Raw genomic sequence first — 144179 nt, forward strand, 5'->3', positions numbered from 1 at the left:
CGTCCACGTTTCACTTCCATAAATGGCTACACTCCATACAAATACTTTCAGAAGCGACTTCCTGACACTTAATTCTACACTCGATGTTAACAAATTTTTCTTCTTCAGAAACGCTTTCCTTGCCATTGCCAGTCTACATTTTATATCCTCTCTACTTCGACCATCATCAGTTATTTTGCTCCCCAAATAGCAAAACTCTTACTACTTTAGTGTGTCTCATTTCCTAATCTAATTCCCTCAGAATCACCCGACTCAAGTCGAATACATTCCATTATCCTCGTTTTGCTTTTGTTGATGTTCATCTTATACCCTCCTTTCAAGACACCGTCTATTCCGTTCAACTGCTCTTCCAAGTCCTTTGCTGTCCCTGACAGAATTACAGTGTCATCGGCGAACCTCAAAGTTTTTATTTCTTCTCCATGGATTTTAATACCTACTCCGAACTTTTCTTTTGTTTCATTTATTGCTTGCTCAATATACAGATTGAATAACATCGGGGATAGGCTGCAACCCTGTCTCACTCCCTTCCCAACCACTGCTTCCCTTTCATACCCCTCGACTCTTATAACTGCCATCTGCTTTCTGCACAAATTGTAAATAGTCTTTCGCTCCCTGTATTTTACCCTGCCGCCTTCAGAATTTGAAAGAGGGTATTCCAGTCAACATTGTCAAAAGCTTTCTCTAAGTCTACAAATGCTAGAAACGTAGGTTTGTCTTTCCTTAATCTTTCTTCTAAGGTAAGTCGTAGGGTCAGTGTTGCCTCACGTGTTCCAACATTTCTACGGAATCCAAACTGGTCTTCCCTGAGGTCGGCTTCTACCAGTTTTTCCATTCGTCTGTAAAGAATTCGCGTTAGTGTTTTGCAGCTGTGACTTATTAAACTGATAGTTCGGTAATTTTCACATCTGTCAACACCTGCTGGTAAAGAAGCTGCGCTTAATTTCAGGAGCAATGTGCTTCTAGGAAGCATTCGATGGTCTTGACGGATGGTCGTCTGCAGAGTAAAACCTGTAAGTGTTTCATGTATAGAGCACACCATCTACGATCAGGGCTTCTTTCATTTGCCTTTTACAGAAAAGTTTCCCTATGCTGAATGCACCTCGCCACTTTTTGGAGCCATTCTTGGAAACATTTTTTCCAAACATTTTATAGCCGAAGGAAACGTTAAGTCTCTCACTTCCACTGAAGCTGTAGAAAACACTCTTTCTTTCCACTTATGGTGTTCGAGAAGTCAGATCGATGGATTCTAAGGGTAGTTACCTCTTTTTACTGCCGTAAAGTAATTGCAATTTTTTTTCAGCGTGTCAGTTAATTCCATTAATAGCGGGACAACATTTCTGGTATGACGTTGTATCATTTGTAAACAGTAATCTGTTCCATGAATGTTTAACTAACACACAAAGCAATAAAAATTCCTCATAGATATGAAATGACGGCGCTTTGAATGAAATTATTCCCTACGGAAAAGATCTGATGAGCAGTATTTTATGTCCAACATAATGTTTTCCAATTATTGATTCTCTTTGTTTCAAAACGGAGTGAACAGACATCATTTGTGTGACGTTCTTCAGTTCATCCATTTATGGGCCGATGCATCAATGTTGTCATGTTACCTTCGTATAAAAAAAAGAAAAAAGAACTGATTAGCTGTCACAACACGGAAAATATTCTCTGATTAACAATGGTTCATTTGTGTATGATGAAAGATGATATATGAGAGTAGTAACATGCTGGTCACGTTTCAAGCAATTCGGCGGAAGGGAAAAGAAGAATAAAAGATACAAAAACAAATCCAAATTCTATAAAATGATATGACATTGAGTAAGTCTGAGCCCACTGCCCTGAAATATGTGAAAAGTTGCAAATTTGCTGGTATATAACGCTTTGTAATTGAAGTACGCGTAATTGACTTAGTAAGCCAAAATAAATATTCAGACCTTAAATGAATATACGAAAGAAATTACCTTAGTAATGGACACTGTCTTGATCACAGCGGCATAGCAAAATATATGCAAGAAGAGTTATAACAACCACAGAAGGACGTGTTAACTATCGCAATTCGATATATTTATGGAGAAATAAAAAAACAGGGAAACAGAATGTTTTAGCAAGTGAATAACGAGTAGAGTCACTGTTTCGAGAACAGGTCCTGTACTTAGAGGCCTGCTCTCTTCAAAACACTCTAGAAAGGAAATAACGATACGAAGTATAACGAATTTGACTGCCGTTTAAGTCCTCTGATGAACAATTAGAATGATGGCAATAAGATAATAAGTATAGAATTATGCATCTTTTATAAAGGATTGCACATCGACGTTAAGTCTCCTATAAAAATTGAAAATACATTTTAGAATAATTTAAAACAATCAAAGAAGACGTTTGATTTGCTGTCTGTCTTCAAAATTTTCAAAATATACGTACCTAATTGTATTATAAACTGGACTAGAAAATAATTACCACTGGGCATAAAATCTGATCATTCACCTACCTATATTTCACTCATTCGGTGTGACCGGCTGATAATTGTAGTAGATGGTAATGATAGAAACTTCATGAAACGAACGAAAACTGGAGTTTGCAAATTTACGCTGGTCAACAGAAATAAAGGATCATTTTTTCAAAAGCCCGTAATTGTCTCCCATTGTCACGTGTAAATATGGAAGTTGGCACAAAGGTGCTTAGAACCTTGCTCTGTAATGATGCAAAAGAGTGGTGTGCAAGTGGGTTATTGATCTTCCACTGACAAACGAATTCCACCACAATTCTGCCCAACACCGCTGTGAACGTGTCACACGATGGGATGGTCATCAAGTCTTTTATCCCTAGATTACTAAAACCCTCATAAAATTTACTACTGCAGTAGAGTATTGAACAGGACATTTTGTTCTTAATTTGGTATGTAACATAGCATTTAAGAGCTAATAATTGTAGTTAACTAACGTATAACCTGGAAGTTATGACCTCCTTTGAATAAAATTAAGAGTAGTAAAATTTACGAAGTTTCAATAGCAATGTAACGCTTTGCCCCCTTCAGTGTTCTCGAGTTAAAGTGTGACACATCAAGCTGAAGCCTCTCATTGATGACTAGATCCCGTAGAGCTACCAAACTGCCATAATGATTGCTACCTATCACGCCATATTCCAAATTGTTACTGACGTCTTGTCAGGTAATAAGATTGGGTGATGTAGAGGGCCAGTCAAAGTGCGATAGCCGCGTGGGATAGCCGCTCGGTCTGAGGCGCCTTTAACGGTTCCCGTGGTTGCGCCCTTCGGAGGTTCGAGTCCTCCGTCGGACATGGGTGTGTGTGTTGTCCTTAGCGTAAGTTAGTTTAAGTTACATTAAGTAGCGTATAAGTCTAGGGACCGATGACCTCAGCAGTTTGGTCCCATAGGAACTTACGATGAATTTCGATTTCAAATTGCTGTAGGTTGCCTGAGTGTTGATGAAACCGGTTGTTCACACATGCAGCCGTGTGACGAGGGAGTCCACAGCGTGCTCGTCATAAAGGTAACAAAGAAAGGGCTTGATCACCGAAAATGCTGAAATGGAGATCGTGGTTCATGTTCACGGTAAAGCCGATGAGTGGTCCTAAGTCATTATTCAAAAAAGATTCCCAGAACGTCACAGAACCATCTCCAGCCTCAACTACAACACGGCGTAGACTTATCGCGTAGTTGGGCATTCGATGAACTCGATGCCTTGCATCACATAAATAGAAGGAAAATCGTGATTCGCCTGACAACAGCACACGCATCTGATCAGCAACTGCCCAGTTCTTGTATTGGAATATATCTGACTCCAAATGGCCACTGCATGCTGTTTTCTCCGCAGTGGTTACCCGGAACTGCTTCACATGGAACTTAATTCAGCAACGTGTGCAGTTCAGGTCGAGTTTGAAACTGATTGTCGTTGATAAGATGTGACGTTCGTCTTCAGCTCAGGTCCTTTTTACGACCACCGTTGCTATGCTGGGAGTGGTAAACCATTTCTTGTACAAAATTTCGACAGTTCGCGTTGAAACGCAAAGAGGGCAACTTTTATGTTGTGATAGTGCGAGCGTCCCAACATGACAGCCGTTCTCTTGCATTCTGCCACACCTCCACATCGATTCGTGTAACTGTGCTGATTCCATACAACTGACCGGCGCATTCACACCAGTTCACTGTCGTGACTTGCTCAGCACTGGAGGGTCCGACGAACGCGTAATAGCGGCTCTACACCACCTACAGAGTTGCAGTGCGACCAGGGTGCTCTTTTAAGCGTGCTTGTTAGGTAGCTCAGTTCGACAGAGAGTAGATCGTGTCATCAGTAAGAACGGAAGTCCAGTGTCAGTTGCATTTGCTGAGTAATTGATTGCGAGAGATGAATTTCTCCACTTGGATTAACCTAACTATCTAACTGTCATAAAATACTTTCTGTTGGAGAAAAATGGAACCTCATCCATTGTTTCTAAATTTCTTTCCTCCTTTATTTTCAGCAGTTAAGAAATGGAAAACTGAATTCAGTAGTGGTCACACTTATCTTGGAGATGATCCTCTTGAAAGATACCCCGAAACTGAACGCAGAGAAGAAAACACAGAGAAAGAGCGCACGATGTTATTAAATTATCGGTAGTTTTTGGTGTGCGAAGCAGTGTGGGAAGACATGTAAACGAAATCTGTCGCATTAAATGTATTATTTCTTTTTATGAATACTGACAATCAGGAAACGATAATTTACCACTAGACAATGTTTTTACTTCGTTCTTCAAAAAACTGATCCCGAAGTTTATTTTGGTGTCATTTTAGGACAACTTCATTTTACACTGATTACATTTACAATAGTTTATACTGTACAGTCTCGGTTAACACCTCATGAGAGCCAGTTATAATATCTGTTGTCAGCCTGTCCTGAAATCTAGGTTCTCGATCTACTTGCTACAAGCTAATTACATATACATTGTTACAATTGGTTTCGTTCCAACTTCTTAGTTATGGCATCAAAGCATTCTACAGAGAAATGGTGCAAAGGTAGATCCGGAGGATTGGCAGTTTTACGCCTCAAGTGTAGGTAGAGCATACAAGTTTCTATAAGAAACATGATTATTCCAGTAGAAGAGATACTTATAGCGGTGACATTCTGGTGCTGCTTTTACCAAAAATACTGGGTAAGTTTGATCATTTTTTTCCATAGCAATATGTCCCTTTTCTGATGAAATTAGTTCATCTGATGAATATAGGAGTTCCCAATTGAAAGTGTCGTTGAGAAGGGATATATTTTGGGTCGGTAGTGTGTTCAAAAGTTTTTCTGGCCAGCGCGACATAATTTAATCATGGCCGTACCGGTAATGGTTGCAGGTAAACGATAGTTAGCGTCTGCTACATCGCAATTCGTGCCATTGCTCCAGATACCATTGTTCTGAAGTTCCATCATTTCCGTGTCCGCCCGCATCTCGTGGTCGTGCGGTAGCGTTCTCGCTTCCCACGCACGGGTTCCCGGGTTCGATTCCCGGCGGGGTCAGGGATTTTCTCTGCCTCGTGATGGCTGGGTGTTGTGTGCTGTCCTTAGGTTAGTTAGGTTTAAGTAGTTCTAAGTTCTAGGGGACTGATGACCATAGATGTTAAGTCCCATAGTGCTCAGAGCCATTTGAACCATTTCCGTGTCCCATTCAAGTAACAGTTGATGATCAAGGTTTCTGGTACAAAGAGTCAATTAATCCAGTGCGACCGTTCCTTACTGAATGTGACTGAGGTTCCAGAACTTCTCTATGACACTAGATAGCATCAAGTTCGCTCTGAACAACTGAACTTCGCATGACCATGCATCTGTTCGAACTATTATTCTGGGATAAATACTAGTGCTTCCTGTTCTGCACTCTCTCAAATCTTCTAACGCTAAGAGTATGTGCATCTTCTCGTTCCGACACTTTCCTAGTCTGTAGTTGCACAGATTCATTCATGGTTTTCCATTTCGTCAGGTATGGATGAATGGTGTAGCGCTGGTAACTTGCGTTCCTCCCTACTGTGAAGTATACGACAGATGTAAGCAATCTTGTTCTGTCAGTCTTAACTTCGACAGTTTCTTTGAGACAGAACAGTGCTAAATTTTCTTGTGTTAATTCATATCTGTGCTGAAGGTGGGTGCCTGGCGTAACGCTCCCAAAAGTTGTTGCTGCGGCACCAGTACCGAACTTAGTTGACCGCGTGAGGCATGAAATACTGTTTCTTGCTTTGCTTCTGCTTGAAATTTTGCATTATTAATGCTGTCAACAAGTATCTGTAAGAGTCTGACAATAGTCATCTTCTCATCCAGTCCTCTCAGTCGTTTCTGAATCTTTGTCATGTTGTTATTTGCTGTTGCTACCACATTAAGGACGCACTGCGTGAGTTCCGTAGCTATTCACCGTATTACTCTGGTAATGTTCAATATATTCTGCTCCAAAGTCTTTAGCTGTGCTGTACGCCACTCTACTGTGGTCTTAATATTTCCTATTGCATTTTACACCTGACCTGTTGTCATGTTCATTTTCATCGCGTTCAGTTTCCACACATCTTTTCCGTTTGCCGTCCCAACAAGGTTTTTCAACAAGTTTCCTCCTGCGTCGAGCCATCCCCTATTTCTCGGTGAAGATGACTGCGGTATAACATCTGCATTGGTTGTGCTCTTAGCTTCTCGTAAAAAAAGTCGTCCGCCCGGATAGCTGAATGGTCAGCGTGACGCTGTCCTAAGGGGCCTGGGGGTTGATTCCCGGCTGGGTCGGGGATTTTCTCCACTTCGGAACTGGGTGTTGTGTTGTCTTCATCATCATTTCATCCCCATCCGGCGCGCAGGTCGCCCAATGTGGCGTCAAATGCAATAAGACCTGCACCAAGGCGGCCGGACCTGCCCCGTAAGGGGCCTCCTGGCCAATGACCCCAAATGCTCATTTCCCTTTCGATAAAAAAAGTCAATTCTTCATACTCGCCACTAATACCCGAGAAAAGGCTTCTTTCCACGTCTCCTTGTCTAACTCCTTCAATGTAGCCTATGAATATCTTCCTATGTTTACATACCTTGAAAGTTAGTCCCAACTTACAAAGGTCACTGACCAACACCTGGTGTCCATGTCGTTACGCCATCTGAGGTAAAGGATATTCCAACAGCTAACGCCCTTCTTTAAATAAAAAATAAAATAAAATAAAGTCCTGCTGTGGCACCGATAGTGGAATTTGTGGTAAGACATCGGCTGCAGCATCGGATGGCTTTACTTTACTGAGTTTTGGTTGGTGACTGGATTTTAACAACGGTCAGCAAGGTCCTTTCCAGGACTTGATATGTACTATTATATTTCCTTATAGATTAGAAACCAACACCCACTGGCCATCTCTAAAACATGGAAACTGACTTACACGCTGTCCCATATGTTCTTGTCTCTCCAAAGTTTTGGTGCTTGCTCGTCTGACCCTTTGCCAAACGTCATACTTCTCGCCAATTCGTTTGCTTACTCAGCATTAGATCGTAACATAGGTTGTAGCATAGCACGTTGGCCGGCACGTACCAATATGTAGTTTATAATTCCGTGTTCCGACCGCATATTGGAGATATTTGTTCCAGTTTGTAAGTTGGCTGTTAACATAATGACGCATCATCTTCGTGTTTGTTTGATGAATGCATTACATTCACCTGCTTGCTTGCAAATGAAGTGGACTTGTCCATAACTTATGAACGTGAAGTACAAGGCACAGGAGTTTCACCAAATCAGATAAGTTTATAAGGACACTAAAGTTTCTAATATGCCTATTTTAAGAATTCAGTTATTAACCAGTGATGAAACAACCATGGCAGCCTGCTGGTCAGGGATTGCTATCATAGATATAAACCGAAAAATGTGGTAATAAATTGTTAATATATAGTCAATACCTGCTGGGTTTGTGCTAAATAGGTCCAAAATATAAATTCTGATCATTTTAGAAGATTTTCATGCCTCTGGCAACCTTTGGAGGGGAATTCTTTATAGCTGAGATTATTTGCGGCAGTGTCACCCAGTGGAAAAAAAAGCCCTCAAGCTCAGTTGTGTCCAATGAAAGATCGATTTTAGCATGATGTTTACTAAGGATATCAAGCCTGATATATGCAGTATACCTTTCACCAACCTGTGGCAACACCTCAATATTCTCGGAAAAAGACTTAGCCCCATTGCTAAACTTGAGTAGTGTTGTCCCCAGCCGGCCGGAGTGGCCGTACGGTTCTAGGCGCTACAGTCTGGGGCCGAATGACCGCTACGGTCGCAGGTTCGAATCCTGCCTCGGGCATAGATGTGTGTGATGTCCTTAGGTTAGTTAGGTTTAATTAGTTCTAAGTTCTAGGCGACTGATGACCTCAGAAGTTAAGTCGCATAGTGCTCAGAGCCATTTGAACCATTTTTTTTGTCCCCAATGTACTTGTATCATTATCACTAACTCCTTGTAACCCAAGAGATCTAGAGCTATAACCAATACATGCACCTCTACATCTATTAAAGTCATTTGTTCTCTGTCACCATAAACTCCACAAGCAGCATTCTATCTCTTCATCTAACTGTGCACTAGTACAATTTATTGGGAGTGACTTCTGATGACTGATGCATTCCTATTCGCATTCAGTCAATGATTTTGCAAATATTAATTTTTCCCGTCTCTCACTCCTGCACTTCCATGGTTTATGATCTACTTGTCCACACTTGTCGAACTCAGGCCGATGACAGTGTTGTTGGAGTTGTTCCTTATATCCACACCCGTGATACTTTATGACTGAAGCAACGTTGTTCAAAATGGTTCAAATGGCTCTGAGCACTATGGGACTTAACATCTGGGGTCATCAGTGCCGTAGAACTTAGAACTACTTAAACCTAACTAACCTAAGGACATCACACACATCCGTGCCTGAGGCAGGATTCGAACCTGCGAGCGTGGCGGTCGCGCGGTTCCAGGCTGAAGCGACTAGAGCCCCTCGGCTACAGCGGCTGGCTAGAAACGTTGTGATCACCACAAACCGTATTTGTTATATCTATGTCTTCCAAATGTGCGGCGATCCCAATCGCTGCAGCTACTTCAGTAAGATTTTCTGTCCTAATCCTAAGCGACATTTCACAGAGAATGCCATGCAAAAGTACGTCGAGATCCCTATTCTCGCCTTCTCGGCGCAGCAGGTTTCGTGGTAAATAACATACACCTTAGCTACTCCAATCAACGGCAGATATGCAGTAAGAAGGTAAATTTCGTGAGACCAGCTGCCAAGCTTGGCTGTAACTAATACGTTATTGAAAAACACAGTTATGTCTGTAGCTTCCCGGAGAAAGAAGTTATCAAAGTTTCTGTGGTAAGATTGGTAGGTTCATATGGCTGTACAGGAGTTACACTTAGATGTAAGTGAACATCACTGTGTCCACCATGGATAATGTATTATGCATTGAAGGAGGCCAGTTACAAGATAGAGAAAATGCCTCTCAGTCACTGACCTACAATGTTGGTTGGTTGTTTTGGTGAAGGAGACCAGACAGCGAGGTCATCGGTCTCATCGGATTAGGGAAGGACGGTGAAGGAAGTCGGCAGCGCCCTTTGAGAGGAACCATTCCGGCATTTGCTTGGAGCGATTTAGGGAAATCACGGGAAACCTAAATGAGGATGGCCGGACTCGGGATTGAACCGTCGTCCTCCGGAATGCGAGTCCAGTGTCTAACCACTGCGCCACCTCGCTCGGTGACCTACATTGTCTGAGGTGTCAAAGTAAGATGAGCGTAGCTGCTGTGGTGATGATGGCAACTTCAGAACTTGGGGCCAGTCATTATGGCGACAGCGTTAAGACCACATGTGACTGTCAGTTGTCGGAGTCACCCCTCAGGTTCAGGATTTTAAGTGTGCGTGGAGTCTGAGCAGCTGAGGTGGTGATGTTACAGTTGCAGGATGTTGAGCTAGGAGAGTCAGTGGTGGAGGCTTTATATGCCTGAAGATGTCAGTTAAACAGCACTGTCTGGAATCATATTTCTTGGTCGTTACTTTATATCATGGATTGTCGTCTCCCTTGCAGCAAAAGGCACACCCATGCATGACGAAGAATGTTGATGCGTGAATGCAGTACTATGGAGACTATGAATATTTCTGCAAGTGACGACCCAACAGCTATGTAGTGCAGGTATCAGGGTAGGGGGCCTACAGGTGCAAGTCTACAGTGGATCACCGACAGCGAATGCGGCACGACTCAGTCCTCTAGAAAGTGGACGCGTGCTTCCATAGCATAGTACCAACGACATGCCACAAATGGCACATGTCGCGAAGGCAGAATCGCTGGACCTCAAGCAGCTGCACAACATACAGGCAGGGAACAGGTACAACGTACAACCAGGGAGGCAATATTCAGGTGCTTTATTCAATAGGTTGAAGGCAACAGCTCACAGTCATTTGGTACGGCCCTTCACCAGGGGAAACCTCAGCTATTCTCCGTCTTTTAACAGTCACGGATGTGACTGCACTTGCACGTGGTGGAGGGAAGGGGGGATTAGCTAGTGGTACCAGAAGTACCCTCCGCCACACACCGTTAGGATGTAGATGTAGATGCCACCAAACAGCAGTGGTGGCCCTTCCACAGCTGCCTGGCTGCAGTTTCGGAGGCGAAATCTCCACACAAGCAGCAATCAGGTAGCACATCACGACTTGCCAACCAAGTTACCCTGTAACTGTCGGTACTGTCATTCCAGTGGAATGTGAGAAGCTGACACGATGACCAGTCACTGAGACTGGGGCTTCTGAAATGGGGGTACTTAAGCTGCACAAAACGCCATCGCTCCAGGCAATGCGGCTATTTGCTCGGTCCGATCCGATCATTTTCTCAGTCACCATCGATGTCTCTAGAATTTCAGTTAGTACACTACGTCTAAGCAGATAACTGACAATAACAGTCTAAATAACATAATTATATTCCATAACCGAGCAGTTGAAATAAAATGCTAAATTACAAGTCAACTCTGTGTTGGTAGTGTTTAATATTTTCTTCTGCATGTCATCGAAAAACCACGGAAATCCTTCCCTATTTGGCTTGATACTACAAGCTGCTTCAATCAATTTGACTAGAGTCATTGCCGGCCGCGGTGGTCTAGCGGTTCAGGCGCTCAGTCCGGAACCGCGCGACTGCTACGGTCGCAGGTTCGAATCCTGCCTCGGGCATGGATGTGTGTGATGTCCTTAGGTTAGTTAGGTTTAAGTAGTTCTAAGTTCTAGGGGACTGATGACCACAGATGTTAAGTCCCACAGTGCTCCGAGCCATTTGAACTAGAGTCATTTATTACACAATCATAATTTAATGGATTTTAAATATAGTACAAACTCAATAGCACCTGATTTCGTTGCTGCTTGGTACATTCATTTTCTCTTTTTTTTGTGTACTCCATCTATTGATCTGGAGAACAACGGAATAACTTTATTCATAGGACTTTACTTATGCGTCAACAATGTAAATTTAATGGATCTGTTAAGACGGCAATCTATCCATTTACAGTCACACAAAATTCAAGGAAGAACGTTGATCTCGCCGCATGTTTTGCACCTAATTTAAAGCGCTTGCAGACGTATCGCTGGTTTAGCTCAGTCACTATGCTGCTTGAAAACAGAAATATTCAAAAATGTTTGAATTCCAAAGGGACCAAACTGCTGAGATCATCGGTCCCTAGACTTAGACACCACTTAAACTAACTTATGCTAAGAAAAACACACACAGCCAGGCCCGAGGGTGGACTCGAATCCCCAATGGGAGGGACCGCCCAATCCGTGACATAGCGCCTCAAACCGGGCGGCCACAGCGCGCGGCTTTGAAAGTAGAGAGAAAAATAGTGCTCGGATGTTACGTGTTATTCAAAATGGTTCAAATGGCTCTGAGCACTATGGGACTCAACTGCTGTGGTTATCAGTCCCCTAGAACTTAGAACTACTTAAACCTAACTAACCTAAGGACATCACACACATCCACGCCCGAGGCAGGATTCGAACCTGTGACCGTAGCAGTCGCACGGTTCCGGACTGCGCGCCTAGAACCGCGAGACCACCGCGGCCGGCTGTTACGTGTTATTACTCCATTTTGCATCACTTGCAGGATGGCGTATTGGGTGCTGGACGACTAACCGTTTGCACTCTTCGCTTACCGTTCGGCTCAGTGTTGCAATGCGTCGCGAGTAGCGCCGTGCCCTCCGAGACAGCGGCACTCTTTGTGTACCCCAGATTCCGAATGTAACACACGGTACGAGCCAGAGTTGGTTCTCCACCGCCTGCAGCACGTAATAATTTTGAATATTTATACGTACACCGGGAATTGTATCTGCTGTGCACCAGGATGCTTAGTAGGAGCCGTGGTAGATGAGGAGTAGATTAGTGTTTAACGTGCCGTCGACAACGAGGTCATTAGAGACGAAGCACAAGCTCAGATTAGTGAAGGATGAAAAAGGAAAGCTGCCGTGCCCTTTCGAAGGAAGCATCCCAGCATTTGCCTGAAGCGATTTAGGGAAGTCACGGAAACCTGAATCAGGATGGCCGCACACTGGTTTGAACCGCCGTCCTCCCGATTGCGAGTACACTGTGTTAAGCACTGCACCAGCGAATGAGGTGGCGCAGTGGCTAGTACACTCGACTCGAATTCAGGAGGACGACGAATCAAACCTGCTTCCGACCATCTTGAGTTAGGTTTTCCGTGATTCTCCTAAATCGCTTCAGGCAAATGCCGGGATGGTTCCTTTCAATGGTCACGGCCGACTTCCTTCCCCATCCTTCCTAATCCGATGGGATCGAAGACCTCGCTGGCTGGTCCACTCCCCCAACCAACCAACCAGCCACGCACGGTAAGACCAGTGGTAACCTGATTCCGAAAGATGTAAACTGAAGCCTAATCAACTGAAGATGAGCCTTCAGGTCTCGAAATGGATCGTGCATTGTAATAATTAAGATTAGTAACTGAAGGCTATTTGTTTTCTGTTTATAGGAAAGTAATAGTCACTGCAGCAGCAATGACAACAACAGACAAACTTAACCAATATCTTGTCCTGTAAGCTGACGCATTTGAAATATTTTACGAGCCTGATATCTCACGTACAACCGTTATCCGATACGAGTAAGACACGGGACGCGCCACCCAAGGATGCGGCCCCTGCCGCTGACAAGCGGAGCAAACGCCTCGTCCGTGGCAGCACGACAGGTGCGCTGGCTGGCGGTGATTAATGGCCGCCGCGTCGCGCTGCATCGCACCACCAGGCGGCCTTCATTAACGCCGACCCCAGGCTACGCCCCCCTGTCAACACACGCGAGCTGCGCACACTGCGATCGTCCCGTTCGTAATGAGCGCTGGCCGCGCCGCTGTGTACTTATCTGCGCAAAGCGGCAGCGCGTCGTGACGTCGCTCTCGCTGCAGTGACTGCTACGCCCTCCTGCATTCCACACGGTTCGCTAACAAACACGCGTACGCAGCTTCATCAGAAACACGTGTTTTGTGGTTGTATGTCAATTTATATCTGCATACCATCCCATTCTCTCCAGATCAGTTAAAAATTACATGATGTAAGGGCTGAATATATTTGGGAAAACTCACAGGAATTCGATGTGATGCCAACTTTGATGATTGTTTGCTTAAGCACATTCCTCTTTAACTTCAGGAGGCTGAATGGGGCACGATCCATCACATAAAGATCTTGCTTAAAAAAAAACTTCTGCAGCCAAGATCGAATAACTTTATTTTTGACCACCGACTTTGCCAGATATCACTGTTTCCACAGATTACTGCAACCAGTCGCCTTTTGTTTCATTACACAACTTTTACTTTCCATTGCCGGTTTCGAATCGCCTAGCGATTCAGCATCAGATTGTACATATTCATTGCATGTTTGCAGCAGTGTGGAGATCGTGTGGCTGTGGCAAAATGTGTCAGCTAAACTTCCAAGCACTGGACGTGGCGAGATTTATTCACATTATGAGATCGATTTAGTTGCGTTACTTACAGTTAGCAGTATCTGTTGGTTTGTTCTTCGAACAACATTGTCTTACGTATGTTTTCCAGTGACGTTAATTGTACACCACTTCACAAATTCAGTCACAGGCAACAACTTCCACACACTTTACAAAACGAAAATAAACCAAAGAGCTTGATTACAGTTACGTTCTACGAGTTTGTGATGGAGCGGAGGGTTTCTTTGTTCAGCACCTGTAGAGCCAGTTGCGCTGAGGAAATATTGTGGAGTTTTCACTATGACATCCGACGTCTCGCCCGAGAATCATATATACATGTCCGTCGGGAAAGCCTCAAGCGACACTTGCCATGTGCTATTTACAAGATCTATTAAATAACGTGTGTGTGTGTGTGTGTGTGTGTGTGTGTGTGCACTAGAAGAAAATGGACGCCTATGAGTAGATGTGCTGATATGTGAGAGATAGAGAGTTCTGTTTGTACCTAGGTTGTATAATTTTTAAAGATTAAAGACTCTTTAAAATTTTAAAAAATGCTTGTTTGTTAAGTCGCCTTGTTCATTTAAGATGGTGTGGGTTGATTTACTGTTATTGCTATTTATTGTTATTGTTTCAGGAGATCCATTTTTATTCCTCTGTTAACAGTGTGTGGGTTATATAGGTCTGTTTTGATGTCTGTAATTGAGTGACTATTTTGTGCTAGATGGGCTGGAATACTTGATTTACTTAAATCAGACTAAGAGCAGCCGACCAGTTGCAAAGGATAAAGTAATCTTTACCTAGGTTTCAATAGATATAAATCTATCTTCTTCAGAAGACGGCAGTATTATAATAACATGAAGTGATATGTCCTTATCATTTAGGCAAACATCTGCATAGTTACATTAATTATATAAAATATAGCCCTGAAAACAGGGTTTGTCAGACAAATAAAATAGGTACATAGAAGTTGCAGTTTGTCTGACAAACCCTGTTTTCAGGGCTATATTTTATATAATTACTGTAACTATGCAGATGTTTGCCTAAATGATAAGGACATATCACTTCATGTTGTTATAATACTGCCGTCTTCTGAAGAAGATAGATTTATATCTATTGAAACCTAGGTAAAGATTACTTTATCCTTTGCAACTGGTCGGCTGCTCTTAGTCTGATTTACGTGGAACCGTTGCTGTAGCGCAGCTATGTTTAAAGTACTGATTTACTTAAATTTCTTAAACAGAGTGTGTCTGTGTTCTCTTTCTATCGAATTGGAAATTTTCTTCCTGTTTGCTCTATGTAGTGGCAAGAGCACCTGTCACAGGTTAATTTATGTATAACAAACTTGGGAAATGGTGGGTTGGCTGTTTTAGTGTTATGAACTATTTTATTTTGCATTTTGTTCTTTCTGTGCAAACTTATTTTGATTTTGTATGGTTTAAACAGACTTGCAAGTGGATATGAGATGTCACTGAGGAAAGGCATGGAGATATATGTTTAGTTTCTTCTGCCATTGAAGACTGCCTTCTTGTTGCTGTTTGGCTGGGTTTTATTTTCGTCTGATTTTTCAATTGTGGCTGTGTCATAACCATTGGTGTGGGGCATTGTTTTTAAGAAGTTTATTTATTTAACATTTACATCAGGTTCAATATGAATTTTCTTTTGCACTGTAAAAATTCAAATTTGTGGTGATTCAGGTGGCTTGATAAGTTATTTATAAGATTTGATGTAATGGGTTTCCTACAAATTTGAAATTTATGTTTGTTGTTATGAAGTGTTCTGTTTACGTCAAGAAAATTAATTCCATATTAGTTTGCTGTTCAACAGTAAAATGTTCTTAGCGATGTATATTCTTGTTTCTCTTTTAAGCTTTCTGTTTCAATGCTTGCCTCATTGTATAATATTAAGGTACCATCAACATAATGTTTATAGTAAATGATTCTGACATTTTGTTTGCTTCAAAAAATTTGGTTTCTAGATGATTAACATAGATGTCAGTTAGTAAGCCAGTCGCGATGTTCCACATCCACAATGGACAAAAGTTTTACATGTAACTGTCATCTTATGCTTTTCAAAAATGTTTAGTTTCTTAACATGTTTATGTTGTGAGTTACAGCGTTAGGCCTTGTTGCCATTATGGAGGATGAAATGTAGCACATTATACAAATAGTTGTCAGAAATTAAACATTTACAGTTAAAAAGACCTGGTGCACGTGCCCACATCTATATACATAGTGCTCACGGATGATTGGTAAGTCTTAAAAATCACATCGTACCGTAAGATACACATTTTCACATCTGTTTAAGGACTGAAATGTCACACAATTATCTGTGAGTGCTACGCATGTGGACATGACCATGTGCACAACGTGCATTTTACTCGTGGGTGTTTTGTTTCTGACAAGCCTTTGTATAATGTGTTACATTTTATAAACCATAATGACAGCATGGCACAAGGCTCCAACTCGGTCCTACACACAGTTGTAATCTGCCTGGAAGTTTCATAACAGCGCACACTCCGCTGCAGAGTGAAAATCTCATTCTAGAACGTAAGTACGTTTGAACGTTTTATTTCGGTTGTTCCAATGTGATACATGTACCTTTGTGAACATATCATTTCTGAGAACTCGTGCTGTTACACCGTGATTAACTGTAAATACCATATTAATACAATAAATGCTCAAAATGATGTCCGTCACCCTCAATACATTTGGTAATACGTGTAACGACATTCCTCTCAAAAGAGAGTAGTTCGCCTTCCGTAATGTTCGCACATGCATTGACAATGCGCTGACGCATGTTGTCAGGAATTGTCGGTGGATCACGTTAGCAAATATCCTTCAACTTTCCCCACAGAAAGAAATCCGGGGACGTCAGATCCGGTGAACGTGTGGGCCATGGTATGGTGATTCGACGACCAATCCACCTGCCATGAGATATGCTATTCAATACCGCTTCAACCGCACGCGAGCTATGTGCCGGACATCCATCATGTTGGAAGTACACCGCCATTCTGTCATACAGTCAAACATCTTGTAGTAACATCGGTAGAACGTTACGTAGGACATCAGCATACATTGCACCATTTAGATTGCCATTAATAAAATGGGGGCCAGTTATCCTTCCTCCCATAATGCCTCACTATACATTAACCCCATAAGGTCGCTGATGTTCCACTTGTCACAGCCATCGTGGATTTTACGTTGCCCAATACTGCATATTACGCCGGTTTACGTTACCGCTGTTGGTGAATGACGCTTCGCCGCTAAATAAAACGCGTGCAAAACATCTGTCATCGACCCGTAATTCCTATTGTGCCCAGTAGCAAAACTGTGCACGACGTTCAAAGTCGTCGCCATGCAATTACTGGTGCATAGAAATATGTTACGGGTGCAATCGATGTTGATTTGGCATTCTCAACACCGACGTTTTTGAGATTCCCGATTCCGCTGCTCCTGTGTAGATTAACCGCGACAGCAGCTAAAACACCTACTCGGGCATCATCAGTTGTTGTAGTTCGTGGTTGACGTTTCACATGTGGCTAAACACTTTCTGTTTCCTTAAATAACGTAACTAACTATCCGGCGAACGGGCCAGACACTTGGATGATGTCGTCCAGGATACCGAGCAGCAAACATTGCACAAGCCCGTTGGGCATTTTAATTACAATAGCCATACATCAACACGATATCGACTTTTTCCGTAATTGGTAAACGGTCCATTTTAACACGAGTAATGTATCACGAAGCAAATACTGTCCGCACTGACGGAATGTTACGTGATACCACGTACTTGCACGTTTGTGACTACTACAGCGCCATCTATCACAAATCGAAAAAAGTGGTCCAACTAAAACATTAATATTTCTTTACGTACTACGCGAATATGTAATAAAAAATGGGTGTTCCTATTTTAAAAAACGCAGTTGATATCCGTTTGACCTATGGCAGCGCCATCTAGCAGGCCAACCATGCCACCATCTGGTTTCCCTCTTCAAGCTAGGCGAGTTTCGTTCTTTGTAGTATTTTCGCTTGATGCTTATTTCGCGAGATATTTGGTCCGGTCACTATCAATGGACCACCCTGAATATACGTGTCGTTACGTATCAATCACAATCAACATTTGTATTTTTTAATGTTTCTTTATTTAACCCAATTGGTGTTCTCAGGCACCCTCTTCTATCAGACCAGGGTTTTACAGATACACAACTCTTTACATCTTACTTACTGAAGAAGTGTAAATCATTTTGGCATAATAAATTGATATTAATATATCAGTAGACAATAATCCGTTTGCTGAAACTGAGAGTGTAATTCATAATAATTTATATTGAGGAAGAAAGGCATCAGCATGATCACAGAAGTTATAGAAACAAAATATGACGCAAAACGTACTTTTAACTAATACACGTACACTTGTAAATGCGTTAGAAGTATGGAAAATATCGTTGAAAAACTACCGTTCACTTTTGCAACAATGCCACTTTCATAGTTGCAAAGAAAAATATCGAAGGAAACCAAAAGCGACGACGTGAGTGTAGAAGTCAATTAACAAGGGACCAATCGGAAAGATTGGGCATCCTCACCGTGGTTTATTGTTCTCGTGATATACTGAAATAGAAATTAACTATTTCTAGATCTACATTTATCCGACGAATCGTCTGTATTATGGTTTGGGACATCGGGTAATAACTAAACCAGAGTATAAAAATGCTGGCTTCTCATTCCAGCCAAACCAAACTGGTTCCCACTCCACTGTATGTTTACAACCCTTTTTGAGTGTGGTGGGCACTTCCCCTGTCCACAAAACCTCCTCTCTGCAGGTTAATCGTCTGCCCGAGTCCACAGGGGCATTTCTCTTACATTTCTCAACCTGCAACCAGATGATTATCCACTCAGAGCACATTTTTCGCAGTGGTACCTAGAGAAGTGTCAAATGAATCATACATTTCCGTCCTCTGTGCACTTTACAGGTGAAGCAAGATTCGAGCGTGATGGGATCTTCAACATTAACAATTTGAGTGTTTTGAGAAAGGTTAATCCACTTGCCATATTTACTTGTGCTCATCAAGCTCATCGGTTCTACGTGAAGATGTGACCAGGTATTGCTGGTGACTGTTTGATTGGCCATATCTCCTACGGAGGCCATTAAATGACAGGCGTTATCACAGTTTCTTCGCCAGAGTTGCCGGATGACGTGCCACTCGATAGAAGACAGCGCATGTGGTTCCAGCGTGACGGGGCGCCAGCACATTTTAGTCGTCCTGTGCATCGATTCTTGAACCGTCAGTTCCCAGAAATGTGGATTGTCAGTGGTGGCCCTGTACCACGGCCTACTCGATTCCCTTTTTGACCCCTCAGGAGTCTTTTGCGTGAGCACTGATGTGCAACGTTGTCTAAAAAATCCGTTCAGAATCAGGAGAGGATCTGGTTGCCCAGACAGTAGCAGCCGCAGCAGTAGGAATTAAGGACACCCCTGCTGCCTTTGACCCTGTTAGGCAGAAGATGAGACGCCGGTGGAACCTCTGATTACAAATGAATGGAGACATTTTTTAACCTACATCGTACCCGAAGTAGTTGTGTTGTGTTAATGTTGTTGTCTGTCGGTAATAAAGAATTAAAACCTTTTTGTGTTAATTTTTGTCTTCGCAAGAAAACACATTAGGAAATGTGTTTTCATTGTATCAAGAAGCCTCCCAGAGTTTGTTTGCTTAATTAATTTTCATCCAAAGGATACTCCCTCCACCGGTTAAAAAAAATCATCGCAGGAAAATATGACATTAGAGGCCAATATCTATTTTGGTATTGCATAAAACCTCCCGAAGTTCATCGGTTCAAATAATTTTCACCCTGAATAGGTCTCTCAACAGGCGAATAACTTCTCTATAAGTTAAAACTCAAAGGAATTAACGACATTAGTTGCCAGTGGAGACTGATTTAAATCAGGGGAGAAAGTTGAAAATATGGACCTGACCGGAATTCGAACCTGGGTCGCCTGCTTATTAGGTAAATGCATTGACCATGCGGACACAGTGGTCATTGCACTGTCACGGACTATCCCAGTACCTCTCCCGTCAGACTCAAATTTACAACGTATCCAGTCCTCGTCCATTAATCCTCATTACTCGCCGCATTTCGCCGATTCCCGTAACAGTTCGAGCATGTGTGCGTCCACTCTGAAGTGATAACTGGCTTTCCTCGTCTTAAATATACATGTGTTGTCTGTTCTTTAGAATATGCACGAAAGGAAAGACACCACAATATATATGTTTGTCGTACTTCCTTCGGTGAGTGTTTTAAGGTTCAGCAACTTATAAAGGACGGGAGACAGAGCAGCATTTGTCGCACTCCACTAACTAAAATATACAGCGTCTCTGCTTCCCTAATAGAAATTCCTCCGCAAGTGACACTCGGGCCAACCCCTTGCCTGACACCAGTGCCCCGATATCTGTGTTTATGCGTCTCGACGTGTTAAGTTATTGCTGGTTTACTGTCTTGTCGGGAGCGGGTCAGGGAAAAAACTGGGCCCGTACCTACCACAGGCAAACGCGGCCGGTCGGCGGAGATATTAGTAACTGAGTTGCTGGCGGAGAGCATAAATTCAAGAGGCGCGCCGTGGCAGATAAGCGGGGGCGGGAAGCGCAGATAGCGCGTAACCCGGGCAGCGGCGGCGGCGGCAGGGGCTATCTCGCGGCCAGGTCTGATGGCTTCATAAAGCGAATGATGTAACGCGGGCCGGACACCTAATGTATGCGCAGCCAGGGCCGGAGATGGCATCAGCGCGCTCGCCGCCTGTTGCACGGGGCTGCCTGCACTTCTGCCGCCTGCGTCGCGAGGCAGCCGGCTGTGTTTACGGTCGCCGCACATACCGGCACGCCACAGGTCGCCCTACGAGTCTTACTCCAACGTCAGTACGGCTCAGGGATACTAGCGTTGGAACCCCTGCTATCAGCCAACAAGACTTTCTTTCTTTCTTTCGCTTACGCCATAGTCCCGCAGCGATCGCAGGGTCGGCGTGGTTACAACGGATTTGGCAATGTTAGTGTTAGAGATGACCGGATGCCCTTCCTGCCGCCACGCCGTACCGCCCAGGACGGAGTCGGTGTACCCCAACTGTCTGCGTCTAGTGTTAATCGTGAAATAGTGCGGACATGTTACAAATGTCTGCGACGCGTGTAACTGAGGCGGAACGTGGGGACCAGTCCGGTATTCATCTAGCGGGATGCGGAAAACCGCCTAAAAACCACATCCAGGCTGGCCGGCACACCGGCCCTCGTCGTTGATCCGCCGGGCGGATTCGATCCGGGGCCGGCGCGCCTACCCGAGTCCAGGAAGCAGCGCGTTAGCGCGCTCGTCAGCCAACAAGACTACAACTTTGCAATTCGTTACTGGAACTTAATAACAACTCCCGTTAAGACGGAATGTTAGATGATGATGATGATGATGATGAGAGTTGATTTCTGGATCGCTCAACTGCGCGGTTAACAGTGCCCGTACAGATTCCCGATCTTTTCACTGTCCAGTCTCGCCAAGTTTCCCGAATGATGATGAAGTGATAAGGACAAGACAAACACCCAGTGCCCGAGGGGAAAAAATATCCGAGCCACCCCGAAACCGAAACCTGAACTCCGTGATCCAGAGGCAGCAACGCTAGCCACTAGACATCTTGTTACGATCGAAAGGCAGCTCTTCCGGTCCAGATTGTATACTAGTTACGTTACTTTCGGATTATGCTGCTGAAGTAGCTTCATTTTTAGCTAGCTTGAAGGAATTACATTTTCCTGAAGACATATGACTTAACTAACTTCAGTAAGGACAGAAGCTAATGCAATTAATTAAAGCTTATTTCCAGGGCAGGACTTCAGCCCAAGTCTTCTGTTTACTAGGTAGATGCGCTAACCACCACACCACCGTCGCGTGGGGGATGCGATATCTGCACATACTTTCCTTTTCCGATGCCGTCTGTAAAGCGTACTTCAATTCACACCTTCAGCCCATTTTCCCCTTCTTAAATTTTTTCATTAATTCATTTTGACATTAGTGACTGCCCACATTCAGGAAGACCTTCAGCGTCTTCTGAAGATATTCTAAATGCCTTAATCCACAATGATCCATGTCACTGTACTGGCAATACTGACGATTTAAGAAACAGAAAATGGACTGAAGGTGTGAAATTTGTGTTACAGAGTGCATTGGATTAGGGTAGTCCATGCAGCTCTGGTAGCCACAGTTCTAAGGTGGTGTAGTGGTCAGCACATCTACCTAGTGAGTAGGAGACCAAGGATCAAGTTCTGGCCGCAGCACAATTCTTTATTCATTGAGTCAGCTTCTGTCCTTATCATATATCTACATCTACATCTACATGACTACTCTGCAATTCACATTAAAGTGCTTGGCAGAGGGTTCATCGAACCACAATCATACTATTTCTCTACCGTTCCACTCCCGAACAGCGCGCGGGAAAAACGAACACCTAAACCTTTCTGTTCGAGCTCTGATTTCTCTTATGTTATTTTGATGATCATTCCTACCTATGTAGGTTGGGCTCAACAAAATATTGTCGTATTCGGAAGAGAAAGTTGGTGACTGAAATTTCGTAAATAGATATTAGCTTGGCGCAAAAGTTCGTGGTGTTTTTGTTTTACACTTTGTTATTCTGCTTGTTACAGGCTTATTTATCGACTCTCATTTTTTGTATGTAGTTCATTGTTGCTATCTGCGTCTACAGTTTGTCATTTTGTTATTTGGAGAGCTGTGGATCCTAGAAAGTTTGAGTTCAACAGACGAGTGATAGCAGCAGAGGCACCCAGAGGATAATGCCATTCGACGGAGCACTGCAAGAAAGCGGTTTTCTCGTTTTAAGGAGGATCGTTTTGGCATTAGAGATTCTCCACGTCCAGGACGACCTTCAAGGTTTGATAAAGATCTTTTAAACGCGTCAATCCCCAGTGATCCACTCAGTGTACAAACAAATGCGATGAATTTCGATGATTCTACCTTCGTGTGTCGTTTACATGTAATGGGGTAGATTTAAAAATTAGATGTGTGAGTACTCTATGCTCTATGGATGTGTGTGATGTCCTTAGGTCACTTAGGTTAAATTATTTCTAATTTATAGGGGACTGATGACCTTAGATGTTAGGCCCTATAGTGCTCAGAGCCATTTGAACCACACTCTATGCTCTATGCCAAAAATCACAAAAATCAGTTGTTCACCGTATGTGTATCTCTGACTGCTCGTCGTCAATTGGTTCGTGAACAACACCAATCTTGTATCGTTACTGGTGACGAAAAATGGTGTCTTTATGTTAACATAAGGAACAGAATTGATTGGTTGAGCCCATTCAAATCAGCAACTCCACGTACAAAGACCTGCGGGCATCCACAAAAGATAATGTTATGCGTCTGTTGGAAAAAAATACTGAACTAAACTCCACCCGAACAGGCCATGAAGGCCCAAATGCCGGCCTGGCGCCATGTCATCCTCAGCCTAAAGGCGTCGCCCGCTCTCCCGGCCGTATGTGAGTTTACGAGATCCTGGGCAAACATCTATCAAAAAATCCTTGAATGTTTTGGTCATTCATAAAGTCAGTGAACGAGCCCAGATCTTCCATTCAATCTCTTGTGGAACGTGTGACGGGCCAGCTTGATCCAGACTTCGTGTGTGCCGCTGTATTGTCTTTTGTTTCAAATTTTCATAATTTCTGTATTTTTTCCTTATATTACGTATTTGTTACGTTCTGATAGTTTTATATAATGTGTATGTACGTATTTTAAATGTATATATAATTTTATTGTAACTCTAGACCTCGGACTGGTAGGAGAATAAATATCGGTTCTTAATGTTAATAATGCACAGAGGAAGAGAGAGAAAATTGAAGGGCGGCTTAGGGAGTTCAGCGAAGGGCTGAGAGGAAATCATATTAAGGCAAGAGCTCCCCAATTTTATTAAGAAGAGAACTGTTTATCGATAAGAGAAGAAGGAAGGGCTTTGATGAAATGTCGTTCGTTTAAGACAAAAACAATATACTTTGAACATACTAGAGACTCAAAACCGGTCAGAGACAGCCAGTAGCATGATTCACGTGCTCCATAAATCATCCCGAAGTGTACAAACCCAGATATATGAGGGTAAAGTAATTCGAAAAGAGACTCTGAGCTGTGTTATGCTCCCAAGTTCAGTGAAATATTGTCGTTGGTATTGTAAATTGTATTGCGTGGCTAGATGCAATCATGATTGGTATTATATCTACGGGCTGTGCGTCATACAATATTTGGCTTTGAGAATCACTCATTTTTACTAAAGTTTGAAGCTCCTCTTGATGTTCTTCCGTGTTTTCGGTTTAAAAATTGTGTTGTTTTGAGAATTAGCCTTATGCAAGCACATAGTTTGTTATGTTAGTCAGCTGTCCAAGATTTTCTATGTTCGGCGGTCGGTTGGGTCTTGTCACGTTTTCCAGTGGACCAGAGACTGGAATACACCCAGGAAATAACTGTGGATATAGGTTGCAAGTGCTACTCTGATATGAAGAGCTTGGCACAGGAAAGGAATTCGTGGCGGGCCACATCAAACCAGTCACAAGAGTGATGGCTCAAAATAAGCCCGTATATTCGTAATTCTCAAAGTCAAATATTGTATGACGCTCAGCCCGTAGATATAATACCAATCATGACTGCATCTAGCCACGAAATACAATTTACAACACCAACGACAATATTTCACTGGACTTGGCAGCATAACACAGCTCAGAGTCTCTTTTCGAATTAATTTACGCTCATATATCTGGGTTTGTTTACTCCGGAATGATTGGTGGAGTACGTGAATTGTACCAGTGGCTGTCTCTACAGGTTCTGAGTCTCTAGTATGTTCAGAGTATAATGTTTTTGTGTGCAACAAACCACATTAATCAAAGCTCTTCCTTCTTCTCTTATCAATACAGTTCTCTTCTTGTAATTCTTCATGCTTTCCCGGCGATCTGTTGACATCTTGGATATTCGGGAATCCGGCCGGATGTTCGCGTCGTTCTCGCACGATATTTCAACAGCGTGCCTCGCTGTCTTCTTCTGGTGCTACCTGAGACTGGTCCTTGGGTTTATAAAGGATGGGGCCCCTCCACGCCCGCACCAACGTGGTGACCAAACCAAAAGTTCCACTGTCACCTCCGTAAACATGTTAGTTTTTGAATCAGGCGTCACAGGATGCAGGCTGTGATGTTATCCATCGTCTGGGTAAGATTACTCATTAACATGGACCATCAGGAGATAGAAGTGGTAGAAAACGATCGAAGGGTAGCGGTTGTAAGAGCAGAGGAAAAAAAGTGCCAAGGCCAGCGCCAAGGGAAAAAAACCTCTGCGACAGTAGGACGGGTAGTAAGGGCAGTAGCGGCTTGCTAGCTGCGACAGAGCATGCAAGGTGAGGGAAGGTTAGCATGAGGTATCGTGCATCGTTACCTATGTACTGCGTGGTCGTTAGCTGGGTCAGTCCGGGTGCTGCAGCTGGGCTCGCTTGTAGTCTCCTGGGCCGGCCGCAGTGGCTTCTTCCCTGTAACATAAAGAGTCCGGCGAGGCAACGCATGCGCTGCTGTTATGGCCTCTGCTGCGCCTTGTCGTCAGTGACTTGGTGCAGCTTCATCAGGCTGGTGCAGAACGGCGGCGATCGGATACCGTTCAGTGTCCTCCTCTACTGCACGGCGCAGGACTTCTGCACTGCAGCTTCGAGCAGCTCCGCTTGTTCAGTGAGCTGCGCCGCTTCAGCGTCGGAGAAATGCAGGCCGTTCGCTCTCGCTGTCGCGATGAGGGTCGCTCCAGCAGCGGTCGGCGTCGCCACCGGTTCCGCTGGGGCGGCGGTTGTCTTCTTTGCGCCTCTCACCTGCGGTGCTGCTGGGACAACCGCTGGGATAGGCGCGCGAATGTCCTTCTGCGAGGTCGCAGGAGTGTTCGCAGGTACGACTGCGCTGAGGCCTTGGGCGAAGACTGCACGCAGTTGCCTCAAGGCCTCTTCCTTCTCTGCAGCCACGGCGGCTGCGAAGGCAGCCCTCTCCGCCGCCATGACGGCTTTGAGGGCTGCTGTGGCCTCCTTCACGGCGGTGCCGAGTTCGAGGTCACATCTCTTCACGGGAGAGCGAGCTGCGTCCTGGCTGCCCGTTTCCGAGCGGCCGTCCCCGCCCCTGGCAGGTGGATCTGCTGCTGCGCCGTCCCTCAGCTGCGCCGGGCTGTTCTGCGCCCTACGCCGTTTCCGGCGTCGTCTTCTGCTGCTGCGTCGGTGCGGCCGCGGCCGCTTCGCCGCCCCCGGCACGGTTGCGGCTTGAGAAAGCTGCACAACCGCGCCAACTGGCGACGTGTGGGCCGCCACACCGGACTCAAGTCGGCAGAGCGTTGCTGCCGCGGTCGCAGGCGCGGCTGTCGTGCTCACCTGAGCACTTGACGCACCGCGCCGCGTTGCGGCAATACTTCGCAACATGGCCCTCGCCCTTGCACCTGAAGCACTGGGGCTGAGGGTCCATGGCGGTCGGGAGAGCCTCCGTCGTAACCGGGAAGCCCAGCAACTTCCGCAAGTAGAAGATGTCGCTCCCGCCGTCGACCGTTTGCACGGTCACGGCATAGAGCGGCGCCCTCTTCCTGTTGGTCCGGTTGTGCAACCTTGCGGCTGCATTACCAAACCCGGCTCGCAGCAGCCCTTCCCGGACCGCTGCCTCATCACAGCACCAAGGTAACCCCCTGAGGAGTGCCTTAGTCGTCTTCATCCTTCCTACGGAAGGAGCCTTCTCACGCGCCGGCGGCGCGTCGAAGTTGTGGTCGGCCACTGCGACCTTGATCGCCGTGTGGTCGGCCACGTTTGCGGCTCGAACGCAGATCAGCGAGTCTGTATCGACAGACTCGTAGACCACCTCGTTCCGAGCGCAATACAGAACGTAGGTACGTTTGAACATTATATTTCGGTTGTTACAAGTTGATACGTGTACCGTTGGGAACTTATCATTTCTGAGAACACATGCTGTTACAGCGTGATTACATGTAAATACCACACTAATGCAATAAATGTTCAAAATGATGACCGTCAACCGCATTTGGCAATACGTGTAACGACATTCCTCTCAACAGCGAGTAGTTCGACTCCCGTAATGTTCGCACATGCAATGACAATGCGCTAACGCATGGTGTCAGGCGTTGCCGGTGGATCACGATAGCAAATATCCTTCAACTTTCCCCACAGAAAGAAATCCGGGGACGTCAGATCCGGTGAACGTGTTGGCCACGGTATGGTGCTTCGACGACCAATCGACCTGTCATGAAATATGGTATTCAATACCGCTTCAACCGCCAGCCCACACGCGCAGACACACACGATTCGCGCGAGAAATGTCGAAGCGAACGGAGCTACGTCCTGCGAAGGGTGTGGCAGATCGCCGTCCGGCGGAGCTTGCTACGTCGGCGGCCCCATCTGGCCCCCCAATTATGACGGACCACGCAACGAATGAGGACATGATGGATATCGCTATGGATGCGCTTACAGTTCCGCTTCCGGAGTCGGAAGAAGACGAGCCGTCGGGCGTACCACCGCCTCGTCGGCAATCCGGCAAAAGCAGAAGAGAAGAAGATACAGCCCCTACCGGCGGGCGCAGCTCCCCGGTTGAGAAGCGATCGAAACAAACGCCTGCTGACGATGCTGACGGATTCACTCGCCCGAAGCGACGGCATACAGCGCGACGGCGGGTGCTGTCCACCCACGAGCCGGCATCCACTGCCAACACTTTTGCTGCCCTTGAGGATGCCCCTGAGGAACCGCCGCGCCCTTCCACGGTGCCAAGGAGGGATGCACCACTTCCGCCGATCGTTCTGAAATACGAAGGGACCTTCCGGCAGCTGCAACAGCTTCTCAATAGCTGGACGACGGCAGTCTACAATGTGAAGGTCGCCGGACGAGACATGTACAAGATTACGCTGCGCTCAGCAGACGACTACCGACGCGTGACGCAGGAGGCGTCTGAAAGGGGAATCCCTTTCTTCACTCACGCCACCACACCGGACCGCGTCCTGAAGATTGTCATCCGGCATCTGCCCTTCAACATGGAGCCGGATCACATTAAAGAAGAACTCGAAGAGCTCGACTTCAGTGTCAGAACTGTGGTCAAGATGAAGCAGCCCAAATCACGTGACTACATGCCCCTGTTTCTCGTCATCGCAACCGATACAATCGAGAACAGGAAGCTCTACCAGCTCACCCGACTCGCCAACGTCTCGGTGACCACAGAAGACTTGCGCGCCAAGAGAGGCCCTGTTCAGTGCTACCGGTGCCAGGGCATCAACCATGTCGCCCGGCATTGCTCCATGCCTGAAAAATGTGTGAAATGCGCCGGTGCCCACCCAGCGAAGGACTGCCCCATCCCTCGGAAGCAGCAGCCAACGTGCGCTCTCTGCGGGGGCGCTCACGTTGCCAGCTACCGCGGCTGTGAAGCTTGGAGACGCGCCAGTGCTCGTCAGCGCGGCCAGCCAGTCGCCGCGAAACAGAAGAAGTCTGCCAAGGCTGAACCTGCAATCTCCCACGCCACGGTTGTCGCCAGAGGACTGGCGCCCCGCCGACCCAACAGCGATGACGCCGACCATGCAGGCCCTCAGGCACGTCGCCGCAATGGCGACTCACACACCCGAGATGTTTTTGAAGACGCAGGGGCACGCCATCCACTACTAAACTGCGCCACTCCACCTGAGCAGAATTCGTCGGACCCGGAACCGGGCCCCTCCTCTGCTGCCCTACCCGTGACGTCTGATGCACGCCCCCAACGCCGCGGCGGCCGGCGCAAGACGGGGGGTCGCACAACCACCGCTCCAGAAGAAGCCACATACAATGGCGAAGAGGTGGCCACTTCCGTCGGCGCCAGAGACGATACGGCTCCTGCTGCCTCCGCCACGGACATCGCCAGTCTAATTACTCAACTCACCGCGCTTGTGGCGAGCACGACAAAACTGCTTGATGTCCTCACGCAGCACCTGACCGCTGCACAGAAGATTGCCGCTCCGGCAGCCACCAGACGCTCCTCCACTACTCATTATGGGAAGTGTTAGAGGACTCACGGTCGTCGCGTGGAACTCCCTCTGTCTACGCACACAAGCTGGCGAATTTCGTCAATTTCTTCGCGATGAAGCCGTGGACATCTGTCTGCTCAGCGAAACCCGCCTTAAACCAGGCATTGCAGTCAAAGCGCCGAACTACTCCTGTTACCGTGCTGACAGGCCAACTGCCGGCGGAGGAATGGCCATCTACATACGGAATGGGATCCGTCACCACCAGATTCAACTGCCGCCGCTCGTGACCCTGGAGGCGACTGGAGTTGTCGCGCACACGTCAGCTGGAGCCATAACCTTCATTGCCATCTACAAACCGCCGTCGCATCCATGGGTAGATGCGGACTTAGAATCTCTTCTCTCCATCGGAGGTAAGCTGTTCATCGCTGGAGACTATAACTCCAAGCACGTCGCTTGGCGTTCACGACTCACCAACAGAGACGGACGCCGCGTCCTACGAATCGTGGATCGCAATGACGCCGTGGTAGTGGGTCCCTATGATCCCACCATCTTCCACGCTAATGGACAACCGGACATCGTCGACTTTGCGGTCGTGAAAGGCATTCCGCACCGCATCCTCGCCTCAACACGGAATGTTCTCTCCTCTGACCATGTGCCAGTTGTTTTTGACGTCGACCTCGACCCACTGCAGTTACTCAGGCGTGGGGTGTCGCTCTCTGGAGTCAACTGGGATCTCTTTCGCCACACCCTGACCGAGTCCCTAGCTGGGATGCCACCTGCCGACGACGCAGAAGCTGAAGATTCCCTCCTCCACTTCACTGACGCCGCCCTCGCCGCAGTCGAAGAAGCGGCTCCGCCCAGACGCGAGCGTCAGGACCACTCTCGACAGCTGCCCCCCGATCTCCTTGCACAAATTGCCGAGAAGAACAGAGTGTACCGCGAATGGCAGCGTACACGGAACCCCGCCACCAAACGGCAACTCAACCGTATGCGGCGCGAAATCACGGTGGCTGTGGACAATCACCGCAACCGGGAGTGGGCTAGCCGTGTAGCGACTCTTCAGCTTGACGACGGGTCTGCCTGGAGGACCACGAAACACTTCCTACGGCGAACGCAGCGTATGCCGCCTCTCCGAACTGCAACCGGAACTGTCTGCGAACCGAACGCGAAGGCTGATGCCCTCGCCGATGTTTTCGAAGAGAACTTCAAGCCTGTAGAGGATCCACTGGACGCAGCACATGAAGAGATGGTCGCTGCCCGGCTCCCTCGCTATCTGGAAACGGAGGGCGATGATGACATAGAGGCCACAACTCCTGAAGAAGTCTCGACGGCTCTGAAGGCCCTCAATCCAAAGAGAGCTGCAGGCCCTGACGACGTCTCCACTGCCATGCTGAAACAACTGCCTGAGGGCGCCTCTACTCACCTGGCCGCAATCTTCAACAAGATCTTTCGCACCGGCCACTTTCCCCTGCAGTGGAAGCATGCTGAGATTGTGGCTATTCCTAAGATGGGAAAAGATCTCCGCCAGCCGAAGAGCTATCGCCCAATTAGTCTGCTGCCTGCCATCTCGAAAGTTTTCGAGCGCATCTACCTGAAGAGGCTACAGCACCACGTCACCGCCGAAGCTCTACTCCCAGATGCCCAGTTCGGCTTCCGTAAGGGCCACTCTACGGAGCACCAACTTCTCCGACTCGTGGAGGAAGCCTTCGATTCCCTGGAGAGGCGCGAATACTTCGGAGCAGTCTTCCTTGATGTCTCGCGCGCTTTTGACAGCGTCTGGCACAATGGGCTGCTCTTCAAACTTCTCGAAATGGGGGTCCCTGGATCCCACATCCGTCTGCTACGGTCCTTCCTCGATGGACGGACTTTTCACGTCCGTGCAGAAACTGGCCTGTCAACAGTCCGTCCCATCAGAGCAGGCGTGCCACAAGGGTCGGTCTTGGGGCCGATCCTGTACACGCTCTACACGGCTGATACGCCGACGGTCCCTCGTGTGCATCTAGCACTGTACGCCGACGACACTGCGCTCTACTCACGAAGTATGCGCGCGGACACACTTCGCCAGAGGTTGCAGCACGCTGTCGACACCCTAGCCGACTGGGCCGTCAAGTGGAAACTCCAGTTCAACGGCGCCAAGACGCAATTTTTCATTGCCACCCGTCGTGTCATCCCAGCCGCTCTGCCCCACTCGTCGTTGGAGGCAGTCCTGTCAACTGGCGACCGACAGCGCAGTATCTTGGGGTCACCATAGATCGCCGCCTCACCTGGGGCCCACACGTGAAGGGCGTCGTAAACAAAGCAAGGGGTCGACTTCTCCAGCTCTACCCCCTGCTCAACCCGACGTCGACTCTTCCTCCGCGACTGGGCGTCACGTTGTACAGGGCGCTAATCCGCCCTGTCTTCGATTACGCGGCTGTCGTCTGGGGGAATGCGGCAGACGACCATCTGAAGAAACTACAATCTCTGCAGAACAGGGCTCTCCGCCTCGCGCTGCACCTGCCGCGGGACTTCCCCTCTGGACCACTGCACGACCTCGCTGAGGTCCGCAAAGTCAAGGACCACATCCGTACGGTTGCCCGCCGCTTCTACGAAAAGGCGCGGCAATCCGAGAACCGGTACATACGCTCTCTGGGGCAGAAGGTACGGCGCAATGCCAATACACGCTGGCCCCAGCTCCTTACGGCATAGGCTGCCACTGAAGAAGAAAAAAGAGTGGAAACAACCAGAAGCCAATCCCCTCTAGAAGACGCACCACCAGAATTAATGGGAGGCAAAACATGTATATGTTGTGAACTCCGCTTTACTCGAAGAATGAAGTTTCTTCGTGAAGGAGCCACGCAGTGTGCTTCAACCGCACGAGAGCTACGTGCCGGACATCCATCATGTTGGAAGTACATCGCCATTCTGTCATGCAGTGAAACATCGTGTAGTATCATCGTTAGAACATTACGTAGGAAATCAGCATACATTGCACCATTTAGATTGTCATACCAATTATCCTTCCTCCCATAGTGCCGCACCATACATTAAGCTGCCAAGGTCGATGATGTTCCACTTGTCGCAGCCATCGTGGATTTTCCGTTGCCCAAATAGTGCACAATATGCCGGTTTACGTTACCGCTGTTGATGAATGACACTTCGTCGCTAAATAGAACGCGTGCAAAAAATCTGTCATCGTCTCGTAATATATCTTGTGCCCAGTGGCAGAACTGTTCACGACGTTCAAAGTCGTCGCCATGCAATTCCTGGTGCATAGAAATATGATATGAGTTCAATCGATGTTGATGTAGCATTCTCAGCACCGACGTTTGTGAGATTCCCGGTTCAAATGGCTCTGAGCACTATGGGACTTAACTACTGAGGTCATCAGTCCCCTAGAACTTAGAACTACTTAAACCTAACTAACCTAAGGACATCACACACATCAACGCCCGAGGCAGGATTCGAACCTGCGACGTAGCGGTCACGCGGTTCCAAACTGACGCGCTTAGAACCGCACGGCCACACCGGCCGGCTTGAGATTCCCGATTCGTGCGCAATTTGTCTGCTACTGATGTGTGGATTAACCGCGACAGCAGCTAAAACACCCACTTGGGCATCATCATTTTGTTGCAGGTCGTGGTTGACGTTTCACATGTGGCTGAACACGTCCTGTTTTCTTAAATAACGTAACTATCCGGCGAACGGTCCGGACACTTGGATGATGTCGTCCAGGATACTGAGCAGCATACATAGCATACGCCCGCTGGGCATTTTGATCACAATAGCTATACATCAACACGATATCGACCTTTTCCGCAATTGGTGAACGGTCCATTTCAACACGGGTAATGTATCACGAAGGAAATACCGTCCGCACTGGCGCTGTCCACCCGCCTTTGCACTTGACATACAAAGGGGGGACAGGCCGCGACTCGTCTTCTCGGGAGTTCCTTGCACGGTCGGCAGACTCAGTGAGTTGCACAACCGAAGGACCCCTCGTAGCGGCAGGTTTCCTCTGCGCACCCTTCTTTCCCATGCTGCGAGGCGCGGAACACGACAATTTGCGCGCGTTGTAAGAACAACGCACGACAATCTGCTCTCCGCGGCGCCCACAGCACAGAAAACCTCTTCGCGAGCTCTCAACGGCCGAGTAAGCGAAGCGCGCAACGGCAGCGATGCGCTCGCTTCGCCAGCTCAGGCCGCTGGTAATTGGGCGCACTGCGTGGCTTCTTCGCGAAGAAACTTCAGTCTTCGAGTAAAGCGGAGTTCACAACATATACATGTTTTGCCTCCTATTTATTCTGGTGGTGCGTCTTCTAGAGGTGATTGGCTTCTGGTTTTTTACATTCTGTCTTCTTCTTCAGTTACAGCCTATGCCGTAAGGAGCTGGGGCCAGCGTGTGTTGGCATTGCGCCGTATCTTCTGCCCCAGAGAGCGTATGTACCGGTTCTCGGATTGCCGCGCCTGTTCGTAGAAGCGGCGGGCAGCCATATGGACGTGGTCCTTGACTTTGCGGACCTCAGCGAGGTCGTGCAGTGGTCCAGATGGGAAGTCCCGCGGCAGGTGCAGCGCGAGGCGGAGAGCCCTGTTCTGCAGAGTTTGTAGTTTCTTCAGGTGGTCGTCTGCCGCATTACCCCAGACGACAGCCGCGTAATCGAAGACAGGGCGGATTAGCGCCCTGTACAACGTGACGCCCAGTCGCGGAGGAAGAGTCGACGTCGGGTTGAGCAGGGGGTAGAGCTGGAGAAGTCGACCCCTTGCTTTGTTTACGACGCCCCTCACGTGTGGGCCCCAGGTGAGGCGGCGATCTATGGTGACCCCAAGATACTGCACTGTCGGTCGCCAGTTGACAGGACTACCTCCAACGACGAGTGGGGGCAAAGCGGCTGGGATGACACGACGGGTTGCAATGAAAAATTGCGTCTTGGCGCCATTGAACTGCAGTTTCCACTTGACGGCCCAATCGGCTAGGGTGTCGACAGCGTGCTGCAACCTCTGGCGAAGTGTGTCCGCGCGCATACTTCGTGAGTAGAGCGCAGTGTCGTCGGCGTACAGTGCTAGATCCACACGAGGGACCGTCGGCGTATCAGCCGTGTAGAGCGTGTACAGGATCGGCCCCAAGACCGACCCTTGTGGCACGCCTGCTCTGATGGGACGGACTGTCGACAGGCCAGTTTCTGCACGGACGTGAAAAGTCCGTCCATCGAGGAAGGACCGTAGCAGACGGATGTGGGATCCAGGGACCCCCATTTCGAGAAGTTTGAAGAGCAGCCCATCGTGCCAGACACTGTCAAAAGCGCGCGAGACATCAAGGAAGACTGCTCCGAAGTATTCGCGCCTCTCCAGAGAATCGAAGGCTTCTTCCACGAATCGGAGAAGTTGGTGCTCCATAGAGTGGCCCTTACGGAAGCCGAACTGGGCATCTGGGAGTAGAGCTTCGGCGGTGACGTGGTGCTGTAGCCTCTTCAGGTAGATGCGCTCGAAAACTTTCGAGATGGCAGGCAGCAGACTAATTGGGCGATAGCTCTTCGGCTGGCGGAGATCTTTTCCCATCTTAGGAATAGCCACAATCTCAGCATGCTTCCACTGCAGGGGAAAGTGACCGGTGCGAAAGATCTTGTTGAAGATTGCAGCCAGGTGAGTAGAGGCGTCCTCAGGCAGTTGTTTCAGCATGGCAGTGGAGACGTCGTCAGGGCCTGCAGCTCTCTTTGGATTGAGGGCCTTCAGAGCCGTCGAGACTTCTTCAGGAGTTGTGGCCTCTATGTCATCATCGCCCTCCGTTTCCAGATAGCGAGGGAGCCGGTCAGAGACCATCTCTTCATGTAAGCGTAGGCTTCCGCGGCCGTTGTCTTCTTCAATAAAATTCTTCAGGGTATCAGACCGCATCGTCATAATTTTAAATTGCGCCAACGTTTCGGCCAGCGTTGCAGCTAGCCTTCATCAGGGCCTTACGTTAACGTAAGGCCCTGATGAAGGCTAGCTGCAACGCTGGCCGAAACGTTGGCGCAATTTAAAATTATGACGATGCGGTCTGATACCCTGAAGAATTTTATTGAAGACCATCTCTTCATGTTCTGCGTCCAGTGGATCCTCTACAGGCTTGAAGTTCTCTTCAAAAACATCGGCGAGGGCATCAGCCTTCGCGTTTGGTTCACAGACAGTTCCGGTTGCAGTTCGGAGAGGCGGCATACGCTGCGTTCGCCGTAGGAAGTGTTTCGCGGTCCTCCAGGCAGACCCGTCGTCAAGCTGAAGAGTCGCCACACGGCTAGCCCACTCCCGGTTGCGGTGATTGTCCACAGCCCCCGTGATTTCGCGACGCATACGGTTGAGTTGCCGTTTGGTGGCGGGGTTCCGTGTACGCTGCCATTCGCGGTACACTCTGTTCTTCTCGGCAATTTGTGCAAGGAGATCGGGGGGCAGCTGTCGAGAGTGGTCCTGGCGCGCGTGTCTGGGGGGAGCCGCTTCATTGATAGCGGCGAGGGCGGCGTCCGTGAAGTGGAGGAGCGAATCTTCAGCTTCTGCGTCGTCAACAGGTGGCATCCCAGCGAGGGACTCGGTCAGGGTGTGGCAAAAGAGATCCCAGTTGACTCCAGAGAGTGACACCCCACGCCTGGGTAACTGCAGTGGGTCGAGGTCGACGTCAAAAACAACTGGCACATGGTCAGAGGAGAGAACATTCCGTGTCGAGGCGAGGATGCGGTGCGGAATGCCTTTCACGACCGCGAAGTCGACGATGTCCGGTTGTCCATTAGCGGGGAAGATGGTGGGATCATAGGGACCCACTACCACGGCGTCATTGCGATCCACGATTCGGAGGACGCGGCGTCCGTCTCTGTTGGTGAGTCGTGAACGCCAAGCGACGTGCTTGGAGTTATAGTCTCCAGCGATGAACAGCTTGCCTCCGATGGAGAGAAGAGATTCTAAGTCCGCATCTACCCATGGATGCGACGGTGGTTTGTAGATGGCAATGAAGGTTATGGCTCCCGCTGACGTGTGCGCGGCAACTCCAATCGCCTCCAGTGTCACGAGCGGCGGCAGTTGAATCTGGTGGTGACGGATCCCATTCCTCCGCCGGCAGTTGGCCTGTCAGCACGGTAACAGGGGTAGTTCTGCGCTTTGACTGCAATGCCTGGTTTAAGGCGGGTTTCGCTGAGCAGACAGATGTCCACGGCTTCATCACGAAGAAATTGACGAAATTCGCCAGCTTGTGTGCGTAGACAGAGGGAGTTCCACGCGACGACCGTGAGTCCTCTAACACTTCCCATAATGAGTAGTGGAGGAGCGTCTGGTGGCTGCCGGAGCGGCAATCTTCTGTGCAGCGGTCAGGTGCTGCGTGAGGACATCAAGCAGTTTTGTTGTGCTCGCCACAAGTGCGGGGGGTTGAGTAATCAGACTGGCGATGTCCGTGGCGGAGGCGGCAGGAGCTGTATCTTCTCTGGCGCCGATGGAAGTGGCCACCTCTTCGCCATTGTATGTGGGTTCTACTGGGGCGTTGGTTGTGCGACCCCTTGTCTTGCGCCGGCCGCCGCGGCGTTGGGGGCGTGCACCAGACATCACGGGTAGGGCAGCAGAGGAGGGGCCCGGTTCCGGGTTCGACGAATTCTGCACAGGTGGAGTGACGCAGTTTAGTAGCGGTTGTCGTGCCCCTGCGTCTTCAAAAACATAGCGGGTGTGGGAGTCTTCATTGCGGCGACGTGCCTGTGGGCCTGCATGGTCGGCGTCATCGCTGTTGGGTCGGCGGGGCGCCAGTCCTCTGGCGACAACCGTGGCGTGGGAGATTGTAGGTTCAGCCTTGGCAGACTACTTCTGTTTCGCGGCGACTGGCTGGCCTCGCTGACGAGCACTGGCGCGTCTCCAAGCTTCACAGCCGCCTTCGCTGGCAACGTGAGCGCCCCCACAGAGAGCGCATGTTGGCTGCTGCTTCCGAGGGATGGGGCAGTCCTTCGCTGGGTGTGCACCGGCGCACTTCACACATTTTTCAGGCATGGAGCAATGCCGGGCGACATGGTTGATGCCCTGGGACCGGTAGCACTGAACAGGGCCTCTCTTGGCGCGCAAGTCTTCTGTGGTCACCGAGACGTTGGCGAGTCGGGTGAGCTGGTAGAGCTTCCTGTTCTCGATTGTATCGGTTGCGATGACGAGAAACAGGGGCATGTAGCCACGTGATTTGGGCTGCTTCATCTTGACCACAGTTCTGACACTGAAGTCGAGCTCTTCGAGTTCTTCTTTAATGTGATCCGGCTCCATGTTGAAGGGCAGATGCCGGATGACAATCTTCAGGACGCGGTCCGGTGTGGTGGCGTGAGTGAAGAAAGGGATTCCCCTTTCAGACGCCTCCTGCGTCACGCGTCGGTAGTCGTCTGCTGAGCGCAGCGTAATCTTGTACATGTCTCGTCCGGCGACCTTCACATTGTAGACTGCCGTCGTCCAGCTATTGAGAAGCTGTTGCAGCTGCCGGAAGGTCCCTTCGTATTTCAGAACGATCGGCGGAAGTGGCGCATCCTTCCTTGGCGCCTTGGAAGGGCGCGGTGGTTGCTCTGGGGCATCCTCAAGGGCAGCAAAAGTGTTGGCAGTGGATGCCGGCTCGTGAGTGGACAGCACCCGTCGTCGCGCTGCATGGCGTCGCTTCGGGCGAGTGAATCCGTCAGCATCGTCAGCAGGCGTTCGTTTCGATCGCTTCTCAGCCGGTGAGCTGCGCCCGCCGGTAGGGGCCGTATCGTCTTCTCTTCTGCTTTTGCCGGATTGCCGACGAGGTGGTGGTACGGCAGACGGCTCGTCTTCTTCCGACACCGGAAGCGGAACTGTAAGCGCATCCATAGCGATATCCATCATGTCCTCATTCGTTGCGTGGTCCGTCATAAGTGGGGGGCCAGATGGGGCCGCCGACGTAGCAAGCTCCGCCGGACGGCTATCTGCCACACCCTTCGCAGTACGTAGCTCCGTTCGCTTCGACATCTCTCGCGCGAATGGCGTGCGTCTCGTCTGCGTCTGCGTCTCTGCAACGCGTTCTGCGCGTGTGGTCCTTGGGTCGATCGAGTCCAGTATTTATGCCTGGGAGGAGCTGGGCGTTCCCTAATCGGTCCGCGCCGAGTCTAGTGTTCCATCTGTGGTCCGCGCCCGCCAGACTCTACGCACGCACTCCGAGCTGAGATGTCGAGGCGAGAGGACGTGTTTGACGATCGAGCGAAGGGTGTGGCGGATCGCTGTCCGGCGGGGTCAGCTCAGGCGACTGAGTTGCTCCCGTCGGCGGCCCCATCCGGCCCCCCACTTATGACGAACCGGCGCCGACCACTTGACAATGACTTGGACGTTTCTCTTGTTGATGTTTCTCGCTCCCAGGAGCGCATGGAAGTGCGCATGCATAAGCTTGCACATGGGGGTGACTACCCCGGTCGTGAGGACGACGAAGCTGCCATGCTTGCGTACTGCAGGATATGGAAGGCTTCTGCACTGCCGGGCACGGGGCGACAGGCGACAGGTGAGCCGGTGGGGGCCTCGCCAGGCGCACAGGCTGCGTCCCTGGCGACGGCGGTCTCACAGGGTGCGCCACAGGGGCCGGCCATGCGAGAGGTCGGTTCACATGTGGCTGCTCCTACGGCCCTGCAACATCAAGAACCCGTAGCCACGCCAGTTTCTGCCGCGCCCTGCGCGAAGGGCTCTACCGCGGTCCGGGCGGTTGCAAAACCAGCCCAAGAGGCCGCCATGATTACCGACGACGACAACTTGCCAGACGCAAATCTTGCGGAGGCCATTGCTGACGCTGACAGACGTGACGCTGACGATGCTCGTGCGCTCCAGAAGCGCCGGGCTGACGCGACGGACGACTCTGACGGCCGCTCCCAAGCCTCCGACACTGCTCGGCCGCGGAAGAAGGCCACTAAGGCCTCCCGCGCCGCCGCTGCCACTGCGGCCCAGGCGGTCGAGACGACGGTGTGCGCGAGGGAGCAGAGGTCCTCCTCTGGGCCTGCTGCTGCGCGCCACCTTGATGAGGACGGTTTTGTTACCCCTGCCAGGCGGCACACGGCAAGGGCGGCTGTCCTACAGCCTGCGCTGCCGCTGCCGACCGCCAACGCTTTCCAGGACGCGCCTGATGATGTCTCGGACGACGCCGGGGTGCCACGCCGGCCTGTTGCGTCGCGCCCCCCGCCGATTGTCGTCCAATGGGACGGCCCTTATCGGCTGTTCGAGCAGAAGATCGCCAGGGTGGCGCCAACTGCCAGCGTCAGGACTGCTGGCAATAATCTCTACCGGCTCCTCACGACTTCTGCTGAGGACTACCGTGCAGTCATGGAGGTCATCTGCAAAGATGGCCTCCATTGCTACACGCACCCATCGGAGCCACTCAAACTGCTGAAGGTGGTGTTCCGCCGCCTCCCCCTCCAGTTTGGGGCGGATTATCTACGCGAAGAACTGGAGGACATGGGCTTCGGCATCCGACACACGGGGCTCATGAACTTCCCACGCACCCACCGACCAATGCCGCTGTACCTGGTTGTCCTTGTTGACAACCTGGAAAATCGCAAGATTTTCCAGGTGCAGCGGGTTGGGCGGGTCGATGTCGCAGTGGAGCCACTGAGTGCCAAGGGCAGGAGGGCCCAGTGTTTCTCCTGCCAACGGCTCGACCATGTGTCGCGCTATTGTTCGATGCCGCCCCGCTGTGTCAAGTGCGGGGCCCAGCATCAGAGTAAGGAATGCCCGCTCCCGCGAGAGGACAAACCGACGTGCTGCAACTGCAGTGGCGCGCACGTTGCGAGCTACCGGGGATGTCCGGCCTTCCAACGTGGCCGCCAGCAGCATCGCGGCCGGGCTACCCCTTCCCGCAAGGTGCAGCCTGGCACCAGCTTCGCTGATGCCGCTAAGGGGGGGGCGCCCGCCCCCTCTACTCAGCGGCCTGCTGCCTCTGATGGCGCTGCGCTGCAGCAGCCTGCCCCGTCAGATGTGGCTGCTCCCCCTGCACCCGCGCCTTCCGCACCGGCTGCTTCCCCCCGCCGGCGCCGCCGACGGCCGCGGCGCACCGCCCCTGCGGCGGAACGTCCGGCCACTGCTGCCCCGCGACAGCAGTCTGCTTGGGCTGTGCCGCTGCAAACATCACCTCCTGCGGTCCCACCGCAGCCTGATGTTCCTGCCTTGGAGGCCGCCCCAGAGGTCCCCACGGCTCCTGATGCAGCTGAGCTCCGAACGCTTTTGCGTTCGTTGAGCCAGCTGCTCGAGCAGCTGCCGGTGTTAGTCACCGCCGTCACGTCCGCCCTCCAGGCCGGCGTCGTTCCTGCGGACCGCCATGGCAAATGAACATGTACATGGGCTCACCGTGTGCGGCTTTAACGCACGCGGCTTAGTTCCCCAACAAGGGGAATTCCGTCAATTCCTCCGAGATGAGGCGATAGACATCTGCCTCGTCTGCGAGACGTTTCTTAAACCTGGCGTGGCCGTCGGTGTGGCGAACTATCGCTGCTACCGCACCGACCGGCCCACCCATGGTGGAGGCACCGCCATATATGTGAAAAACTCACTGAAGCACCATGCTGTCCTGCTGCCGCCTCTAGCTGCGGTGGAGGCCACTGGGGTGGCTGTCACCACCACAGCTGGTGTCATTACCTTCATCGCCGTCTACAGGCCACCGAGGGGCCACCTCCTGGAGGCCGACCTTGATGCCCTCCTAACGCTGCGTGGGAAACTTTTCATTGCGGGTGACTTAAATGCCAAGAGCCCGCAATGGAATTCTCGAGTCACCAACGTCAGCGGGCGACGCCTTCTCCGCGTCACTCAACGCCACGGCGCTCTAGTTCTGGGTCCATTTGACCATACATTCTTTCCCAACAGAGGCCAGCCCGACGTGCTCGACGTCGCAGTCCTGAAAGGCGTCGGGCACTTTATGTCGGCTACCGTCCGCTGCGCCCTGTCCTCTGACCACCTTCCGGTGGTCTACGATATGGACGTCGTCGGCGCCTCCCTGCCGCCTGCTCGCCGCACCTTCCGCGGAATTGACGAAGCCAGATTCCAAGCCGAACTGCTCGGCCGCTTTGAAGATGCTCCAGATCCTGCCCTGGAGGGGGCCGATGCTGCGCTGGCCTTTTTTACGCGGCACACCCTTAGCGCTGCTGCCGCTGCATCTCCCCGACAGCCGCGGCGGCCCCGAGAGATGTCTCGGCAGCTTCCTCCGCACATACTGGAGGCTATAACGGCCAAAAACCGCCTCTTCCGCGAGTGGCAACTCACTAGACAGCCTGAGACCAAGCGTCGCCTCAATCGGGCACGGCGCGAAATCCGGGCCGCCATCGACCAACACCGAAACCGTGACTGGGCTGGCCTTGTGGCCACCCTGAACACGACTGATGGGAGTGCCTGGCGGACCGCCAAGCGCTTCCTCCGCCGCCATCAGCCTGTTCCTCCGCTTCATGTCGGCGGCGAGGTTGTCTGCGCCCCGGACGCCAAGGCCAACGCACTCGCAGACGTGTTCGCCGACAACTTCCGACCGGTCGCGGATGTTTTCGACGCCGAACACGTCCAACTCGTGGAAAACCATCTACCAGTTTTCCTCGCCGCCAGGGCCGCTGATGATGTGATCACGCCCGTCACAGCTGAAGAAGTTGGACTCCAGCTCCGCCGCCTCAACCCGAAGAAGGCAGGTGGCTCTGATGGAGTCACAAACCACCTCCTGCGGCTACTGCCGCCGGCACTCTATCAGCCACTAGCGGACACTTTTAACTGTGTCCTCAGATCCGGGATCTACCCTTCCGCGTGGAAACACGCGGAAGTGGTGGCTATCCCAAAGGCCGGCAAGGATCCGCGTCAGGTGGAGCATTACCGGCCGATCAGCCTGCTCCCGTCTCTCTCCAAGATTTTTGAGAGATTGTACGTGGAGCGGCTGTGGCGCCACGTCACCGCTGAAGGGCTCCTTCCAGCTGAGCAGTTCGGATTCCGGCGGGGCCACTCGACCACGCACCAGCTCCTACGCCTGGTGGAACAGGCGATGAGGGCGCTGGAGACGCGGGAGTACCTTGGGGCGGTACTCCTAGACGTCTCCAAGGCGTTCGACAGCGTGTGGCACGAGGGCCTCGTGTACAAGCTCCTTGTACATGGGGTCCCGACGTCGCACGCACTTCTACTGCGGTCCTACCTAGAGGGCCGCACCTTCCACGTCCGGGCCGCCGGCGGCACATCCACCGACCGGCCGATTCGTGCAGGGGTACCGCAGGGGTCGGTTCTCGGCCCCCTGCTGTACACCTTGTACACCGCCGACGCACCGCGGGTGGCGCGCGTGGAGTTGGCTCTTTACGCCGACGACACTGCGCTGTTCACCCGCAGCATGAACGTGGTCGCGATGTGCCGCCGACTCCAACTTGCGTGCGACGTCCTGGGGGCGTGGTCCACCAAGTGGCGTCTCAAATTCAACGCCGCCAAGAGCCAGGCGGTCGTCTTCACTCGGAGACGACTGCCTCCTGCCCTGCCGCCTGTCTCGATCTCGGGAGGCCCCATCCCGTGATCACCAACAGGCCAATACCTCGGTGTGCGGCTGGACCGGCATCTCACCTGGCTACCGCACATCCGCGACATCAGGGGGCGGGCGATTGGGCGTCTCCGGGCGCTCTACCCGCTGCTGAACCCCTCGTCCACTCTCCCCCCTCGGCACGGCCTGACCGTGTACTTGGCCCTCGTCCGGCCGGTACTCGAGTACGCCGCCGTGGTGTGGGGGAATGCTGCTCCGTCGCACGTTGCGATGTTCCAGCGTGTCCAAAATCGGGCGCTGCGACTCGCACTTCACAAGCCGCCTCGGTACCCCACGAGACTGCTTCATGAGGAAGCTGGCGTCCCGTTGCTACGGGATCGCATCAGGCAGTCCGCCAGGGTGTTCTATGCCTCTGCAGAACACTCTGGCAGTCATCTTATACGTGGACTGGGACACAAAGTCCACCGCAGGCCAACCACGCGCTGGCCTGATCTGCTGCGGGAGTAGCTTCTCCCGCAGCAGCTATGACGCATTTAACGCAGCGTCCGCCCTCACGCGGGCGCTCACATAGGCCAAACCAACAGTGAGGCCACACAACAGCTCTAGAGGTCCAAACAGGAACAGCAGCTTCGCTGCTTAGCCTGTCCCTCCTCCTGGTAGATGAAACCAGTGATTTGCAGTGCAGTGCAGTGCAGTGCCCGCCAGACTCGGCTTCAACGGAACCCTCCAGTCGCGGATGTTCCGACTGCCGTCGGCGCCCGTTTTGGCCGTCCTCAACGGTTGTGGTTGCCATCTGAGGTGTGTCAGACGCGATCTGAGATGTTGGGTTCTCTATCTCTTGACTGTTACTATGATTTCCACTTCTGTTTCGTGTTGGGCGCTCCCTAATCGGTCCGCGCCGCGTCGTGTGTTCCGTCTGAGGTCCGCGCCCCCCAGACGAAATCTGTTGTCAAAGGGAACGTGACGTTCCGAGTCGCAGGGCGCGACTTGAACCGGGTCATTACGAAGACTGCCGAAGATTACCGTGGGGTCATGGACCTTGCAGAGAGGGAGGGGCTGCACAGCTTCACCTATTCCTCGGACCCGGTGAAGACGCTCAATGTCGTGTTACGCAAGCACCCATTCAGTATGGACCCTGGATACTTGCGGGAGCTGCTCGAGGACCTGGGCGTCCCGATACGCGCCACGGCGCGTATGAAGTCACCCAGGGACTTCTCCGACATGCCGCTATTTATGGCGGTTCTCGACGACACCGTCGAGAATCGCAAAATATTCCAGCTGACCCACGTGGCCGATGTCGGCGTCACCGTGGAGAAGCTGCGCAGAAGACGCGGCCCACCACAGTGCTTCAATTGCCAAGGCCTGGACCACGTGGCGAAGTACTGGAAGATGCCTCCCCGCTGCGTCAAATGCGCGGGGGAGCATCCCAGTCGGGAGTGCAAAATCCCGCCGACGGCCGCGCCCACATGCTGCCATTGCGGCGAAAAGCATGTGGCGTGTTACCGCGGCTGCACTGCCTTCCGGCGCGCCGCATCAAGAAGAGAACAGCCGGTGTGTTCAAAAAAATGGTTCAAATGGCTCTGAGCACTATGGGACTTATCATCTGTGGTCATCAGTCCCCTAGAACTTGGAACTACTTAAACCTAACTAACCTAAGGACATCACAAACATCCATGCCCGAGGCAGGATTCGAACCTGCGACCGTAGCAGTCGCGCAGTTCCGGACTGAGCGCCTAGAACCGCTAGACCACCGCGGCCGGCCCGGTGTGTTCCGCGCGGGTGCAAACTGGAAGGAGCTATGCATCCGCTGCCACCGACAAGGCACCCGCCAAATCGGTTGAGCAGCGCCCTGTCGCCCCCGCTGACGTCCAGGGCGTGGCAGTCAGCTGGAGCCACTGTCACTGTCACTTATCCATACGGGTCTGCCCTGACCCATGTTGGGAGCAGGCTAAGCATATACTGCTGTTCCTGCATAATCCTGTATCTGTGGAGTGGCTTCCTCACGGTGCGAATTGGCCTGAGGTGTTTTCTGGGGTGGAGTTATCCTCTCTCTGCCACGAGATATTAATCTCGTAACAGGTCAGGCCAACGCGTGGTTGGCCTGTGGTGAATAGGATGGCCCAAGTTCCTAATGAGCCTATTAACGGACTGTACAGTCCGCTCATAGAAGATCCGCGCCGATTGTTTAAATCGGTCACGGAGGAAGGGGATGCCGGTTTGGCGGTGTAGCCGAGCGGTCGAATAGAGTCTCGGTAGGCGCAGAGCGAGCTTGAGTGCCCTGTTCTGCATCCTCTGCAGCTTGTTGATGTGTGTGTCGGCTGCGTTGCCCCACACCACGGCCGCATGTTCCAGCACTGGACGAACCAGCGCCAGGTACAGCGTGATGCCGTGGGGGGGAGGCAAGGCAGACGACGGGTTGAGCAGAGGGTACAGAACGCGTAGGCGCCCTATTGCTCTGCCCCTGACGACCTCGATGTGGGCTTTCCACGTTAGCTTCTGATCGAGAATAACTCCCAGGTAGCGGCCAGTCCTGCTCCATGGGACGGGGCTTCCCATGACGGTGACTGGCGGAAGATCTGGTGGCAGTGGTCTTCGTGTGAACACCACTGCCTGGCTCTTCGCCGCATTCTGTTTCAGGCGCCACTTTGTCGACCACGCACCAAGGGCCTCACATCCATGCTGGAGCAGGCGGCACATCTCGACGGCCTTCATACTCCGCACGAATAGCGTTTTTCCCAATTCACCGGCGCCACACGCGGAGCGTCGGCCGTGAATAATGAGTAGAGCAGGGGGCTGAGAACGGACCCCTGCGGCCCTCCAGCACGGATGGGTCGGTGCGTGGACGTCCCCTCGTCCAGGCGGACGTGGAAAGTCCTGTCGGCCAGATACGACCGGATTAGGACCCCGTGCGACGTCGGGACCCCGTGCACAAAAAGTTTGTACACGAGGCCGTAGTGCCACATGGAGTCGAATGCCCTGGAGACGTCGAGGAACACCGCCCCAAGGTATTCCCGAGTCTCCAGGGCGCGCATGGCCTCTTCCACCAGCCGCATCAGCTGATGGACCGTGGAGTGACCCTTCCGGAAGCCGAACTGCTCATCCGGTATCACTCCTTCTGCTGTCACGTGGCGAAGCAGGCGCCTGGCGTAGATGCGCTTGAAGACTTTGGAGAGGACCAGTAGTAGACTGATGGGTCTGTAATTGGCAGCGTCATGCAGGTCCTTGTTCGCTTTGGGGATGGCCACCACCTCTGCATGTTTCCACACAGAGGGGTAGACATCCGAACGAAGGACTTGGTTGAAGATACCCGCCAGCAGCGGATGGGCCCCAGCTGGAAGGTTCCTCAGCAGGTGGTTGGTGACCCCATCAGCGCCTCCGACCTTCTTAGTATTGAGCGCCTTCAGCTGGGCGGCCACCTCCGCCTTAGAGATGGCTTCGATGACGTCCCTTGCCTCCAGGAATACTGGGAGTTGCTCGGCTACCTGCTGCATGTGGTCTTCATCAAGATTGTCGTCCACTGGGGTGAATGACGATTGGAATTGGTCCGCCAGGACACCTGCTTTTCCATCAGGGCTGCAGACGACGTCTTTCCCAACCAGTATTGGTGGTATGCGCTTCACCGTGCACCAGGTGCTGCCATCCTCTGGGTTGAGGGAGGCGACGAAGGCCGACCACACGCTGTTCCTGTGCACCTCTGCCGCTGCTTTGATGTCTCTCCGCATGCGGTTGAGGCATCGCTTCGTCGCGGGTTGGCGGCTGAGCTGCCACTCCTAGAACACCCTGTTCTTCTCCCTGATTGCTTCCCATATCGGAGGCGGTAGGTTCCAGGAGAAGTCCCTGGGCCCCTGTGGCTGGGGGGGGGGGGGGGTTGGCCGCGTCGGCTGCGTGCAGTTGCTGGCGGGAGAGGACATGCAGAGCGGCGTCCGCGCCCACTGCGTCTGGATCGGGTGTGTCCGCGATCGATTCCAGGAAGCGCTCGCAGTCCATGCGTCGGTACGTCTGTCGGCGTGGTGGTAGCGTGGCTCTGGCGACATCTATGTCGAAGACCACCGGCAGGTGGTCTGACGACAGTGCACACCGTGTGGAGGCGGTCGTGTGGTGCCTGATGCCTTTTATGACTGTGAAATCGAGCACGTCCGGCCGTCCCCTGGCTGGGTAGATTGTGGGCTCCTGTGGGCCCAGGATCAGGGCGCCGTTCCTCGCGGCAGCGCGGGAAAGTCGGCGGCCACCGACATTCGTGAGGCGAGAGTTCCATTCTGGGTGCTTCGCATTGAAGTCACCTGCAATGAACACCCTCCCCCCCAACTGTCAGCAGTGCGTCGACGTCCGCCTCCTGGAGGTGTCCGCGTGGTGGCCTTTATACCGCCACGAACGTGATCTGCCCAGCTGTCGTGGTGACCGTCACCCCAGTGGCTTCCAGGGTTGCCAGGTCCGGAAGTTGCACCTGGTGGTGCCTGAGTGATGCACGTACATAGATGGCGGTGCCACCGCCGGCTGTTGGCCTGTCATTGCGGTAGCAAACATAGTTTGCTACACGCACGTGGACCCCAGGTTCAAGGTGAGTTTCACCGACCAGGCAGAGGTCAATGGCCTCGTCCTGCATGAACTGGCTAAACCCACCTTGTTGGGGGAACAGGCTGTTTGCGTTGAAGCCGCAAACGGTCAGTCCATGGATTATCCATGGTGCGGCTTCATGGAGCCTGGAGGGCCTCCGTGACTGCCGTGACTAGCACGGGTAGTTGTTGGAGCAGGGCAGAGAGAGAGCCCAGAAGGGCTCCCAGGTCTGCGGCTCCTGGTCCTGTTGATGGTGCGGGTACAGCCGCAGCGGCGGGCGCGGGGGCGGCCGGGCGCAGCGTCGCCGTCGCGTCCGTTCGTTGGACCGCACGCCCAGCAGCCTGCGGCGCGGGAGTGTTGAGTGGACGGGCAGTGCTTCGTCCGCCCTTGTGGTGGTTGGCCTGGGAGTCAGGCTGTGGGGCTGACGAGCCAGGCGCGGTGGATGGTGCGGTCTCGTTCGAGTCCCGTTGCAGAAGTGGCGGGAAGGCCACTTGTCGTCTCGTGGCGGCGTCAGCGGACTCGCCCTTGGTGGCGGAGGCGTAGCTGGTGCCAGGTTGCACCTTCCTGGCAGGTGCTGATCGTCCGTTCTGCCGTGGGTGGCGTCGGAATGCAGCGCAGCCTCTGTAGCTCGCCACATGTGGGTCGCTACAGTTGCAGCACTTTGGCGCCTCCTCTCCTTCGTGCAGTTCCGACTCTGGTGGGAGTCGGCGCACTTGACACAGCGGGCCGGCATGGAGCAGTAGCGAGCCACGTGGTCAAGGCCCTGGCAGGAGAAGCACTGGGCGCGCCTTCCCTTGGCCTTGAGCGGCTCCACTTCCACTCCAATACGAGCCACCACCTGCAGTTGGAAGATTTTTCGGTTTTCGAAGTTGTCTGGGAGGACAACTAGGAAAAGAGGCATATCTCGCCTCGTCCTGGGCGATTTCATGATGGTCACGGAGCTGGCCATGTAGCCCAGCCCCGCCAGTTCTTCTTTGAGGTGCGAGGGCTCCATTTTCAGCGGAAGGCGGCGGAAAACCACCTTCAGCTGCTTCACGGGCTCCGCATTATGCGTAAAGCAGTGTAGCTTGTCGGTCTCAATGATCTTCCTGGCTGCTCGGTAGCCATCCATGGTGGCGGTCGAAACCCGGTATAGGTCTCGCCCGACACATTTGACCTTGGCAGCGGACGCAACTGTCTCAAATTTATCAAGGAAGGACTTGTAACTGTCCGTTCATGAGACAGTTATCGGTGGTGGGGCGGGTGCCCGCCTCTTGGGTGGCTGTGGCCTGCATGGCCTCTGACTCGTCGACTTCGATGAATGAGTTCGTCGTCGGGAGCGGCTGCACTGTTTGGAGCCGTTTGGCCCGAGCAGTGTGCCGCCGCTTTGGGACGGTGAACCCGTCGTCTGGTGTCTGGTCCGCCTCAGTGGGGGCAGGGTCGTCTGCCATCTTCTGCTTCTGGCTTCTCCTGCAAACAGAGAGAATGTGGAGGAGTCGTCCTCCTCTATTGCTACCGGCCTCTTCCTGGAGGGCTGCGGTGTTGCCATGACTTCCGCCTCGAGCAGGTCTCCAAGGTTGGCCTCTATGATAGTGTCGTCACGTGGCAGGACGGTGACGTCTTCTGTCGTCACGCCTGGCGGTACAGTTTCCGGTATATCTGTGGCCTCTTCACTGGAAGAGACCGGAGTGGCAGCCAGCAGTGCACCAGTTTCTTCTGGAACTGGGACTGGTGACGCAACACTCATCTGGGCCGCCGCTGGCAGAACAGTGTCGTCTGTATTCAACACGCTTGTCAGGACTCCCGACGGTACTCGTTCCTCTTCATTGACCACGCAACCGAGTGACTTGAGGTACTGGTGGAACAAGTGGAGAGCTCGTTCGTCGGCTGCTCGTTCCCGGTAATCAGTATCCCGTGACATTTGGTGCAGGATGACGTACAATTGCGCCGCTGTAAGCGGGCCTGTTTCCCTAGAATATGCCGTCTCGTGGTCCTTTGTCGTTTGCTGCGTCGTCGTACGTGGGGGGGCCGGATGGGGCCGCAGACGGTGGCGATCCGCCACACCCTTCGCTTGAGTAGCGTGGTCCTGCTTGCACTGCATCGCTCACTCGAGTGTCAGCCGGAGCCTTTTCTTTTCTATTTTTGTGTCACATGGTGTTTACAGTTCCTTCGGCTTCGCCGAATCTACGTGTATTTGTGTGTGGTTTGGTTTTGTTATTCTCTGTGATTAATTTTTATTGATAAAAACAAATCGTTGGCTTTGGAGGGCATGGTCGGTAGCAATAAGGCCTTGCGGCCCTCGACCATCCTCGATTTATGAGGCGTGGGTTTTAGTTGTTTGGTTCTGTGCAGTGGGTGCAGTGGGTGCTGCTTCCCACTGCTTTCCTTTTGTGGAGTTGCGCCAGTCGGCCGCTCGGCGAGATGTAGTCGTCGTTCCGTGGCGGCCGCTGTGCTCGTTGTTTTCCGCCGCTTGCCCGCTGGGTACGGGCGTCGTACATTCATTGGTCTGCAGCGGGTCTGCGTCTCACTTTAACATTTATTCTCAAACCATTTAGTCAAGTGTGGTTTACTCTAGTTTACTCTATGTAGCTAAGGGTGGTCGCGCAGCCGACAGAGAATGGGGGTGGGGGGGGGGGGGGGGGGGGGGGAGTGGTCTTAGTCACTACATCTTAGATTTAGTTTGGGTCCTACGCTAAGTTGCTTGGGTACAAAAACGGTAACCCAAGGGTATCTCGATTTACACATTTATCTAACACTATTGGGTTTCAACAAGGGAGCACTATCAGCTAGAAAAATTTAACTACTAATCGAGGCAAAAACAATTTAAACATATTTCTGTTCCCTATTGGTTCCCAACAAGGGAGCAAGGATTTTCAAGGACAATAACAGGGTATATTATGCTAAGGGGAGTGCTACTGGACTAAGCTAGAAACGAAATCTTATTAAACTATTAGGCTTTTCACTATTGCTTACTAATTAATGGGGTCTTGTATGATTTGGCGTGGTACTCTCTGCCTGTGCCACGTTCGGGGTATCACAGTACCTGTGCCCTGAGTTGTCTACAGTTTTCTCTAATTTCTTCTAGTTTGTCAAATAGTGTTGTTACTAGTCTTTTAACTGTATCTTGTATCATCTCGATTTCAACTGTTTCGTGGAGCTCTCGTACGGGTGTCCATGGTGGGGCGTCCAGAATCCACCTTATTACCTTGTTTTGCACCCTTTGTAACTTTTTGTGGTTGTGCCAGCGGCGGTAGTCGTGCACGGGCGCGGACCGCTGAGGGACCACCCTACGCCAGCCAGGGTCGTCCGCCGGCGCGGACGGCGGAGGGAGCGCCCTGCCCGCGAGCCAGCAGCCGCACAGCCCGCTGTTCGAGGCAGCATCCTCTCCCCGCACTGACTTTACATCCGCAGTGAGCGTCGCGGATGAAGTCAGGGCCTTGAGGGAGGACTTCAAGCTGCTCCTGCAACAACTCCCGCAGATGATCGCGTCTGCAGTGCAGTGGGCCGCCCAGGCCACCACCACACCAGCTGTTCCCACACCCAAACATGGATAGGCACATCCAGGGCCTAATCGTTTGCGTGTGGAACGCGAACAGCATACGTTCCCAAGCGGGAGAATTCCGCCAGTTTCTGCGAGACGAACACGTGGACGTCTGTCTCGTCACAGAAACTTGGCTGAAGCCGGGCGTGGACGTGCGGGCGACAAACTTCCGCTGCTACCGCACCGACCGGGCCACCCACGGCGGCGGAACGGCCGTGTACGTAAAGACGTCGCTGCGCCAGCACCAGGTGCAACTCCCGGAGACGCCAACCCTGGAGACGACCGGCGTCGTGGTTGACACCTCCGTGGGCCACGTAACATTCGTGGAGGCCTCCCGGCAGCCGTCAGGACACCTCCACTCCAGGGACATCGAGACGCTGCTGTCGATGCGCGGGAACCTGTTCATCGGCGGCGATCTCAATGCAAAACACCCGGGGTGGAACTCCAGGGTCACCACCATCAGCGGCAGACGGCTGCTCCGGGTCGTTAACGACCACGACGCCGTGGTACTGGGTCCCTTCGACCCGACGCACTACCCGACGCGCGGCCGTCCCGACGTGCTCGACATCGCGATTGTGAAAGGACGCAGCACACAACGCGATCGCGACCCCCCCCCCCCCGCTGTGCCCTATCTTCCGATTACCTGCCAGTGATCTTCGACCTGGACACAGACGGTATGGCGCCACCTGAGCACCGCAGCGCCCCCTCAACATCGACTGGGCGCACATCCAGCAGCACCTGGCGGAGGCGGTCACAGCCACACCTGACCCTGACGAGGAGGGGGTGGATGCAGCACTAGCAGCATCCACCCACTACACACTTGCGGCGGCAGATGCAGCAGCGCCGCGAGGACCGCGGAAGCCGAAGGACAACTCCAAGCAGCTTCCGCCGGACATCTTGGCGTTGATCAGGGAGAAGAACCGGGTTTTTCGTGAGTGGCAGATCACGAGAAACCCTGCCACCAAGCTTGCGTCGGGAGATTTCGGCGGCCGTCGGCCGCCACCGTAATCGGGACTGGGCTGGCAGAATAGCCACACTCAGGATCGATGACGGAAGCGCCTGGGCCATGACCAAGAGCTTTCTGCGGAAAGGGCAGCGCATCCCGCCGCTACAAGTTGGCCGTGACGTCGCCGCAGAGCCGGACATGAAGGCCAGCGTGCTCGCGGACACCTTCGCGAAATTCTCCACTGTGGACGACGTGGTCAATGAAGACACAATCCAGGAGGTGCAAGAGCGTCTTCCGCTGTACCTGACCCATCAGGAGGTGGACGACGTCATTGAACCAACCACTGCGGAGGAAGCGCAACACCACCTCGACTTCCTACAGCCCAGGAAGGCAGGGGGATGCACTGCTGAAGAAGCTGCCACCGGAAGCAGTGCGTGTTGTCACAGCGATCTTCAATTCCATCCTTCGCACAGGCGCCTACCCCGATGCGTGGAAACACGCAGAGGTGGTCGCCATTCCGAAGGCTGGTAAGGACCCCAGGCTGGCGCAGAACTATCGCCCGATAAGCCTACTGCCCTCCCTCTCGAAGACCTTCGAGAGGATACTCGCCAAACGGCTACAGCGCCACGTCAGAGAAGAAGGCCTGCTTCCTGACGAGCAGTTTGGTTTCCGCATTGGGCTTTCGACGCAGCACCAACTACTACGACTGGTGGAGCAGGCGATGGGGGCCCTGGAACGTCGCGAGTACCTTGGAGGTGGTACTCCTCGACGTCTCCAAGGCCTTTGATAGCGTGTGGCATGACGGCCTCCTGTATAAGCTGCTGATACAGGGGGTACCCGTGTCGCACGTCCGCCTTCTCCAGTCCTACCTGCGAGGGCGCACGTTCCATGTGCGTGCCGACGGCGGCGTGTCAACGGCGCGCCACATACGAGCTGGAATGCCGCAGGGGTCCGTCCTTGGCCCCCTGCTGTACTCCCTCTTCACTGCCGACGTCCCGAAGACGACGCCGAGGGTTCATCTGGCGCTCTACGCCGATGACACCGCGCTGTACACGCGCAGCATGAGCGCGCAGCTGATGCGCCGCCGCCTGCAGCTCGCCTGCAATGAGATTGGAGCCTGGGCCACCAAATGGCGGCTCAAGTTCAACGCCGGGAAGAGCCGGGCGGTGGTGTTTACACGCTGCCGCATACCCGACGCGCTGCCGCAAGTACGGATCATGGGAGGCCCCATCCCGTGGTCGCGTACTGGAAAGTACCTCGGCGTCACCATGGATCGACACCTGACCTGGGGTCCACACATCAGGGAGCTGAGGGGCCGGGCGCTTGGACGGATGCGTTCGCTCTACCCCCTCCTCAACCCCACGACGACACTGCCCCCCCCACTGCGGCCTCACACTCTATCTAGCACTAATCAGGCCAGTGCTGGAGTACGCGGCCGTGGTGTGGGGAAATTCCGCAGACACACACATCCAGATGCTGCAACGAGTGCAGAACAAAGCCTTTCGGCTGGCGCTCCACCTACCAAGGGACTACGACGCTCGTATGCTCCACGACATCGCGGGAGTTCCGATGCTAAAGCGCCGCTTCCGCGCGCTCGCAACGAACTTTTACGAGTCGGCGAGGACGTCCAGAAACCCGCTGGTCAGTGGACTGGGAAACCAAATTCACTGGCGTTCAGCGACCAGATGGCCGGACCGGTTGCTGGAATAATTTCCGTGCAGCCAGAGAGGATGACCAGCATTCGTGACAACGAGATGACAAACATTAAAGAGAGGACCATATTATCACAAGTGAATCCACGACGCAGGAACAGCAGTTGATCTGCTTAACCTGCTCCAAACCGTGCAGTGAATTGCATGTGAGTCACGCAGCAAGCAAGCAAGCCCGCCAGACGCGGCGCGCCCATCCGCCAGTCGTTATGTCCCAAGAAGAGGAGAGCAACACAGGATTTACCTGACGGCATTGCCTGCATTCGTCAGAGGAGAGAGGGTGTGTTGAACTTCTTTATTTGTTGTATGGCATCGGGGTATGCGGGATCATAAAAAGAAAATCATAGGGACGGAGCTGCAAGCAGCGTCCGCTTGGTGCACTCCCGAGTCTCAGCGGTCGAGGAGTGCAACAGGCCGCTGATAGCGGTCACGAACATCTTGAGGTGCGCCAACGTCTCGAATGAGTGGATTGGCAGAGGCGCGCGACCGTCGGTAAAAACGGCTGGCATTCTGCTGTATGCGGGGCATCACTTCCAGTTCATCAGCTGCATGGTGGAGGTACCGATGCGGAAACTGCGGGTGTACATGGAAGACCCGCCGGAGGATCTTATTCTGTTGCGCCTGAAGACGCTGAATATGCGTGGGAGCCGCATTGCCCCAGGCCTCACACGCATAGTCCACAATTGGTCGTATAAATAAGCGGAAGATGAGGAGGCCATTCCGGATGGAGAGGTCAGACCCTTCATTAAGGAATGGGTACAGCGCACCCATCCGCTGGTGGACTTTGGTACGGACGGCGTCGATGTGTGGCTTCCACAGTAGGCGATCGTCCATGATAACGCCCAGGTACCGGACGGTCTTCTGCCAGGGGAGGGCGGTCCCATAGAGTCGAAGTGGCGGGGCCGGCATCGTCGTCTTCCTCGTAAAGACGATGGCCTGCGTCTTCAGGGGGTTGAACCGGATGCGCCAGCGAGCTGCCCAGATCTCGAGGTCGTCGCATGCCTGCTGCAACCGGGAATGCATGGCGGCATGCCACCGGCTCCTGGTGTAGAGCATCGTATCGTCGGCGTAGACGGCTTTCTCCACTCGGGGCGACGTCGGAAGGTCCGAGGTAAATATAGTATAAAGGACGGGGCCCAGGACGGAGCCCTGCGGCACCCCGGCGACGATAGGTCTGGCAGTGGAGAGAGCCGCGTCAACGCGGACAGCGAAAGTACGGTGCTGCAGGTACGACGCAATGAGGCGCACGTACGCTCGGGGAAACCCAAGGTGGTCCATCTTCCAGAGAAGTCCAGCATGCCAAACACTGTCAAAGGCCTTCGTGACATCTAGAAGAACCGCTCCACAGTATTCCCGGTTGTTGAAGGCGCGAGTGATGTACTCCACAACACGTACAATCTGCTGGGTCGTGGAGTGGCCGCTGCGGAATCCAAACTGTTCCGGGGGGAGGATTTCCCGAATATCCAGGATGGTCCGGAGTCGCTGAAGAAGAAGCCGCTCAAACAGCTTGCTGATGTGCGGAAGCAAACTGATAGGCCGGTAGGATTTTGGGTCCTTCCGATCCTTGCCCGGCTTAGGAACAGCAATAACGATGGAGTGCTTCCACGCTGCAGGGTAGGTGCGAGTCCGCAGAACCCAATTGAAGATGGCAGTGAGATGAACCACAGCCATCAGCGGCAGGTTCTTCAGGACCCGGCCGGTAATGTCGTCAACACCTGGAGCCTTGGACGCCGGGAGAGCCTTGATGCTTGCACGGACTTCGGCCACTGAAATAGGTGGTATGTCGTCACGGTCCTCCTCCCCATCCCCGTGGAGGATGGTCTGCACTGCTGCGTCAACCTGGTCGACGTGTAGCTGGTCCACATCTTCTTGAAGGGGGGTAAAATTCTCCTGAAAGATGTCCGCAAGGAGATTCGCCTTATCCTCATGTAGATAGGCCGTCCCAGTCGGTGTTGCAAGAGGGGGCATCCGTGTCCTGCGCTTCGTAAAAAAGCGGACCGCATTCCAGTGCATGGGGTCAGGGGTGAACGCCTGCAGTTTCTCAGCCCAGCGTCGATTCTTATGCTGGACAATTGCGGCCTTGATGTCACGGCGCAGGCTGTTGACGTGGCGCTTCAGCTGTGGGTCCCTGGTCACACGCCATTCCTTGCAGAGGCGATTACGTGTGCGTATGTCCTGGAGGATTTCCGCTGGGAGAGCGGAAGATGCGACTGTGCTGGTGCGCGGGCGGGGGGTCGCTCCCACCAGAGCTGCTGTGAGTGTATCAGCAAACTGGGCTGCAGAGGCCTCGTGAACGCTGACGCCATCCACCTGTCGCTGCAGGGCTGCAGTAACTCGACGCTGAAAGCACGGCCAGTCCGTGCGGTTGAGATTGAGCCGGCCCGTACTCTGCACTGGGGCGACGTCCAGTTGAAAGAGAACTGGCAGGTGGTCGGAGTTCAGTTCGTGAAGGACTTCAGCAGTCAGGAACTGATTAAGTCCCCGAGTAATGGCGATGTCAAGAATGTCGGGCCTCCCTCTGCTAGGATAACACGTCGGCTCCTCGGGACCGCAGACATACGCATTCACCTCTTCAGTGGCCTGGAGAAGAAGCCGCCCATTAAGATTGGTGACCAAAGAATTCCAGGCGGCGTGTTTGCAATTGAGGTCACCAGCAATAAAATATTTGCCAGGAGTCCGGAGAAGGCGACGGGCATCATCTAGGAGGAGCTGGCGACGAGGGCTCCGGTAAACAGCCATAAACGTGACTGGTCCAGTGGCCGTTTCAACCTGGACAGCAGTGACTTCTATAGTCCCGATGGCAGGTGGTTGAATTTCACAATGCGGAATGGAGGAGCGGATGAAGATCGCCGTGCCACCCCCCTGCGTCGGCCGGTCGGTCCGAAAGCATCGGTAATTGGCGATGTTGGAGCGGATGCCTGGTTTGAGGAAGGTCTCATTGACCAGGCAAATGTCCACGTCATGTTCAAACAAGAACTGCCGAAGCTCCTCAAGGTCGTAGGTGAGGTTGGCGGCATTATAAGCCACTATGCGGAAATCATCCAAGCGGCGGCGTCTAGGCATGCTGGGCTACTGAAGTGTCGGCAGTGGGAGCCCGAAGGCTGCGTGAGATCGTCGCCTCCACTGTGGCGGCGACGGTTGCAGGCAGGTTGACGATGGCGGTGGTCAACTCGGTCACCATCGTGGTCAGATGCTGCAGCAGCTGGAAAACGTCTTGGAGTCCAACAGTAGGCACTGCTGTAGGCGAAGGAGAAGCTGGCTGGCGGTCCTGGCGTGCAGGAGGCGGTGGGACGCTGGGCACCTCGGCAGCCGCGGTCGCCCGTGGTTGGGAGACGCCCTTTAGTGCATCTGCCACTGTGACACCGGGCTGGATCCTCGCGGACCGGCGTTCAAGTAGGGAGGGCCACGTACGCTTGTCATTGGCCGGCTGTGTGGGCGGCGGTTGTCGCCTCCGTCGGGTATCAGCGCGTCGGGAGGGCGGGACGGGCGGAAGACCCCGCTGCCGACGGCTAGCCTCCTTATGCTTCGCGCAGGAACGAAAATTGGCAGGATGGCTGCCTCCACACAGGCCACAGACGGGCGGCTCATCCTTGCTTCGTGGACAAAGGCGGCTGTCGTGGCCAGCACCACACTTGACGCACATAGGCGGCATAGTGCAGTGACGGGCCACGTGGTTGAACCCTTGGCACCGGAAGCATTGGACCGGGCCACGGGACTTCCGCAGACGTTCCACGGTGATGGAGAGATCGTAAATCCTGGTTAGCTGGAATATTTCCCGATGCCGAGGAGTGTCCTGCAGGACGACGACGCGGTGGCCAGTAAGCTGATTGGTCCCGGGCATACGATGGTAATCCACCACCGTTGCGACGAAGCCGAGGTGCCAGACGCGGCTACATTGTCCCTCTCTGGTCGCCGGGTGTTCCCTCCGCCGTCCGCGCCCGGCCTGGCCGTCTTCTGAAGTCGAGTTCATGATTTGGGGGTGTGTCAGATCTGGTCTCTAAAGTCCGACACCTTGTCTCACGGCTGTTCTGTCGGTCTCCACTTTTATTTCTTGTAGAATCCCGGAGTTGATTTTTCACAAGCTCAAGCGCTGGATTCCAGGCAGTGCTGATTTGGTATCCCGAGTCACGGTTGATTAGATTGTCTGTGACCTTAATCTCAATGGCTTCTTTAATGACACTGTCCCAAAATCTTGAGGTCTGTGTCACAATCTTGGTGTCATTGTAATCCATTGAATGACTAAGTTCCAGACAATGCTCTCCTATGGCTGATTTAGTTGCCTGCCTGAGTCTGGTATGTCTCTGGTGTTCTTTACACCTGATGTCCACAGTTCTGGTGGTCTGGCCAATGTATGACATCCCACACTGGCATGGTATATTGTAAATACCTGGCTTGCGTAGTCCCAGGTCATGTTTTACATTGCCCAGCATAGCCCCAATTTTGGTGGGTGGGCAAAATATGCTCTTGATGTCATATTTCTGGAGAATCCTGCTGATCTTGGCAGAGATTGGCCCGGCGTATGGCAGGCATGCCATCTTCTTCGCCTCTTCTGGTTCTTCTTCTGGATCCTTTGGCCGGTTGGCAGGTTGAAGTGCCTTCCGGATATCTCTAGAGGAGTACCCATTCCTGCTGAATTTCTATTTCTGTGGCCAGACTATCAGGATCTGTGGACCAGTGTTTTGAGCACTCCATTCTTCTGTGCCAGATGGTGGCAACTGCTGGCTTGTAGGTTCTTAATCAAATTGGGGAGCTCTTGCCTTAATATGATTTCCTCTCAGTCCTTCGCTGAACTCCCTAAGCCGCCCTTCAGTTCTCTCTCTGTCCCTCTGTGCATTATTAACATTAAGCACCGATATTTATTCTCCTTCCAGTCCAAGGTATACAGTTACAGTAAAATTATATATACATTTAAAATACGTACGTACACATTATATAAAATTATCACAACGTAAAAAATACGTAATATAAGGAAAAAAACGGAAATGATGAAAATTTTGAAACAAAAAAACGAGACAGCGGTACACACGAAGTCAGGATCAAGTTGGCCCGTCACAGGTTCGACAAGGGATTGAATGGAACATTTGGGTTCAAATGGTTCAATTGGCTCTGAGCACTATGGGACTTAACATCTGAGGTCATCAGTCTCCCAGAACGTAGGACTACTTAAACCTAACGAACCTAAGGAGATCACACACATTCATTCCCGAGGTAGGGTCCGAATCTGCGACCGTAGCGGTCGCACGGTTCCAGACTGAAGCGCCTAAAACCGCTCGGCCACAACGGCCGGCGAAGATTTGGGCTCGTTCTTTGACTTTGTGCATGACCAAAACATTCAAGGATTATGTTGATAGATGTTTTCCTAGGGTCTTCCGGTCTTGTAAACTGATATACCTACGGGAGTGCGGGTGACGCTTTTGGGCTGAGGATTACATGGCGCCCTGCCGGCACCTTGGGCTGTCATGGCCTATTCGGGCGGAGTTTAGTTTACGTGTTCTTTTTCCCCAGGATGTAATAGAGAAAATTATTGTGAGTGGAATGTTGAGGTTGACAGACATGAAAAGTTCTGGGAAATGAATTTGAAATACATCATTAGATACGAAACTAATTACGTACTTCAACGTGTCTTAAAAGGTCAGAAAGATGGACTTTCACTACTGATAGGGAGATATGTAGAAATGATTATCCTTACCGCAAGTGTACAAGAGCTCAGTCTCAGATTTTCGTCACAAGAAGTATGATGGGGGCATGGGAAGCAACAATTTTGCAGTGTCGAGCAAATCAGTCACCCCTTGTCGACACGTCAGTGTCAGCTGTCTGGAACTGCCGGTGGTATATCGGAGGCGAGCGCCCACGTCCAACTCCGGCGTGGCAGTAATTGGATGACGCAGCCGGAAAAGCCGCCGGCCAGCCTTTGTGGCGGAGCCCGGTCAGCCGCGCTACAAAGGCGGCGATCAACCTGGCCGCCCGCCGCTCTGACCCCTAATTATGGCTGCTATTAAAGCGGACGCCGGCAGTCACAGCATAGCCGCCGAACTTCCTCCACGGTGAGCTGCTTAGTCGTTTTAAGGAAGTGCGCCGCGCTGACCGCCCCTCCCGCGTTCGGCAGGACGGTCCCATGGCTCCCTAAACCTCATTGGCCTTTAATCTACCTATCTTTATGTTCGTAAAAATAGCTATACTCTCTAAGCGAAGATGTCACGGATTACAGTTGATAATGATTCTCCACATACTAAATAATAAAAATAAGTGCCAAGAAAGAATCAACCGAATGGCACAGAAAGCCGTAGATACGATATACAAGTACAGAAAAACAAAAGATTACAGTTCAGAAAATTGGGTGCATTATGTTAGAGAAAGAGCTACACAAATTGAGCAAGTCAGTAACGCGATGGTTTACCTCTGGCCTTTATGCAGGTAGTTATTCGTCTTGGCATTGATTGATACAATTGTTGGATGTCGTTCTGAGGGATTTGGTACCAAATTCTATTCAATTGACGAGTTATGTCATCAAAATCCTGAGCTGTTTGGTGTCTCTGTCCTTAATGCTCCAAACCTAAATTGAGGAAACACAAGGTGGCCTCGCTGGCCAAGGCAACATTTGGCAAACACGAAGACAAGCTACAGAAATTATCGCCGTGTGTGGGCAGGCGCCAGTCAGATTGCCATCCCTCCCCTGCCTGGGGTGTCTCCAGACACGTCTTCTCTGGTCATCGAGGCTCAATTCGAAGTTGGACTCGTCACTGAATACAATTCTACTTCAGTCAATCAGATTTCAACGTGAATGTGCCCGACACCTCTGGAAATGGGTTTCTTGGTGTACAGAGGTCAATGGTAACCGGAACTAGGTGGTCGTTGTGGTCACTGAAGACTTAGCTGCACTTCGAACATCGTCGAATAGTGGCATCTCTCCTATTCAAATTTCGAGCAATTCACCGATTACTCCAACCAGTTTCTTTGAGCCCAAGTATACACCTTGTCTGAAATGCTGACATCTGCGTATACCGTTTACTGGCCTTTTTGTGAGGCATATTTACTATCCATCTGAGTACACGGAATGAAGTTCGCAGCCTATAGATCCTGGTGTTAACAATGTCCCCTGTTTACTACTCGTACTGGCTGCGATGATGAAGCTGTGCTCTGTGCTGCAGCGTTACACATCCATCAGCTGGCCATCAAAGTTTACAATTTTGACGTTACAACCGATACCTGTATGAATATCGATTTGCGCACAATTTCCTCCTAATGCGGTTTTTTTCTTTTCATACTTTCCGCATCTCCTCTTCAGTTAACGAATACACTTCAACAAATCACCTACCTTCCATACCGATAGTGGTATGGCTGAAAAGGAGGGGACTGGAATAATAACTCACGAACGCCTGGAACAATAACAATCAAGTATGCAACAGAAATGCTGTGGGAGTAAAATACCCCCATTACCACTAGGGATCGGGGGATGGGGCGGGGGGGGGGGGGGGAGGAGGGTGATGAAATACTTGCCCTATTGCAAATGACAAAGTGTTTGTTCCATTTTCACACCTAAAACACTGAACCATTATCCGCGAATTTCTCCTTAGCTCTTACCTCAGGTTTCAGATCAAATTGCAGCGCGAAATTCGCTACAAACACTGATCAAAAATGTGGTAAAGTATGTATGAAGTCTGTTAAACATATGTAACTGATGTGCAACATTTAGGGATGTGTCACTGTCAAGCAACATAGCTCGATGAATTTGGACCATAAATAGAAAGAACCGTTACAGTATAGTACAGAAGGCTACTGAAAGACATACGCATTGACACGAACTGAAACGATACTTCCATTCGAAGATAATAGTTACACCTAGTTCACCATGATTAATTATGGACTCCTGGACGTTAGGAAGGTGAGGCAAGGTTCTTAACAAGGTGTGTGACCACCACGGACAGCAATGTTTACTCTCCAATGTGCTTCCATGCAGGCCATAAGACTTGTAGCAAGGCGTCCCATTCCTCCACCAGCGAGGTCCTCGGCTGCTGGATGCACGTTAGTTCTTGTGGTTCTGCTGCAATACATCTCCCTAAGGTAGCCCACAAATGCTCAATGGCATTTGTGTCGGAGGAACGGGCAGGTCAGTCCATTATCTGAATATCCTCTCGTTCCAAGAGCTCATCTGCCTGCGCTGTTCGATGCGGTCGTCCTTTATCATCCATAAAAATAGTCAGAACCGAATGCACCTCTGGAAAGACGCACACGGGAACGTAGTACAGCGCTAAACAACGTTGATTGGGGGGTGTATTGTGTCAAAAGATGTCGAGGTCAATAAGCTAGCATTGGCGGCCGAAAACGTCCGGCGTAAGAAGTCACCCTCATTCTGCCAACGGCCTTGTCAAAGAGGGCGAAAGGGAGGACAGATGTTCAGGACACTCTCTTGCCCTTGGAATGAGAAACTGCCCTTAAGGCCGAAGAATCAACAGTGACCAACGGCATGAGGATGTAGAAGGCAATAGAAACCACTGTATTAAGACACACAACGTGTATCCACATGTACCTTTCATTGAAAAAGTGTCATGATCATCTCCCCATTGGCAAAATATTCCGGAATAGTCGCCCATTCGGATCTTCGGGAGGAGACTGCCAAGGGGGAGGTGACCATGAGAAAAACATTGAATAACCAACGGAAGGATAACGGTCTACGAGTCGGGGCGTGAAATGTCCGAAGCTTGAACGTGGCAGGGAAGCTATAAAATCTGAAAAAGGAAATGCAGAGGCTCAAATTACGCAGATATAGTAAGGGTCAGTGAAGTGGACTGGAAAGAAGATAAGATTTCTGGTCAGATGGGTACAGGGTAACATCAACAGCATCAGAATATGGTATAACAGGAGTAGGATTTGTTATGAATAGGAACGTAGTGCACAGATTGTGTTACTGTGAACAGTTTAGTGACAGGGTTGTCCTTATCAGGATCGACAGCAAACCAACATCGACAATGACTGTACATGTATGTATGTCGATGCCACAAGTTGAAGATGAAGAGACAGAGAAAATATATGAGGATATTGGAAGGGTAGTACAGTACGTAAAGGGAGATGAAAATCTAATAGTCATGGGGGACTGATATGGAATTATAGAGGAAGGAGGAGAAGAAGAGCTTATAGGAGACTATGGGCTTGGGACAAGGAATGACAGAAGAGGAAGACTAATTGAGTTCGGAGATAAATTTCAGCTAGTATTAGCGAATACTAGGTTCAAGTGTCACAAGAGGAGGGGTATTACTGGGAAAGGCCAGGTGATACAGGAAGACTTCAGTTAGATTACATTCCAGTCAGAGAGAGATTTAGAAATCAGATACTGGACTGTAAGACGTACTCAGCAGCAAATATAGACTGAGATCATAATGTAGTAGTGATGAAGTGTAGGCTGAAGTTTAAGAGATTAGTCAGGAAATATCAATATGCAAAGAAGCGGGGTACAGAAGTACTAAGGAATGACGACATCCGCTTCAAGTGATCTAAGGCTTAGACACGGCAATAAGGAAGGTAGATAGAACAGTTGAAGAGGAATAGACAGTTCTAATAACAACAATCACAGATTTTGGAAAGAAAAAAGTTCGTACAAAGAAGGTAACTGCGAAGAAACGAGGGGAAACAGAAGAAATACTTCAGTTTTTCGATGAAAGAAGGAAGTACAAAAATGTTCAGGGAACTTCAGGAATACAGATACGTTCAGGAATACACATATACAAATCCCTGAGGAATGAAATAAATAGGAAGTGCAGGGGAGCTAAGACGAAATGGCTTCATGAAAAACGTGAAGAAATCGAAAAAGAAATATTTTTTAAAAATTTTATCCATATTTTGCAGCTTCAAACGTGACTGTACTCAATACACTCGAGGTATGAATTGAAAAGCGCCTTGAGTCATAATTTTTCGTGTTTTGTTCAGTACACAATGCATTTCGAACCCTGTGGGTACACCTTCAGGTGCAATTCGTCAGAATGAAATAACTGGCGGAAGGACTGACTCAGCACATAGGTAAGTCAAAACAACATTCGGTGAAATTAAAAGCAGGGGTGGTAACATTAAGAGTGCAGCAAGAATTCCACTGTCAAATGCAGAGGAGAATAGCGCATAGGTGGAAAGAGTACACTGAAGACCTGTATGAGGGGGGAAGATTTGTCTGATGCGACAGAAGAAGAAACAGGAGTCCATTTAGAAGAGATAGGAAGTCCAGCATTAGCATTTGAGAGAGCTTTCAAGGACTTCAGATCAAATAAGGCAGAAGGGATAGATAACATTCCAGCAGAATTTCTAAAATCATTGGAAGATGTGCTAACGAAACGACAGTTCACGTTGGTGCATAGAATTAATGAGTCTGGCATCATACATCTGACTTTCGGAAAAGTATCGTCCACACAATTCCGAAGACTGCAAGGGATGAGGGGTGTGAGAAATATCGCACAATCACCTTAACAGCTCCTGCATCCACGTTGCGGACAACAATAATATACAGAAGAATGGAAAAAAATTGTGGATGTCTTAGATGATGGTCAGTTTGGCTTTAGAAAAAGTAAAGGTACCAGAAAGATAACTGTGACGCTGGGGTTGATAATGGAAGGGAGACTAACGAAAAATCAAGACACATTCATAGGATATGTCGACCTGGAAAAAGCTTTCGATGGTATAAAATGGTATTATTCGAAATTATGAGAGAAATAGGTGTAAGCTATTAGGGAGAGACGGGTAATACACAATATGTACAAGAGCCAAGAGGAAACAGTAAGTCTGGACGACCAACGACGAAGTGCTAGGATTAAAAAGGGTGTAAGATAGGGATGTAGACTTGCGCGCCTACTGTTCAATCAGCACATCGAAAAAGCGGTGGTGGAAATACTAGAAAGGTTCAGGAGTGGAATTAAAATTCTAGGTGAAAGGAAATAATGATATGATTTGCTGATGACTTTGCTACCCTGAGTGAAAGTGGAGAAGAAATATAGGATCTGCTGAACGGAATGAACCGTCTAATGAGTACGGAATATGGACTGAGAGTTAATCGAAGAAAGACGAAAGTAACGAGAAGTAGCAGAAATGAGAAAAGCGAGAAACTTGACATTAGGATTCATGGTCACGAAGTAGATGAAGTTAAGAAATTCTGTTACCTAGGCAGCAAAATAACCAATGACGGACGGTGCAAGGGCTTTAAAAGCAGACTATCACTGGCAAAAAGAGCATTCGTGACCAAGAGAAGTTTACTTGTATTAAACAAAGGTTTTAATCTGAGGAAGACATTTCTGAGAATGTATATTTAGAGCACAGCATTGTATAGTAGTGAAACACTTGTACCTAACCTGTTACTACGGGTTATTATGTTAAGAATGGGAATGGAAATGCTTATTGATTGTGAAGTTAACGTAAGAAGATTAGGGTCGCCACCGACTCTAACCATACAACTAATCAAAGGTTTGGCCGAGTCGGAAAATAAATTAATTTGATCACAGACCAAAAACTCATAAAAAATACGTACGTCGTGATATCGCTCATAGAGGATGCGATGTAATTAGTAGTATTTCCCGTGCACTGTCCACGAGAATCAACCATTTAAAATAAAATAGCATATGCATGAACATTGTGCAGAAAATCAGCTCCCAGCAACACACCTGAAAATAAGACTTAATCTAAAGCATTTGTTTTAAAATAAAAGGGGAAACTAATGACTGGACCTGTGCGTAAGGAAACGCGTTGGATATGCTAACGGGAAAGCTACGAGGTGAATGGCTTAGGTGCAAAAACGTAACCTCGGAACACAAGAGAAAATTGTAGATAAAATCATTTATTCCTAAGATAAGGATGTGAGGAATGTACACAATTCCTGATAACATTAAATCCTAAAACATTAAAGAAAAGCATCGATACATACACGGTTATAATCTATACCTAAAATCATTGGTGTGAATCATTCATACAACTGCTGTTGCCTGATAACTGAACGCAATAACTTGTGAAACGGTACACGTTTCGCAGTACACCCGCGTGCCCACGTGGTTTGTGGGACGCAATGTCCAGGTATCGCGGCCAAGTTGCAACAATATCACATCACACAATCATGAACAGTTAACATTCTTTAAAACAAACATGAGACCGGACAGTTAGTGATGACGGTAGCCCAACAAACTCTAATGTTCAACCACGTGGTCGGGTCCCCACGGACGAAAGATACATAAAGCAAGGAAAATTTACGAGAAGGCACAGGTATAAATATTTAGAAAAATGAAAGCTTATACAGGCACAGCTGAAGGCAAACAGACATTCATACAGAAGCGAGTGCTCACTTCTTATCGACACCTTTGTGTGGCGCTCTTCCGGTGGATCCAAGTCTGCTACAGAAATTTGCTAAAAGAAAAATCTGCCAAAGTTTTGCATTCCTTGCTGCGACAAGGCAAAGCAATCTTTCAGAGTTGAAAAGCGAGACCAAAAGCTTACAGCTCTCCCCTCGCCAAGTAACAACGCGCCACGCGGTCTGTCTAACTCATCCTTCTTCACTGGAGCCCAGCTGTGGCCGCTTGCCGTACCGGAGGCAGACTGCCTCCCTTTTACTTCTCCAGTCTCTTCCACGCTCCGCGTGGCCCGGAAAACCCAAGTATGCCATTTCCGCCACCAACCTAACGCAGGTGGATTTCTCACCAGTAACGCAAACCTCTTTGCCTACTTGATCACTACAAGAGTTGGCTATTCTGTGCAGTTGCTGCTGAATCTGTATCACTATCGCAGACTTTCTGCAGCAGACTACGCCAACGTCTAGCAGCGTGACACACAACCACATTCATTCAATCACACCAGGATGAGAGTTATGAGAAAAGATAAACAAGGAAAAGAAAAAGAAATGCTAGTGAAAATGGGCTACCGGACTAATGAAAGGTGGCTGCAGGACCCTTTCATCACCCCAAACGTCCCGGAGAAGACTGTGCCGCGAATTTTCTCGCCATGCTAGGAGATTCGCCAACAGTCTTCGAAACAAACATGATCTAACGAGCAACAATTGCAACAGGCAAACAGCAGAGCAAAAGAATTGATTAATCTGTTATATCCAAATATATCTAAGATAACACCGCCTTAAATTCTAAAACAATTAGATTGGCTCTTACTCTGTGGTACCAATTTAGTGAATCTAATAATGACCTCATTCGGTCGCAAAATCACATCGATTCTTTTTGCAAGGTACCACAACTACATTGCAAGATGTTGAGAAAATATGAAGGGGAATTTAATTGAATTGTAAAGTATAATGACAGTATCAAAAACAATAATACGAAAAATCTATTTACAAAATCAATTATGCGGAATCAAGCCATTTTAATTACAGAGTTAGATAGGTTGTGGTTCAATTTACATATTTTAACCTGTTGACATAATTTGATCGCTAAAGGAATTTCCAAATGTATGAAAGACCCACACAAAATAATTAGTTTTCATTTGAGATGTGGTGCTACAGACGAATGTTGAAAATTAGGTGGACTGACAGTGTAAGGAATGAGGTTGTTCTTCGAAGAATCGGAGCGGAAACGATTATGTGGAAAACAATGACAAGGAGAAGGGACAGGATGATAGGACATCAGTTAAGGGAATGACTTCCATGGTTCTAGAGGGAGCTGTAGCGGGCAATAACTGTAGAGGAAGACAGAGATCGGAATACTCCTGGCAGCACCGTGCGGGTGTCAACGGCACACATGAGTATGCGTGCCTTGCAGTCCTGTTAAATGTGACAGCAATCGCTGCTGCTGTTTGACGTGCGTCCCTTCTTGCCTTTTGAACAGTGTCGAGATAATGTGGTGCCGTAGTCGACCGTGGTCGACCACCTCCTCTTCTTCCGTCACACTTCAACCATTTTCTCGTTCTTCGAGTATTCTCCTCCGTGTGAAGACATGCAGAGTTTGTCTCCGGGACATGTTGTAATGAAGAACACCACTACAGTGCACCATACCTAATCGCTGATTGACAAGCACTATTTTTTCCCGTTCCTTCGACTGAATCGTGTTTCGCGGCCAGCTCCATTTGGCCCCATAGTCACGCTGACCTTGCGCCATGTGTCGTCCAACTTTCAGTGGGCTGCTGTTAGACATCTAGCAACGTGCATATGGTATTTCATTCATTTGCACACAGCACTTAATATTTTATCTTGCTTTATCTATCTCTTCCTTAAGTTTTTCTGAATAGTGTGTTGAAGGTCGTACAGTCCACAATCAGTATGCCATCAGGCAAAATCGCAGATAGCACTGAGTCAATCATCACACTTTCGCGCCAAGTTTAGCGTCGTGTCCTGCTGCGTGAAGAAGTTCATAACTTAACTGCCTGCTGCACATCCTCGTCCGAAAGGTTCAAATGGCTCTGAGCGCTACGGGACATAACATCTGAGGTCATCAGTCCCCTAGAACTTAGAACTACTTAAACCTAACTAATCTAAGGACATCACACACATCCATGCCCTAGGCAGGATTCGAACCTGCGACCGTAGCGGTCGCGCGGTTCCAGATTGAAGCGTCGAGAACCGCTCGGCCATAGCGGCCGGCGTCCGAAAGGAACCTTCTTCCTTTCAAAACCCTTTTTTGTGGATCTAAGGCGAGGTAATGGCATGGCGAGAGATAAGGACCACTTGGCTGGTGCTCTAGCATCTCTCGCTTATCCGCTATGGATGATACTGTCCTCCGAGATCGACCACCGTCCTGTGTTAAACCGCTACCAGCAAAGTACTTGACTCCTGGTGGTGTTCGACACACATACTGCCCGAAGACACACATTCTTCATTCTCCGATGGATGTCTACCGGTGTTTGTTCTTCGGCATCCAAGAAAAGATAAACAGCACATTGTTCCTGTTTGGACGAATCTGGTAATAACGTCAACATAGTTTACATTTCCGCATTTGCTGCACGCGTGTTGAAAAGACACTATTGTCAAAGTAATCCGTTGCCTACATGTCGGTGGTTATATACCCGCTTCGGAGTCGCTCTACGTGCTTAGTTTGCAACAATGCTCTCAAACGGAAACTTGTAGATCGCCCCTTGTAGTAACTCGAAAACCACCAATGTCGATGCACACTACTTCCAAACACGCTCCCGATCAGGTAGTTGGTGGCGGTTTTCTTGTGAGGGAGGTGTTTACACAGGATGATACATCTGGCACCGTTTATCAATAGCGAACGATAAAGGAACCTAAATTTCGATATCGCGCATCCGTTCCTTTGTCTCCAATAGCTGTCGACCTGTGCCTTCAGCATCACAATGAACCATTCCATCCTTCTGGAGCTGTATCACTGTTACTTAAGGAGAACTAGCATATGAGAGTATTTCTATGGATCCACTGCTCACCAGATGAAGTCCAATTCATGCCACCGAGGAAGGTACACACAGCCTCGAAACGAGTATACAGTAATTTTCGTTCATGATTTCCAGCCCATCTGTAACAGAGCTCATGGTGTTGTGCTGTATGACGTTGCGCTCGCCATGGTCGCTGGGAATGGAGTTCGGATCATGCAATCGTCTTCTAACAGTTTGATGCGAAACATGGTGTCCTGGCTCGGCCAACTGTTCCTTCGGCTCAGTAGTCGTAGATATCGATCTTGTTGTGCACTTGTTGCATGTGGACCGCCTGTTCTGCGTAAGTGCCCAACACTACCTGTCGATTGGAACCGATTACACGTCCGCAGCACATCACTTGGACTTCGGCGGGCACGTCGAGCAACATCTGCGCATAGAGGGTTGATACGGACCCGATGATTGATCACGATTGCCCTTCGTGTCATGATGGACGTAAGCTCTGCTATAAGGCCACCCGACGTTTCACTTTAGACTGAAATGCTGCAATACATTCGAGTGCGGTGGTCTACCCAGAGGTACCGGTGATGGTAACTGTGTGCATACATAATTGTTAAGGCTTCCGTGGCTACTTATTGACAAACTGTCTATTGGCTTCTGTCTCGGGTACTGGCTGTAGAGAAGCGCTATCACACCCTCTTGTTCAGAGAAACTGTAGAAATACATAAACACGCGAAAAGCTTGAGCAAGAAAGAGAAAAGCCTTAAGGTAAACGGACCCTGGCTACCTATACTGCAGCGAACGGCCGTCGCAGGTAGCAAGAGGAGAACCGCACCAGAAATGACCGCGGAGAAGCCCCCGGTCGTTGGCGCGCCAGGTCATATAGTCTGCGGCCACGAGCTCGCGGCAAGAGCAAAATTGTTGTGTAAAGCATGCACTGCACCATGGGCAGAAAATCGAATAAGAATAGGAACGCAGAAACAAGGAGTCCGTTGACCGAAATATTCACCGCGGAGGAAAACTTAGCGAACGATGGAGAAGATGTAACACGTGAAGAAGAACAAGCCGTCCACGACTTCACGCTGCCGCCATCGCCGATCTATATCCGATGCCGGGACGATTGGTGGGATATATACGGCAAACTGAAGACCGTTGCGACAGGCCCACTGAAGGTGAAGTGTCTAGATAATGACACTTTACTGGAAGTGCAACCGAGTTGCATCTATGACTCCAAGGTGTTCACACCTATCCTGGAGGCACACAGAGCGCCGGCCCAAAGGGAGCCGCAGCTGAAAGAGAAGAAAGAAACTATCAAGGCCCTCCTTAGCGCCGGCCCAAAAGAAGCCGCAGCTGAAGGAGAAGAAAGAAACTATCAAGGCCCTCCTTAGAGGGCTTCGCTGGCTGTGGTTCAAATGGTTCAAATGCCTCTGAGCACTATGCGACTTAACTTCTGAGGTCATCAGTCACCTAGAACTTAGAACTAATTAAACTAACCTAAGGACAGCACATACATCCATGCCCGAGGCAGGATTCGAACCTGCGACCGTAGTGGTCACGCGGTTCCAGACTGAAGCGCCTAGAACCGCACGGCCACACAGGCCGGCTGCTGGCTGTGCTCCGAGGATACGGTACGGAGAGCACTACGAGACGACGGGTTCGGAAACGTGGCGGTAAAGCTACACAACCGAACCAACAGTAGAAGACCTCCACTTTTCATCCTGGCCGTAAACACAACAGGAATGATCGCAGTGGACCAAGTACTCGGGATCAACAGCATCCTGGGATTCGACGTGACGATGGAGCCTCTCCCTGCGGAACTAGACACCAGGCCTCAGTGCTGTTAGTGCCAACAAGAGGCACTCCGTCTTCAGGCCACAAGTGGCCTACCGGGACCATCCGACCGCCGTGTCATCCTCACAAGGGAACCTCCCCATCGCACCCCCATCACATTTAGTTATAAGTTGGCACAGTGGATAGCCCTTGAAAAACTGAACACAGATCAATCGAGAAAACAGGAAGAAGTCGTGTGGAACTATGAAAAAATAAGCAAAATATAGTAACTGAGTAGTTGATGTGCAATATAATTAACATTAAGGACCATCTGAGCTAAGGAGCGCTGTGGTTCCGTGGTTAGCGTGAGCAACTGCTGAACGAGAGGTCCTTAGTTCAAGTCTTCCCTCGAGTGAAAATTTTAATTTTTTATTTTCAGTTTATGTGACAAACTCTTATGTTTTCATCACTTTCTTGGGAGTGATTATCACATCCATATGAAAACCTAAATCGGGCAAGGTAGAAGAATCTTTTTACCCATTCGCCAAGTGTGCAAGTTAAGTGGGTCGACAACATATTCCTGTCATGTGACGCACATGCCATCACCAGTGTCGTATGGAATAAATCAGACGTGTTTTCCTGTGGAGCAATCGGTTGACCTATGACCTTGCGATCAAATGTTTTCGGTTCCCATTGGAGAGGCACGTCCTTTCGTCTAATAATCGCACGGTTTTGCGGCGCGGTTGCAAAACACAGACACTAAACTTATTACAGTGAGCAGAGACGTCAATGATCGAACGGACAGATCATAACTTTGCGAAAATAAAGAAGGTAAATTTTTCACTCGAAGAAAGACTTGAACTAATGACCTCACGTTTCGCAGTTGCTCACGCTAACCACGGGACCACGGCGCTCCTGAGCTCGTACGATCCTTGATGTTGCATATCTTGCGCATGGACTACTCAGTTTGTATATTTTGCTTATTATTTCATAGTTCCACACTACTTCTTCCTGTTTTCTCGATCGATCTGTGTTCAGTTTTTCAAGGCCTATCCACTGTGCTAGCTTATAACTAAATCTGAGGGGGGTGCGATGAAGAGGTTCCCTTGTCAGAGGAGGATGGGGATGGGAGGATCATGGGGTCAGCACACCGCTCTCCCGGTCGTTATGATGGTATTCTTCACCGCAGCCGCTACTATTCGGTCGAGTAGCTCCTCAATTGACATCACGAGGCTGAGTGCACCCCGAAAAATGGCAACAGCGCGAGGCGGCTGAATGGTCACCCATCCAAGTGCTGGCCACGCCCAACAGCGCTTAAATTCGGTGATCTTACGGGAACCGGTGTATCCACTGGGGCAAGGCCATTGTCGCCAACAAGAGGGGAATATGGCAAAATACTGCCGCAACCAGTCAACGGTGTCAAGTGCGCTGGCAATCATGACAGCCACAGATGCAAAAGACCACGAGGAGAAGTACCGACGTGCGTCCGCTGAGGCGGGCCGCACGTGGCCAGCTGGCGTGGCTGCAAGGCCTTTGCGAACCGTGCCAAAAACGACAAGGCGCAGCGAGCTGCACCTGGAGAATATGACAAGGCCAACAACAAGAGACGACGGAGAAGACGACGCAACAAATCCCCAGCGCAGAGGAACAACGAGATGGCAGCAAGCTGTCCCCCTGAGCGGACAGCCGCAGTCCCCCGCCAGTGAGAGAGGAAAAGGGGCGGGGCGGCTGACCGCGAACAGACGAAGTCAGCCGGCTCAAATGGCTCTGAGCACTATGGGACTTAACATCTTTGGTCATCAGTCCCCTAGAACTTAGAACTATTTAAACCTACATCCATGCCCGAGGCAGGATTCGAACCTGCGACCGTAGCAGTCCTTCGGTTCCGGACTGAGCGCCTAGAACCGCTAGACCAGCGGAAGTCAGCCGGCTCCAGACTGCCGAGAAGTCGAAGACGCCACAGTGGCAGAAGGCGGCCCAAGAGAGGACAGCAGCGAATAAGAACCGCACGCAACCATTGAAGCCTGCACGCGGACATGGAAACTGCCTGCCTCATGCATTCGAGCGCAAGCTGCATATGGCAGCGTCGGCGGTACAAACGGGATCACAACCGTCTGTTGCAAGTGACCAAGTCGTGCAGACAAATAGAGCCACGCTGATCGACAAAGAAGTGATATCGAAAGAAGTCATCCCAGACAGCAGATACATAATTGACCTCGAGATCATGGGAGAAATATGCCCAAATCATGAAGAGCGAGACAGAGATCAGTGCAGCTGGCTGGAGTACCGGCCGCGAAGGAAGAGAGAAGAGGAAGAAGCTCGCCTCTGGGACGAAGAGTAGAAGCGACGGCAACGAAACGGATGCTACTCCAACTACCGCCGCAACTACCGCTACTGACTGGAAGAGAAGCGCATGGAATGAGAAGAAACAACAACCAAAGGTGGCAACACCACCTGCTCTGGCCGGATTTTGCAGGTTTTCCTCAGGCCGTAAGGTGAATATCGGAGCTGTCCCCCGAAACTCCTGCAAATAAATTCCCAATTGGGAGATATAAGTACCCCCCCCCCCCCCATTCCCGTTAGCACATATGCAAAGGAATAAAATAAAATAACCAAATGATGTCCCCTGTACACCCTCGGCCGAAAAAGAGCAAAGCAAGCTCTAGTAAGGCCCGCTTTCCCCTTATGGGAAGGAATGAAATGTGCTTAAAAAAAAAAAAAAAAAGAAAAGAAAAAAAAAAAGGAGAGCGGGAGAGAGCTCGGCTGGCTCCAATTCACCACCGGCAACCGGCAATGGAGGGTGAAGCTTTGACAATGCCAGCCACTCGCGCTGGAGGAACGTCAGTAAAATCATCAGATGAACGTCGGCTGAAGAACCCCAGACAGAAGCCAATAGGCAGTTTGTCAATTGTGTGCATATTTACAACTTCAGGGATGGTCTTCGAATTAGTCACAACAATATCACACCTACATTACTTATCGGGGTGATCCAGCGTCGATGTATGTAACAGATGCAGCTGATAAGCGTCGTAACTACGGATAAGTACAATGGACTGATGTATGTTCGATCGTTTCCGTGTATGTAGGTAAGAAACAACGAACGGTTGAATGGAAGTAACAGAAGCCCAGTTTTTTGCATCAGTGTATCGATAAGGAAAAAGCGGTTCGCACTGGGAGAGTAGTGTGTGTAGGTAATTATGACTTAATCTGACATCCACTTTCGGTACGTGGCGCTGTGCAGGTAGGTATCGGCGCGTCCTGGCTGTCTGCGTCAGCTCTAAGGCCTTTTTGTTTTCGGCAGTTAGCAGAGAGCAATGCCGTGGGGTTGTGCGTCATTCGGAACACACTAAAAGGCTCCATCCTTAATCGTCAAAACAGTATAAAATTTAATTGGATTTCGTTGCTTCGCGAACGAAATTAGCTGGCAGGCAGTCGGTTATTACCGAAACGGAAAAATTAACTGTTGCACAGTCGGCTCGCCTGAGAGGGCGTTCAACGCAACGCGCTTGCGGCGCTAAGCGGTGCTTCGTCGCGCGCCCGAGGCTGTGCTGCAGTGTATCCTGTGTTCCGATTTTGAAAGGACAGCTCAGACGGCGTTTTAGGGCTTTTTCATCGGCCACTGCGAAACGTTTCATAAAACTTTTAATGTCGACGCCAAACGCCGGATTACCTGCCCCCAGCGCTGAGCAAAACGCGCCGACGTCAGAAGTGTAATGCCTTCGAGCGTTTCGCGATAGCTTCTCTTTTATGGCGGATCTGGCGAAAGAGATATGTTTTGTGTGGCGTACAGTGACGATGTGTAGATTATGTAAGCAATTTATGGTACCCCCTTTTTTAAATTTATTTTTGCCTCTCAACTTCTGTTTAATTTTAATTCCGTATCAAGAATCTCTCACGCTGTGTTGTCACTTGGCACAGTCATATGAGCTCGTTGCACAGGCGCTTCTACTGTATGTCGTAAGCAGAATAGAGCTCTTGCTGGTTTTAGTGGAGCTAATGGAGCAGTAGACCATCAAGACTTGCAATCTATGATCAAACTTTTTTTTTGTTTTCCTTGTGACCTTGAAATCTCTCACGCATCATCATCATTATCATTCCGTTCAAACAGGAATCCTTTTTCTTCCATGTAAGTCCTAAATCCCTTCGTATTATCGTTTGACACAGTAAATACACTCCTGGAAATTGAAATAAGAACACCGTGAATTCATTGTCCCAGGAAGGGGAAACTTTATTGACACATTCCTGGGGTCAGCTACATCACATGATAACACTGACAGAACCACAGGCACATAGACACAGGCAACAGAGCATGCACAATGTCGGCACTAGTACAGAATCTACTATGTAGGAATCAACATGGATTCCGGAAACAGCGATCGTGTGAGACCCAACTCGCCTTATTTGTTCATGAGACCCAGAAAATATTAGATACAGGCTTCCAGGTAGATGCTATTTTTCTTGACTTCCGGAAGGCGTTCGATACAGTTCCGCACTGTCGCCTGATAAACAAAGTAAGAGCCTACGGAATATCAGACCAGCTGTGTGGCTGGATTGAAGAGTTTTTAGCAAACAGAACACAGCATGTTGTTATCAATGGAGAGACGTCTACAGACGTTAAAGTAACCTCTGGCGTGCCACAGGGGAGTGTAATGGGACCATTGCTTTTCACAATATGTATAAATGACTTAGTAGATAGTGTCGGAAGTTCCATGCGGCTTTTCGCGGATGATGCTGTAGTATACAGAGAAGTTGCTGCATTAGAAAATTGTAGCGAAATACAGGAAGATCTGCAGCGGATAGGCACTTGGTGCAGGGAGTGGCAACTGACCCTTAACATAGACAAATGTAATGTGTTGCGAATACATAGAAAGAAGGATCCTTTATTGTATGATTATATGATAGCGGAACAAACACTGGTAGCAGTTACTTCTGTAAAATATCTGGGAGTATGCGTGCGGAACAATTTGAAGTGGAATGATCATATAAAACTAATTGTTGGTAAGGCGGGTACCAGGTTGAGATTCATTGGGAGAGTGCTTAGAAAATGTAGTCCATCAACAAAGGAGGTGGCTTACAAAACACTCGTTCGACCTATACTTGAGTATTGCTCATCAGTGTGGGATCCGTACCAGGTCGGGTTGACGGAGGAGATAGAGAAGATCCAAAGAAGAGCGGCGCGTTTCGTCACTGGGTTATTTGGTAACCGTGATAGCGTTACGGAGATATTTAATAAACTCAAGTGGCAGACTCTGCAAGAGAGGCGCTCTGCATCGCGGTGTAGCTTGCTCGCCAGGTTTCGAGAGGGTGCGTTTCTGGATGAGGTATCAAATATATTGCTTCCCCCTACTTATACTTCCCGAGGAGATCACGAATGTAAAATTAGAGAGATTAGAGCGCGCACGGAGGCTTTCAGACAGTCGTTCTTCCCGCGAACCATACGCGACTGGAACAGGAAAGGGAGGTAATGACAGTGGCACGTAAACTGCCCTCCGCCACACACCGTTGGGTGGCTTGCGGAGTATCAATGTAGATGTAGATGGAGATGTATATCCACCTTTCGCAGCAATGCAGGCTGCTATTCTCCCATGGAGACGATCGTAGAGATGCTGGATGTAGTCCTGTGGAACGGCTTGCCATGCCATTTCCACCTGGCGCCTCAGTTGGACCAGCGTTCGTGCTGGACGTGCAGACCGCGTGAGACGACGCTTCATCCAGTCCCAAACATGCTCAATGGGGGGACAGATCCGGAGATCTTGCTGGCCAGGGTAGTTGACTTACACCTTCTAGAGCACGTTGGGTGGCACGGGATACATGCGGACGTGCATTGTCCTGTTGGAACCGCAAGTTCCCTTGCCGGTCTAGGAATGGTGGAACGATGGGTTCGATGACGGTTTGGATGTACCGTGCACTATTCAGTGTCCCCTCGACGATCACCAGTGGTGTACGGCCAGTGTAGGAGATCGCTCCCCACACCATGATGCCGGGTGTTGGCCCTGTGAGCCTCGGTCGTATGCAGTCCTGATTGTGGCGCTCACCTGCACGGCGCCAAACACGCATACGACCATCATTGGCACCAAGGCAGAAGCGACTCTCATCGCTGAAGACGACACGTCTCCATTCGTCCCTCCATTCACGCCTGTCGCGACACCACTGGAGGCGGGCTGCACGATGTTGGGGCGTGAGCGGAAGACGGCCTAACGGTGTGCGGGACCGTAGCCCAGCTTCATGGAGACGGTTGCGAATGGTCCTCGCCGATACCCCATGAGCAACAGTGTCCCTAATTTGCTGGGAAGTGGCGGTGCGGTCCCCTACGGCACTGCGTAGGATCCTACGGTCTTGGCGTGCATCCGTGCGTCGCTGCGGTCCGGTCCCAGGTCGATGGGCACGTGCACCTTCCGCCGACCACTGGCGACAACATCGATGTACTGTGGAGACCTCACGCCCCACGTGTTGAGTAATTCGGCGGTACGTCCACCCGGGCTCCCGCATGCCCACTATACGCCCTCGCTCAAAGTCCGTCAACTGCACATACGGTTCACGTCCACGCTGTCGCGGCATGCTACCAGTGTTAAAGACTGCGATGGAGCTCCGTATGCCACGGCAAACTGGCTGACACTGACGGCGGCGGTGCACAAATGCTGCGCAGCTAGCGCCATTCGACGGCCAACACCGCGGTTCCTGGTGTGTCCGCTGTGCCGTGCGTGTGATCATTGCTTGTACAGCCCTCTCGCAGTGTCCGGAGCAAGTATGGTGGGTCTGACACACCGGTGTCAATGTGTTCTTTTTTCCATTTCCAGGAGTGTATCTTTTCGGAGGCCTTTTGTGTTCCACTCGTAATAATTGCTCGCACCAACTGATTTTATGTTGTCTTTTTAATGACTTAATTTATATTAAATGTCTTTCATTTCACGATGATGTTTCCAGCTCTCACATAGATTCTAATAAAGTAATCAACTTCTTTCTCTCCACAATTTCATGTCTGCTCTTTCACTCTCTTCTTCCCTCTTCTTTCGATTGACCAATTTTCACAACTGTATAACAGCATAGGCACTACTGTCACTATAAATTGAATTTTCTTTATTTTTTGTGGGTAAGTGTTCAGTATATAGTGCCAAACGTAATTTACATTTATACAGTATGTTTGAAAGATCCTTATCTTGAGGGTAGGAAAGAATTCTTCTTAAACAGCTAAAATTTCTGTCGAGTATGTCATTGAAAGTTATAATCTTCGCATGGACTCGATACATATTCCTTGGATGCTTTTGGCGAATAAATGATTCTCGATTCAATGCACGGTCGATTTTCCATTCTGCGTCTGCATTCCATACCGACCAACTTTTTTGCTGATGAACTTTTAATACGCTCTATTCATCCTTCATAAAAATTTAAAATATAAGCAATAAACTTGGAAATTATTCAATAACATATTTTCTGTAATTGGGATCTTCATTTCAGACCAAACTTCACAAACAACTAATAGAAACATCATCAATTTTGCCTAAACGTGATACTGAAACGTCCCCTTAGAAAAATTAGTGAATTACTCTCCAGGCAGCCCTTACGTTATTTGATTTTCAAACAGCTGAGCAAAACTGAATGTACCCAGACATTTCTCTCTTTACTTATTCTGATCATCACTAAACTGACACTCAATATTTTTAGCGCAACGCAATCTGACTTTCAATAATCCCTACAAAAGAATGGTCCTGACTAACAATAACCTGTACCTTTCATGAATCACTTGCCTCACAAAAATCTTCGTTACCCGAACTTCCGCAATACAGCGAGTGCCAATACTGCCAGCTAAATAAAGGATTCAAACTACTGAAGGCACTAACTACTGATAGGCATAGTTAGCAAATGAGAGATTTTGATAGAGAACAAACAATGTATTTACCATAATAGTGTTCGAAAGTCATAATATATATGTCAGTTCATGACATCCAGTCTTATAAATTTACTGTCTCTGATGGACACACGTCCAGATCATCTGCTCTCAAAACTCCACCGTCTCTCTCCCCACATCCACCACTGCTGGCAGGTCACCTCCAACTGCGCAACGCTACTCGCTGTTAACAGCCAACTGCCCAAAGCTACAATTTCAAATTCCAACAATGCAAACCAGCCACAGACTGCACACAGCACAGTCAGTGATTTTCATACAGAGCGCTACGTGACGTTACCAACATAAGATCCTAAACAGCCTACTTACAATACTTGCGTTGAAGCTTTTGCAATTAAAGACCAATTTTTTATTTTGTGGACGCAAGGGAACAAGAGCTTCTCCTCCTTGGATGAAGCACACGTTCATGAGGCTGAACGACTGTTAGAGAAAAATACGTCTTTACGTATCTGCTACATGAGAAACAACAGCTGAGCAGCAGCGTGAAGTTCTTCACAATTATCACAGTCCACATACTGTGCTACTGTAGACCCACTCATGGATGGTTTGAGCAACTGGCACGAAATGACTGAGACTGAAAAGCCTCACACGTGGCATAATAGTAGAATCGTGACATCGTCACTGAGATGTAGCGATTGCAATACTGCTAGTAATATAATAAATTATCTGCCTCACTCGCAAAGCACTTTTATTAACTTGCTACTAGTTTCAGTGCCTTGTAAACCATTATCAGATAATCGCGTTGACGTGTTAGTCGTACGTCAGCATTTTGTATCTTATAAAGAGCGTAAGAGAATGAAACCGACCACACGTTAGTAGCAATACTTTGCGAATGAGGTAGACAATTTTTGTATTACTAGAACGATAGTCTACTTAGTAAAAAAAGTAATCAAAACTGCAGCTGACATGAAGAATTTATGTACTGAGGCGAGAAAAGTCTCGGGACCTCCTATCATGTGCCGGACCTCCTTTGCTGCAACTTAGTGCAGAAAGTCGACAAGGCATAGACTCAACAAGTCTTGGAAGTCACCTGCAGAATTATAGAGCCATGGCGCCTCTGTAGCTGTCCATAACTGCGAAAGTGTTGTCGATGCAGGATTTTGTGCACGAACTGACCTGTCGATTATGTCCCATAAATGTACGATGGGATTCATGTCGGTTGGTCAAATCATCCCCGCGAAATGTCCAGAGTGTTCTGATCTGGCGCACTGTCATCTAAAAAACATTTCATTGTTGTTTGGGAACACGAAGCCCATAAAGTGGTGAAAAAGATCTCCAAGTAGCCGAACATAACTACACCCAACCAAGTATAGGTTCATCTGGATCAAAGGACCAATCCCATTCCATGTAAACTCAGCCTTGTTGACAACTTGGGTCCATGGCTTTGTGGGGCCTGCGCCACACTCAACCTTACCATCAACTCTTCCCAACAGAAATCGGGACTCAACTGACTAGGTAACAGTTCTACAGTCATGTAGGGTCCAACCGATTTGGCCCGAGCCCCGGAGAGGCGCTGCAGGCTTTGTCGTGCTGTTAACAAAGGCACCCAAGTCGGTCGCCTGCTGCATAGCCCATTAACGTCAAATTTCGCTACACTGTTCTAACGGACAGGAGCGTCGTACGCCCACATTGATTCCTGCGGTTATTTCACGCAATGTTGCTTCTCTATTGGCATTGACAATTCTGCGCAAGCACCGCTGCTCTCCGTCATTAAGTGAAGGCCTTCCTAGGCGCGCAGTCCGGAACCGTGCGACTGCTACGGTCGCAGGTTCGAATCCTGCCTCGGGCATGGATGTGTGTGATGTCCTTCGGTTAGTTAGGTTTAAGTAGTTCTAGGGGACTGATGACCACAGCTGTTAAGTCCCATAGTGCTCCGAGCCATTTGAACCATTTTTTGAAGGCCTTCGGCCACTGCGTTTTCCGTGGTGAGAGGTAATGCCCGAAAATAGGTATTCTCGGCATACTCTTGACAGTGTGGATCATGGAATATTAAATTCCCTAAGATTTCCGAAATGGAATGTTCCACGCGTTTTGCTCCAACTGACATTCCACGTTCAAACTTTTAACATCCATCGTTCGGCCATAATCATGTCACAGATCTTTTCTCATGAATCACGTGAGTACAAAAGACATCTCCGCCAACGCACTGCCCTTTTATACCTTGTGTACGCACTACTACCATCACCTATATTATTATTGTTTTCGATTATTCCCTTTTGAGAGAGTGTTGAACTTGAGTAGTCATGATTTCTTCTTCCTATTTCGTTCTTCCCAAATTCTCTTCATACGTTCACTATGTTCTCTCTTCCGTTCTTCCGACCATCTTTTGCCCATTCTGTTCACCGTATGTTCTAGTTTAAGTATGTTTATCTTTATTACGTTTCTAAACTGTTCTCTATTGTTTATGTTGTCTTGTGTGATCCACAGTTCTTTCACGTCTTCTTCTGCTTCAGTGATCCACATTGTCTTGTTTTTGCTCTTGTTTACTATCTCAAAGACTTTTCTTGTAAGCCTGCTTTTCTTCATCCTGCTGATGTGTCCGTAAAATTTCATCCTTCTCTTTGTAATGGTGTCTGTTATTGTTTCTAGGTCTTTGTAAATCTCTCTAATTGGCCTCCTCATCCAAATTCCATCCCGAAACACTGGTCCATATATTTTCCTCAGAAGCTTTCTTTCCTGCTTTTCAATGTCTCCGATCTTCGTATAACCTTTGTAGTTTCTGCAGCATAATGTGTTTCTGTTAGGAATACTGTGTTGTAAGGCCTTAGTTTCGCGTTGACAGAAATAGATTTCTTATTATAGTGATTCCAAGTGAAATTATATGCTCTTTCTAATGTGGAGATTCTATCTTTATTGGCTATTGAGTTCATTCCTGATGGTCGGATTATCTCTCCCAGATGTCGAAAGTGGGCAACTTGTGCCACTTTTCCGTACTGAGTAGTAATGGGAAGATTATCTACAGGTTTGTTTTCCATATACTGTGTTTTCTCGTAGGAGATTTGTAGCCCAGTTTTCTGTGAGATTTCATGTAGTTTTTCCAATGCAAGTTTGGCTTACTCTCTGTTGTTCATTAGAATGGCAAGATCGCCCGCGAAAGCCAGACACTTCACCCCAATTCTCTGCTCTTTTTTAATCCCAAGCTGAATTCCTTTTATTTCCTTTTCTCACGTCCTCAAAATTTTTTCCAGAACCATATTAAATAGAAGGGGGGACATTCCATCTCCTTGGCGAACACCACTATGGATATGAAAGGCTTGTGATGTTTCTTCCATGAATTTAACTTTGGAGGTTGTATCTGTTAATGCCTGTTGAATAGATGACCTTTTTTTCCTGACAATCCTGAACTCCTCTAAAGTGTGAAATAATGTTTTTCTACTTATTTTTAAGTTCCATATCTGTTCGATGCAAGATCGACCTTTGCGAAACCCTGCCTGATACTCCCCTATTAACTGGTTCGCTTGTTCTAGTCTGTTTAACATGGCCTTTGAAGGAATTTTGCATATTACAGGGAGCAGTGAAATTCCCCTGTAATTATTTGGATTGGTTTTTGCACCTTTTTTGTGGAGAGGTTGAATTAACGCACATTTCCACTCTGCAGGCATTTGTTCAGTTTCCCAAATATGTGATATAAATCGGTGGGTTGCTTGTGTGACATTATTGACATTTAATTTCCATACTTCTGCTATGATTCCGTCTTCCCCTGGAGACTTCTTGTTCTTCAAAGAATTGATTATTTCCTTTACCTCTTTAGGTGATGGTGGGTTTGAATCGGGACCGGATGTAGGTTTTTAGAAATCTAGTTGCTCTGTCGGAGGCTCACAGTTGAGAAGTAAGTGAAAATATTTAGCTAAAATTTGACAGTTCTTTTTAGGGTTGGTTTCCAGTGATCCATCGGGAAGGCGAAAGGACAGATTAGGTGGTTGATACCCTGTTAGGTTTTCTTTGAAAATTTTGTAAAAATTTCTGGTGTTGTTCTTGATAAATTCTTGTTCAATTTCTTTAAGCCGACTTACACCATATCTACGTTTTTCTCTTCGTATTGCCTTGGATGAACTCTTCTGTATTCTCAGAAATTCCTGCCATTTTTCTGTAGTTTTATTGCTACTGAAATATTTCCAAGCTTGTATTCTTTCTTCTATTGCCTGATCACATGCACTGTTCCAGCATCTGTATTTTCTCTTTCTTGGGGGTTTGCAAATTTCGTAGTGTTTTTCAGTACTCATGCAAGTTCCTTCCAGTTCGTTGCGTTTGATTACCCAATTTCCTGGAGAATTTCCCTCTTGTCAAGTTTCAGGTATTCTGAATCAATTCTAGCTGTTTTGTTCATTGGTGGTTTCTTTCTGTTAGCCGGCCGAAGTGGCCGTGCGGTTAAAGGCGCTGCAGTCTGGAATCGCAAGACCACTACGGTCGCAGGTTCGAATCCTGCCTCGGGCATGGATGTTTGTGATGTCCTTAGGTTAGTTAGGTTTAACTAGTTCTAAGTTCTAGGGGACTAATAACCTCAGCAGTTGAGTCCCATAGTGCTCAGAGCCATTTGAACCATTTTTTTTTTCTTTCTGTTAAGTTGAAATCTAATCTTTATTTGCAGCAGATGGTGGTCTGGCTCAAAAAATCCCTTTCTTGTTCTAGAGTTGAATTTGGTGATTTCCATGTTGTAAGTTTGTTTACTGGTTTAAGGAATTGTGTCACCTATATATATATATATATATATATATATATATATATATATATATATATATATATATATCACGTGACTCTCTGTCACCTCAGTGTATACTCGCTTTCTTCAAAGTTTTTGTCGATCAAAACATAAAGAGGGGGTACAATATGAAATATTTCCCTAACTTGTGCTAGCTAGGTACGTCCTGTTACTAACGGCGCACTGCCTTCAGACTAATATCTTTACATAGATCGCAGTATAAACTGTGTTCTGTTTTATTAATGTGTGTGATAGAAATGCTAATGGTTCTCAAGACACACACTTGCTCCTTCACATAATCTTGAAATGCGTTCTGCTCTTACGCACATTACCTTCCAGTTTCAAGTAACTCTGTTATCAGTGAATGATGATGTTTACATTTAAGTGAGAGTGTTTATAATTTCTCAAATCTTACTTTGCGCGACTGATGACCTCGCCGTTTAGTCCCATAACGCCCCTCAATCAATCAACCAATCAAATCCTACTTTTATATAAAAATGTCTTTTGCCTCGAAAATTGTGGCTTGCAGTTTCACGTTATAGCTGTTACGTTCATGATGCTATTGTGACACAGTTGTGCGAACAGAGAGAGCTCTCAGACCCACATTGGTGATAACTGTCTAAACTTTTTCTCCATCGCCAGTGTTATGGCAGATTGTCGTGTCTATGGCAGGACAGATACTGAATATCGTTTATTGCTGTTTCAGCTTTTATGATGAATGTTAAGCGTTTCTCTTGATTCGGAATCGAAAAATACGCATACCTGTTCCTATTATACAATAGTTCTTCGCACCTCCGATTCTATCGGCAGGAGCCCTGAACTATCGGCAGGAATCATGCTGAAGTGGTTACTGATTATGTTAGACATTATGAAAGAATAAGGGCAACTTTCGATCTGCCTATAGTCATCAGAAATATTTTAGAACAGTTTGTTGTTCTGATGGTACGTAAAGTTTTGGTACGTAAAGTTTCGTTATAATAAGAATCTTAGAACTATTCCCAGAATCTACCATAAAGAATGAAACTCAAACCAAATTTAATTCTCTTATTTTCTTTTGTTATTTGTTACACTTTCATCCATTAAAAATAATTATTTTCTTAATTTTTGAAGTCTTAATGCTCGTGGATGTACTACAGATTGATTTTTATTTACTACCGTACACTGCGCTTCAATCTATCTCGATTATTCTACCAAATACAGTTTACTTTCAGTTTAGGCAAAAGCATTAAAAATCGCAAAATATAACTGACGCTTTGCTTGTGTTCCTGGAGGAAAAGTTGCCGTCAGGGTCTCTTATATCTGACCGTTATGCTACGAATATAATTTTAATATAAATATAGTTTATGCTCGTTTTACGTAAGCCCAATACATTCAAAGAAAGTGAAATCTTTGAGTGTAGCGATCAAAATATCAGGTAATACGATCTCCTTATCTGTCAGAATGTAACTCACTTGACGCACAGTGTTACAGACTATGGTGAGAGAGTAAATGCTTGGCGACAGAGACTTTTATAACCAAATTAGTTCGCTTGACAGTTTACAACTAGTAACTAACTCCACGGGAACTACGGATCTTGCCGAGATGGCTTGCGTCCCCTCAACAATATAAATAGCCGAAACGTAGGTACAACCACAACGGAGGGGTAATCTGTCGACAGGAGAGACAAACGTGTGGTTCCTGCCGTAGCCTTTCAGTAGTTGCAGGAGCAGCAGTCTGGATGGTTGACTATGTGGTCCTGTAATATCAGCCAACATGGCCTTGATGTGTTGGTACAGCAAACGGTTGAAAGCAAGGGGAAAATACAGCCATTATTTTTACCGAAACATGTAGCTCTACTGTATAGTTAAATGATGGCATCCTCTTTGATATAATATTCCGGAAATAAAGCAATCTCAAATTCAAATCTCAGGGTATGGACCACTCAAGAGGCTGTCGTCATCAGGAAAAAAAACTGACTTTCTGTGGGTCGGAGCGTGGAATGTTGGCTCCATTAATCAGGCAGGTAGACTAAAAAATAAGGCAGATGGTTAGGCTGAAGTTAGGTATGGTGGGAATTAGTGAAATTCGGTGGCAGATGGAACATGACTTTTGGTCAGATGAGTACAGGATTAAAAATATAAAATCATATAGGTGTAAGGCCCGAGAAATCTAACGAGTACGAAAATAAGAATGCGCATAAACTACTATGAACAGCAAAGGGAATGCATTACCGTAGTCAAGATAGACGCATAGCCAACACCCGCCGCACTAGTACGGGGTTACATGCCAACTAGCAACGCAAATGATGAAGAATTTGAAACAACGTATGATGAAATAAAAGAAGTTATTTAGATACTTAAGGAAGAGGAAAAGTAAATTGGTAAACGGGACTGAATCAGTAGTAGAAAGAGAAGCAAAAATAATAAGGAATGATGAAGTAGCGGAAAGGAAGGAAAGAGGAGGCCGTCCGGATGAATTCTGCACAAACTATATTTTAACCATCGCTGACACTTGCTTTAAGAATCGTGAAAGAGAAGGTAGTATACGTGGAAGATAATTGGAGACAGAAGAAAGGTTTAATACAAATTACGTCATGTTAACGCAGAGATACCGAAACCAGATTTCAATATGGGAAGTATTTCCAGGGGCAGATGTGGGCTCTGATCATAAATTATTGGTTGTCAACTGGAGATTAAAACTGAACAAGTTGCAGGTCACTGAGAGATTCAAAGGGAGAATTAGGCAACGATTGGCTGAGAGGGGGAAAAGGAGCTAGGATATTGTGGGTGTCAGTTATTCAGCAATTTAAGTACGGACCCACACATATAAATAAAGAAGTTTCAACATATGTCTCTAGCATACATAACAACCTCATTTGTTGATCGTAGCCAATCAGACACAATATGGCGTCTGCGATGCCTGTGGTTGATGAAATTACAAACATTATAAGACCAAAACGGATGTGGAGCCTCTACTGGAATTAACGTGAACTCGAATAAGTTGTTTCGGTTGCAGTAGCATTGCAGAAAGGAGATACCAACTTACAGAACAAAAGATTTACAATTTCCGTTCAGCGCAGTACCTCTGGAATAGATTTAAAGAGATACTAGTCAGTTGCGTGGACTAATTTTATTGAAAACGGTATACATTTCGTATTGTTCGGAATTACTAAATCCGGAAGCACTTTCGGCATAATTTTCATAGTGTCTTAACTATATTACACGTATTTTACGACGATAATTAACAACAAAAAATGCACAGCAGGTGTTGGCGTCCTTCAACTTGTAGCCACTGACTCGCTGGAAGCTACTTCTCTAGATTCGGAATCTGTTAGTTAAAACTACTGCGTTATCACATCGAACTGTCACCGCCGCCGGGGGACGGGTCGCCAGCAGTGTTCACAAAATCGTCGCCGAGAGGTCAGCTTCTTCTATCGCGGAATGACGCCACTTCCATCTCCGTATTGCTATAGGACAACCAAGGCTTCAGGACGAGGACGTCGCCTGGAACTGCTGCCCCAACAAATACAGCCGCAGTCTGCACAAGACGGCCTGCTACCTGGACGACATGGGCAGCAACTACCTGTCGAACGTCCGAAATGCCTGTTAACAACACTCCAACACTACAGCACCACCAGCGGCGCCTCCGACCGCCCAGACCACGGTACCATCACCATCACCGACAGCTCTCCCGGCACCAGCCACATCATCGCCAGCAGCGTCGTCAGCTGCAGCAGGAGCCACACCTTCACCAGGAGCAGACGCAACAGCAGCAGCCACAACACCACCTACAACGCATACTCCGATACCAGCAAGTAAACATTCCCTACCCCCAGTCATCCCACAACCCGCCTTTCATACCCAGCCAGAAAATGTCACAAAAACTAACGAAAGAGCGGGTACCAGAGATCGTCATGGTGAAACTAAAAGGACTCAGCTAACTCTCCCAGATAATGATAACAAGCAGGTCGAAATCATCCCACAATAGCAACACCTGGTACATTCCTCTTCCTTTCTGGTCAGGAGATGCGAGCCCAAATTTCTCAATCCAAAGACACTCCTAACTCACATTCGGCGCTAAATACCTGAACTGCAAATCCAGCAAAACAGGCCTGGGAGAGATTCCATCGTCATTAAAACTAACGATCTTCATTCCCATTCATCCCTCCTGTGAATTATTCTCCTCTTTTGGCGGAAATCCTACTATTATAAACCCTATAAATCCCGCTCCTAAACAACCCCAACTTCGTCAGTTTAGTGTACACCGACGAAGAGGCCGGAAGTGAATTCAAGTCGTAACAGGAAATCAATGTTCGCAAGTCGCTTCCCATTCAAAGTGGCAACAGACCTCACTTCTTAATACGGGTATTCTCGGAATCACTTGACACCAGTGACACACTTACAAAACATCGGACCTTGATCTGCTCCAAGAAGCATCCTGTAGAAGCATCGCGATCCACTACACAGTCGTATAGATGTCAGTGATGCCCCCAACACTATGGCCATCTGACAGAACATTGCAGGAATCCTTCCACCTGTCGTCACTGCAAACAAAACCTTCTTCAAAAACAATTCCCAAACCTAAACTCCCCACCTACCTGCTAAATCTACGACCATCCTCACCCCACCTACTCCCACAAACGCAAATACATACCCTCTCCTAAAAGCATGAACTCACGGCCCCTCTACACACAATTTATCAACAACCACAGACAAACAACTCCCTCCTTCCTCCATCCACCGTTGAAGTTATAATCCGTTTCATAACATTAATCCTGCAAAACATACATCCTTTTGAAAGACACCACATCCTGCGGCAAACAACCCTCGCCACCTGCACCATCTTCCATCTCAACTCATATGTCATGTATTCCCAAAATCAATCCCATTTCATTTTCGACCGTCTCGAAACACTAGTCTAACCTGCGCCTCAGATCCCTTTTTTTACAGTAAAAGGCGCACCATACACACAACATCCTCTACCAAAATAACTGTTCCTTCCACCCTAACAAACTTCTTCTTATCCATACCCTCCAACAACATGAAATCCATGCTCTCCCTCTCAACGTAAACTTTTCCAGCCCCACAATTCCATCTGCATGTCTTCTTACATGCTGTATCGCACTGACAATCTCCAGTCTATTGCCTGTGGTGGAGGGGCCTATGCCCATCTCCGAAATATCCCCTCTCCTCCCCAACTGCTGCTCAGTGATCCAACTGACCATCTCATCTCACAATATTTATCCCAAAACTTTTGCCACTAACTACATCCGCCCTAACCATCCCATCCTTTACGATTTCCTGACCCATGTAGACCGAAACTTCACCAAATCGCAGTCGGCCTTAACCTTCATTCCTGCACACGGGCCGAGAAACGGCGGAGGCCTCATTTTACCAACATCCTCAATGGCCACGATATTCATCTTACTGTCCAACTCACCCTGACACAGATACTAACTCCGATACCCGTTGTGAAGCCCCACAGTAGAGGTCCTAGATCCAAGTAGGAGTCATCATCGATATGTCCTGCAAAACTATTTCTGATACTGTGTGATAAACTACCCTCCCGCACTTCACCCTATTGACCTGTCAGCCTCACGTCAGTTTTTAGCCAAATTTTTGAAGTTATTCTTACCCAACGAATCCAACAGCACCTTGTAATGCACCTATTCATTCCCAATACCCAATGTGGCTTTCGTACCAAGAATTCCACTGACGACCAACTTCTCTACCTTACCCACCTAATTTCCCATCAATTGAATAAACAGAAGTCCGCAATATTTGATATCCAAGAAGCCTTCGTCTGGGTAAGGCATTCTGGACTGCCCTTCAAGCTACATGGCTATGCACTTCCAATTAGCTATGCCGACCTCATAGCATTCTTTCTTGAAAATCATCATACATATATGACAATCAACCATGCCTTCTCCCGCATCTTTCGCGAAGCTACAGGTGTGCCTGACGACTCTGTCCTCTCACCCCTCCTTTACATCCTGTACACTGCAGACATTGTCAAACCGCCACCCCCGTCTCACCTCCTACAATATGCTGACGACTCCGCCTACTTACCCACACGTCATGCTCTTCAACTCAAGCGTGCTTCCCGCCAACCCCACCTAAATCTCCTAGTCGAGTAGTGTAATACGTAGAAACTTCAGGTAAACCCTCAGAAAAGGTAAGCTACCAACTCTGGTCGCACCACTCGGCGTTTTCATAGTCCAGATTTCCATCTCTCCATCGACAACCAACCCATCCCACTGACTAACACAATAAAGTATTTAGGACTAACTCTCGACAGGAAACTAACATTGAACACACATCTCTTTATCATCCAGCACAAAGCCCGAAATCGACTAAAACTACTAACAGGCTGTACCTGTGGTCTACATCCTTCTACCATCATCCTCACCCCCAAGTCCCTCATCTGTCCCATCCTAACCTATGCTAACACAGCCTGGACCTCTGAGTCACCTAATTTTTATAAGTCCCTGAAATCCTGGAAAGACATGCACTCCGTCTCGCTTTCCACATCCGCCTACCTTCCCCAGCTCACATCCTGCACCAACTCATCCACTTCCCACACCTTCTTCTCTTCCGAGACCATCTTCGGTTCCGATACATTAACGGAAAAACCCAGTCCCAGCATCTAAGTTCCCATCCACTAATTACCAATCCAAATACCCACACTGTGCCACTACATCCATATTTCATTTCCCACGTAACTCACTGCCTTAGCCATCACCTCCCCACGGATTTTAACGAACTCCCACTCCCCAACGATGAAATCCGTCCGAAGATATACCTCTCTTTGCAAACCTAATAGTAATACTCCACCTCACGTCATACCCCAATTTTCTCCTTCCCTCTTCACCCACCTTAATGACTTCTAGACACTACCTGAGGTTCTACAGGGCCTCGTAAATATACTCATCATCGCAATCTCATTATGAGTACCGAGGTTTCTCATTGGTTGAACGATTTCTACGTACGGAACAATCTGCCGTTGCCAACATTCGCACCATATTTAATACACTTTTCCTTGTAAATTAATAAAAGTGCGAATTAAGTCGAGAAATTTTGTTTTACGCAATAGAAAAAAAGCTTTGCTGATGATTTCATTGCATTGTGTGGAAATGCAGGAGGGACGGGTTGGGGGAAATACTAACTTCTACGCGTTTTCATGACTGGAAAATGCACCGTCTGCTGTACAGATTGGGATTGCGACAAATAAATAAAATTAATGTTATTACTATAAATTATAAATGGACACATGACAGTGACGTAAATCTCTCGCATTAGAATATCACACGAGTCTCGTGTGTGTCTTAATTCTTAATGTATAGAATATTCATCCAAGGACCGACGGAACAGTAAATAAATGTCACTCCTATACCAGTAAACTTATTGGGCAAAAATGGGATGGATCACAATTTATGACTTACCTTCTTACTTGTGACTCTGAATAAGCTGAAAGCGCTATTTGCTAGCTAGCGTATTAAACCGAGAACGCTGGCCGGGGACGCACAGGTTGAATGACCGCCAATGCTGGGTGGTGCGCATTGGCACGCCAAGATGGGAGTGGTAAGCCCCCTCTGGACGAGGCCGTGAGAGTTTAATCGTGGCTGAGCGCCTGTGGGGTCCCTCGGCAGAGATGCTATCTGCCCCCGCGCTTACAAACAGCCTCCGCGAGACGGCCAGGTGCCACGCTGATTTAGCACCGCCATTTGTCTGGCTGCGTATTCCAGCGCCGCGTCCAGTCAACCGCTACGCCATCCTACATCGCGGTCTCGTCCTGGCGGCTCTGCGAAAGTACTCCGCTGGCAGCAGTCTCCGTCTCGCTCTTGTACGTTTCCTGGCAAATGTCTGTGGCAGGCTGTACAATCTGATCTGATTCAACCGTTCCCGTTATTTCTCACGTGACTAGTCCAGTACCGGAAGCCTCCACGGAATGTGAGGCACTGACCACTGCAGGATTCCGCTCAATAACTTGCGCCTGCTTCCTCCTCTTCGAGATAGAGATGGACGCAAGTCTGCCACGAGTATTCAACTAGAAGTCCAAAACCTCATTGCCTCCTCAGTCCTCTCCAATCCAAGAGCTGCTTATACCACCATGTCAGTCCCTCGCTCCTACCCCAAGAAAACTTCAAATGTCCCTCGCCCTGAACCAGACATCCGTACATATATTCACCCAAACAACTATAGCCCCCATATCTTTCCCTTGGATCGAGACTCCACGAATACCATACAATGAAGGCTTTCACGACCGGATGTTTCAGCTGCTGAGAATACTTCCGGATTGTATGGCCGTGGTCCACGGAACTCTTCAGTCCCTGTCGTTTCATCCAAGGCTACGTTGGTAATCTTCGGAGGCGCTCCTGGTTGTGCTGTCTTGACGATTGAGTCGGCAAGACTCGACACAACCAGGAGCACCTCCGAAGTTGTCCAACGTAGCCTTGGATGAAACGTCAGGGATTGAAGAGTTTCGTAGACCACGGCCGCATAACCCGGAAGAATTCTCCACTAATACTCCTCTGTCTCCTGGTCGAGCTGTCCATCCCCGGCCACCATCCTCCCCCCTATGCCCATGCTCCATGGAAATCTTTGCCAACCCCCCTAATTTTTACTCTCTACCACCTCCTCGGTCCGCCTCCGCACATGAATGGTCGGTGCAGAGGATCTGGGTTAGGTTCTCGGCACTCCCTTCAACATTTCCTTAGTGGGAAGACTGGAAAACACTCAGCCTCGTGGCGCCAATTGAGCTGCTTGACCGAGTAGTAGTGGCGTAAGGTCACGAAAACTAACCACGGCCGGGAGAATGGTTGGGTGACAAAATGACCTTCCACATCGCATCCATTCACGCCAATGGCGATCGTTCGGTACTAGTCGGCCGCCAGGGCCTGTGGACGGGGTTTACTGCCATCTTTAAGAGCTATTACCGTTATTTCCTGATATATCATCATGTACTGTGTAAAATGATGTGTACCTTAAATTTCATTCGAAAGCTTGTGTAAAGAACAATGCGTCTCATTGCGAGAGGAAAACAGTACATCCAAATACCGTGCTGCAATGGTCTTTTTGTACAGAAAAAATAGTAAGAATCAAAACCACCTCTTCGAAAAATCAAGTCCACTTCAGTCCACCGGAGTTACCCATACATTTTGTTTCTCCTCCCATCCCAGCTCTAAGCGCGAATCTTCATCCCCTCATGAGTTCATTCCTTACTCAAACAGCACCTCTTCTGCGTAACCAGTTCCAATTCACTCAGACCACATTCCCCAGACCACAAGGTTTTACGAACCCATCCTGTGCGCCGAACCACTACAAGTTCTACAAAAATATTACTGCGCCTTCCAACACTTAATTAAAATCGTAAAGATAAAACCACACCACGAACTGGACTACCGATAGACATTCCAATGATTATCATCCATTTTTTTCTGCACAAGGAACATTATCACTCTGTTTTGATAACACAGCGATATAAGGTTTTCGTATTATAAAATTACTACAACAATGCCTACACGTATTAAAACCCATTCAAAATTAAATTTTACTTCTTTTGTTACTTTCTGCTGTACACGTGGCCGAAGTGTGGTGGGCTACTCCGACACTCTCCGTAAGAGAAACGGAAATGGTCATCAATGGAAAAAGCCACACTTACCCGAAGCATTCAGCCAACCATGACTCGAAATACTCTCTGCATTGACGGCTACCACAGTAGTTCGGGTCTGTCTTGTTGACGTACGTTTCTAGCACGACTGTTGCCACTGCCATGACATTGTATTTACACTACTGGCAATTAAAACTACTACACCACGAAGATGACGTGCTACAGACACGAAATTTAACCTGCAGGAAGAAGATGCGGTGATATGCAAATGATTAGCTTTTCAGAGCTTTCACACAAGATTGGCGCCGGTGGCGACACCTACAACGTGCTGACATGGGGAAAGTTTCCAACCGATTACACAAACAGCTGTTGACCGGCGTTGCCTGCTGAAACGTTTTTGTGATGCCTCGTGTAAGGAGGAGATACGCGTACCATCAGGATTCCGACTTTGATAAAGGTCGGATTGTAGCCTATCGCGATTGCGGTTTATCGTATAGCGACATTGCTGCTCGCGTTGGTCGAGATCCAATGACTGTTAGCAGAATATGGAATCGGTGGGTTCAGGAGGGTAATACGGAAATCCGTGCTGCTGGATCCCAACGACCTCGTATCACTAGCAGTCGAGATGACAGGCATCTTATCCGCATGGCTGTAACGGATCGTGCAGCCATGTCTCGATCGCTGAGTCAACAGATGGGGACGTTTGTAAGACAACTACCACCTGCAAGAACAATTTGACGACGTTCGCAGCAGCATGGAATATCAGCTCGGAGACCATGGCTGCGGTTACCCTTGACGCTGCGATGGTGTACACGAGCGCCTGCGATGGTGTACTCAACGACGAACCTGGGTGCACGAATGGCAAAACATAATTTTTTCAGATGAATCCAAATTCTGCTTACAACATCATGATGGTCACATTCGTGTTTGGCGACATCGCGGTGAACGCATATTGGAAGCGTGTATTCGTCATCGCCATACTGGCGTATCACCCGACGTGATGGTATGAGGTGCCATTGGTTACACGTCTCGGTCACCTCTTGTTCGCACTGACGGCACTTTGAACAGTTGACGTTACATTTCAGATGTGTTACGCCCCGTGGCTCTACCCTTCATTAGATCCCTGCGAAACCCTACATTTCAGCAGGATAATGCACGACCGCATGTTGCAGATCCTGTACGGGCCTTTCTGGATACAGAAATTGTTCGACTGCTGCCCTGGCCAGCACGTTCCCCAGATCTCTCACCAACTGAAAACGTCTGATCAATGGTGGCCTAGCAACTGGCTCGTCATAATACGCCACTCACTACTCTTGATGAACTGTGGTATCGTGTTGAAGTTGCATGGGCAGCTGTACCTGTACACGCCATCCAAGCTCTGTTTGACTCAATGCCCAGGCGTATCAAGGCCGTTATTGCGGCCAGAGGTGGTTGTTGTAGGTACTGATTTCTCAGGATCTATGCTCTCAAATTGTCTGAAAATGTAATCACATGTCAGTTCTAGTATAATATATTTGTCCAATGAATACCCGTTTATCATCTGCATTTCTTCTTGGTGTAGCAATTTTAATGGCCAGTAGTACAATCTTCCCACCAAGGCAACGACCGTATTCGAATTCTTTGTAATACATCTACAGATTTCCCATTTTTCGATGTCATAATTCACATTATTCCAACGAACAGAATCCTTTAGAATCTCATGTTTTGCCGGAGTTGATTGTGTATAATTTTCTCGCTGGTATGATACCGGTTTGTTGTGTCTTCTTCGCATATCCTTTCGACAACGTGGTATGTTATACATCAGGGAGCTACGATAGCGAAATATCGCACCAAGAACACATAACAATATGGCAGCAAAAAAATGGCTCTGAGCACTATGGGACTTAACATCTGAGGTCATCAGTCCCCTAGAACGTAGAACTACTTAAACCTAACTAACCTAAGGACATCACACACATCCATGCCCGAGGCATTCTAACCTGGGACCGTAGCAGTCGCGCGGGTTGACTTAGGCGCCTAGAACCGTTCGGCCACCGTGGCCGGCCAATATGGCAGCATTCCCGAGAGAAATTATAGAACGGAAACCTGTTATTTTTCGATTATTGCTATTGTGTTCGCGGTCTTCGTCCAGTATTTATATGTAAACAGCACTTAAAGTGTCTTCGAGTTTTGTAAACAGAATAAAATGTTGACAATTGCAGAACTGTGATTTTCTATTTCTTGAGGTTGCACCAGGCAGCAAACCCGAGTAGAGCGTCAAGGTATGTCTCATACTTAATGCCTACCCTCGGGACTAAAGTAAGTATTTCATACTATTTTCTTCGCCAGTAACTTCGTACAATCCGTCAATTAGAGATCCAACATGTGTCAGCATTGAGTGGACTTATCGTCACATCTCTACAGTGGCGTGGTATTGTAAAACAATTGGCCTAGGAATGGCCAGAAGAACTGAATCCAGTCCCCACCTTGTCTTTGTTACGGCATTACAATTTACTAATATGTCGATGTTACAAGTCCGCTTATACAAGATATACGCAGTTGCCTCAAAACCTTTCACAAGATTCGAGACGGTTTCTGTATAATTAAGTACAAACGTCGCTACATTTACAATAGTGTTCCGAGAAATCTCCACGTACCTTCCATAACACAGTTCTGCATTATACATTGCCCCAACAAAACAGGGAAAGACATTCAGGAAAAAACAGCCCAAGATATCACGAACGATGGCTACAACTAAACTTCCACCAAAGGCTGGCCTTTATCAAGAACTACCCGCTTTTTACTTACAAGTTTTGTGTCCGAAGTCCCTACCACACGAAAGCTACGTGCGGCATTGAACTTTCTAGACACACATACAGAAAACTGAGAGAAGCTCTAATATTAAACAACAACGGTGCCATACAAAGATTCACGCTAACTGCCAGAACATTAGTAATTTCAGTACATTAAACAAACTATTAAAAACGCTACCGATTTAAATTCAAAGATTAGTATACAGTGTGGTGTTACGTTAGCGCAAAACGCTTACCTCCAAGTTTAAGTTTAAAAACGAGTCAGTATACAACCCAAAACCACTGTGGAAACAATGACAAGATTTAGAACTCAAATTACACACAATAACTATTCTGAATAATGTCTCGCGTAATAACAGACTGAATAAAATAAAATAAAAATGATGTAGAGGTGGGACTAAAATTCTGAGTGGAAGAACAGCAATGACTAGATTTGCTGATGACACTGATGTGTATGAAAATCAGGAAGAAAAACGGATCCTACTGAATGGGATCAACATCCTACTGAGCACAGAATGTGGAATAAGGGAAAGATGATAGTATTAAGGAGCAGCAGAAATGAGATAAACGACAAACTTAGCAGCGAAATTGGGGCCCATGTAGTTGCCACGATGAAGCAGTTCCACAGTATTACACAGGAAATAAGGAAGATATAAGCAGATTATTTCAGGCAAAGAGCGCATGCCCTGCCGAAAGATATCTATTATCTTCAAATACATATCTTATCAGAAAAAGAAACTTCTCAAGATGGAAATCCGGAATAAAGTATTACACCGAGGTGACGAAAGTCGTGGGATAGCAATATGCACCTATACAGATGGCGATAGTATAGAATACACAAGGTATAAAAGGGCAATGTATTGGTGGGGCTCTCATTTGCGCTCAGGTGATCCACGTGAAAAGGAGTCCGACGTGATTAAGGCTGCATGACAGGAATTACGTCTTTGAACACGCACTAGCAATAAAAGCTAGGCGCATGGGACATTCCATTCCGTAAATCGTTAGGCAGTTCAATATTGCGAGATCCACAGTATCAAGGGTGAGTCGAGAATACCTAATTTCAGGCATTAACTTTCATTACGGACGTCGCAGTGGCCGACGGCCTTCGCGTAACGACCGAGAGCAGCGGCATTTACATGGAAATGTTAACGCTAAAAGACAAGCATCACTGCGTGAAATAATCTCAGAAATCAATGTGAGACTACGACGACTGCATCCGTTAGGACAGTGTGGCGAAATTTGGCGTTAACCAGCTATGGCAGCAGACGACCGTCGCAAGTGTTTCTAAGATCACGACATCATCTGCAGCGCCTCTCCTGGGCTCGTGACTGTATTAGTGGGACCCTAGACGACTGGAAAACCGCTGCCTGGTCGGGTGAGTCCCGATTTCAGTTCTTAAGAGCTGAAGGCAGGTTTCGAGTGTGGCGCAGACCCAACGGAGCAATGGACCCAAGCTGTAAACAACGCACTGTGCAAGTTAGTGGTGCCTCCATATTGGTGTAAGTTCTGTTTATATGGAATGGATTGGGTCCTCTAGTTATGTTGGCCTACTTGGGAACCATTTGCAGCCAGTCATGGACTTCATACTTCCAAATGGCTCAAATGGCTCGGAGCACTATGCGACTTAACTTCTGAGGTCATCAGTCGCCTAGAACTTAGAACTAATTAAACCTAACTAACCTAAGGACATCACACACATCCATGCCCGAGGCAGGATTCGAACCTGCGACCGTAGTGATCGCCCGGCTCCAGACTGTAGCGCCTAAAACCGCACGGCCACTCCGGCCGCCCATACTTCCAAGCAACGATGGAATTTTTATACAGGGTGTTACAAAAAGGTACTGCCAAACTTTCAGGAAACATTCCTCACACACAAATAAAGAAAAGATGTTATGTGGACATGTGTCCGGAAAAGCTTAATTTCCATGTTAGAGCTCATTTTAGTTTCGTCAGTATGTACTATACTTCCTCGATTCACCGCCACAATTTTCACAATCAACATGTGTGGGCTGACGAGAATCCGCACGCAATTGTGCAATCACGTCGTCAACATAAATTTTCTGTGAACGTTTGGGCAGGCATTGTTGGTGATGTCATGTTCTTCCACCTACGCTCAATGGAGCACGTTATCATGATTTCATACGGGATACTCTACCTGTGCTGCTAGAACATGTGCCTTTACAAGTACGACACAGCATGTGGTTCATGCACGATGGAGCTCTTGCACATTTCAGTCGAAGTGTTCGTACGCTTATCAACAACAGATTCGGTGACCGATGGATTGGTAGAGGCGGACCAATTCCATGGCCTCCACGCTCTCCTGACCTCAACCCTCTTGACTTTCATTTATGGGGGCATTTGAAAGCTCTTTTCTACGCAACCCCGGTACCAAATGTAGACCCTTCGTGCTCGTATTGTGGACGGCTGTGATACAATACGCCATTCTCCAGGGCTGCATCAGCGCATCAGGGATTCCATGCGACGGAGGGTGGATGAATGTATCCTCGATAACGGAGGACATTTTGAACATTTCCTTTAACAAAGTGTTTGAAGTCACGCTGGTACGTTCTGTTGCTGTGTGTTTCCATTCCATCATTAATGTGATTTGAAGAGAAGTAATAAAATGAACTATAACATGGAAAGTAAGCGTTTCCGGACACATGTCCACACAACATATTTTCTTTCTTTGTGTGTGAGGAATGTTTCCTGAAAGTTTGGCCGTACCTTTTTGTAACACCCTGTAGATGACAGACAATACGGCATGTCACTGGGACACGACTGTTCGTGATTGGTTTGAAGAATTTTCTGGACATTTCGAGATAGTGAGTTGACCACCCAGATCGCCAGACACGAACCCCATCGAACATTTAAGGGACGTAATCGAGAGGTCAGTTTGTGCACAAAATCCTGCACCGCTTAACTCTTTTGCAATTGTGGACGGCTGTAGAGACGGCTTGGCTCAATATTTCTGTAGCGGACTTCCAACCACATGCTGAGTTAATGCCACTTCGAGTTACTGCACTACACCAAGAAGAAGGAAGTCGCCACGGTATTACGAGTTATCCCACGACTTTCGTCACCTCAGTGTAAATGGGTGTGAGTCATGTACTGTGGGAAAAGTGGAAAAGAAAAATGACGACATATTTTAGTTGTGATGCTGAAGAATGATTCTGAAAGTTAAATGGACTGATAAGTTAATAAATTAGGTACTTCACTGGAAAAATGGACGTAAACAGAGCATGATGAACACCTGAGAAACAAATCTACAATATACACTCCTGGAAATTGAAATAAGAACACCGTGAATTCATTGTCCCAGGAAGGGGAAACTTTATTGACACATTCCTGGGGTCAGATACATCACATGATCACACTGACAGAACCACAGGCACATAGACACAGGCAACAGAGCATGCACAATGTCGGCACTAGTACAGTGTATATCCACCTTTCGCAGCAATGCAGGCTGCTATTCTCCCATGGAGACGATCATAGAGATGCTGGATGTAGTCCTGTGGAACGGCTTGCCATGCCATTTCCACCTGGCGCCTCAGTTGGAGCAGCGTTCGTGCTGGACGTGCAGACCACGTGAGACGACGCTTCATCCAGTCCCAAACATGCTCAATGGGGGTAGTTGACTTACACCTTCTAGAGCACGTTGGGTGGCACGGGATACATGCGGACGTGCATTGTCCTGTTGGAACAGCAAGTTCCCTTGCCGGTCTAGGAATGGTAGAACGATGGGTTCGATGACGGTTTGGATGTACCGTGCACTATTCAGTGTCCCCTCGACGATCACCAGTGGTGTACGGCCAGTGTAGGATATCGCTCCCCACACCATGACGCCGGGTGTCGGCCCTGTGTGCCTCGGTCGTATGCAGTCCTGATTGTGGCGCTCACCTGCTCGGCGCCAAACACGCATACGACCATCATTGGCACCAAGGCAGAAGCGACTCTCATCGCTGAAGACGACACGTCTCCATTCGTCCCTCCATTGACCCCTGTCGCGACACCACTGGAGGCGGGCTGCACGGTGTTGGGGCGTGAGCGGAAGACGGCCTAACGGTGTGCGGGACCGTAGCCCAGCTTCATGGAGACGGTTGCGAATGGTCCTTGCCGATACTCCAGGAGCAACAGTGTCGCTAATTTGCTGGGAAGTGGCGGTGCGGTCCCCTACGGCACTGCGTAGGATCCTACGGTCTTGGCGTGCATCCGTGCGTCGCTGCGGTCCGGTCCCAGGTCGACGGGCACGTGCACCTTCCGCCGACCACTGGCGACAACATCGATGTACTGTGGAGACCTCACGCCCCACGTGTTGAGCAATTCGGCGGTACGTCCACCCGGCCTCCCGCATGCCCACTATACGCCCTCGCTCAAAGTCCGTCAACTGCACATACGGTTCACGTCCACGCTGTCGCGGCATGCTACCAGTGTTAAAGACTGCGATGGAGCTCCGTATGCCACGGCAAACTGGCTGACACTGACGGCGGCGGTGCACAAATGCTGCGCAGCTAGCGCCATTCGGCGGCCAACACCGCGGTTCCTGGTGTGTCCGCTGTGCCGTGCGTGTGATCATTGCTTGTACAGCCCTCTCGCAGTGTCCGGAGCAAGTATGGTGGGTCTGACACACCGGTGTCAATGTGTTCTTTTTTCCATTTCCAGGAGTGTAGATTAATAAAACACAAGAGGAAAATATGAGTGCATAAATCTTTACTAGAATTACTTTAAACTAAAAGCAAACGTATTCACCATATCTTACACATTGTTCACACCAAGGGAAGCATTCAGAAACAAGAGGCATCACGAATCAAAACCCAGAAAGTCTGTCCTTCTATTGTATTAGATAGTGTATTGAAAAAAATCGAATCAAAACAGAAATTACACTACACGTGATATGTAGACAATAGTATAAAGCACAACCCTGTAGACTCGTGCCATTCCACACATGCTTGCCACTAAAGTCTCGTATTCCCACAATAAAAGTAAAAATAAAAACACCTCGAAACTGATTCAAATAACCGTAACATCCGATGTAACATGAGAGAACAGGGATTCTGACCTGACTACCTGATGATACAAAGGACTTGAGGTTTACTAGCCACCACGTAGCAAGTAAAATCTTGAATTTATAATGAATTTCCTATGCGGAATGTTACTGTGACACCACCTATTTCAGTACAAAAAACACCCGAATAGCCACGAAAGCCACGGCGGAGAAGCCACCACATTAAGACTTGTGGTAAGGTCTTATGGGACCAAACTGCTGACGTCATCGGTCCCTAAGCTTACGCACTACTTAATCTAACTTAAACTAACTTACGCTAAGGACAACACACACACCCATGCCCGAGGGAGTACTCGAATCTCCGACGGGGATGCCACGTGGACCGTGACAAGGCCCCTAATAAATATGAGGTCAAACAAATGAAAATAGCAATAAACTTCAACCAACATCTTGGCACGCTAATTTACTAAACACTGCGTGCAGGGAAACACATAAAACACTATAAGACGACATGAAACACTTTAAGGAAAAGCATTTGTGATATAAACGAGAATACTGAAACTGAGCAGCGCCTGAGGACCACGTGAGCTTCGAAGAAAACTCACTCGAAAGATTCTAATATCAGTTTCATGAATTCATTATGGAACAAATTCCGGTAATTAAACTGAGAGGAGATAAGTGATGACAAAGTAAAAAAAAATTATTCTCACTCTCTTGCGGAAGCCACACTCGTTTGACTACAGGTTCTCCGACAGCTTAGGCAGCGAGATTTGTCACAGGCAGCGCCCACAACCGAAGTGTACCGAAGAGCGTCACATAGCGAGGTGGCGCAGTGGTTAGCACAATGGCCTCGCATTCGGCAGGATGACGGTTCAACCCCGCGTCCGGCCATCCTGACTCAGATTTTCCGTGATTTCCTTAAATCGCTTGAGGCAAATGCCACAACGGTTCCTCCGAAACAGCACGGCCGCTTCCCTTCTCCATCCTTCCTTAATCCGAGCTTGTGCTCCGTCTCTAATGACCTCGTTTTCGACGGTGCGTTAAACACTAATCCCCTTCTCCTCCTCCTCCGGAGTGTGTCTCCATGAGAATGCACCAATGGTCACAGTTTGTGCTGAATTCGACAGTCATTTGTCTTATTGTAATCAGATAACGTGGGAACTTCGACCAACACGAAAACCAGAGTACGCATGAGAAATGAACCATTCTTAATGATACGTGGGAAATTTCTCTCTGCGGATGCCAATTATATATGCGACTTGAATTCAAATAGATACGAAAGCTGAAATATCACATAAAAGTTAACTTTACACTGTTAACGAGTAAACTTCATCTAGCAGGAATTTTCTACATCTACATTTACATCTACATTAATACTCCGCAAGCCACCCAAGGTCGATCGAGTGTTTTGTAAGCCACCTCCTTTGTTGATGGACTACATTTTCTAAGGACTCTCCCAATGAATCTCAACCTGGTATCCGCCTTACCAACCATTAATTTTATATGATCATTCCACTTCAAATCGTCCCGTACGCATACTCCCAGATATTTTACAGAAGTAGCTGCTACCCGTGTTTGTTCCGCTATCATACAATCATACAATAAAAGATCCTTCTTTCTATGTATTCGCAATACATTACATTTGTCTATGTTAAGTGTCAGTTGCCACTCCCTGCACCAAGTGCCTATCTGCTGCAGATCTTCCTGCATTTCGCTGCAATTTTCTAATGCTGCAACTTCTCTGTATACTACAGCATCATCCGCGAAAAGCCGCATGGAACTTCCGACACTATCTACTAGGTTATCTATATATATTGTGAAAAGCAATGGTCCCATAACACTCCCCTGTGGCACGCCAGAGTTTACTTTAACGTCTGTAGACGTCTCTCCATTGATAACAACATGCTGTGTTCTGTTTGCTAAAAACTCTTCAATCCAGCCACACAGCTGGTCTGATATTCCGTAGGTTCTTACTTTCTTTATCAGGCGACAGTGCGGAACTGTATCGAACACCTTCCGGAAGTCAAGGAAAATAGCATCTACCTGGGAGCCTGTATCTAATATTTTCTGGGTCTCATGAACAAATAAAGCGAGTTGGGTCCCACATGATCGCTGTTTCCGGAATCCATGTTGACTCCTACAGAGTAGATTCTGGGTTTCCAAAAACGACATGATACGCGAGCAAAAAACATGTTCTAAAATTCTACAACAGATCGACGTCAGAAATATAGGTCTATAGTTTTGCGCATCTGCTCGACGACCCTTCTTGAACACCGGGACTACCTGTGCTCTTTTCCAATCATTTGGAACCTTCCGTTCCTCTAGAGACTTGCGGTACAAGGCTGTTAGAAGGGGGGCAAGTTCTTTCAGTCTAATACAGCGCAAGAACATTGATCGTAAGAGATCATAGCCGCCAGAGACCAAAGTCGAGGATCACTTGTGAATGAGGATCGGTATCACATCCGGCAGGAAACGCTGCTTTCAAGGAATTCTGGCCGTCTCAACCAGTTTTCAAGCGAGCACTACGAAAGGAATTGTATACTACAGACAACTGAATTCTGACTCCTCACAAAAGCCATTAGACGTAGAAGTACTGCATTTCTCAACTGGACCAGACAACACAGCCAGTGGACCTGTCGTGTGGCCCGACGGGTTGCAGTTTTGCCTCTTCTCGATGATGAAAGACGTCTAGTGTACCTATGGCCAAATGACGCGTTTAACCAGCAGCGGGTGGCGGGTATAGTTCAATCCAGAGATGACTCTATAATGTTTTGAGTATTTCTATTGCCATGCCTCGTGCCTGCCGCTTCAAGTCACAGTGAAAGTGAACTAAGATACCTATTTCCAAGTTCGTAGAGATTAAGTGCTGCCCTTTCTTTTACACGTTCGTGATGAGTTTCATGAGGATATTCCAGTTTACGAAGATGGCATCAGTCCTGTTCACAAGCCTGCACACCTTACTTAACGAACACGCAGGCAGCCAATCGCATCTCAGCTGTTTCTCTGTATCACCCAGACTTAACGCATAGAAAACATTTGGGTGTATTTGGAACAAAGGCAGAAACGTAGTGGTGAGCATCCACAAAATTTCGCTGCTCTTCCGTATCTAAACATCAATGACCAGCTTCAGGTGAATATTGCATATCTGAGAAACTTGTGGACACTCTACCTGGATGACTGACGCCGTTGCCAAGGCTAGAGGTGGTATTACGCAGTATGATCATCATATCATCATGTCCTTATTATTCTTCGTCGCTGGTACACGTTTAATGATATTCCTGGCTCAATACCCAGTCCCATTGTACACTGTCCAGTCCCATTAATATGACTACCTGTCGAAAGCCTGAGTAACTTCTGCAGCGTGGACCGCTATGAGACGTGCATGAAGAGAGTCAGTGAGGTTATGGAAGGTACCGACAGAGAATGGAGCCATGCCGACTCCAATCCCGTGGCCATATGAGTCAGGTTTCTCGGTTGAGGATCAATTGGTGCGTACATCTCGATCGAGGTGGTCCCACAGATTCTCGACTGCAGTTAAATCTGGGTAATTTGGTGGTGAGAGGAGTACGCTAACTAATCCTCGTGCTCTTCCAACCATGCACAACACTGCATTGTCCTGCTGGTATATGTCATCGTGCCGAGGAAAAACAAGCTCCATGGTGGGGTGTACATGGTCCCCAAGGATATATTCATACTAGCGATGATACTTTGTTCCTTCCAGAGTGACGAAATCACCTTATGAGTGCCACGGAAACATTCCCCAGACCAAAACGTTCCTTCCTTCCTCCTGGACTCTTGCAAAATTTTTGTATGTGTTTGCTTTCAGACGTTTCACGCCGTACACGCCAATGGCCACCTGTCCGATGGAGCATAAAACATGATTCATTTGAAAAGGTCACCTGTCACCACTTGCGGTATTCGCGTGCAGATTCCAGCTTTCGTCGCCAATGAACGGCAATCAGCATGAAGTAGACACCTGTTGCGGAGGCCCATACACAATAACATTCGCTAAGCGGTCGTTGTGGAGACACTGTTGGTAGCCCCTTGGTTCATCTGGACGATCAGTTGCTCAACAGTTGCACGTCTATTCGCCCGTTCACGTTTTCACAGCTGTCATTCACCCCTGTCAGTAATGGCCTGTGGTGCACCGTAGTTGCCGGTTTTGGATAGCATCCATTCTGCTATGCACGTTGTACTTCAACCACGGAAGCACGGGAACTGTTAACAGAGTTAACTCGTTTGGAAAAGCTACCACTTGGGCCAGAAAGCCAATGATCATGCTCTTTTGGGCGTCACATAAACCGCTCCGTTTCCACATTACGACAAAGACTGCAATGTTTCCCGTGTCCCCCGGACATGCTCTATATACCATCCACTCCTTGCGCTGCCACCTGCCGTCTATGAGTGGTTATTGCACGGTGACGCTGAAAACTGGCGGTGGTCACATTAATGTATTCGGACGGTATAAAAGAAGGTTGGAATGTATCAACAAGGAAAGGACTGTCGATTCACATTGTGACAGGGTACCGTTTTATAACAGCACAGAGAATGAGGGCGGCGGTAAGTGCTTTCCCAGCCGCTGCTGCGAACGGCGGTCTGCCGGGGGGAGGGCCACCACGCGTTGTTTCTGGGAGCCATTACCATGAAGATGCGCCAACCAGTGTGCGCCGAGTATAAATAACACAATGCGGAAAATGGGCCGAGGGGTAACAATGGGCACTGTGTGGCCACCCCTCGTTAGCATAATTATCGCAGCGCATCTTTCAATAGCGGCGTCACTGCCAGCACGGGCCGTGAGTTATTGTAGCGGTGGCGGTGGCGGCGGCTGCGGTGGGCGGCCGGCCCTTCTGTCGTGTGGCGATGCTAGTAGCGGCAGGCCTGTGTACACACGGGGCCGATCTGCGAAAGCAAGCGTGAGAGCGATTCGAAGCACAATGTATTCCGTTTCGCAAACACCGACCAGAAATGGCACTTCAAAAATGTTATTTTGCTGGTGATTTTGTGAAATAGTGTTGTTTTTGTTGCTGTTGCCTTTGTTGTCGTGGTCGTCAGTCCAAAGACTGGTTTGTCCAGCACGCCATTGCAGTCTGTCTTGTATATGTCTTCCCATTTCTGCACGACTACTGCTTCCTCCATCCATCTGAACACGCTTATTGTATTGAGTCCGCAGCTCGTGGTCTTGCGGCAGCGAGCGTTCTCGCATCGCGATCACGGGGTCCCGGGTTCGATTCTCAGCGGGTCATGGATTTTTCCTGCCTCTAGATGACTGGGTGTTGTTGTGTCGTCTTCATCATCATCAGTCGGAGGAAGGCATTGGCAAAACACCTCCTCTAGGACCTTGCCTAGTACGGCGGTGCGGGTCTCCCGCATCGTCCCTTCCGCTACCCGGAGTATGGGACCCCATTATCATCATCATTGAATTGAAGCCTTGGTCCCCTCACATAAACTTGCCTACATCACAAAATAACTAGTACTTGATGCCTGACCCTATTTCTCCCTTTAGTTAAGGTGTGACATGAAGCGCTGTTTCATCCGCAGTTCAATGCAGTAAATCTTCATCAGTTTCTCGATCCACACATCTGGCCTTCTACATTCTTCTGTTGCACCACATTTTGGAATCTTCTATTCTTGTCTTGTCCATACTATCTATCGTCCATCTTTCACTTCCATAGAGAGATACGCCCCAGAAAAAGTGGTATTCCTAACAATTAATTTTATATTCTTCTGAAGAAACAAAATGCAGCACCCTTCAGGTCTGTGTTCAATGGCACCAGAGCACACCGAGGAACTGTGATATTACTGGCTCATTTATCACGCTCGTCGGCGATCAGATGACGCTCAGGAGGTCTCTTTGTTCACATTGTTTTGATTCTGCAGGTAGTAACTGCGCTGAATTTAGAGACGAGCAGTGTCTCGGTCTGAGAGTGGGGTGTATAAGATTTGCAGACAACATGGTTGTGAAGGCAGAGTGTGCGAGAGAGATGGGACAAATGTTAGATGATCTAAACACAAAATCAGAAGAATATGGAATGAAGATTAACCAGAAGAAAACGAAAAGCATGGTAATTGGCGGAAAGGGGAGAAAATGCCGTATGAAAATAGGGGGAGAGGAAATAGAGCAAGTGAATAACTTCAATTACTTGGGAAGTGTAATAAAGGATGATATGTATTGCTCAACAGAAACTAGGAAAAGAATTGCAATGGCAAACGAAGGATTCAAGAGGAAACAGAAATTACTTTGCGGACCACTAAACAAAGATCTGAGGAAAATAATTGCCAAATGTTACATCTGGAGCATTGCACTATATGGTGCGGAGACCTGAACATTGAGGAGAGAAGATAAAAGAAGTTGGAGGTGCTACAGATGTGGATATGGAGAAGAATGGAAAAAGTGAAATGGGAAGACCAAGTAAGGAGTGAAGAAGTATGAAGAAGAGTTGGAGAAGAAAGAAACATGCTGAAAGTCATCAGAAAGAGAAACGGAACTGGATTGGACATTGTTTGAGGAGGGACTGTTTATTGAAGGAAGGAATAGAAGGAATCTTGGAGGGAAAAAGGGGAAGAGGAAAAAGAAGATATCAAATGCTGGACAATATGAAAGGAGACAGATACTCAGAAATGAAAAGACTGGCTACGGAAGAGGCTTAACCGATGAAAAACCTGCCGTAAGGCAGAATACCATAATATTACTACTAGTGTCTGCAGCATTCAGTCTACAGAACAACAATGCTCCAGTGACGAGTACATACTACTGCTGAACAGCTTCTGCCACTTGAACGGTTTTACATTGTGGGCCTGTTGGAACTAGGATGGACTTATTGATTGACTGTTGTAAATGTTAGGCGCCATGTATCGATGGTGTATCACAGCTTCCAAAAGTGGGCTGTGGAACATTCATTTCCGTCCCTGTAGACCAGGTTCTGCACGTCCAGAAGTACAGACGCACGTCAAGATGCAGATCCAGTAGCAGTGGACGACCGAGCATAATCCAGGAACGCAAGCTGGGTGACTATTGCACCTGCTGTGTCATCCGGTACTACCGGGATCCATCTGCTTGCAGATGCACTTGTAACTCTGGTCAGGCTACCATTGACACCACGACACCTCCAATTTTGACCATCATGGTGGCACGAAAGAGTACGCTGGAAAGTGGAATGGCGTTCTATTGTCTTCAGGGACGAGATTAGATTTTGTTGGTATGTGAGTGCTGACGGTATACCTGTATGCCGTAGACATAGAGAGCTGCCTCTTCCACGTCGCATTCCCATCTTCGTAGTGTGGTAGGCCATTAGTTACAACGCGTGGCCACATTTGGCGTTTCCGGCGGGTAAAGTTACCAGTGCTTGCTTTGTAGCACAGGCTGTTATCCCCGTGCTATAGCCATTTCTTCGATAAGAACGTGATGTGTTTTCTCAGCAGGTCATAGAACTTCCACATACGTCTGCTGCAAAGCAACGTAGTGTGCAACTGTCCATGGCCAGCAAGATCATCTGATCTCTAGTCAGTTGAACATTAACTGGACAGGATGAAGCGGGGACTTACTCGTTCTCAGGGCCTGCAGGAACCGTTGCCGAATTGCAACAAAAGGCGCAAGATGCTTGGTACAACTGCGACTGTACCAAACAAATTTCTGCTAGTGTAGTTGCTCTTCTAAACAGCATCGGCAAACCAACTGCATCTCTCTTTGCGATTGCTAGTACTTTAGATACCGGGGCAACGAGCGGCTCTGTTTAAAGAGGAGAGCTCAGTATAGTCACAGCGTCGGGCCTCACACGTCTGCTTTCATGCCCCACAGCTGATTTTGTTATCATGTACTTCTACTACCTGTCAAGTCACTTGTCAGTAAAATGACTTTGTCCTCGAGGGTTTACATTTTCGTCCCGGCAGTGTACTAGACGTTAGAATTTTCCCCTTTTCAGGAAAGATTCTTTGCTATTGTTAGTCTACGTTGCATATTTCTGTCCTTGTACTGTCGTCACCCAACACTAGCAAAATCATATGCTAATTTCATCGTCTCATTTCTGACATAATTTCCTCAGCATGACTTAATTCTGCAACATTTGTTAAACCCTTGTTTTACTTTTGTTGATGGTCATCTTACGACTCGTTTCAAAGTCTGTCTATGTCCTTGAACAGTTACTGATCTTGCAACTTCTTTGCTGCCTCTCATGGAATTACATTATTACTGGCCAATCTTAAACTTTTATTTCTATACACTGAAACTTAATCCCCTTTGCATATTTCTCCTACGTTTCGTTCACTGCTTATTCGATACACAAACTGAGTAATGTAGAGCACCGGTTACAATCTTGTTGTACACCTTTCTGAGTTACTGCCTCTGTTCCATGTCGTTCGACTCTTGAAAACTGCAACCTGGTTTCTGTTCAAACTGTAGATAACTTTTCGCTTCCTGTATTTTACAACTTCAGAGGTACAGACATTATATTCCAATTAACACTATAAAAATATTTTCTAGATATGTAGATGCTATAAACGTGGATTTGCCGTTGTTCTCCGGGGGCACGTTGTTCAGCGGAATTGCTTTACCTGTTCCTTTATCTGCAAATCCAAAACTCATCTTCCCCCAGATCGACTTCTACTACCGTATGATCCTTATGCAGATAATTCGTGTTGTTATTTTATAACTATGACTTACAAAAGTTTGACTGCCCCGAGGTTGGACACCACATGCTCAAGAAATTTAAAGAGAGACAACGTTTCCACCAAGCTGTTTGCTCACAATAGGTATTTTATTTAGCGTAGTTGACGAGTATTGAACTTTAGCTTATCTTAAAATACACAAATGGATGTGGACACATCCTTCCTAGTATGGAAATATGAAAAGTCACATCCCATGCACGTTCAAACATAAGCAAGGTTGTCAGCGAACACAATCTCGGCATAAACACCCAGAAATCACGCGTTATACTACTGTTTACAGTCCAGACACGAAACGTACCAAGGCCATGTCGACCAACGTCACAAGGCCAGATCTGTTATTCAGATTGTTGCCGCTGCTCCTCCCCACACGTAGTCTTCCGACGTGACTACATCTACGGTTCAACCTCGTTAAGATCCAGGGTTAATTAATGGGCGACAGCGGCGCGGGATTATGACAAATAAATGACATTGCGATGCACTGAAAAAAAAACTACGAAACGAAAGCTGGAACTCGTCCGTTAATATAATCATAAGATAATTCTGGCAAGGGGGCGATTATGGAAGTTGTTCGTTGTTTTATTTTTCCGATTGATCAACAATGTCAAACGGTTTGGGTTCTGTCAGTCGAGAAATGTAACCAAACGGTTCCTTCCAATTATAGTATCACACAATTTATCATGAATACGCTATCTGGTTGAGGGGGATAAATTGCAACCAGTTAGGGAAACAGCAATACATAAGATACCACAGTCGTGATGCAAAAGTAAGCGTATCAAATACATTTCTAGAAATGATTCTTCCAATCTTAAGAGAAGTGGAAACAGTGGCTATACATTACTTTCGGGATGAGATGATAGGCAGTGAGTCGCTAGTTCAAATGGTTCAAATGACTATAAGCAACATGGGACTTGACATCTGAGGTCATCAGTCCCCTAGACTTAGAACTACTTAAACCTAACTAACCTAAGGATACAACACATCCATGCCAGAGGCAGGATTCGAACCTGCGACCAGAGCAGCCGCGTGGGTCCTGGCTGAAGCACCTAGAACCGCTCGACCACAGCGGCAGGCTAGGCTACTTACAACATTCACAACCGCTTCACTGGTTCGACGTCAGTAATCCCATCAATAAATAGGAATATAAGTCAAAACTGGGCAAAACATAGCGTACAGACTCTCGTAAAGCGCTTGGTTTCTAAAACAAAGAAACACCGATAAATTGCTCAGTTATCCCCGCTATTAATAGAAGAACAGTACGTAAAATCTATTCTGCATTGTATAGATAGGAGAAGGGGATACTGTGAACGCATTTATTTGGCGTAGAGCACATCTAACTGCAGCTCCAACACGTGAGCCGCCCTCATTTACCTCTTACTCCCACAAACATTACAGAGAACGCTTCTGCATCACTTACTACATCCGTAAGAGATCGATTTATGGGAGAGAAACGACAGCCTCTAACTCCTCCCACGTGGTCAGTGTAACAAACCTATCAGAATATCTTAACTCGGTACAAGTTTCCCAGGACCCCGAATGAACATCAAATCATTATTAATGATTCTCACATCCCAATAATTTAAACAGCAATAACAGAGATGCTTAACCGTCATCTTATCCGAAAGGTCACTCCTATTATCCTCTATTTGTTCCTTTTTTTAAAAAAAAAGAAAAAAGAAAGAAAGCCTGAAATTAGCTAACCATTTCCTAGATACTATGCAATCAGCTCACAATTGGTACTCATCTATGAACGATTTTAAATAAAATTGAACATGATTTCATATTCATGTAGCATCGTGAGGCAGCTGCAGAGTACGTTGCTAGACTCTACGAGTTTCTCACAAATGCACACATCTTCGTTCGAGCAGAGTGCTCCAGTGCCCCCATTCACCTCGAGAGCTCCTTGTGGCACAACATCCCTTGTTCCTAGTCGTACACACTTCCGCCAGAGCGTGCCGCGTTACTTGAATGACATACCATATTTCTCTGCCTTGCGATACTGTGTGCAAAGCAGAACCATAAACACACACTACCACATACTTTGAAATTTGGAACCAGCGGGATTTTTCTCTAAATGGTTAGGGTATCCAAGAGGCTGTTACTATCTGCATATAGAAAAAATAGGAAATTTATGCATTTGGTTCGGAAAAGAAAGAGTCATTTCTTTTATTGTATTGATCCATTTCTCCGTTACAGTGAGCGAGTACGTAATATAGATTAAGTAATGAAAGATGTCGTCATGTTTCAAAATTCACAGAATTCTTGTCAATGATAAAAGATTTCATTCGAATCACCAGCATACAAAAATGAGTAGTAACTTCTGCATCACATTCTGTGGCTCTATCACAATGACGTAGTAATTCGGCTGAAACAGGAAGATTGGGAAGGGGGGGGGGATGGTGTTAAGTTAATGTACCTGCTTACCAAGGTCCTGAATAACTACTGTCTTTCTGTCAGCAACACGCGGGCGTGCAGCCACATTCAGTGCATCACCTTCTGGCGTCTTAGTATCTCGTGACAATAATTATTGTTAAATTACTGGAAACACTATATTCTGCAAGTTGCCTGAGTTTTCCTAGATGTAAAAAAAAAAAAAAAAAAAAAAAAAAAGTGTTCAAATGTGTGTGAATTCCTAAGCGACCAAACTGCTGAGGTCATTGGTCGCTATACTTACTTACTGCTTAAACTAACTTATGCTAAGAACAACACACACATCCATGCCCGAGGGAGAAATCGAACCTCCGGCGGGAGAGGCCGCGCAACCCGTGAGAATGCGCCTCAAACCGCCCGGCCTCACCGTGCGGCCCTAGATGTAAAACTCCATGTTCTAAAGATGGGTATAGACATTTCTAGGAAGTTCAATCCTTCCTGGTTACCTCAGCGGGAATAAGATTGGCCTTGAGATTGCTCGATGTCTACCACGATCTCTCGGGTGGTGCGTATCAGCTTCTGCTGTGAGTGTCAGTCCTATATTTTATTAGAGGTTTGGAGTGAGCTATGCAAAAAATTTTAACTGAGACGTAAAAGAGATTTTAAAAATTCACACTGTGCTGACGGCTGACAGCTGATGACCGCAGTTGGCTCCGAGTTGTTTTCCTCAGCCTCATGGGAAAGACTCCTTCAGTCCACAGCTTACAGAGGTGTGTCCATCAATCCCATTTCCCGTGTCGATAAAAAAAGTTTGCTTTCTCATTCCATTCCACATGTACGATCACAGCTTTGGATACAATCATCGTCACTGGCTGAGTTCATTATCTCTGCTCGCCAATCCCTGCCATTCTACCAAGAGTGTTTTTGCCTCTCCCGTTTTCTTTATCAATTTTCCTCTGCTTTTTATTGTGGCGTACCATGGGACAAAATGGTTCAAATGGCTCTGAGCAGTATGGGATTTAACTTCTGAGGTCATCAGTCCCCTAGAACTTAGAACTACTTAAACCTAACTAACCTAAGGACATCACATACATCCATGCCCGAGGCAGGGTTCGAACCTTCGACCGTAGCGGTCGCGCGGTTCCGGACTGTGGCGCCTAGAACCGCTCGGCCACCTCGGCCGGCCACCATGGGACAGTCAAATTTGAAAACTAGCATTCCTTTGCTGTATCTCCAGTAGCCGGCGTTACGTATTGTATAAATGCGTCCATTGTGCGCCTCGCACAAGGCCGTTTATATGTAATTTCTCCCGAGCACATTAAAATGTTACTGAAGGACATTGAGCGCCCGTCTCAAAATGTGTCAGCCTGATTGGAGGTAAGTCATGGTTGGCGTAACGAACTGAGTCTGGTCACGTTCCCGGAATACCGCCCTTGCCAATAGCGGGGCGTGGCGACACTTGCTATTGCAAATGCTAGCCTTTCGTGGGGTGTCCGTTTCCATAAGTAACGGTGTGCGGGTAACTATACTTCCGTCTTCGGTCAAATGTCACGAGGCGAGCCAGTTTCAGGGCAGTTGAACTCGTTACAACGCAGAACTACATTCTGTCACTAATGTCGCGCCCTTAAGCAAAAGCTTCCCAGAGATCGAAGAATTGCCAAAACCTATCCATTGCATATTTAAGAAGAAACGCTATACTAAATTGGAAATTTGTGGTAAGGATTGTGGGACCAAACTGTTGAGGTCATCGGTCCCTAGGATTAGACACTAATTACATCAACTTAAACTAACTTACGCTACGGACAACACACACACCTATGCCGGAGGACCGGCCTTGTGGGGCTTCAGTCTGGAACCGCGCGACCGCTACGGTCGCAGGTTAGAATCCTGCCTCGGGCATGGATGTGTGTGATGTCCTTAGGCTAGTTAGGTTTAAGTAGTTCTAAGTTCTAGGGGACTGATGACCTCAGATGTTCAGTCCCATAGTGCTCAGAGCCATCTGAACCATGCCCGAGGGAGGACTCGAACCTCCGACGAGGGGGGAGCCGCATGATCCGTGACAAGACGCCTCGGACCGCACGGCAACACTATTCTAATTGCGACGGTACCTAAGAGCTATAAATCTCGTGTCCAGACAACATTGATCTTCTGTGCGCAGGGGTTCAAACCCCTCTTTTTCAAGTATTCTTTTGTTTCTTGCAAAATATTAAAAAACTGTGCTCAACGACGGCACAGCTAAGACGCATGTGTGCAAGTTGCGCAGTGACGATTTTGATTTGAGTCGCCACAAGCCTGTCAGACGTGGTGGTCAGGTTCTGGTGACTGTTACCTTCAGAGAGTTAATCTAACTACAGTATAGATCCGCGTATTGCGCTTCACTTGATGATTTATGTGATACGACTGGGATCTAGTGGAGCGAAGTTATCTCTGGTCAGCGCGGCGTGTACCCGGCTGTGTGTGCAGCGAATTCACGCCATTCACAATCTGCAGCGTGTTGGCAGTTGATAACTGGGAAAAGTTTTGGAACTAATCTCAGCACTTTGGAGAAGTCACTTGGCTGCACTCATAAGGCTGCGCATTGAATGTGTTCGATGCCTCAGCGTATTACAGTACAACTAAAGACTGATTCTTCAGCTGAGCCAGGTGCTACTAGATATAATTGTTTCCAGAACTTTTTAAATGTTTTGTTACTGTTTTTAAAATCAAGTGTTCACAAGGAATTACAGTTTTATATAACCATTGCATTCCACACTCACTAGCCTTTACGGTGCCTGTTGCACTGCCCATTGTGCTGATGAAAGAAGAAAATATTTATAAATCAGTTGTGTATGCTAAATTATTAGCATTAGCTCATCAGTTAAAATTTTACTAGTCTCATTATAAGAGCATTTAATATTTCTGGCGCAGAACTGTAACTTATTTAATATTTTAGTGTTTTAAGCTGTTGGGTTAGAGGCTTCTGTTTAGTTACGTGCTGATTAGAGGACAGACATTAAAATAAAGTCACTCTTCTGCTTAGGTAATTCCTCTGTTTTCAGCTGATTAATTTAGTTTCAGCGTTGTTTCTGCTTCATGTTCGCTCACATTAGTAAGTTGTATGTATTCTATTGCTTGCGCCTTGTCCTGCAGTGATGCAGGGTCGGCCATGGTTAATCGGAATGGAATGTTAATTGGAAGGGGTGGCCGGATGCCCTTACTGCTGCCACTCCATACCCGCCAAGACGGAATTTGTTTACCCCAGCTGTCTGCATCTAGTGTAAATCGTGAAATAGCTGGAATGTGTTTCAAATGTCTGCGAGTCGTGTAACTGAGGCGGGGCGTGGGGACCAGCCTGGTATTCACCTAGTAGGATGTGGAAAACCACCTAAAAACCCCATCCAGGCTGGCCGGCACACCGGCCGTCGCCGTTAATCCGCCGGGCGGATTAGATCCGGGGCCGGCACGCCTACCCGAGTCCAGGAAGCAGCGCGTTAGCGCTCTCGGCTACCCTGGCGGGTACATTAGTAAGATGTATCTCGTGAATATTTTACAGTGTGTTGGTTGTATTCTCGAACTACGTCTAACCATTTGAAGACTTGTGCCTATGAGGGGAGACGAAGAATGAACTGGCTTTCAAACTGCTATGGTGAAAGTCTTTTATAACTGTTAAATTCAACATTGTCAAGAACTGAAATAGACGTCCTTACTGTTACGCTTATTGATCTCAAGTTTTCAAGACAGCTTGGTCAAGTTGGTTCATCTTGTGTAAATCACTAAAGTTTGACTAGCTTTACTCTTAGTTGTGAAATCAACTAAATTAAAATTTGAAATAAATATTTGTTATTTGTTTTTAAATTAAACTATTCTGTGGCTGGTACCTACCGCTCACACCAATCCTCACTGGCAGTTTCGGAATAAACTCAAACAACTGACGGTGACTTGAAAACACACTTTGCATCATTTGACCAGCGTTATCATCTTCCTTCTCTAGTAAGCCCACTGAATAAAATGTTAGTGGGTCCATAAAAGAGGATACTGTCGCCTTTTGTGTAGCACTGGTTATGTGGTCCCGCACCGCTGACATAATCCATAGAAGCAAATTGGTGTGTGTATATGCTGTTACTAGTATGGAATCGGCGCAGTAACACCTGTCGGAGACAGGACAGAATAGTAAAGAGAAGCTGTTGTATTTCTTCATAACCGTGACCACATCGCAAATGAAATTGCTTGGTTTGTTGGAGTGTCGATGCAGGATGTCCTGTCCTACGTGTCTATAAGAAATGGTTTACCAGTCCCAGCCATGTCACTGAGGGTAAGAACTATAGTCATAACAACATCCTAGTCGACAGAGACTGGAATGTCACGCCTTGTCAATGACAGTCGGTTTCAAATTCGACAAAAATAGCAGCTGTCAGTAAATACATACCCATTGAAATCAATTTCTGAATGATAACTGCGCAGGGTACCCCATGAAATGGAGATTGGGATTCGAGTACAGTGGCACGCCTTCCATGAGCCAAACAACCCAGAAAGTGGACAGTAATTGACTGCAGGCGAGTAGCGTAGACCGGCGAGAGGCGACCTGCCTCTTGGCAAATGATGTAACGCGTTGAGTGCACAGACGGCTCAACAGCGTCCCAGACCGCAGATGATTCTGTGATTTGCTGGGAATGTTTCAGTACCACTACCTGGCCTCACTCACTCATTCAGATAACACTATACAAGAACCGAGATATTTCAACATTGTCGATCACCACCTGTTGCCTTTTCTTTTAAATCTGCATACCGAGTCTGCTGTGGATGCTCCCCTCATCCAAGGTAACAGCTATGTTCACAGAGCCCCACGCATACCTCACTGTTTTGAGGAACTCGCTGGCAGCCTGACGCACCACACAGTCCCGCTTAATCAGCTAATCTGAATCCTACAAAAAACACCTCAATGTATTTGGAGCGGCAGTGGAAACACAGAAATCAGCATTTCTGCAGGGTCTCAACCATTAATAAGCAACTACAGGTGGATATGGAATACTCCGAAAAACTTCTTGAATTTCTTCCTTGCCGAATTGAGGCTAGAGGTTAGACGTAGAGTTGCATGAAGTTAGCGGGGAATCTCGTGAGAATTTCTTGGCCGGTTCGCTTCTATCTACAAAAGATCGATATCGCTAATTCTTCAATTCCTCTGAAACTGTGAGGTAGAGGGCCTATTATATTCAAATAAAACTCCTCTTCTTCTTCTTTCTTCTTCTACGTGATGAGGCCCAGTGGACCGCTCGCTTCTACAAGTTTCCTCCTCCACTGTATTCTGTCCAATGCTGCTAACCGCCATCCGTCCACATCTGTTGATGCTTGGTTTAAGTCTTCATGCAGGCCATCCCTCGAACGCTTCTTGGGTCTTCTTGGGGATCTTGTGTGAAATCCAGGAGTTCCCGAGGCCATCTGTGATCTTCCATCCTGGCCACTGGCCTGCCCGCTGCATTCGTTTGGCTTTGACAGTTCCTGCTAAGTTGGGCTGCTGGTATAGTTCCTCGAGCTCTTCGTTGTTTCTGATCCTCCATTCCCCTGTGTCTGCATCCAGAACCACACCGAAGATCTACTGATGCACTTTACTCTCAAAAACGAGGAGCTGATGCAAGTCCTGTTTCCGGATATTACATGTCTCACAGCTATTTACAGCAACAGGCTGGATCAGGGTCTTTTATAGTCCAATCTTGAATTGTCTGGAGATATATCTGGACCGAAGCAGTTGTGCTAGGCCGTCGTAAGATCGGTTGCCTGCTTCTGTTCTGGCATTGACTCTGCTTGACATGACGAGTTCTAAGTGAAAAATGCTCCTAGGTATTGGAATTCATACACTCTCCTGTAGGACTGATCTCCCACCTGCAGTGACTGTAGATTACCAGCAGTCTGACTTTGACCACGCGTCGTAAAGAGGTACTCTGTCTTAGCTTCGTTTATGTTTAGCCCAAATTTGCTGGCAGCCTACTTCAGTGCTCTGGTCATTTGCTACAACTCCTCTTCAGACCTAGAGAGTAAACAGATGTCGTCTGCATAGGCTAAGTATGCCAGTCTCTTTCCTTCGATTTCAATCCCGTCGTTCTCTCGGAAGATCTCGCGGACAATCTCCTCGAGTGCAAAGTTGAAGAGGATAGGGGACAAACCATTTCCTTGCCTGAGTCTTGTCACAATTTCAAATTACTCAGCTACGCGATTTCCGATCTTCACCTTTGCACGTGTTCCGCTCAGATAGATCTTTATCTCTGAAAGTATTTGTATGGAGTGTAGCCATGTATGGAAGTGAAACATGGACGCTAATTAGTTTGGACAAGAAGAGAATAGAAGCTTTCGAAATGTGGTGCTACAGAAGAATGCTGAAGATTGGATGGGTAGATCACATAACTAATAAGGAGATACTGAATAGGATTGGGGAAAAGAGAAGTTTGTGGCACAACTTGACTAGAAGAAGGGATCGGTTGGTAGAACAAGTTCTGAGGCATCAAGGGATCACCAATTTAGTATTGGAGGGCAGCGTGGAGGGTAAAAATCGTAGATGGAGACCAAGAGATGAATGCACTAAAAAGATACAGAAGGATGTAGGTTGCAGTAGGTACTGGGAGATGAAGAAGCTTGCACAGGATAGAGTAGCATGGAGAGCTGCATCAAACCAGCCTCAGGACTGAAGACCGCAACAACAACAACAACGACAGATCTTTGTCAGATTGATGAGTTTCTCTGCCATGTCGAACTCCTTTAAACAGCTGAGCAGGCTCTTTCGATGTATACAATCATAGGCCTTCTCAATATCAACGAATAAAATATGCAAATCTTTATCATATTCACCCAGTTTCTCAGTGAGCTCCCAGAGAGTGAAGATGTGATCTATTGCTGACCGCCCTGACCGGAAACCTCCCTGATACCCACCGATTCTGCCACAGGCTGTATTCTATGTATAAGGCAACTGGATAGGATCTTATAGCAGACATTAAGCATGGCGATTCCTCGATAATTGTCATATTTCAGTTTATCGCCATTGGTAATGGACAAATCCGAGCTATTTTCCACTCAGTTGGTAGATCTTCTTTGGTTCATATTGCCTGTATCAGTCGGTGTATTCTTTCTGCAAGTTTCTCTCCTCCTGCCGGGATCACTTCAACCTGTATTCCATCTTCACCTCGACTCTTATTCTGCTTAAGGTGACAAATTCTGGATTTTATCTCATCCATGGTAGGTGTGGGATAATCTGCGTCGCCTGTAACCTCCTCAAATTGTGCTTTGCCCTGTGCCAGATTTGTCCCCAACAGCCACTTGCTCTTGGCTTTCTTCCTCCTTTCAAGGGCATCTGCACATTCCTTCCAAAAATTGCTCTGAGCGCTATGGGACTTAACATCTGAGGTCATCAGTCTCCTAGAACTTAGAACTACTTAAACCTAACTAACCTAAAGACATCACACACATCCATGCCCGAGGCAGGATTTGAACCTGCAACCGTAGCAGTTGCGCGATTTCTGACTGAAGCGCCTAGAACCGCTCTGTCGCCGCGGCCGACTCCCTCCAAAACACGATTTTCTTGCCCACTGTGTTTCTTATAAGTGTTCTATTGCCGTATCTCTAACTGAGCTCTGGGTGTTTCCCCATATTAGTTCAAGGTCCTGATTCGCGTCCATTTCACTGAGTGCTTCAAAGAGGTTACTAAGTTGCACCTGGTATCCGATCTTGGTGGCCTCATCTTTTAGTTTCTCCACATGGTACCTTTCAACTCTTTTTAACTTAGGCCCCGTTCTTCCTTTACACTGTACTTTTAATAGGTCTCTGATCAGGAAATGATCACTCCCACCTTCGGCACCCCGCGCTGTCTTAACATTTAACACCCATCTCTTAGCTCTTAGATCAATGGCTACTGGTCTGTATGATTTATAGTTCTCCCAACTGGCGACACCCAGGTTCCCTTATGTATGTTTTTGAGCTGGAAATTTGTGCTGGAGGTGAACAACCCTGATGATGTAGCGAAGCTGATGAACCTCACCCCGTTATCACTGCTTAGGTCGTGTAGATTGTGGCTCCCTGTTGTGTCTTGGAGTATTTGCTCTTTCCTAACCCTGGCATTCATATCACTAAGGAGGATCCTCAGGTGTCCATTTGGTGTAGCGTCCATCGCTGCCTCTAGCTGTGCATAGAACTCGTCTTTCACTTCACTTTCGCTCTCTTCCGTGGGAGCGTGACAGTTCACAAAAGCCGCCTTAATATGCTTTAGGTCCAGGGTTAGAACAGATATTCTTAGGTTGATTCACACGAACTCTGAAACATTAGTGACCAATGCCTTACTAATGCAAAAACCTGTACCTAACAGATGAGCTCGTTCATAGGCTCCATACAAAATAAAACTTCGCTACTTTTAATGTCCTAATGATACCACTTAGTTTGAAACGTGTCCTACTTCAGTTAGTCCCGCTGAGTTTTGGGAAACGGAAGCGAAGTAAGTTACGCAACTGGCCATTAAAATTGCTACACCACGAAAATGACGTGGTACAGACGCGAAATTTAACCGACAGGAAGAAGATGCTGTGATATGCAAATGATTAGCTTTTCAGAGCATTCACACAAGGTTGGCGCGGTGGCGACACCTACAACGTGCTGACATGAGGAAAGTTTCCAACCGATTTCTCAAACACAAACAGCAATTGACCGACCTTTTCCTGGTGAAACGTTGTGCTAATGCCTCGTGAAAGGAGGAGAAATGTGTACCATCATGTTTCCGACTTTGATAAAGGTCAGAGTGTAGCCTATCGCGATTGCGGTTTATCGTATCGCGACATTGCTGCTCGCGTTGGTCGAAATCCAATGACTGTTAGCAAAATATGGAATCGGTGGGTTCAGGAGGGTAATACGGAACGCCGTGCTGGATCCCAACGGCCTCGTATCACTAGCAGTCGAGATGACAGGCATCTTATCCGCATGGCTGTAATGGATCGTGCAGCCACGTCTCGATTCCTGAACCAACAGATGGGGACGTTTGCAAGAGAACAACCATCTGCACGAACAGTTCGACGACCTTTGCAGCAGCATGGACTATCAGCTCGGAGACCATGGCTGCGGTTACCATTGACGCTGCGATGGTGTACACGAGCGCCTGCGATGGTGTACTTAACGACGAACCTGGGTGCACGAATGGCAAAACACAATTTTTTCAGATGAATCCAGATTCTGCTTACAACATCATGATGGTCACATTCGTGTTTGGCGACATCGCGGTGAACGCATATTGGAAGCGTGTATTCGTCATCGGCATACTGGCGTATCACCCGGCGTGGTGGTATGGCGTGCCATTGGTTTCACGTCTCAGTCACATCTTGTTCGCAATGACGGCAGTTTGAACAGTGGACGTTACATTTCAGATGTGTTACGACCCGTGGCTCTACCCTTCAATCGATCCCTGCGAAACTCTACATTTCAGCAGGATAATGCACGACCGCATGTTGCACGTCCTGTTCGGGGCTTTCAGGACGCAGAAAATGTTCACCTGTTGCCCTGGCCAGCACATTCTCCAGATGTCTCACCAATTCAAAACGTCTGGTCAATGGTGGCCGAGCAACTGCCTCGCCACAATACGCCAGTCACTAGGCTTGATGAAGTGTGTTATCGTGTTGAAGCTGCATGGGCAGCTGTACCTGTACACGCCATCCAAGCTCTGCTTCACTCAATGCCCAGGCGTATCAAGGCCGTTATTACGGCCAGAGGTGGATGTTCTGGGTACTGATTTCTCAGGATCTATGCACCCAAATTGAGTGAAAATGTAATGACATGTCAGTTATAGTATAGAATATTTGTCCAATGCATACCCGTTTATCATCTGCATTTCTTCTTGGTGTAGCAATTTTAATGGCCAGCAGTATATTTAATTTAATGGAGAAATTTGTTTAATATTAAAATTTAACATATGTTTTGGTTGGTATCCCACCGCTGCCTGCATTGCCCCTAGACACGTCCTCGTGGTATCAATTGACTGGAGTAGAGTTGTCTTCAGTGATGAGTTCCTCTTCGTCGGAATGAGCCATGATGACCAGCGGAGATGTTTCTGGGGATGCCCCAAGCTCTGTTTGTCTCAATGCCTAGGCGTATCAAGGCCGTTATTACGGTCAGATGTGGTTGTTCTGGGTACTGATTTCTCAGGATGTATGCAGCCAAATTGCGTGAAAATCTAATCACATGTCAGTTCTAGTATAATATATTTATCAAATGAATACCCGTTTATCATCTGCATTTCTTCTTGGTGTAGTGTAAATTGTTTCTCAGCAATTGCTTTCGAGTGTCTCACCGAACAGAGTTAGTGTAAACTGGTGGGTCACAGTATGCTAAAATGATACTAGTAGTAATGAAGCATTAGAAGGGCAGACACTGTAATGTACGACCTATAATTCAGCACACGGTTTCGCGGCGTAGGAGTCGCCGCCGATATTTCCCCTAAATGGCCGTCCGGCGCTTCTCAGGCAGCGGCAGACGTGCGAGCGGCGCAGGCGATCGGGACGAGAAGATTGCGAGGCGAGCGGCGGTGTAGCGGAGCTGCCTCGTGACGGGCCGAGCCCCGCGCAGCCCGTAACAACGGCGTGTCTGGCCGCGGGCTGGCGCCGCCATGCATCACGCCGGCCCAGACAAAGGCCGGCTGTCCCGCGCGTCCCACGGCCGGCCACCCGCGCACCGCCGCACCGCCGCCTCCTGCTGCCGTCCTGAATAACTGTCTTCATTACACCGTGTTCCAGCACCAGTCACGCGGGCCTCGGCGCGTCAGGCTCTGGCAGTAGCTCACCTAGCCAGCCGGCCATACTTCTCCGGCCGATGGACGCAAATGAGTCCCGCAGGCATAGTCCAAAATAAAGTGTCTTGTAGGTATGTAGTAACAATTATTCGCTGCGGCCACAGAGCCCGTGGTGCTTCATGCACTGGGTGGTCTGGAAAGTTCTCGACCTCGCCAATAGGTTGCATTACTAGGAGCTTGATCTTTTCGCCTAGTATTTCTAACAACTTTCAGCATGATGAAATTCTCTCGACCTTCCAGTTGCGTCAAGTGGTTTAAAATCCCCGAGCTTTCGGCCGAGTGCTCCTCGGCCATTGTCACGTGGTGACTCTATTGTATACTGCTAACGTCCTCATATAGACTTGTTGCCTTCTGTGACGTCACTGGTGCTCGCTCCAGTGCCATACAAGGTAATTTTTTCGTCGCGCGCCCGCTGCACCCTATTGAGCTTAGCGATGGCCGGGAACCATGCCGTGCTTAGTTATAGGCCGCCGTCTTTATTCGTGATATTTTCAAAAATATCTCGATCGCTCCGGGGATTGAAGAAACACTCGCGATAAACGTATGTGAGACCACCCTCAACAAAGACGGTGTCTTACAGCTAAGCACAGCTTGGGACTCGGCCGCCGGAAAGTTGAAACGGGCCCAGCGTGCGCGCAACGAAAGCATTACCTTACACGGCGCTGGAGCGAGAACTAGTGACGTCACAGAAGGCAGCGCGGCTCTGTAAGGACGACAGCAGCAACCAACAGACAGTCAACACTTGAAAATGGCCGAAGAGTATTCCGCCGGAAGCTTGTGGATTTTGAACCAACTTGACGCGGCTGCAAGTTACAGAAAATTTTATCACTACATATCGCCGCGAAACCATACATTCGTAGCTTTCAATGTGTCCATTGTAAAATTACAAGGTATTCTTTCCGGCAGTTGCCATCAGGCAGTGATCTGAGCTAGACTCGTCTCCTGGGAATTGGGCACGTCGAGTATCATGCAGAGATACAGCTTTTTTTTCTTTCCGAAGTTCGTAAATGTGCGTGCTGAATCCTCGCCTTCAGTTTCCACCATCGAGAAGAAATAGGTTGCAGAATTTAGAGGAGGCTCGGTAATACCCAACTCCATCAACGTGTGGGCCGTCCTATACGTGTAACCATACCAGATATTTTCGAAAAATTGAAGGATGTAATCTTGGAATACTGGCTTACAAAATGTTGTGAAATCAGTGTTGGTATTAGGGAGGGTGAGTGCAAGACTTGGGTCAGTTGGAAGGATTCTCGGTAATTGGCCTGCATTTGTAAATGTAATCGCATACAAAACGCTCCAGCGACCATTTGTAGACTATTCTTCCAGTTTTTAGACTCATTTTTAAGTAGGCATGACAACAGACAGCAAACGAATTTAGGGACGCGCAACTAGGATCGTAACAGACAGGAAAGTGTAACAGAAACGTTCGGAGGATTCAAATAGTAATCATCGGAAAAGACTTAGCTGAGATGGTTGTGCGATCGTTATGTAGCCAGCAGTGTACAAGATTGGTGCATAAGTCGGTAGCGTTTATCTTTTGCATGTTGGTATTCCGGTTGCTATGGATTATTTATAGATTACTATTTTTTATTTGTAGTTTGCTGTTGCTATCTGAGTCAACATATCGTCATTTTATCATCTGAAGATAGTGAGACGAGCTGTGGACGCTATAAAATGGAGTGCCAAGCGGATGAGACAGCCAGAAACATTCGGCTATGTATGGGGATAATGCCACTCAACAGAGTACGGCAAGAAAATGGTTTTCTCGTTTTAAGGAGGGTCGTTTTGACGTTTCTGAGTCTCCACGTCCAGGAATGGCTTCGGGATTTGCTGAAGATCAAATGGCTCTGAGCACTATGGTACTTAACATCTAAGGTCATCAGTCCCCTAGAACCTAGAACTACTTAAACCTAACTAACCTAAGGACGTCACACACATCCATGCCCGAGGCAGGATTCGAACCTGCGACCGTAGCGGTAGCGCGGTTCCAGACTGTAGCTCCTAGTACCGCTCGGCCACTCCGGCCGGCTTGCTGAAGATCGTTTAAACGTATTAACTCACAATGATGCCCATCAGTGCACTCGAGAACTGGCAATTTCTGATCTGATGAACTGTGATTATTCCACCATCATACGACGGGGAAGATTCGTAAATGGGGTGTATGGGAGTCGCATGTCCAAGCTAAAATCACAAAAATCAGCGAGTGAGCATATCTGCATCTCTGCATGCTCGTCGTCAATTGGCTCGTGAACAACACCAATCGGTGCTGTCCTGTATCGCTACTGGTGGCGAGAAATGGTGTCTTTATGCTAACATAAGGAAAAGAATGGAATGGTTGAGCCCATTCATATCACCAACTCCCCGTACAAAGATCTGCGCGCTTCCACAAGAGGCAATGGTATGCGTCTGTTAGAACAGCGACGGTGAGGTGCTTCCCCGAGGTGTAATCATTACTGCTGACATTTATTGTCGACAAATGAGATGTCTTGCAGACGCAGTCCAAGAACAACGACCACGAAGACTGCGTGAAGTGATGCTGCTCCAAGACAACGCCCTCTTGCATTCTGCTAGACTGAAAATAGGCAGTGTACAAGAGCTGCGTTTTGAAGTCGTTCCACACCCACCTTACGCACCCGACCTTGCACCCTCAGATGTTCACCTTTTACGCTCTCTATCGAACAGCCTTCAAGGAACTTCTTTTCCGGATGAAAATGCGCCTCGAACATGGCTCGGCGAGTTCTTCGCCTCAAAACCACATGATTTATACAGTCTTAGAATCGAAAAGTTACCCCAGAGTTGGAAGCGTGTTTAAGTGGTGAAGGAGAATATATTATTGATGACTAAAGTCTCTGTTGTGTTTATTAAACTTCTACATCTACATCCATACTCCGCAAGCCACCTGACGGTGTGTAGCGGAGGGTACCTTGAGTACCTGTATCGGTTCTCCCTTCTATTGCAGTCTCATACTGTTCGTGCAAAGAAAGATTGTCGGTATGCCTCTGTGTGGGCTCTAATCTCTCTGATTTTATCCTCACGGTCTCTTCGCGAGATATACGTAGGAGGGAGCAATATAGTGCTTGACTCCTCGGTGAAGGTATGTTCTCGAAACTTTAACAAAAGCCCGTACCGAGCTACTGAGCGTCTCTCCTGCAGAGTCTTCCACTGGAGTTTATCTATCATCTCCGTAACGCTTTCGCGATTACTAAATGATCCTGTAACGAAGCGCGCTGCTCTCCGTTGGATCTTCTCTATCTCTTCTATCAATCCCATCTTGTACGGATCCCACACCGGTGAGCAGTATTCAAGCAGTGGGCAAACAAGGGTACTGTAACCTACTTCCTTTGTTTTCGGATTGCATTTCCTTAGGATTCGTCCAATGAATCTCAGTCTGGCATCTGCTTTACCGACGATTAATTTTATATAGTCATTCCATTTTAAATCACTCCTAACGCCTACTCCAAGATAATTTATGGAATTAACTGCTTCCAGTTGCTGACCTGCTGTATTGTAGCTAAATGATAAATGATTTTTCTTTCTGTGTATTCGCAGCACTTACACTTGTCCACATTGAGATTCAATTGCCATTTCCTGCACCATGCGTCAATTCGTTGCAGATCCTCCTGCATTTTAGTACAATCCTCCATCGTCACAACCTCTCGATATACTACTGCATCATCCGCATGTTATCTATTTATATATACTGTTATCTATTTATATATATATATATATATATATATATATATATATATATATATATATATATATATATTGTGAGCCGGTCGGAGTGGCCGAGCGGTTCTAGGCGCTACAGTCTGGAACCGCACGACCGCTACGGTCGCAGGTTCGAATCCTGCCTGGGGCATGGATGTGTGTGATGTCCTTAGGTTAGTTAGGTTCTAGGGCACTGATGGCCTCAGATGTTAAGTCCCATAGTGCTCAGAGCCATTTGAACCATTTTTATATCTATAGTGAATAGCAACGGTCCTACGACACTCCCCTGCGGCACACCTGAAATCACTCTTCGGAAAACTTCTCTCCATTGAGAATGACATGCTGCGTTCTATTAATGGAAAGCCGCTACGCATTTATGTAGCAAGTCAATAGACAGTAATTTTTCTCTCGCTCAATACGCGAGTGGAACAGAAGGAAAATCGGTAATACTGGTTCATGCACGCTCCGCCTTCGCTGTAAAGTGGGGTAGCTGAAAGTGTGCGCAATCGGCTCAATAGTACACGGGTAATGCTTGTAATGCGCAACTGACAACTGGATATCACGAGAACCAAACCCGACAGTATAAAAGGAGATGGTCGGCATTGTGTTGTCAGCAGAGAAGCTGTAGCTGCAGAATGGATCCGTCAGGAGAACCACTGACTTCGAAAGTGGACTCCTCATTGCATGTCACCTGAGTGTCAGATCCATCAGGATCATTTCAACTCTTTAAATCTATTATTAAGGGCGACAGTGTATGTGTGTGCAGCAGCTGCATTAGTTACAGTACAAGGTCCTTGAGACATACATGCATTTCGGAAGGACATTGTTACGTAATACGTGCAGCTACTGCTTAAGTTCAGACACTGTCGTATTTATAATTTAATTTCTAAGCATACCTTCACGGAAATGCGGGCGTTTGGATTGTAACTGCGTGACATATGGAGGTTTGGACTTGCACTGGGAGCGTGTTCTCATTGCCGAAGTGGTTAAGGTAACAGCTCACGACAATCTGGAAATCCGGGTTCGAGTCCTGATCCGGGACAAATTTTCATGTCAGAGGTAGCTGACGCTAATACCTATTGACAGTGTGTGAAGCCGTTTAATGCCTTCTAAATCTGCCCAGGTCGACTGTAGGTGAAATGATTGTGAAGAGGAAACACGAAGGAGTAACCATAGCTTGACCAAGACCAGGCAGGCCTCATGTACTAACGGACATGGACCATGCAGCATTGCGGTAGGTCGTTATAAAAGATCGTGTGAAATAAAGGGAGGGAATCACTCGTGAGTTCCAAACTTCTACCAGCAGTCCACCTAGAAGAATCACGTGTAGCTAGTAGATAAGAGCGGGGTACAGTGGTCGGGCAGCTCCTCATAAACAACACATCTCCGTAATCAAAGTGACGATTGAGGTCGTGTAAAGAGTGACGCCACTGGACAGTGGGTGACTGAGAACGAGTGGTGAGGACTGGTTGTAGAAGGACTTGGAACTGATGAATACCTGCATAATGTTGCCTGGCATCATGTGCAGTTGAAAATGTTCAAATGTTCGTGAACTCCTAAGGGACCAAACTGCTGAGGTCATCGGTCCCTAGACTTACACACTACTTAAACTAACTTATGCTAAGAACATCACACACACCCATGCTCGAGGGAGGACTCGAACCTCCAACGGGAGGGGCCGCGCAATCCGTGACACGGCGCCTCAAAGCGCGCGGCCACTCCGCGCGGCTGTGCAGTTCCAACAGTGAAACACGGAGGAGGTGATACTGTAGGGGGATGTCTTTCGTGGTTACTGATTGATCTCCTTACAGCGCTCAAGAAAACGCTGCATGTGGAAGCGTGTGAACATATTTTACAGCATTACGCACTGCGTACAACTGAGAAACAGTTTGGTGGTTGTTTGGACAATGAACGAACCCAGCGGAACACCTTTCGGACGACTTGGAACGGTGACTTCGCTCCAGAAACCAGCGTCCTGTAGCTTCTCTGGTTTCGGCTTTTGAGGAAGAATGGGCCGCCATTACTCCACACACATTCAGAAACCCCATTGAAAGTGGCCCCAGCAGAATTCCAGCCGTCATGAAGGCGACATAAATACACCAAATATTGATGTCCTCAAACAGATGTCCAAATACTTACCATCAGTTTGGGTATCTAGACGTAAATGTAGAATTACATCTTTTAAAATCTCAAATCTCCGAATCGTGCCAGTACTTTGCAGATGAAAATGTCGCTTACATTCTGAATGAAGATTTACATTTTGCTTGAAGAACTGCACATGAGACAGCTTTGTACAGAATGTACAACGCACCTGTTCATTGTGGATGTAAACGAAGTCGCATGACAGTTTCCAAACTGTAATTGTCGCGTTTCTGTAACAATAAATATGATACTCTGCGTTGGTATATGGCCATGGACGAAGCATACTGTGTCACACCAAAATCAAAACTCCAATCGGGACAGTGGAAATAGCTAGTTCTTCAGCTCCGAGGAAGTTGAAGACGATGCCATCAGCAGGAGAAAGACATTAAGAGAGATTTGCTCAGAGTGGACTAGCATCGATAGATGAAACTAGCCTTAGTACTGAAGTCCATGACAACACTTTCAAGATACTCGATTACCAGAACCTTTATCACATCTTATATCTCTTCATCTCTGAATAACTACTGCACCCTACATGCAATTTAACTTGTTAACTGTTATCAAATTTGGTCTCCCTTTAGACTGGGCTACACTCCACTCTTGTCTTCATTACCTTATTGCTGTTCCTTCATCCCTTAGGGTGTGTGCCATTAACTTATCCCTTCATGTCATAAATTCCTTTTATCCTCCACTCGATTCAGGATATCTTCATGTATGTACATCTACACCCATCTGCAACGTTCTTCTGCAGTACCATATGTTAAAAGGTTCTATTCTCTACTTATCTCCACTGTAGTGTCTATGTTTCACTTTATATAAGGCTGCACTCTAAATAAATCATTTCAGAAAATACTTTCCACATCTTCAGTTTGTTTTCGATGTTAACATATTTTTAATTTTCATAAGTGATCTTCCATGCTACTGCCACCTTTCATTTTGCATCCCCCTTATTTCGGCAATCACAGTTACTTCGCTGTTTAAACAGCAAAATTCCTCTAGTACCTTTTGTATACCCTCATCACCTTTGTTTCATCTTACTACACCCAGTGATCCTTTTTTATGTTCATAGCATAAACTCTCTACCCGCTGGTCAGGTTCCTCTGCCAGTAGTTTCACCCCTCTGTAGGCCGTTCACATTTTCCAACTTTGATTTGTTCAAATGTGTGTGAAATCTTATGGGACTTAACTGCTAAGGTCATCAGTCCCTAAGCTTACACACTACTTAACCTAAATTATCCTAAGGACAAACACACGCCAATGCCCGAGGAAGGACTCGAACCTCCGCCGGGGTCAGCCGCACAGTCCATGACTGCAGCGCCTAAGACAGCTCGGCTAAACCCGCGCGGCCCAACTATGATTTATTGAAGTGATAGTTTGGTTAATACTACACTTGTCAGCACCTGCCTTCTTTGGTAATATGCTTCATACAATCTTGTTAATGTCTAAAGGAGCTTTGCCTGTCTCATACTCCTTACATACAATGTTGAACAGTTCATTGCATCAACTTGAAATTCAGACACACCCAAGTGTGCTTTACAATATAAATGGGCATTCGCTATTTGAGTATTACAGCTCTTCGTATTCAAGTTTGAGGAAACACCACAGCCAAGAAGAATAAAAACTACCTTATACTATAAACAAGGTATATCATAATACACATTTAGTTAGCATTACAGAACTGTAGATGATCTCCGAACTTGAAAAGTCAGCAGGATACAGTCCGTCCCCAGTAGCTGAGTGGTCAGCGCCACAGAACGTCAATCCTAAGGGCCCGGGTTCGATTACTGGCTGGGTCGAAGATTTTCTCCCCTCAGGGACTGGGTGTTGTGTTGTCCTAATCATCATCATTTCATCCCTATCGACGCGCACGTCGCCGAAGGCCGTCAAATCGAAAGACTTGCAGCCGGTGAACGGTCTACCCGACGGGAGGCCCTAGTCACAGGACATTTATTTAGCAGGATGCAAAATTTCCGTGTGCTACGAGCAGAGATTCTAAATACTATGGCATGACTTAGAAAACGGGACTGCATTTGTTCCTAGGCAATCCATCTCTCTGAAAGTGATGTTCCCAGGAGAGTCTATAAAGCACACGCAGTTGGAGGGCCATGACGAATAGGTTGCCAACCGATGATGTAACAGCATTACAAAACGATTAACGGTATCTCGCTGAAACAACCAAAATAAATGAACAACCGAAATACAGCACATTATATCCAATAGCTGATTTAGAGCTGTTGTTGTTGTGATCTTCAATCCGAAGACTGGTTTGATGCAGCTCTCCAAGCCAGTCCATCCTGTGCAAGCCTCTTCATCTCTGAATAACTACTGCAACCTACATTCATTTTAACGTCCTTACAACAATGAAGTTTAAGTCTTCCTGTGCAATTGTTAGTCGTAACATTTCCCTCTGTCACGAAACCGACTACACCTCGATGCCACAGGATATCTTATCAAAGAATCCCTTCTTGTTTCCCAATTTCAGTTCAATGCGTCATTAGCTATTCGATCTACCCATCTAATCTTCAGCAATCTTCTGTAGCATCACGTTTCTTAACCTCGTTTTCTTTGTCAGAAGTGCTTATCATCCACGATTCACTTCCGTGCAAGCCTACGCTCCAGAGACATAACTTCAGAAAAGAGTTCCTAACATTCAAAGTTACATTAAATGTTAACAAATGCCTCTTTTTCAGAAATTCTTCTCATGTTATCGCCAGTTGATATTTGATATTCTATCTACTTCGGCCATCATCAGTTGTTTTACTGTCCAGATAGCGTAACTGATCTGCTAGGTTTCCCAATCTGATTCCCTTAGCATCGCCTGATTTAATGCGACTTGATACTTGTTTTAGTTATGTTCACATTGAGATGATAATCTCTTTCCAAGTCACTATCTATTCCATTCAATTGCCCTTCCTCTGAGAGAATTAAAATGGGAAAACCTCAAAGTTTTTATTTTTTCTCCCTGAACTTTCATACCCTTTACATATTACTCCTTGGTTTCCTTTGCTGCTTGTCAATGTACATGGATGATAGGCTACAACACTGTCTCATTCCCCTCTCAACTATCCTTTCATTTCCATTAATTCTTATAACAGCAGTGTGGCTTCCACACAAGTTGTAAGTAACCTTTAACTTCCTGTATTTCATCCCTACTAACTTTAAAATTTCAGTGAGCATTTTCAAAAGCTTTTTCTAAATCTAAAAATACCATAATTGTAGGTTTGCCTTTCTTAAACCTATCTTCTAAGATAATACGTACGATCAGTATTGCCTCACTTGTTCCTATATTTCCTCGAAACCCAAACTTATCTTCGCCGAGACGGCTTCTTCCAGTTTTCCCATTCTTCTGTAAATAATTCGTATCAGTGTTTTGGTACCATGTCTTATTAAACTGATTGTTTGATAGTATTCCTACCTGTGAACACTTGATTTGTTTGGAATTGGAATTATTACTTTCTTCTTGACGTCTGAAGATATTTTTCCTGCCTCATGTATTTTGTACAGTTCACTCTCAGTTCATAGTGTGTACTCGTTAGTTTTGATTCCACTCAACAGATCCTCTTGTCCTTTCCCACAATTAAAAAAAAAAAAAAAAAAAAAAAAAGAGGTGTGAATTCCTAAGGGACCAAACTGCTGAGATCATCGGTCCCTAGACTTACACACTATTTAAACTAACTTAATCTAACGCTAAGAACAACACACACACCCACACCCGAGGGAGGACTCGAACCTCCAGCGGGAGGGGCCGCGTAATCCGTGACACAGCGCCTCAAACTGCGCGGTCACTCCGAGCGGCTCCCACAATCACTGTGGATGGCAATATTATCAACGAATCTTATTACTGGCATCCTTTCACTCTGTATTTTAATCCTACTCCCGAACATTTCTCTTATTTCCGTCCATGTTTCTTCATTTTATGGGTTGAGCTGTAGGGCCGAAACAAGATTATTCCCACCGACACAGTGACTTAGTATATACTATACTTCACATATGTGCTACGATACTATGTTGATTTTGTGTGTATCTTTTGACGATGCCACTATACCTTCAGTATGTTAGGACATGTTTTAAAACAGGTATACCTCCTCATATTTGAAGTGCATGTTTTCCACAAGTATGTCAGTAATACTTTTCATTATGGACAATTTTTTTTTTTTTTTTTTAATATGCAGACAGTCCACTAGTTGTATTTGGATTTTTCCCACGTTTTGATGCAGAACTGTAGCTGGTCATAGCTGACCGAAACTGGTACTCTGCGGACCTAACAATTTTTTGATGATAGACGAAAATAAAAGAAATTGTTCTACACTTTCTGGATCACTGTTCTATTCTCGACAATGTCGCAGCTTCTCAGAGAGCTACAGCTCTCCAGAAACTACCCTACGGTCTGAGATGGACATTACTTTCTGCACTGCTATGACTTCCTTCTGGAACTGTAATGAAATCAACATAACATCTCAACTAGACAAATTGCTGACAAAATAATGTACAGAAGAACGGAGAAGAAAATTGAGGAAGTTTTAGGTGACTATGAATTTGGATTCATTATTTATTTATTTAACCTGATCTGATTAGAGCCATCAGGCCCTCTCTTACATCGGACCCTGGTTTCACAAATACAATATCTACAGAACCTTTTTTACAGGTTCCACTGGACTCGCATTCGGGAGGACGACGGTTCAATCCCGTCTCCGGCCATCCTGATTTAGGTTTTCCGTGATTTCCCTAAATCGTTTCAGGCAAATTCCGGGATAGTTCCTTTGAAAGGGCACGGCCGATTTCCTTCCCAATCGTTCCCTAACCCGAGCTTGCGCTCCGTCTCTAATGACCTCGTTGTCGACGGGACGTTAAACACTAACCACCACCACTACATTATAGGTTCCTGAGAAATAACAGTTTTAATATGACAAATAGTATCAAGATTATGTGAATGTCTGAAGTGCCAACGTGAGTAAATAATGCTGACTACGAAATAATAAAGTGAATGCTGGGAGTACTTGTACTACTGCAGCTTCTGCCACTAATACTGATAATAGTAATAATAATAATAATAATAATAATGCCAATAATAACGGCAGTAGTAACAACAATGATAGTGGAAGATATACAAACAGTTTACATTAGGATGCTACATAAGTTCGTAGTGTTTTTGACTTGTCTGTTGGTTTCCGATTGCTACGAATTTATTTATTGATTCTCATTTCTTATTTGTCGTTCACTGTTCCTATTGGAATTTACATATTGCCATTTCGTCATTTGAAGATAGTGAGTGGAGCTGTGGTCCCTAGAAAATGGGATGCCAAGTGGAGGAATCGGGACGTTTCCGACATATTCATCTATTCGAGTTCAATTGAGGGTTGACAGAGGCGGAGGCAGCCAGAAACATTCGCACCATGTATAGGGATAATGCCACTGCACAGAGCACTGCAAGAAAGTGGTTTTTCCGTTTTAAGGAGAATCGTTTTGACGTTAGTGACCTACACAGTCAGGAGTTGTGTTTGATGTCTGTTGTTTTGAAACAGCAGTGCTGCCTCTCGACCGTTTCCATCAGCTTGGCCGTACACGAACACAATCTCAGCTTGTACCCAAGCTTGTCTGTAAGCCACAGATGATATTTCTGGTAAAAGTTGCTTCATCGGTAAAGAGGACTGATGATGTAAATCCCATTCGTGTAATGATCTGCTGCAAAAACTATCGACAAAATCTTCGCCGCCGTGGGAAATCTGCTGTTGATAATCTTTGCACTCTTTGCAGGTGATAGGGATAAAGCGGTTGTCATGTAGGAAACACATAATTGGATTTCACCATGTTGGTGGGCCACTTGCCTGAAACTTGTACTAGCGTTCGTCTCAAAATCCTGTAGAATCCGGTCCGTCAAACCTGGTGTACACATATTCCGCCGACTTACTGCACGTTCGTCTGTTTGAAAGGAGCCATTATCACACAAACGCCCCAAAAGGGCTTGAAATGTTGTGTGATGCGGATAGTGTCTGTGAGCGCACTTGTTTTGGTATAGCCGCGCTGCCTCTCGACCGTTTCCTTCTGCTTGACCATACACAAACACCGACGTGAATGGAGGGCGACTCTGCTTCTTACAGTACGCTGGGTCAATCACACAGCCTGCAACACACAAGGAAAACACGCCACGTGGTCGGGGGAACTTTCATTTGTCAGCGATAGCGATGCATTTCCGGACACATGTTCATAGCACTCTGTTTCCTCCACTTCCGGTCAGGACTCTGTCCCTGCAGTTTGTCGGTTTTATTAATGTTCAGACTGTATAAAGCAATGTAGCACTGGGTACAAAATCGCTCTTTTTGTTGAGCAATCTTGTGGGCTCTTGCCTTTTCGCGTTATGAATTTCGAGCCCTGTAGATGTGACATAACAGCGTGTGTAGGCAACAGAAGAAGCAAGGGAAAAGTCGGTAATTGGTGCAGTAACTGAACTGACAGGCAGGACAAAGCCGAGACTTGGATAGGTGTCTCAGTGACTCCTACCAGAGAAGGTGAGGAGGCGCTGAGGGAGCAGGCAGGCCATGTGTGTCGGCGCCTAGCTGGCCGGGGGCGTCCTAATTGTCGGCCCGCCCCTCGCGCCGTGAATTAACCAGGCGAGCAAGGTGGGCGGGGCGGCCCCGAGCGCCATCATTAGCAACAGGACACCGCGGCCAACACCTGCCGACGGCCCGGCAGGCGAGCGCCGCCGCGCGGGGCAGGCAGTCGCTGGCTGCCGCTGCGTACGTCTCCCAGCGCTGCACGGCGGGAGGCTCTCGTCAAGGGCTGTGAACTATTTGCTGATGAATACATACGCTGTAGTGACAAAAGTCATGCTATAGCGATATGCACGTATACGGATTGCGGCAGTATCGCGTACACAAGGTATACAAGGCTAGCGCATTGACGGAGCTGTCACACTCAGGAGATTCACGTGAAAATCTTTGCGACGCGATTATAGCCGCAAGGTGGAAATTAACAGACTTGGAATGGTGGTGGAGCTAGACGCATTCGACATTTCATTTCGGAGATGGTTAGGGAGTTCAATATTCCGACATCCACAGCGTCAAGTGTCTCCCGAAAATACTACATTTCAGGCATTACCTCTCACCACGTACAGCACTGTGGCCGACGAGCTTCACTTAACGACCGAAAGCAGCGGCGTTTGTCTTGAGTTGTCAGTGCAACAATACATCTACATCTACAATTTACACTCCGCAAGCCACCCAACGGTGTGTGGTGGAGGGCACTTTATGTGACACTCTCATTACCTCCCTTTCCTGTTCCAGTCCCGTATGGTTCGCGGGAAGAACGACTGCCGGAAAGCCTCTGTGCGCGCTCCAATCTCTCAAATTTTACATTCGTGATCTCCTCGGGAGGTATAAGTAGGCAGAAACAATATATTCTATACCTCATCCAGAAACGCACCCTGTAGAAACCTGGACAGCAAGCTACACCGCGATGCAAAGCGCCTCTCTTGCAGAGTCTGCCATTTGAGTTTGCTAAACATCTCCCTAACGCTATCACGCTTACCAGATAACCCTGTGACGAAACGCACCGCTCTTCTTTGGATATTCTCTATCTCCTCCGTCAACCCGACCCGGTACGGATCCCACACTGATGAGCAATACTCAAGTACAGGTCGTGTGGTGTCACCGCCAGACACCACACTTGCTAGGTGGTAGTTTTAAATCGGCCGCGGTCCATTAGTACATGTAGGACCCGCGTGTCGCCACTGTGTTATCGCAGACCGAGCGCCACCACAAGGCAGGTCTCGAGATACGGAATTGCACTCGCCCCAGTTGTACGGACGACTTTGCTAGCGACTATACTGACGAAGCCTCGCTCCTTTGCCGAGCCGATAGAATAGCCTTCAGCTAAGTCAATGGCTACGACCTAGCAAGGCGCCATTAGTAACATTGCGTGTATCTAAAGAGTCTCACTTGTATCGCCACAATCTCCAGATGTACCAAATGGATGGATTAAAGTTAAGTATTCCAGAAGCTACGTACTTTTCTTTATAGCATTCATAACGTATCCTGTTTCAGACCTCACGCCCATCTGCTAGCTTAGCGCGTGCCTTTCGGCTTCCTCTCATTGTGTCTAGGCTGTCTTGTCTAGACACAACAGGTCGAACGAGTGTTTTTTAAGCCACCTCCTTTCTTGATGGACTACATTTTCTAAGGACTCTCCCAATGAATCTCAACCTGGCACCCGCCTTATCAACAATTAATTTTATGTGATCATTCCACTTCAAATCGTTCCGTATGCATACTCCCAGATATTTTACAGAAGTAACTGCTGCCAATATTTGTTCCGCTATCATACAATCATACAACAAAAGGATCCTTCTTTCTATGTATTTTCAATACATTACATTTGTCTATGTTAATGGTCACTGCGTGAAATAACCGAAGAAATCAATGTGGGACGTACCACGAACGCATCCGTTAGGACAGTGTTGTGAAACGGCGTTAATGCGCTATCGAAAAAGACGAGCGATGCCTTTTCTAACAGCACGACATCTCCTGCAGCGCCGCTCCTGGGCTCGTGACTATATCGGTTAGACCCTACATGACTGGGAAACCGTGGCCTGGTCAGATGACTCCCGACGTCAGTTAGTAAGAGCTGATAGTAGGGTTAGAATGTGGCGCAGACCCTACGAAGCCATGGACCCAAGCTACCAACAAGGCACTGTGCAAAGATGGTGGTGGCTCCATAATGGTGTGGACTGCTTTTACATGGAACGGATTAGGTCCTCCGGTCCAACTGAACCGATCATTAAATGTAAATGGTTATGTTCGGCTACTCGAGGGGCCCTTTACAGACATTTAAGGACTCCATGTCCCCAAACAACGATGCGCCATGTCATCAGGCCAGAAATGCTCGCGGCTGGTTTGAAGAGCATTCTGGACAATTCGAGCGCATGATCAGGCCACCCAGATTGTCCTTTATGAATCCCATCGAACATTTATTGAACATAATGGAGAGGTACTTTCGTGCGCAAAATCCTGCACCGGCAACACGTTCATAGCTGTGGGCTGCTATAGAGGTGCCATGGCTTAATATTTCTGCAGGAGACTTCCAACAACTTTTTGAGTCTATGCCACGTCTAGTTGCTGCACTAGGCTGGCAAAAAGTAGGGCCGACACGATATTAGGTGGTATCCAATGACTTTCGAAGTGTGTCGTAACAGAGCGAACTGACACTGGTGGAACTCACAGTAAAATCAAAAATGTTAAAGTAAATCCACAAAAGGGCTCTTTTTGAGATACATAGGGAGTTCAGAAACGAAGCTAGACGTGTCGCCCCAGATAAGCCCATTCCGCAAGAAGAGTGGCGCATTGTCACAAGAGAGAACATGTTCCTCCTTTCCTGAAGACACAATTCCGTTGTGGTACGTGCTAAATCAGTTCAACACTGGCAGTGATCACCGTCTTGTGAGAGCAAGGGTCGAACTCAATGTAAGAAATGAAAGGAGTAAACTTATGAAAGGGAAGAGAAGGGTAATCAGCCTCAAAAACCTGGAAGAACATTCCTCGAAATTCCAAGAAGTCCTCCAAAGCAAGTTCCACGTAACTAAAGATTGTAATTTGGCGGAAATGATTGTTTCAAGTGCACAAGAAGTCGGTGGCCTATGCCAAAAAAATAAACAACCAAAGAAATTCAGTGCCAAAACTGAAACCCTTTTACAACAGAGGAGAGAAATGAAAATCCAAACCGATCGTGACATGGTGGCGTATTCCGAACTATGTAAGGCAGTGCGAAGAGAAATGAAAAGTGACATACAGAAATTCACTGAAGACACCTTACGAGCAAGCTTGGAGAACAAGACAAGTTTAAAGTCAGCCAAACGCAAACTCACAATAGGTAAAAAGCAGATTATCGCACTCGATGGAAATGACAGTCGAATCACTGAAAAGGATGCGGTTTTGAAGTTCATCAGAGACTTTTATAGCAATTTGTATAGCAACCCAGGGGAAAATTTGAGTGTATCTAATTTAAATGATATATCTAGTGTTCCAGATATACTCCCATCGGAAGTCAAGTGTGCTCTAGATAGCATGAAGAAGGGAACAGTGCCGGGTGATGATTAGCTCAGCGTTGACATCCTCAAACTGGCAGGAGAGGTAACAATAAATCACTTGGCAAAAGTATTTGCTTCCTGCCTGCACTATGCTTCAATCCCACCATCGTGGAACAAGGCTAAGATTATTTACTTACACAAGAAAGGAAGTATTCACAATATTAAAAACTACCGTCCTATCAGCTTGCTCTCAATTTTGTACAAAATGTTTACAAATATCTTGTTAAACCGAATTAGTTCCACCCTAGACTCAGCCCAACCTATAGAACAAGCTGGATTCCGAAGCAATTTTAGCACTATTGACCACATTCTGACCGTTAGTGAAGTGATAAGCAGAGCGAATGAATACCAACTGCCTCTCTGCATTGCCTTTGTTGACTTTGAAAAGGCATTTGACTCCGTTAGCCATGTAGCTGTCCTCCAAGCTTTGAGTGAGCAAGGAGTGGGAGCAGCATACATTGAAGTGCTCAGGAAAATCTACGAGAATTCTTCAGCTTATGTTAACATCGGCGAATCAACTCAAGAATTCCGCATCATGAGGGGTGTCAAGCAAGGCGATCCCATCTCCCCAAAACTGTTCTCTGCTGTATTGGAAATGGCTATGTCAAAGCTGAGCTGGGAAAGTAAGGGAATTAGAATTAATGGAAGAAGGCTTACCAACTTGAGATTTGCTGATGATATTGCCTTACTGGCCAAAGACTTCGCAGAGCTCCAAAACGTAGTTACAGATCTTGCATCGGAATGTCAGCTGGTTGGCTTGAACATGAACCTTTCCAAAACAAAACTAATATCCAACAAATGGGTCCCAGCTGGAGATGTGAAAGTCAAGGACAGTCTACTAGAAGAGGTTAGTGAATATGTCTACCTTGGCCAGATTATAAATATGAAGGGAGACATAAGACCAAAAATCTATCGACGCATCAAGCTTGGCTGGCAAGCATTTGGGAAGAATTCAAAAGTATTCAGATCAAAAATGCCAGTAAATCTGAAGAAAGCAGTATTTGATCAATGCATTCTTCCTGTGATGACGTACGGATGCGAGACATGGACACTGATCTGATTCACAAGAGGGAAACTTAGGACAGCACAGAGAGCCATGGAGAGATCAATGCTGGGCTATACAAGAAAGGACAGGAAAAGGGCAGATGACATCCGGTCTGTGACGAAGGTTAATGACATCTTAGAGAGAGCAGGTTCCTTGAAATGGCAGTGGGCTGGCCACGTCGCAAGAAGAAAAGACAACAGATAGACGAAGCTAGTACTGGAGTGGAGTCCGAGAGAGCACCGGAGGCCTAGAGGAAGAGGACCACACAGATGGGACAAAGACATCAAGAAGATCGCTGGTAACACCTGGCAGAGAACTGCCCAAGACCGTCCCACTTGGAGAAGACTTCTGAAAGCCTACCTGAATCCACGACTCGAAGAGGCCACATCATCTAATGATTGAATTGGCTGATGATGATGACGTGAGAAATGGCGCAGCAACTCGAAACATACTCCGTATTTGAAGTGCTTAGGATGGTACGATTTTTGTGGGCACAATGGTTGAATCACACACACATAAACTAGAATATCTGGCAATATACGGATCAAATGCAATGTCGTATCCAGCCTTAGTGAAATGGTACCAAACAATTTGACTAACGGCGAACAGACATGGGTGACGCTGGTCGGGAAGTCCAGATTTTGCACCAGGCGTTTTCTATCTTTTCGGCAAGTTGAAAGAACGCCTATGAGGAAAGAGATTTAGTAACCACGAGAACATGCCCATACCGGTTCTCAAATGGCTCCGTGAACAATAAGGGGATTTATATCGCCGAGGCATTCAGATATTGTTAGAAGTTTCCAACCACTGTTTACAAACACTTGGTCACTACATTGAAAAACAGTGTAATACGTTTGTTTCACATTGAAGTGTAGTGCAGTTTTCAATAACAGCCATTTTAGTGTGTGACTTGCCGTTTGAAGTTCCATCGAAATTTCCAATGTGTCTTTAAGAGCAGTCATTGACTTAAACATGAAGTATCGTCCCAGTTACGAGTATAAACGTATTTCAGACATAAATGTTTCTGTTAAGTGCATATCTGCTTAGGCCGACAGTTAGGAATGTGGTGTAGAAGACTGGCTCAAGCTGATGAACAAGGTAAGGTGACCAAGCACTTGTCCTCACACTGTGAGACACTACATACTTGCACATGGTAACCGTTTTACCAGTTCAGTTTGCGTAAGACCAATGTTGTGTATATTGATTCACGCATCATGCTTATCAGTACACTCAACATCAGCTCTTCCTTCTGAAGTGCACTGAACAGATAACATTCAATTCACAGTCATTATTTATGCGTGTTAATCCCATTTTTTTAAAAAAAAAAAGCACTTCAAAGTTAGCTGATCTGGGCAAGCTGACGACTTCGTTACCTACGTTTTAAGCACTGCTTATTCCGTAGCAGCTACGTTTGGTAATTCAATTAACAACTTCAACGAATATCGAACTTTATAACCCCTTTATGTTCTATATGTATTATTTTACTGTGGCGAAAATCACTGATCCTTTACCTGTTACAGCCACACCGATACCGAGGACGTTGCAGCCTAGGTTGCAGAAACTAAAGGCTAACACATAGAAACAAATCATTCTACTGAAAAGCTTCAGGCAGAGCCTAATGAAGAATCAGACCCTTCAACATATAGTGCTCCCATCAAGCCAAAATGTTGCCTAAGTATTTCGCACATTAAACCAGCGAGTATTTTCAGTTTTACACCATTGCTTAAACAATGCCACGTGTAAAAAAAAAAAAAAAAAAAAAGAGAAAATCTCAGTACGCTATGTTCAAGTGTTTTAATAATACCGATGTCGTTTGATAAAGCACGTTTAAAACAACGAAGAGAAACTCCCAAAGAAATTATAGGTCAGCTCTTGCGTCTGATGAGAGCTACGTTGGCCCCTCAGCAGAAGACTGGATGGAATGTAGCAGATGTTATAAATGCTGAGAAGAAGGTACTCAGATTTTGAAGGAGAATATTTTGAGGACGATATTTGTTAATAAAAAACACTAATCTAGAGTTACACAAATTTTCACCACAATTATCCCTCCATTAAGTACTATTCAGTAAGAAATACATGTTGTTGTTGTTGTGGTCTTCAGTCCTGAGACTGGTTTGACGCAGCTCTCCGTGCAACTCTATCCTGTGAAAGCTTCTTCATCTCCCAGTACCTACTCCAGCCTACATCCTTCTGAATCTGCTTAGTGCATTCATCTCTTGGTCTCCCTCTACGATTTTTACCCTCCACGCTGCCCTCCAATACTAAATTGGTGATCACTCGATGTCTCAGAACATGTCCTACCAACCGATCCCTTCTTCTAGTCGAGTTGTGCCACAAGCTCCTCTTCTCCCTAATTCTATTCAATACCTCCTCATTAGTTATGTGATCCACACATCTAATCTTCAGCATTCTTCGGTAGCACCACATTTCGAAACTTTCTATTCTCTTCTTGTGTAAACTATTTATCGTCCACGTTTCACTTCCATACATGGCTACACTCCATACAAATACTTTCAGAAATGACTTCCTGACACTTAATTCTATACTCGATATTAACAAATTTTTCTTCTTCAAAACGCTTTCCATCCCATTGACAGTCTACATTTCATATCCTCTCTCCTTCGACCATCATCAGTTATTTTGCTCCCCAAATAGCAAAACTCCTTTACTACTTTAAGTGTCTCATTTCCAAATCTAATTCCCTCAGCATCACCCGACTTAATTAGACTACATTCCATTATCCTCGTTTTGCTTTTGTTGATGTCCATCTTATATCGTCCTTTCAAGACACTGTCCATTCCGTTCAGCTGCTCTTCCAAGTCCTTTACTGCTTGCTCAATATGCAGATTGAATAGCAGTTGTCTCACTGCCTTCCCAACCACTGCTTCCCTTTCATGTCCCTCGATTCTCATAACTGCCATCTGCTTACTGTACAAATTGTAAATAGCCTTTCGCTCCCTGTATTTTACCCCTGCCACCTTCAGAATTTGAAAGAGAGTATTTCAATCAACACTGTCAAAAGCTTTCTCTAAGTCTACAAATGCTAGAATCGTAGGTTTGCCTTTCCTTAATCTTTCTTCTAAGACAAGTCGTAGGGTCAGTATTGCCTCACGTGGTCCAACATTTCTACGGAATCCAAACTGATCTTCCCCGAGGTCGGCTTCTACCAGTTTTTCCATTCGTCTGTAAAGAATTCGCGTTAGTATTTTGCAGCTGTGACTTATTAAACTGATGGCTCGGTAATTTCCACATCTGTCAACACCTGCTTTCTTTGGGATTGGAATTATTATATTCTTCTTGAAGTCTGAGGGTATTTCGCCTGTCTCATACATCTTGCTCACCAGATGGTAGAGTTTTGTCAGGACTGGCTCTCCCAAGGCTGTCAGTAGCTCTAATGGAATGTTGTCTACTTCGGTGGCCTTGTTTCGACTCAGGTCTTTCAGTGCTCTGTCAAACTCTTCACGCAGTATCATATCTCGCATTTCATCTTCATCTGCATCCTCTTCCATTTCCATAATATTGTCCTCAAGAACATCGCCCTTGTATAGACCCTCTATATACTCCTTCCACCTTTCTGCTTTCCCTTCTTTGCTTAGAACTGGGTTTCCATCAAAGCTCTTGATATTCATGCAAGTGGTTCTCTTTCTTCAAAGGTCTCCTTAATTTTCCTATAGGCAGTATCTATCTTACCTCTAGTGAGATAAGCCTCTACATACGTACATTTGTCCTCTAGCCATCCCTGCTTAGCCATTTTGCACTTCCTGTCGACCTCATTTTTGAGACGTTTGTATTCCTTTTTGCCTGCTTCATTTACTGCATTTTTATATTTTCTCCTTTCAGCAATTAAATTCAATGTTTCGTCTGTTACCAAAGGGTTTCTACTAGCCCTCGTCTTTCTACCTATTTGATCCTCTGCTGCCCTCACTATTTCATCCCTGAAAGCTACCCATTCCTCTTCTACTGTATTTATTTCCCCCATGCCTGTCAATTGTTCCCTTATGCTCTCCCTGAAACTCTGTACAACCTCTGGTTCTTTCAGTTTATCCAGGTCCCATCTCCTTAAATTCCCAACTTTTTGCAGTTTCTTCAGTTTTAATCTACAGTTCACAACCAACAGATTATGGTCAGAGTCCCATCTGCCCCTGGAAATGTCTTCCAATTTTAAACCTGGTTCCTAAATCTCTGTCTTACCATTATATAATCTAACTGATACCTTTTAGTATCTCCAGGATTCTTCCATGTATACAACCTTCTTTCATGATTCTTGAATCAAGTGTTAGCTATGATGAAGTTATGCTCTGCGCAAAATTCTACCAGGTGGCTTCCTCTTTCATTTCTTAGCCCAAATCCATATTCACCTACTATGTTTCCTTCTCTCCATTTTCCTACTCTCGAATTCCAGTCACCCATGACTATTAAATTGTCGTTTCCCTTCACTACCTGAGTAATTTCTTTTATCTCGTCATACATTTCATTAAGTTCTTCGTCATCTGAAGAGCTAGTTGCCATATAAACTTGTACTACTGTAGTGGGCGTGGGCTTCGTGTCTATCTTGGCCACAATAATGCGTTCACTATGCTGTTGTAGTAGCTTACCCGTACTCCTATTTTTTTATTCATTATTAAACCTACTCCTGCATTACCCCTTTTTGATTTTGTATTTATAACCCTGTATTCACCTGACCAAAAGTCTTGTTCCTCCTGCCACCGAACTTCACTAATTCCCACTATATCTAACTTTAACCTATCCATTTCCCTTTTTAAATTTTCTAACCTACCTGTCCGATAAAGGGATCTGACATTCCACGCTCCGACCAGTAGAACGCCAATATTCTTTCTCCTGATAACGACGTCCTCTTGAGTAGTTCCCGCTCGGAGATCCGAATGGGGGACTATTTTACCTCCGGAATATTTTACCCAAGAGGACGCCATCATCATTTACAGTAAAGCTGCATGCCCTCGGGAAAAATTACGGCTGTAGTTTCCCCTTGCTTTCAACCGTTTGCAGTACCAGAACAGCAAGGCCATTTTGGTTAGTGTTACAAAGCCAGATCAGTTAATCATCCAGACTGTTGCCCCTGCAACTACTGAAAAGGCTGCTGCCCCTATTCAGGAACCACACGTGTCTAACCTCTCAACAGATACCCCTCCGCTGTGGTTGCACCTACGGTACGTGCTATCTGTATCGTCGAGGCACGCAAGCCTCCCCACCAACGGCAAGGTCCATGGTTCATGGAGGGAAGAAATACATAACATTAG

This window comes from Schistocerca americana, chromosome 1 (assembly GCF_021461395.2).
Source record: "Schistocerca americana isolate TAMUIC-IGC-003095 chromosome 1, iqSchAmer2.1, whole genome shotgun sequence".
NCBI lineage: Eukaryota > Metazoa > Arthropoda > Insecta > Orthoptera > Acrididae > Schistocerca > Schistocerca americana.